The sequence below is a fragment of the Ctenocephalides felis genome, unplaced genomic scaffold (assembly GCF_003426905.1).
Source record: "Ctenocephalides felis isolate EL2017-DRISC unplaced genomic scaffold, ASM342690v1 CF-g0.4_SCAFFOLD_03570, whole genome shotgun sequence".
NCBI lineage: Eukaryota > Metazoa > Arthropoda > Insecta > Siphonaptera > Pulicidae > Ctenocephalides > Ctenocephalides felis.
Window position 1 is genome coordinate 20,122,835 of NW_020539724.1, and position 144,179 is coordinate 20,267,013.

General features: G+C 27.2%; 8 protein-coding genes, 2 non-coding genes and 2 pseudogenes across 13 annotated transcripts in view; 7 read left to right on the forward strand and 5 right to left on the reverse strand.

The window, feature by feature from the left end:
- The window catches only part of LOC113382887 (zinc finger protein 622), a 3,249-nt gene extending 1,704 nt beyond the window's left edge, over nucleotides 1–1,545 (forward strand). The window contains exons 3-5 of the mRNA XM_026621135.1: nucleotides 150–224; nucleotides 295–560; nucleotides 1,322–1,545. Of these exons, the coding sequence (XP_026476920.1) occupies nucleotides 150–224; nucleotides 295–560; nucleotides 1,322–1,492 (512 nt within the window). The 3' untranslated portion in view covers nucleotides 1,493–1,545. The remainder of the gene's footprint in view (nucleotides 1–149; nucleotides 225–294; nucleotides 561–1,321) is intronic.
- Nucleotides 1,546–2,025: 480 nt separating this feature from the next.
- LOC113383305 lies at nucleotides 2,026–2,904 on the reverse strand. Its single transcript, XM_026621570.1, has 2 exons — nucleotides 2,775–2,904; nucleotides 2,026–2,668 (listed from the first exon to the last, which is right to left on the reverse strand). The coding sequence occupies exons 1-2, from the start codon at nucleotides 2,880–2,882 to the stop codon at nucleotides 2,051–2,053; spliced, it is 726 nt and encodes a 241-aa protein (XP_026477355.1). The 5' UTR covers nucleotides 2,883–2,904; the 3' UTR covers nucleotides 2,026–2,050.
- Nucleotides 2,905–5,923: 3,019 nt separating this feature from the next.
- LOC113382956 (REST corepressor-like) lies at nucleotides 5,924–21,597 on the forward strand. Of its 2 annotated transcripts, XM_026621213.1 has the most exons (10): nucleotides 5,924–6,201; nucleotides 6,830–6,886; nucleotides 7,288–7,425; nucleotides 8,090–8,304; nucleotides 9,065–9,265; nucleotides 12,521–12,726; nucleotides 14,449–14,737; nucleotides 16,759–17,016; nucleotides 18,542–18,670; nucleotides 21,353–21,597. In XM_026621213.1, the coding sequence occupies exons 1-10, from the start codon at nucleotides 6,099–6,101 to the stop codon at nucleotides 21,425–21,427; spliced, it is 1,671 nt and encodes a 556-aa protein (XP_026476998.1). In that variant the 5' UTR covers nucleotides 5,924–6,098; the 3' UTR covers nucleotides 21,428–21,597. The 2 variants fall into 2 exon arrangements, with proteins under 2 accessions (XP_026476998.1, XP_026476999.1); XM_026621214.1 differs by lacking the exons at nucleotides 12,521–12,726; nucleotides 14,449–14,737.
- Nucleotides 21,598–24,324: 2,727 nt separating this feature from the next.
- LOC113382957 lies at nucleotides 24,325–26,034 on the reverse strand (annotated as a pseudogene).
- Nucleotides 26,035–27,735: 1,701 nt separating this feature from the next.
- Nucleotides 27,736–53,099, forward strand: LOC113383555 (annotated as a pseudogene).
- Nucleotides 53,100–53,367: 268 nt separating this feature from the next.
- LOC113383557 lies at nucleotides 53,368–71,161 on the reverse strand. Its single transcript, XM_026621814.1, has 6 exons — nucleotides 70,843–71,161; nucleotides 68,268–68,563; nucleotides 66,908–67,063; nucleotides 61,609–61,719; nucleotides 59,887–60,084; nucleotides 53,368–53,388 (listed from the first exon to the last, which is right to left on the reverse strand). The coding sequence occupies exons 1-6, from the start codon at nucleotides 70,985–70,987 to the stop codon at nucleotides 53,368–53,370; spliced, it is 927 nt and encodes a 308-aa protein (XP_026477599.1). The 5' UTR covers nucleotides 70,988–71,161.
- A 10,599-nt stretch (nucleotides 71,162–81,760) lies between these two features.
- LOC113383558 (zinc finger protein 277-like) lies at nucleotides 81,761–83,021 on the forward strand. Its single transcript, XM_026621815.1, has one exon. The coding sequence runs from the start codon at nucleotides 81,783–81,785 to the stop codon at nucleotides 83,019–83,021; it is 1,239 nt and encodes a 412-aa protein (XP_026477600.1). The 5' UTR covers nucleotides 81,761–81,782.
- Nucleotides 83,022–83,733: 712 nt separating this feature from the next.
- Nucleotides 83,734–100,754, forward strand: LOC113382745 (diphthine--ammonia ligase-like). Of its 3 annotated transcripts, none has more exons than XM_026620975.1 (15): nucleotides 83,734–83,900; nucleotides 83,990–84,141; nucleotides 86,505–86,637; nucleotides 87,857–88,041; nucleotides 89,087–89,160; nucleotides 89,278–89,383; nucleotides 89,450–89,619; nucleotides 91,469–92,394; nucleotides 92,679–92,903; nucleotides 96,741–96,835; nucleotides 97,913–98,053; nucleotides 98,331–98,517; nucleotides 99,872–99,973; nucleotides 100,102–100,432; nucleotides 100,649–100,754. In XM_026620975.1, the coding sequence occupies exons 3-15, from the start codon at nucleotides 86,523–86,525 to the stop codon at nucleotides 100,752–100,754; spliced, it is 2,763 nt and encodes a 920-aa protein (XP_026476760.1). In that variant the 5' UTR covers nucleotides 83,734–83,900; nucleotides 83,990–84,141; nucleotides 86,505–86,522. The 3 variants fall into 3 exon arrangements, with proteins under 3 accessions (XP_026476760.1, XP_026476758.1, XP_026476759.1); XM_026620973.1 differs by having other exon boundaries at nucleotides 83,990–84,122; XM_026620974.1 differs by lacking the exon at nucleotides 83,734–83,900 and having other exon boundaries at nucleotides 83,917–84,122.
- Nucleotides 100,755–104,803: 4,049 nt separating this feature from the next.
- LOC113382973 (CAAX prenyl protease 2-like) lies at nucleotides 104,804–105,921 on the reverse strand. The gene has a single exon (XM_026621232.1). It carries the CDS (start codon nucleotides 105,725–105,727, stop codon nucleotides 104,867–104,869), a length of 861 nt encoding a protein of 286 aa, XP_026477017.1. The 5' UTR covers nucleotides 105,728–105,921; the 3' UTR covers nucleotides 104,804–104,866.
- A 3,246-nt stretch (nucleotides 105,922–109,167) lies between these two features.
- Nucleotides 109,168–137,618, reverse strand: LOC113382974 (SUN domain-containing protein 2-like). Its single transcript, XM_026621233.1, has 6 exons — nucleotides 137,538–137,618; nucleotides 131,067–131,183; nucleotides 115,538–115,599; nucleotides 113,561–113,932; nucleotides 109,755–109,914; nucleotides 109,168–109,500 (listed from the first exon to the last, which is right to left on the reverse strand). Exons 1-6 carry the CDS (start codon nucleotides 137,579–137,581, stop codon nucleotides 109,335–109,337), a joined length of 921 nt encoding a protein of 306 aa, XP_026477018.1. The 5' UTR covers nucleotides 137,582–137,618; the 3' UTR covers nucleotides 109,168–109,334.
- On the forward strand, nucleotides 111,390–111,463 carry Trnan-guu. Its single transcript has one exon. It is a non-coding gene; the product is annotated as a tRNA-Asn (tRNA).
- Nucleotides 117,575–117,648, forward strand: Trnan-guu. The gene has a single exon. It is a non-coding gene; the product is annotated as a tRNA-Asn (tRNA).
- Nucleotides 137,619–144,179: the final 6,561 nt, after the last annotated feature.

The window sequence follows — 144,179 nt, forward strand, 5'->3', positions numbered from 1 at the left end:
CTATAAATCAGTTGAAGACTGTTTGTCTATGATTTTAAAATTGTTGTATCAAATATTTCGAATATATTAACTTTCTCCAAAGAATTCTCAAGTTGACTAATAATATTTTAGATCTTGTGAAAAGTAATGTTTTCTTCTGTAATTTTTAGGTCGGACATTCCATTCAGCAGATGCAGCAAAAAGTCACATGTTAGATAAAGGGCACTGTAAAATGTTACATGAAGGTAAATGTTTTTTTCATTAACTTTATTTGTCAAAAATATATTCATATATTTACACTAACAATTTTTACAGGATTAGCTCTTGCTGAATATGCTGATTATTATGATTACTCCTCATCATATCCTGATGCAGAAGGAGATAGTGGAGAAGCAATGGATGAAGATGACCAGAATGAAGAAGATGTGTCTCCTGATGTTTTGGATGGATCTGATTACCAATTAGTTTTACCATCTGGTATAACTGTCGGACATAGATCATTATTGAGATATTATAAGCAAAGTATTGATCCTAATAGACAAAAGGCAGCATTGATGCCAACTCAGAAGAAGTTACATAAGGTAATTTTTATAATGTTCATAAAATACATATTTTATGATAGGTGTATATAAGTTTACACATTTTTTTGAACATGTGCATTATATAGCATTGCATATTTATACTATGTTTATATTACTATATCTTTTTAAAATGTAATATACAATACATGTATTAGGAATTCTTTGGGATAATTGTATAATCATTGTTGCTCAATTCTAAGGAGATAAAGTGCATATTATATATTTTTGCAATAGACTATAGGTAAATTAGCCATCCCTTTGATCCGGAAAGTAATTACCTGTTGATGATATGCTTCTTCAAATAAAATATGAAGTATTTCGAAATATTTATTACCATACCATAATAATACACAGATAAAATCCGTTTTTGAAGGTATGATTTAATGTTATTTACCTATGTTTTTTACATTTTATTTTTACTTCCAAGGAACTTAAACTTATCTGATGCATTTTATATATCAAGTTTTTTATGAATCAATAAATTAACATTAATGTTTTGACTATTCTCGTTTTAAACATTATTTTAAATAATACTTGCATATTACACAGTGTAACTAAAATAACTTATTGAAATGTAATAATTTTTAAAAAGCGTTAAAAAAGGTAAAAGCAGCATTTAAAAGTAATTTTGCACTTTTAACAAAGAGTGTGATTGTAATTCTATTCATTGTTATATGCTCACAAAATTACTATACTTACAGGATCATCTCCTACATGTTTTAAAATTTCTTATGTAATCCTTATTTTAATTTTTATTTTAGGTATTAGCTGAATACCGATCACTTGGATGGACTGCCACACAACAGGAACAAGCTGCAAGAAAAGCTCGTGACCTACATTATATGCGCAGGTTACAGTCTAAATGGAATACAAAACTAGGTATCAATGCAAATAAACTGCAAAAGCATTTTAGAGTGCAATGTAATTTTTAAATGATATTTATTTTCTAAACTATAACATAAATTACAACAAAATTATTGTATGGTGATATATTTCTTTTAACAATATTTTGTTACAATATTTATTCATAGTTGTTATTTTGTTTAAATTAAAACTTTTATTAAAAAATGTTAATGAAAGTTTGTTATTAATCCAGACCATTTCCTTTCTGGAATAAACTTAAGTAACATGCATATGATTTATCAAAATTCACAATTAAGTATCTAGTACATTTATTTAATAAATGTAAACATAGAAAATTTGTTATTCATCATTTAAAATATAAGAGCTGCTAATCTTTGGCAAAGCTTAAGCTAAATTTATTGACTATAAATCGGAAAAGTAACTATACCTACTTATTAAAACATAATGAAATGCATTATGTTGTCATTTCATGACCTCTGGTTTAAAATATATCTAATTCTCGTATACAAGTTATTTCTTTCATCTACATCTAAAATTTTATCTAACAGAGTATAAGTTGCTTATTATATTTAAGTAAATGCATAATTTTTGGTATCGTTCAAGCATTATGTTGATGTTACTAATTCTCAATTACATTGCTTTTGATCATCATTAATTTTATCTTGTTCTAATGAAACCATATAAACTGTTACTAAATTGCCAGTAGTGATAAGTTCATCTAAATCACATGCATAGTAAAGTGGTGTTATTGGTTCCTCTGGAACATTTTCTTTACTTTTCAAAGTTTCCTCTTTTTGTTTGTGTTTAATAGATGCTAGGATGCTATTAACTCTTCCTCTATTTCTTTGCAAACCATGTACATTCATGAAAGCAGTTTTGCATATTCTCACATTCTTTTTGTTCAATTTAATAGTATAAATGAAAGTATTTTGTTTATAAAATGTTCTTGGGTCTCCTCTACGCCTTCTACGCTTTATTGGAATATTCTTCACACAAGAAGTTAAGTACGAATTTTGCATGCTGTAATTTTCTATGTTGCAAAAATCATTAAATATTCTCAAGCGATCTTCCATTTTTATTCTAAGAGAGCATTTTAGCGAACATTTGCATAAGTTATGTGTATTTGAGAAGTGCAAATTGGATTTAGTAATATCATTTGATTTCTTCTGCTGGTTATTTTTAGTTGTAAATAAATCGGACTTTGAATCTTTCGCAATATTTGTTGAATTTTCTTGTTTTTGAACCTGAAATAACATTTAGAAGGTCGCGTTAAAAGATGTCTCACCTGTCCACTCGCCAAATTTAAAAATTAACCGCGCAAAAATCGGTAAGAATATTGTATTTACTCACCTCAAGTGACTTTGATTTTCGTTCAGTTTCGGGTGAACTATTACATTCTAGCAATGATTCTAATAGGAAATCGATATTTGATAAATCGTTGTAAAGATCTTTGGACATTATTAAAAGCGAATATAATTTGTGAAGTTATAAAATGTGAGCAAATACGTGGCAAAGCATGTAAAAGAATTTAAAACTTAATGCACATTAACACTTCCGCCATCTTTCATTTTTGGTGCAGCACTACACGGATTGGGCGTAGCGCGAAATATGAATTTTCAGTAATATTTGTCTTGAAACTGTCAAATGAGAATTCTGAATATTATTAAAATTATCAAAAATTTGAACAGTTTATTGATGCTGATTATTATGTTAGTAATGCTAGATATAATTATTGCTTTGTTCGTCCTAAATTTTAAGTCAAATGATTTATTGTTGGTTTATGTACCAAATGACAATTGATAATTATTTGATATTAATTGATTGTAGAACAATGGCCTTTGTCTATTAAAATAACATAAATCTACTCGTCGATAGATTGACATATTGATAAAACATTTTAAGCGTTGTAATTAGCAACAATTCTGTTTCCAATATCTAGAATGACATTAAGCAACAATTTGTAACAATTTAAAATCCTTTATTTGAAATTAATAATAATTAAATTAGACAGCCAAGCTCTGAAAGTCGTTTATGACCTTAATATGATATAAGTTTATCACGTATTTAATGAAATGGTATAAATTCAACTATTATAAAATGTTTTTATGTCATTGAGAATCCGGAATATTGCTTAAGTTTTAACCATGAAAATAACTACTAATCTAAAATATTATTTTAACAATCATATATGCTTAGATAATACATAATCTAAATGTATTACATATTTAGATTTAACTAAATTTTCTAGAAAAAAAATTTCATAGTTTATTGTTGCCCGAAGGCATATGTTCGAACGCCATCTAAAACGTCAAAATTTTGTGTTATATTTTCTTCATAAGATTCAAAAAATATCCTATAAAGGCGATGAAGATTTTCAAAAAGTGTAGAAAATTCATTCTAGAATCATGTGTAGTATTAGTTTTTTAGTTATTGTCAAAATTTTAATATTATTTCAAATCCAGGTATAAATTTATCGGGCGTCTGTAGATTTAGCTTTTGCTTCATCTGTTAGACATTTTAGGTACTAGGCCCAATGGCTGAACAGTGATCGTCATTTACAGGGTCAAGGTTCGAAAATTATTAATTAATTCAATAAAATTTGAATTGAAAAAAAAAATTGAAAAATTGCAAATTTTTACTTTAGACCCTAAATTGAAAATAGAAAGCTTGGACTTGCAGATTGCTGGTATAATGATTAGTTTTTATTTAAATTATATTTATTATGTACTAATTTCGCAATTAAAGTCTGGTTTTAATCGCAAAATTTGTTATGGATGTGATTTTATGTCTTTCTAAAAAATCATGATTGATTTTTGAACTTACGTTTGAAATATTTAACTTGTAAAAAACTAACATATAAAATATTTCATTTGAGGCTTTATTATTGCAGTTTTTTTTATTATTTATTTGTATAAAATATATTATAGTCTTTATAGTTGTAACTGATAGCACAATAGTGATCTAATATTAGAACATATTATACTGAAGACTTTGTTTTAGCTATCACTCTTGTCATGGTATAAGCAATAAGGTATTTAGTTTAGGTATTAATGTATAAGTAATATAATATCAATTGTGTTTTAACAGATTATATTTAGTGATATTTATACAATTGTTTGCAATAATAGTCCTAAACTTTATATATATATTGAAATTACATTTTAACATAAAACCTCGAATATTAATGCTATAATAATGTTCAAATTCTTGAATGTATGTCATCATTCACCATTTTAACAAAACTAAAAATTCAAGTAAAAGCCAAAAGTCAAAATGTTATATTAACTATAAATAGCCATTTGTAAACGCTAATATTGATATTATTATTTTTATTATTATTATTATTATTATTATATTATCTTATTATATTATTATCTAATTATTTCTAATAAGTTATATTCATTATTATCTGTCACTTATTGCTTTTCTTTTACGTTTTTGTTTTTTTAGTATTATTTATATCATTCAGAAATTTAATTTATTTTATTTATTAATTTTATGATTAATTATTATTTGCTTTTATTTCATATTAAATCAACAAACTACGGATATCATTTTAATAAAAATTCTATCCTTTATTTTGTACTCTTTTTATTTAAATTTATGTTATTGTTTATTATTGTTACTAGATGTTAAATTATTTAGCAGTTGTAATAAATATTGTAATTAAAAAAAACTATAAATGGAGTAATGAACCAAGTAAAGTTAGTATGAGTAAACATATAGTTATAAAACATATAATTATTGCTATAATTGACCAGAAGGCAGGTCCATGAGCTGACTTCAACTTCAGACAGGAAGTTTAGTTCGACAAGTTTCCCTTTGATTTTACAAATCACAGTAATGTTTCCAATTGAAAATAATATTAATATATACTTTTAAAACGAATATCACTGTTGCCTTATATCGAATGGTTAATAAATATATATAGTAAGTCGCATTTTTGATCCTGGGTAATCGTCTTAACGAGGTTTTACTGTGTATGTGTGTGTAAATTATATTTGGTACGTTCTATGTGTGCATGCTATTAATTATAAATATGCTTTTAGTCATAATTAATCATGTACTTTAAATGTTAACACTATATTTGAATCTAAGGACACAATAGTTTTCATTTTAATTGAACTTAGCATATGCTTATAATCATGCCTATAAATATTTAATTTATTCAACAAAACCTTGAATATTATTATGAAATTTTATTTTGTTTTGGTCATTTCTTGTTCATGGTTATTTTATTGTAAGCTATATATTATATATTTATATATAAATAATGACTGTAAATGCATACACATATTCTTGTTTTTATGACAAAATTAGAAGATAAAACTACAAATAAACATATACCTGTCTGTAATTTAAGTTTATATGTAATATAGCAGTTAATAAGTGATAAGATTAATTGTATTTTATCCAAATGCGGCCCTAAATAGTGGAGCTTTTGTCCACCGTTTGCTTTATCATTCGTCACAACCTACAGACGCTCGATGCGAGTGAAATTATTTGAAGTTCGTATCTGCCATAAGCGAGATCGTATTGCTGCAAAAATTTAAATTTTCCCAAATAAATTTACGATAAAAAATAATTAAAGAAATTTATCGCAAATTTATTACATTCATCTTTAACTTTAAGGCAAAAATTTTCTAAATAGATTTGAATTTCTTGTGAATAATAATGGTGCTAGCCGAGCGTGGTGATTTGAGAAACGGCCGTCGGTCGAGGGGTCCGAGCCCCAACGGACATGGAACCCCCGATTCCAGTTCAGAGGACGAAAATGGTAATTTATTTCAATACACTTCGATTGTGATTATACAGGTTGATTTCGATGGAATATTAAAATAGTGTTAATCGGTTAAAATGTCTTGAAGTGCCCTGAAGATTGTCAGGAGTAGCTTGACAATTTTTTGATTATTTTTTTTCATAAAATAATTTTTGTGATTTCTAACTCCTCCTAGAAATTATTTTAAGGCATTTTATAAGCGAACAATGTAGTATTTTTATGATTTTTTGTTGATATTAAGTTAATTCTGTGCAATAGCAAGTTTACCTAGCCTATGTTGACGTCATAACCCGACATATTCGAATTTGTTATTTCGAAATTTTTGTCAAATTAATCATTTTATATTAAACGCTGAAAACTCATATTACCAATATATACTTTATAAAACATGTATTTCTCCAATTTTTCACGAATTTATTCATTTGTCATGAACTGAATACAGGCTAAATTCATTGTCACTAAGTGCATTTTTACACTAGTCATAAACATGAGCCCTTCAGACTTTTATTGAAACATGAAATTATTTTCACTTATATCTGACTTTTTGATCATATATCTTTGTTGGGATGGAATTCTTTTGATTACAAAAACAAAATTTGAAAAACTTGTTTTCAAATGTTTTCAGCATCAAAAAGGAACATTTCATCGAAGTCTGCTGCTAAAGGTGGTGGAACATATGAAGGTATGTTAATCAGTTGTGATTTGAAAAATATTTATTTTTATGTTTGATAATTATTAAATTCACGAATCTTTCAAACTTCATAAAACACCCCTGAGTTGCAATGTTATTAACTGTTAACCTATCTATTTTTTATTGTATAAATATACACTAAATTAAGATACAATAACATTATTTTCTTCTATTTGATAATTATTAAATTCACGTATCTTTCAAACTTCATAAAACACACCTGAGTTGCAATGTTATTAACTGTTAACCTATCTATTTTTTATTGTATAAATATACACTAAATTAAGATACAATAACATTATTTTCCCCTATTTGTATTTATTTTGCTATATTCATATCACATTACCTACTGTGCATGTATTTCTTTAATATATAATCCTTCTGATTATTAGCTGAAAAGATTCGAGTTGGACGAGATTACCAGGCTGTCTGTCCAGAGATGATAAAGCTTGAAGACCGGAAACCTGAATTGATGGCCGATCGTGCCTTATTAGTTTGGTCTCCAACTGATGATATACCAGATCAAAAATGTTAGTATTCTTAGACATCTAAATTCACATGGTTTGGGAAATTAGATATAAAATATATTTAATAACCTTCAAAATTATAAGAATAAGCACTATACATTTTATAATATATTGTATATATTAATGTATATCTGCTATATATTGCAAACGTGACAAGGACATGAAGTAATATTTATTATCATTAATTAGGGCTTGCTTATGAATAAATATTACTGCAATTATATATTAAAACATAAATTAAATAATACCACTTACATTCATATAAAAGATACCTTCTCATATATTTAAGTAATTAGGGCTTTGAAAAATGAATTTTTTTAATTTTTCACTCACATTGTTAGTATTAATAATAACACATAAAACTTAGTATATTTAACATTTGCAATCCATATTTTTTTAAAATAATTTGTGTTATACAAAATACAAAATCTTATACAAAATACAAAATCATGTTCTAAAGTGCAAAAGATGATTGGTCATATAAAAATATCAGATTGTATGTATTAAAGATGTACAGTTGCATTAGATCAATCCCAAAGACCTAAATATTAAGTTGTGATTTAATTTGTGCCATCTAATGCCATAACAATGCCAATTGCCTTATAAGAATTCCATAAACTTTATTTTATATAAGCTTGTATAATATAATAACTGTTCTATGTTTTAGTGGAGGAATACATAAATGTAGCTAAAGACAAATGCGGTTATAACGGCGAGCAAGCTTTGGGCATGTTGTTTTGGCATAAGCATGATCTTGACCGGGCTGTTCAGGACTTAGCCAATTTTACACCTTTTCCTGATGAATGGACTCCAGAAGACCGTGTTTTATTTGAACAAGCATTTCAATTCCATGGGAAAAGCTTCCATCGTATAAGGCAAATGGTAAGCTTGTAAATAAATTATTTATAAATGATTATTTGGATAATAGAATTATTTTTGTAGAAAAAAAATTACTTGTGTATCTCACACATATGTTAGATTGGTATGAAGTCAATAATCAAAATAACCCTATAAAATAGCCTTATATTAATTCCAACTTGCAGACTAATGTAGAACTTCTGTTTTATTATCTTCAAGCTTAAACTTTAATACCATTATCAATGACAAAAATAAAGTAAGTTTATTTTAGATTTATTTAGAACTTGATTCTACATGATATTTATAAAATACAGTCTAACTAACCTAAAATGTGAGTTATAATTCTGGAAGCCAAATGTCTGTTTTGTTTAATATTTTATTAAGTTTTTTCTAAGCAAACGTTTTTATAACTGAGATAGTGCTTATGTTCTACAAATGAGAAAGTCTTCAGATATTAAGGATTATTTTTATCATATTTTCAAAATGATTTTCAAAGAATTTATTGTAATTTATGGTTCGAGTGGAATTTATGTGTAAAATGTTCTATTTTTTATTCATGCAATTTGCTTTACTAGAACTTAACCTATGATTTATTCCAAGGCATTTTGCTTCCTTAATTCAGATTATTTTATATCTATCTGCTACTATCATCGGCAAACTGTATTAAATTACAATCATAAAAGTATATGAATAGTCTTCTTAAAATAATACTTAGGGCAATTTCATTGATTAGCAGTAATGATGTTTTATGAAAGTCTTACAAATTTGATTGGCACCTTTGTAGTTACCTGACAAATCAATAGCATCTCTGGTGAAATATTATTATGGGTGGAAAAAGTCCAGATCAAGAACGAGTCTAATAGATCGGCAGGCTAAACGTTTGCATTCGGAAAACATGCAAAATTCAAACTCCAACAACGACCGTGATGATAACAATGATGATAATAATGGTGGAGAAAATGATGACTCTGATTCTGAAGACAAGGTAGGATTTAAAATATCTGTTTTCATATATTATTATATGCACATATGTTTTTGAATATGTATATATTAATACATAGTTATATTGTATTAATATATAGTATGAACTCAAAATTACTGAATTAATTCTTTCTCACTAGTAGTCATTGACTAATGAAGTAAAGTTTCATATAAGCAAATGTTCATATATATTATATATATATATATATATATATATATATATATATATATATATATATCTGTGTGTAGATGTGTATATAACTGTATGGCTATGTAAATATTCCTGAGTGTATGATATATGATTGTGTATATGTTCATTAACATACCGGCTATTTCTTGTGTATGGAAAATATCGATGTTTATGAATGTGTTAAACATTTTGTATAAACATAAATCAACACAATGGGAGCTCTAATAATAACTAGAACGATACTTTAAATGTAATGTCTCACAATACATAGAAATATTAATAGAAGAAACAGGAAACATGACAGCAATAAACAAGATGTAAAAATATGTATACAAGGATAGTATTATTGTGTAAAAATAATATGTAGTTTCTAATAACAAATATGTTTTTATAAAATTACCAAAACTCCTTTATTAAATTTGGTGTTTGGTAAACAGAAATGGCCAACACATCGGGGCATTCGTCGAACTAGCAACACAGCTAATCATGACGATAACAGCTCAACAAATTTACAGGTCTGTTTATATGTATGGACATGTACAGCCTGGAAAGCAATTTTGTTATATTTCAAATACTACGGAAAATAATATAGATAAAAAAAATAGATATGGTGCTTTTTTCATGCATGTACTATACTCTGCACTTATAAAAAGAATTCTTAACTTTTATGAAGATGGAAAATATCAAGTTTCATGAAAATATCAGCAAACAATGTTTGAAAATTTAAATGAAAACTAGCTCATAGCAAAACTGCATTGATTTAGTAAAAAATACAAAAATATTATTCCCAAATTTTTATACAATATATTAAATTATGTATTTCATCAATATTTATTCTCTTCTTGTTGGTGTTACGTTTAGCATTATATTTAAAAAAATCGCCATTCGTTTTTATTATAAGGCAGAAACTACAAACTGAACTTTTGTCTTATTATAAGAAAAATTTCAGATTTCTTTAAGATGTAGCAAATTTGCTTTCTAGATTTTCATACATCAGAATGATAAATTTACTTGATTGTCAGTATTATCTGAATTAGTCAAAAGCACATTTTTATTTGGCTTTTTAGAGTTTTATTTTAATCACTAATTATTCATTTGCGATATAAAGGAAGGTAACAAATGAGTTTAATAACGGTTTGTACATATAGTCTTGTTTAAATTTTACTCATAATCATTTTATTTATCACATGGATCACAAAATTCATTGGTAATATGTTGAAAAATACATTTTTGCAACGTTAAATATTGAATAATTAGTAGAATATTTTTAATAACATAAGTAACAATAATGAGACAAATTTGTTGATATATTAAATTTGTTTTCTATTTAATATTCAGCACTGCCTTTTTTGCTGTTTTATTTTGATCACTGTCCATAAAGTGATTATTCTAGTGTTAAATAAAAATGAAATGTTTCAAAATATTTTTTTACTCTAGTGGAAGGCTATAATATTAACTTTATTTATTTATATATGTATACATATATACATCATTCAATAAGCCCATAGGAATATTTTACTTTGGATATTGAAATTTGGAATAATTTGTTGAAATGCGGAAATTAGTATTTCTATAATCTGCAATATATAACATATATTATTAATTAAAAATTATGTTATTGAAGTTTACAATACAACTACTAATTATTCAACCCTAAAATTCAATATCCAAATATAAATAATCCTATGAATTTATCTTTATTTAATGATGTGCTATATATCAGTTATATATTAGTAAAACAGAAAGTAATTTTCTAGACAAATTGTAGTACAAATTTGTAGCATGTGTATTTCTTTAAGTTTTAACATATCTTCAATTTTTTTTACTCGCACTGTTTATAACATATAAGTAACTAGCATATATATAAGCATAGGTTATATCAAACCAACATGATTGTTTTGCATGCTCTTAAAAAATGTTATATAGTTTGGAAGATAAATTTATCAAGATTATAAGAATTTGTTTTTTCAAATCTATATTCAATTATCTGTGTGTACCATGTATATGTATATAATACTCAATATTGCTAGCCATTACAATTATTATTGAAAATGAAATAACGCCCGAGCGTTAGTTCAACATTTGAAATTATGTGCGAGTATATGAACAAGATGAATCAATTATTCATTTTTCTTGTTGATGAAATGATTTTTTAAGTAACTTAAAGCTTGGAACAATGTCGCTCATCACTGTGCGTTTTTTTTTTATAAATAATGAAGCAATCATATAGTAATCTATCTGATCTCGGCTTCTGAAGTAGTTTTTGCAAATTAAAGGAATTATAATTGAGAAACTAAGATTACAAAACTTTCGAAATTGTTACAGAAAAAAATTATTAAAGAATCTATGAAAGTTCTTGGGATTTTCAGTTATGATTGTAACTTTTTTGGATTAATAATTTTTCTGTATAATAAATTTATTTAAGAAATCATGAACATTCTTGAAACTTGTTGATAGATTTTAATGAGCTGGCTACAATTTTTTGGTTTGCAACTTAATCTTAAACGAATAATCATTGTTATTATTTATATTTATTTTTTCATACATATGCAGAATATATTTAATAAATTAAAAGTGAAGATAGTAAGACAAAATTATTACCATTTTTTATGATTTTAAGTGATAGCTTCAAATTTGCACTGTTTTTTTATGTTTATATATTTGATTTTAGTATCACTTAAATTTTGTTACTATTCTCAATAACTGTCAGGTTTTTGTATATTTAGTAAATAATCAAATCAGTGATGATTGGCTTTGAATCAAAGTAAAAAATGTTAATCTTAGTCTTTAAATGCAAAGACTACACTTTGCTTGATGATTATGTTGTGCAGCTGATTATTATTTACTGCTGTGCAGAAACATAGTGTTCAAAAATTTATGATTCGATTTACAAGTATGAAAATAATTTAATGTGCTATATATGTTACCAATGTCTCAAAATTTGATGTTCTCACTTACACGAAAGTTTTTAAAGCATGTGAACATTATAATTTGGCTTCTTATATTATCCTCACGCGAAAGCTAGCAATGTTTTACGGAGTATTATATATATATTATGTGTACCCACAGGCAAACAATCATCAAGAGACAACATCGTCAAGCAGTTCATTACAACAAAATGATGATGAAACAAGTGGGTCAGGATCAAATGGTTATAGTGGAAATTACAATTCTTCTAAATGTACTGGATGTGGAGTATCATGTGTCCATTTACATGTTGCTAATGTTGGAACAACAATCGCCAAGTTGTGTGCTAGTTGCCATCATTACTGGAGGTACAAAATGACCTGATCTGATAAAAATTAATATTTTAAAACTAATAAAATAAGAGTTTATGTAGTTAGATACGTTAAAAGAATAATTAGGATTCAGACTTTTTAAAAATCCAGTTGTCAACATTATTATTTATCAAATGGATGTTCCTGCACAGAATGATTTGTTTGAAAACTGGAATATTATATCACTCGTGGTATTTATATTTGTTTTGTTTTTTTATTTTCGTATTTCAAAACCATTCACATGTTTTCAAATATATACAATATGTAAATTATAATCTAAAATTAATTTTTTAACTTAGTATGCATATACAACGCGACTTGTTGGCAAGAAATTAATACAAATCATTTTGTGCGCAATTAGTAAAAAATATTTGAAAACAAAATATCAATTTGTTTGATATAATAATTTTTTATTTATAATCTCTGTATAATTATATGTTATGGAGTATCCTAATAGATTTATGAATATTTAATCAGTATGAAACTTCTAATTAATCATTTTTTAAAGTGACTAAGGGCCATAGAACTTGAGTTAGTTCAGTCTATCATTCTTGGTGTATAGCAACTTGTTTTGTCCTTAAATAAGTGTTTGCATTGCGCAACTAAATATAAATTGAATTTTAACTTAATTTATATTCTAAAACGTATTTAATTTACCGAACTAGAAGTTTGTTTTCATAAAAAAATCGGATTTGCTAATTTTGTTTTCTCGACGTTTCAAGTCATTCTGAATCGAATAAGACTCGAAATAAGATTCTGAATCGAAATTTGGAAAAAGTATGTGTGTGTGAACAGATTTTTTGCCGTAAATCGACGTTTTCTCAAAAACTACTGGACCGATTTCAGAAATTTAAAAGCCATTTGATGTATCTCGATGAGGATTATCGTTTCTCAGTTTTGTGCGACGTTCTGCCGAGCCGTTTTTTCGTAATTTGGAAAAAACGTGTCAAACCGAATCGGTTTTAAAAAATCAAAAACTGTTCGAAAGATATTAGTTGGGAATGATATTTATTAGTTCTAGGTGAAAATCTACCGAGCTGTTTTCTTGTAATTAACTATTGAAAAAATTTTAAGGCAATTTTTATGTAACTTTTTTTGGCGATATATATCATGGTCTTATAGAACTTACTGAAATGTCAAGGCCTTACAACAAGTAGTTTAATTTTAAAAATTCATCAAAGTTTGATAAGATGGATGTTTTTTTTTTTGAGGTTTGTTAAAATTAAAATTTGACGATTTACTTGGTATAAGGATAGAGTGTTCGTTCGTTTTCAATTATGTTTAATAAATCCACTCGGAATACTTACGAAATCACTCATAAATTCATTTATTTATAATTGATTACGTCGATTATTTACACATATCGGGAAGTGCATGTAACTTGCCTCAAGGCAAAATACCAATACCAACTAGTTAGTTTATAATTCACGAAAATGGAGAAGAAACTTCATTGAAAATTTCGCTGAAAGGAAGTTAAGTTTCCAGTTCTGATTTTTTCAGAAAAATTTCTTAAAATGAGCTTTAAACAGTCGCGCAATGGCCAAAAAATTTGAGTCATCACATTTGAAGAACAATATTGTTCCCTATCTTTCGTATTTTGACTTTTTTGTGAATTATAGATATAATATTCAACTGATTATTATGGATACTATCGGATACTTCTGACATAGTAAATCTTAAAAAAAATCATGTATAGTATATAAGTTTATAATAAATTAGGCGCACCGGTAAAATCCGGCCAACTACTGCTTCAACTGGAGGTTCCGTTAAGAAACAGAATAATAAAAAGCACTTGCCGCGCGGCATGCGTTTAGACCACGACGATTTGCTGCGTTTGGCCCGAGAACAATTATTTTGTAGCAACACAAATGGCACAAATGAAAGTAATAAAAATGGAACGAATGAAAATAGTACCAAAAATGGTCTCAAGGAAAATGATGCTGTCAAAAACGCTGAAACGCTGCTGCTTGCTCCATTGGATAGAGAAATTGTTTCATTGAAGATACAAGTATTTGCATTTTAATCATTATTTTTAAATACTATAATATAGAGATTTTTTTTATCGTGGGTACATCATTGTTGTCCAATGCTTGTGTACCTGATTCTTATGATGTGTATTGCAAAACAATACATTCAATTAGAATAAGATCTTACGATTTTAATAACTGCCAGATTACTTTATGAATGCATAAAATTTGATTTATAGCTTTCTGTTCTTTTTTTTTAATTTAGAAATACATCATATTGGAAGGCATTGATGTACATTATTGTAAAAAATCTTCAGATTTTATATATCTTAATATAGTAATATTGAATTTTTAGAAATAGAAAGCTCCCATTGATATGATTCCATACAATTTTTTGTATGTAATTTGAAACTTATTTTCATTTTCAATTTTGGATTATTGGTGGAATTATTTGAATCATTTAGATATTAGTTTTCTTTGAACTAAAATATGGGTAACACTATTAGAATGAATTTCCTGGTTGGTTTATATATATATATATATATATATATATATATATATATATATATATATATATATATATATATGAGTAAGTTCTTCAAGGGCATACATCAAATAAAAGGCAAAGATTTAGAAGTTAATCTTTAATTTTTCCAAACGTTTCGACATAGTATTTTATGTCATCATCATGATGACATAAAATACTATGTCGAAACGTTTGGAAAAATTAAAGATTAACTTCTAAATCTTTGCCTTTTATTTGATGTATGCCCTTGAAGAACTTACTCATATTTCTCAACATCAAATTAACTACTTTAACATATATATATATATATATATATATACATATGTTGATAGTTTTCTTGATATTGGTACATATCGAAATATATTGAATATATTTATATATTGAAATATTTTGCAGCCCAATAATCAAATTAAAAGATTAAAAAGACAAATTCTTTATTAATTAAACATTTCGACACTTAATGTTTGTCATTATTCAGTAATATAAAAAACATTACTTTCTATACGTCGTTGAATGAACATGCTTCAAATTGGGGCATTATGTTGCTCATTTAATTTTTCCTTTTCATTAATGATCTATTAATTGTTTTTCTTTAGCACAATTTTGATGTTTTTAATAAATTTCATGTTTTTGTATTTTTCCTGGTTTGGTATGAATATAATTTTCTTCCCTATTTATAATTTCTATCAAATGTTGTGATTATGTAATGTTTTTTATTATACTGAATGATGACACATGTTAAGTTTAACTAATAAAGAATTTGAATATATATATATATATATATATATATATATATATATATATATATATTGGTATATTTTTTATGTAGCCTCAAATATATAGACTACTTGACTGCCTACAGAAGTGTTTTAGTTTAAATAGTGTATGATGAAATTTGAGTCTTAAATGAATATTTAACATAATATATCAATAAAAACAAAATACTTCTTAAGCAGACAACCATTCAAATAACAGAAATAGAAAAAAAAACTTATTATTTTGCTAAAAAAATATATATTTAACCCATTTCCATACATTTTTAATCCCAATTTGATTCTTGTTCAGTGAATAAATTATAAACTCAAAATAATCAATAAATATATAATAAATAAATAATGCTGAAAAATTACATCAACCAAAAATCATTTTATATATAAAGCTAACTATTGAAATGAAATTAAATAAAATATAGAAAACTTACTGCACAAATTTTTTAAACATTGAAACAGAGTCAAATTGCTAATTGGAAAAACATGATAATCCATCAAAAAGATTTTTTAGGAACTTAATTTAATTTTCATTCTATTTCTATTATCTCATGAATTATTAGCCTGTTTAGGAAGTATTTTATTTTTATCAACATATCCACCAACATCTGAGGAAAATTATTAAATAAATTATATGATTTTTTTATTTTATACTTATAACACTACTTACACTTCTGTACTTATTTACTTACATTACAAACATACTTTTTCAAAATCTCAAACTTTTACCTTGTGTTAGTTTATTAATATATTTTCATATTTTATTTAGGTTCAAGCAAATAAACAAGCTATAGGCACTCTCAAACGTAAGATTAATTCAGATACAAACTCATCAACTACGACAAGCACTTCTTCAACATCTATCAATGCAAGTGGTGGTAATGGAACTTCGGCTAATCAACTTATTGAAGAAATAAGACAATGTGGTGATGCAACACATCCGAGTGTTAAAATTACGACAAAATGGTCGAATGAAGAACTGCTATTGGCTGTTCAAGGTGTGAGAAAATATGGAAAAGATTTTCAGGTAAGATGATAATGTATCATTGATTTATATCTTGAAAGGGCTGAGCTCTGTCGCAATTACCTAAGAAAAGTGAGTATGAAACATTAACTTGTTAAAGGCTTGTGAAATTTGTCTGATGCATTATACTTCTGTCTTCATTTTACTTAACAAACTTGACAGAATTTATAGTTTTATATTGCTGCTTGGTTATAGCTAGAAATTTTGCTGAAGGCAAAAATAACATCTAATTAAAGTGTCTGCAGATTTTAATCAACTTCCATGCTTTTTGAAATCTTGTAATGTTTTGTAATATTCACTATAACAAGAAATGCAATACAAAATATTAATCAAAAAGAAAATATGTTCTTGCTTATTAAAATTTTTGTTCTGGATTAGCTAAATAAATATTTAAATTTTATGATTTAAACTATATTTTTTTAAGTTTTCTCATTATTGAAAAGATTAATGGATCACAGATTTAATATCTATCCATGATTTTTTAAATAAAGTTTTGGCCTTTTTATTTTTTCAAAGATATCTATCCACTGGTTTTTAAACATAGTTTTAGCCAACAGGCCAAGTTGAGTTCTAAATCTAATAAAAGCTTTACTCAAGTTCTGAAAAAAGAGTGCATGTAAGTTTCACACGCGATTGAAGTAAAACTTATTTGCTACTGTTCAAGATGGCATTTAAGTGAAAATAAATACATCATATAACAATTTTGAATAATAATTAGTAATATGGTAACACATTTCTTAGTGTCAACCATTATACACATTTATATAATGATGAATTATAAATTATATATTTATAATACCATTAAAAATATGTATAATATTTAAAAATGATAATGTATTTAAAGTCATACTTCAAATATGACATGATCGGTTTGTCATTGTAATTAACATATAGAAATGAAATTTTATTAGAGAAATGAAGTAATTGCTGATTAATAAATTCTATAATATTCGTTCACACAGTGGATTATGTTAAACAACCCATAAACAAATATTGTTTTTGCAACTTCACTCATCATGTAATTGTGTTTGAAGAACTTCATGTAATTAAAATTAACATACATTCATTGACAGCTGATATTTTCTTTTTCTTTTTAATCAAGATTTGTAATGCGATGTAACTTTAAAATGTTTATTTACGTATGCTGATTTCCTTGTTGATATCGGTACGCATATAACGTTGATGCCGGTACGCATACAACGACAGATCTCTATTGTCATACAAGACGACTAATCACAATCGACCCATATTGAAATGATTTCACCGAGTGCAAATTTGTACGGATTTACACCCTAGTCGCGTCTAAAGGAGTTTTACTTTAATTAAATTCATATTTCTCATATATTATCTGCTGGCTGTATCAAATAATATCTAATCATAAAGTTTTCATTTTCTTATATGTTATTAACAATATTTGTTCCTTGTTGTTTTTTAGGGAAACCTTAATACTTGTCCATAATTTTAATGTTGATGAACTTAACATTTTATTATTAAAAATATTTCTGACTTGTTTATTATACTTTTACAGGCAATTGCTGAAGCAATTGGTTCTAAAACAGAGGCCCATGTCCGCGCATTCTTTATTAACTATAGACGAAGATACAATTTGGACAGTGTTTTACGAGACTATGAGCAAGAAAAAAATCAGACTCAACAGGTATGGATGTTACAGAGTGTGCTAACATGAAAAAATGTATAAATTGTAATTTTAATTGGATGATTGTTTGGGTGTTAAAATATACAGTTTATTTTTTTTATTTATATATTTTGCTAAAAATTAATATCCTTTATATCTTTCTCTAGTTTATTTTACTTTTATAATGTCAAACATTCACATTTTTCTTTCAATTTAATATTGAATTTGTTACTATATTTTTTCAGTCTTACATATTAGAGTTTCCTTCAAGTTAACATCAACTATATTTTTGGTTGACTATTATTTGAATTTTAATTTTGATAGAGATTTTTAAATATGGAAGCATTTTCACTTTATAAGATGGGTTATGGTAGCAATTAGAAGTGATCAAAGATATATATTATTAACACTTTCGTTTTGTTTTGGATAATTACCCAGATTAACATAAGCTCTTTCTAATTATACATATTCATTTGAAATTAATATAAAACCAGGGAATTTGAAGTTATAACAAAAGTTTATTTAGAAAGATATATGCATTATAAAATTAACATTATTATTATATGGTCTTTCTAATTTTTCTTAGTTAAAATGTTGAGAATTATTGATATTACAATATATAAATCAATTTAAAAAAGGGATGAACTGTTCTTCGAGCAACAGACTGTAGTATCTTTTGAAAGATATTTATTATATATAATCTATATAGAGCCAAGAGTGATTTCTTAAAGTACTTCAGTCCAAATTTGGATATATATATATATATATATATATATATATATATATATATATAATTTAGGGTGGTTCTTAATTTGAATTTTCTTGCTCCCAGGGGCTCAAATGCTTCCAAATTGATGAAAAACAATTCTAACTATTATTAACTTCAAGCATGCAACCAAAGTTTCTTGGTTTTTCTTCCTAAGTAAATACTTATTCCTTGAAATATATCAATTTTTTTATTTATGATCAAAAATTTAATTTTATTATAAATTTTTTTAATTATGATCAAAATAAGCAAATACAATGTTATTCTCAAAATTTTGATTTACTTGTTGCTAACTAAGTTATAAAACAAATGGAATTTTACCCATGTTATTTTCATAGAAACTTTGATTGAATTGTGCACTATCTAAAAGACAATATTAAGAGCTAAAACCATATTAAAAACCACCCTAATATATATATATATATATATATATATATATATATATATATATATATATATTTAGGGTGGTCCTTAAAATGGTCATTTTCGAATTTCCTTGCTCCCAGGGGCTCAAATGGTTCCAAATAGATAAAAAACAATTCTCTGAAAGTGTTAGCTCTTAATATTGACGTTTAGATAGAGCGCAATTCAATCAAAGTTTGTATGGGAAGAGCATGGAAAAAATTTTGAAAATTTAAAAAAATGTTTTAGGTATAACTTGGCGACAAATGAATGAGTTTTATTCATTCATTTGTTCGCTAAATTACATCTAAATAACATTTTTAAAATTTTTGAAAATTTTCTCATGCTATTTCGATACAAAACTTTGATTGAATTGCGCTCTATCTAAACAATAATATTAAGAGCTAAATCTTACAGAGAATTGTTTTTTATCTATTTGGAACCATTTGAGCCCCTGGGAGCAAGGAAATTCGAAAATGACCATTTTAAGGACCACCCTAATATATATATATGTATATATATCCAAATATGGACTGAAGTACTTTAAAAAATCACTCTTAACTTCTCTAAATAGTCAACACTTTATCCTAATTGTTATTATCTACAAAAAAACGAAAGTTTAAATGATTAGACTTAGCTTTGTGTAAATATTTTATTTATTTACTTAGATTTTTTTTAGATTTATGGGTAAAGTTCTTTACAATTTCAAATTGAATTTACAACTGAAATTACAACAATTATTCAAAAATAGAAAAGAAAATCAAAGTTCAAATTTAATAAAGAAGATGCCTTGATATTATGTATTCATTTTGAACATCTTCAAGTGATCTCAATTAATTCAGATAGTTTCTTTAGAAATTTAACACTTTTTTGAAAAATGAAGTAGTATCAAATGCATGGAAAATATTGTATAACAAAGATACTACAGGCAAAAATATCTATATTTATAAAACGTGACAAGAAATTAGTAAAAAAAATATTTAAGTTACGGGTGGAATAGTAGTACAGTACTACTTGAAGTCTAAAAGCAATTGATTTTTAGTAATTTAATCGAAACGTTGTAAAATTTATAATTACTTACTTGACATATTTGAAAGCATAATAAATTAAAAATTTTCGATACCAAGTCCATTAAATAAATAAAATTATTGTTTCTTGTCTTCATTATATAAAAAATCATCTGAATACTAAAGCTATTGAGTCGAAACAAATAAATTAACTAAAGAAACTACTTCAAAAAGATAAAATAAAGATGAAAGCTATTGATTTTTAGTAATTCAATTGAAATGCTTGGTATTTTTGAAAGCGTAATAAATTAAAAAAATTATATCACGTCTATCTACAAAATAAAATAATAAATAATAAATTTATAGTTCTTTGTCTTCAATTACTTCAAAAAGTCTGGTTTGATGATGGGCAACAGTTTCTTGCATATGATGTGTTAATATTTAAACTTTCTGGTTTTCAATTCTTTTTTCAGGGTTATTTAAATCTTAATTTGTGAGATAATGTTAAATTTTTGTTCTAATCTTTAGATGGACATAGATAACAATGAAACAGGAACTTTTTCCGAAAGTAATTCCCAAGCGCCGATGGAAGCATCAAAATAATATCATTATAGAAAATTTTAATATAGATATATAATTTTATATGCATGTGTTGTGACACATGCGCCCCCTTAGCTATAAGTTCGAATGTGTGAATAGTAAACTTTATTATGAATAAGATATAAATTAGTTAAACATAGATTATTATAAATAATAAATTGATTTGATAAGCACATCATCTTATTGTGAATATGAGTGTGTATGATTTTACATGCTTAGAATTCAATTGTTTTAAAATCAAATACGAATTGTTAAACTTTCATTTTTGTCTTTTAACATTATATAAATACATCATCACAATCAAGTTTTTAATGAAACTTGTGTCGGTACTAAGAGCATGAATATTCTTTTAAGTAAGTGATATAATTATGATTAATTGTGATTTAGAATTTTGACTTTATTTCAACATCTGCTTACATAAACAACAATTTGTTTATTTGCTCTTAGAAATTGCAGGGTCCATAACAATTGGAAAAGAATATACAAATCAAAAATGTTGATAAACTGAAAAGACAAAAAGAATTTTTAATAATTTATCGAATTTAGGCTTGTTTGTCACTGGGTGCATGTTTGTATAATTTAGTATGAATGAAAGTTTAGAAATACCTTATTTTATCATGTATAGAGAGAAGAGACTAGGTGAGAAAGTATCATATAATAACGCCTTAATGCGTTCAAGAAAATTAAATTATTTTATCATTTAAACATTATCTAATTTTAAGTTTTATATAAAGATTTTAAGTTGTTAGATATTTTCAACAAAAGCTGCCTGAATTCATCACCAATCTAATTTATTTAATAATATAATACAGATCTAATATTTACTTGTTGGTGTGTAATGGAAGGAGAAGGAAACCCTTTCATAAAATTTTTTAGAAATACCTTATTTTATCATGTATAGAGAGAAGAGACTAGGTGAGAAAGTATCAATATAATAACGCCTTAATGCGTTCAAGAAAATTAAATTATTTTTATCATTTAAACATTATCTAATTTTAAGTTTTATATAAAGATTTTAAGTTGTTAGATATTTTTCAACAAAAGCTGCCTGAATTCATCACCAATCTAATTTATTTAATAATATAATACAGATCTAATATTTACTTGTTGGTGTGTAATGGAAGGAGAAGGAAACCCTTTCATAAAATTTATATACCAGTGTGTAATCTAGAAAAAAAGATCTCGTAGAAAAATATATATTAAATCGTTATATTATTTGGTGTAATACGTTTGTTTTTCCTTGCTTACTTATTTGATTTAAACATAACTTACTTTTATTTAGAGTTGGCAGTAGTTAATTTATACAATTAAAATGATACAAAATATATTTGTATTTTTAGATAATATACTTTTTAGGTTTATTGCTATATATCTAATTTTATTTAATGTTTTATTTTATAATTGTAAATACTTTGCTATCTTAGATAAATACAGTGAATAGTATATTTTAAATCAACCTTACAAATTACAAGAACTTTGATTTTATTAATGCTTTACAAGCAAATTATTTTCAATTGTTTGTAAATATTCAAATTGAATAAAAGGCTTTGCCAAATTTTGTAAATTTGTCAAAGCATAATGAAATGATACTAAATTATATTTATTACTATCAATTTAGACTTAATACAAATTTAAACAAATTTTTTAGAATGTGTTATTTATTGCTTCAGAAATGATTGCAGACTATTTCGTTGTTGCAGAATATGATAAGAAACGCATACATATTATGTTCAAAACTGCCTAAATATATTTTATACATACACATATACATATAGTATTTATGTATATTATTATATACACATATATTATATTTAAAATTGTATATAATTATTCATGTATTATATATATATATATATATATATATATATACATAATGTAAATGTTTGCGCTGCATTATAATTGTAGTTCGTATGTATATATAAAATAATGATTAGGTTTTTTTTATTTTAACTATAAAATTCATTTCTATTATTGACATTTTTTGTTAGGTAAATACCATAATTATTAAGTATATCACAATTAAGTATACCGTTTAGCATAAACAAGTAATATATATTTTATATATACTTGCATGTATGTCTACATACTGTTACATACGTGCAATTAATTAAAACATATGTGGCTGCTTTTTATTTCATTATACATCATTGTTGAAATCAGAAAATGTGACTCTATTAGTCCTACAAACTGCTCTGGTTTTATTACATTGTAGATTTTTATGCATCTGTATGTATAAGATTTATATAACTTTCATATGTGATTTTTCATCTTAATATTTCATGTGCATGTTGGTGTCTTATTGATAAAACATGTTTTATGAATTAGTTTTTGTATGTTTATTTTTGTGAGTTGAAAAAAAACTATGATGAAAAATAAATTGAAAATGCTTATATTACATACAGATACATTTATATTAGCAATTAAAGCATCTGTATACATTTTTAACATTGTGTTGTACTTTTCAAGATCATCTTTATTTGTATGTAAATATATTGAACCACTTATTTACATGTTGTTTATGTATTTATTTATGTTTCTTGAGTATAATGTGTGAAGAGTGAAAATGTTAAGTGGAAAACATTTGAAGCTTTATAAAATATGAAATGTAAATAATTATCAAATTAATTTACTCTAATTTTGGTTAGAAAAAATCTATGCAATCTTTGGCATAACATAAGAATTTATTTTAAAATATATTAAATACTGTTTCAAATTATTATTGTTATGGTTGTGATACTTTAAAGTGATAGATCAGTTATGAATATTTATGATTTTGCAATAGGTAATTAAAAACATTTTTACAAAATATTGGTTTATTTGAAGCAATACATGAGGAATGTTAACATAAATAGAAGTGTTTAAAAATATTCAAAAACTTGATACAAGAAATTCATTTAAAATCTCACATTCTACAAAAACACTCGAGTGCCAATTCAATAAATAAAAATCATGCAAGCAACTCAAACAAGCATCTTGTAAACTTGAAATAACAGCCTAACATGACGACTGGACAAGCATTTAGTTCTCATCAACATCAGCCTCTTGCTCTTCATCAAATTCTGCCTCATCATCAGCAGTGGCTTCTTGGTATTGTTGGTATTCAGAAACCAAATCATTCATGTTGCTCTCGGCTTCAGTGAATTCCATTTCATCCATGCCTTCACCAGTGTACCAATGCAAGAAAGCCTTTCTTCGGAACATAGCAGTGAATTGTTCTGAGATACGCTTGAATAATTCTTGAATAGCAGTGGAGTTGCCAATAAATGTTGCAGACATTTTCAGACCTCTGGGTGGAATATCACAAACTGCAGTCTTGACGTTGTTTGGAATCCATTCTACAAAGTAGCTGCTGTTTTTGTTTTGAATGTTCAGCATTTGTTCATCTACTTCTTTCATTGACATGCGTCCTCTGAACACAGCTGCCACAGTCAAGTAACGACCATGTCGGGGATCACATGCAGCCATCATGTTCTTGGCATCAAACATTTGTTGTGTTAGTTCTGGTACTGTGAGGGCTCTGTATTGTTGGCTTCCCCTAGATGTGAGTGGTGCAAATCCAGGCATGAAGAAGTGCAAACGAGGAAAGGTACCATGTTCACAGCCAATTTCCTCAAATCTGCATTCAATTGTCCAGGGAATCTAAGGCAAGTAGTGACTCCAGACATTGTTAAAGAAACTAAATGATTAAGATCTCCATATGTAGGTGTGGTAAGTTTCAAAGTTCTAAAGCAGATATCGTAGAGAGCTTCGTTATCAATACAATAGGTTTCATCTGTGTTTTCAACTAATTGATGAACAGACAAAGTGGCATTGTATGGTTCAACTACAGTGTCTGAAACCTTGGGTGAAGGTACTACTGAATAAGTATTCATAATTCTGTCTGGATATTCCTCTCTGATTTTAGAAATAAGTAGAGTACCCATACCAGATCCAGTACCACCTCCCAAGGAGTGGGTCAATTGGAAACCTTGTAAGCAATCGCAGGACTCTGCTTCTTTGCGAACGACATCTAAAACGGAATCAACAAGTTCAGCCCCCTCAGTGTAATGTCCCTTAGCCCAGTTGTTGCCAGCTCCACTTTGTCCAAAGACAAAGTTATCGGGACGGAAAATTTGTCCATAAGGCCCTGAGCGTACAGAGTCCATGGTTCCTGGCTCCAAATCGACAAGAATGGCGCGGGGAACGTACTTGCCGCCGGAGGCTTCATTGTAGTAAACATTAATACGTTCTAATTGAAGATCAGAGTCTCCATGGTAGGCGCCAGTTGGGTCGATACCGTGCTCATCTGAGATGATCTCCCAGAACTAAGAAAAGATTAAATATTGTTAACATACGTCGAGTTGAAGGGAAATTGTGATGTATGGAGTATATCTTTTGTAATAACATTACCAAGCCCTAGCAAAGAAATCAAACAATTTAGGCGGCCATTTATTACATAAAATACAATTACCTTAGCTCCAATTTGGTTTCCACATTGTCCAGTTTGAATGTGCACAATTTCCCTCATGTTTGCTGTTTATTTCTCGAAACTTGCACGAATTTATTTAATGAATCAGCGAATTAAAAACTGCAGTTGACGCTGACTTCGGCTGCGCTAATTTATACAAGACCGGCTACGCCCGATGCTGCGTTCTCATTGGATGGAGCTCATGTTACCAACTGCAAAAAATATATTATTCTGTTTCAATCGTTAATTTTGAATTATAGTTATTTCTGCAAGCCAAACATTCTACATCTTTCGATTGAACACGACACGCATCTTAAAATCTCAAACGAAAATTATTATCATTAAGAAGGTATTTATTTTAAAATTAGGCTTTTTATTATATGTAATGGGATTACAGATTAGATATTTCTTTAAATTAAAATTATGTGGTGCTGTTCAAGAAATCTAAACTGAAGAAAATATATCGTTTTGATTCTGGAAGATTTATGTATAATAAATCTAATTGAAGTTAATTTATTCACGATAAAAAACAAAAATATAAATATTAAAAATTTTCTAACCAGTCAACTTGTAAATTCATATATGAAGTTTATCATTATGTACATACAGTGCGAAGTGCATATTTTGGGCTTGTTTAAGCCACTGTTTGAGAATCTTTGCAATCAATATTTCACCAAGTGTTGCCATGAATTTATAATAAATTTCTGCTTCTAAAATAGTCAAATTTATCATTTAATTTCTTGAAATAATTGATTCAAAGTAGTATTGTTTATTAGGAATATAAAATAATAATTTCTTAAAAATAATAATAAAATAAACTCTTATAAATAATTTATTTCCATGTTGGTCATGCAAAATATTGTGAAGTTTCATTAACTTCAGAGCGAATCATAACCAAAGCGATTCCTTGAATAAATTGTCAAAATAATAAAACATGGTGGATGTGTTACTTCGTAATTGTTAAAGAAAATATATGTTAAAAGAAAAGTATTATTTTATTCGGAAGTAAACTCATAAATAATTAAATAAATTCATTCATAACATAACATAAATGAGGCACATACGCTAATTTATATTTTGGCTCAATCACGACAGAATTATCGATCGTGAGGTTAGTAAGTTTTGATGCATTTGGTTCTTCGTATTACTCAATAATGTTTGATAATTATTATTGCAATATGTTGCGCATTGATAATATAAATAAAAATTGCATATTTTGAATAGTCACGCTTATAAAATTTTTGCAATTATTCATCAAAAGTCGATTTTGTAGAGAATAATTGTATTTACTGAGTTAGTGAAACCTTATTTTATTTGTATATTTATTATATATTATGTCGATGTATTTATACTCATATGTAATTGCACTTAAGTTTAGTAAATAAGTAGGTAGAATAGTTAGAGAAGTATGCACTAGTTTAATTAAATATTAAGCAATTCGATAGTCCACGATGTCAATTGCAAATAATATAAAAAACTGCTTGCATGACATGATTAAAATATGCAATTTTTAACATCGGCTATATAGCAATATTTAAAAATGTAATGAAATTATTTTGCCATTTACGATATTTTTATTGATAGTTTTTTCTCTTGTTGTAGCCTGCAATATGTATAATGGAATCGGTTTGCAAACCGCAAGAGGCTCCGGCTTCAGTTTCGTAAAGAAGTGCCTTGCAAAGATATTTCTAGTTTTGGGATTGAACTTGAACTTTTTTAATTTACATATTTAGTTTTCTGTGTTAGCCTGTAATAGTTTTTTTTTGTTTATCAAATAAATATTTACATCTTTGCACTTCATAATTAGTACCTTCATGTACATTAAAGAAATTATCCTTATAAATTTTCATTCTTTTATATTTTTATGCTTAGCAGGTACTAGATTTGTCATAAGTTTATTTGAATCAAAACTAATTTTTGCACTACAATTTTTATTACATATATACATAGAAATTTAAATTGTAGTAATTAATTAAATATTTCTTTATTAAATTTGAGAAAATACTATTTCCAATAGAAAATTATAACTAAAATGATTAATATAATCAAAAATTGTTGGCTCACTAATAAAATTTTAAAATACAATTTCTGCAATATTTTGAGCATTAACTAATTACTAAATATTAATTACTATATAAAAAGGTATTATTTTCTGTATTTTTAATTATTTGTATGCGAAACTTATTGATTATTGAAGTATTTTCACTGTCACAATATATAATTGCATATATTATTTTATAGAATATTTCAATACATTTAATTATTCCATTATTGAACTTTATTTTATATTTCATATTCTAGATTACCAAAAGCTGATATTATTGTGAAAGTAATGGAATTCCGCACAAAGATGACCATGTTAGACGATCCTGTTAGTTTACCACAAGATGAATTTGGTCGAGTAATGTAAGTTTTTTTTCAATCAATAGCTATTAATATTTTTATTCAGACTCTGAATAAAATATTTGGCATTATATCTATGTATTATTTATCGATTAAAATGAGCCTTTTATGGAATGAATTCTAATGGTAATAATACTTATTTGAATGGTGTTCTAATTGAATAAAATTAAAATTCATTGTTAATATAGTTCGAAATTATGCTAAAAAGATAATATCTTGCTTCTAAATTAAATTTAAAAGATCTGAAAAAAAAAATACAAATATTATAAGGGAAAATAAAATCAATTACTACTCATAATGAAAATAAAAAGGATGTTTATTAAAAGCCAAAAAATAGATGGAAATAATCATTGCATAATGCTAGTCAGTCAGTCAATTTTTGTTCCGATATGATGAAGTTGATATATCTTGCAATGATATTAGATTTTCTGCTTTATATATGAAATGTCTGAAATAGTAAAGATCAATTTTATTATAATTTTCTTTTCATGAGACTTATTCAAAGAGTGAAATTATTTTAAAAGTTTTTATTATTAAGTAATTCAAAAAAGGGCATTTTAAGAACTGAATATATAATTAAAATGTTATAAAGTGTAAGAATAATTTTGTATCATACAAAAATGATAATGCTCACTTGTGTTTTATTTAATATTTTAAATAAGATGCTTGTTTGAATCATTACTTTGATATTTAAATCACAAAAATGTTTTAGTAACAAAATTAAAAATAAGAAACCTTTTTTGTCTTAACTATTTTGTTTTTTGGTTTTATTAATTCCAATAATTTGTTCTATTGTATTCTTTATTAAAGGTTTTCATAATATATTTATCTCAAAGCTAGTTATGTAGGCACACATACAGTGTCGAAACATATATAATAAATAGTTAAATTATTTATTTAACAAAAAATTTTGCAGTATATTTACATATAGAACTAAATAAATAATATGTAAGAAATTTCATAGAAAAACAAAAACAACAATAATAAAAAACACTTACAATTTTGTATCTAATTATATTTATTATTGTTTTCCTATGAAATTTCTTACATATTATTTATTTAGTTCTAAGTTTTATAGTTATATTGAATGCAACTAAATGAAGGCTGAGATGCTAGTCGAAACGTATGGATTTTAAATAAATTTCTAAAAACTCTCATACTATTTTTATTGATGCAATGTCCGACTTTTAAACTCAAATTAAATATATTACATCAACATTAAATTTAAGACTATTAAATTATATATATATATATATATATATAAATTTAATTTAATTTGAAATGATTTGATATTTCTATTTATTAAAATAAAATTTATTTTCACATCTGTGATGATGGGATGATCATAAAATTTAATATCGTTTAATGAAGTTAATGCAACAAAAATAGTACGGTTTCGTATTTATAGAATTTAAATAAGTAAATTAACATTCATTATATTTTAATGACTTTTTAAATCCAGATAATAGAAAAAGAAAAAACAAATTATATTTCTAAAACAATTTAAGACTACAAAATCCACCATGCATTAGAGTCTCAATTTGGCTCTTTTTCAATGTATAGAACAACAAAAAATTATATAAGAAATAAAATAATAAATATTAAAATGATTTATTAAGTAATCAACAAAAATATTGTAAAGTAAACCACTTGAAAACGTTATGTATAAGAAGTAAAATAATAAATATTAAAATGATTTTTAAAGTAATCAACATAAATATTGTAAAGTGAAACCACCTAAAAACATTACGTATAAGAAATAAAATAATAAATATTAAAATGATTTATAAAGTAATCAACATAAATATTCTAAAGTAAACCACCTGAAAACATTACATATAAGAAATGAAATAATAAATATTGATATGATTTATAAAGTAATCAACAAAAATATTGAAAAGGACACTACCTGCAAACATTATATATATATATATATATATATATTATATTAGGGTGGTTCTTAAATGGTCATTTTCGAATTCCTTGCTCCCAGGAGCTCAAATGGTTCCAATAGATAAAAACAATTCTCTGAAAGTTTTAGCTCTAATATTAACGTTTAGATAGAGCGCAATTCAATCAAAATTTTGTATGGAAATAGCATGGAAAATTTTCAATTTTAAAAATGTTTTTTAAATGTAATTTAGCGAACAAATGAATGAATAAACTCATTCATTGTCGCTAAGTTATACCTAAAACATTTTTTTAATTTTCAAAATTGTTTCATGCTCTTTCCATACAAACTTTGATTGAATTGCGCTCTATCTAAAATTAATATTAGAGCTAAAACTTTCAGAGAATTGTTTTTTATCATTTGGAACCATTTGAGCCCCTGGGAGCAGGAATTCGAAAATGACCATTTTAAGACCACCCTAATATATATATATATATATATATATATATATATATATATATATATATATATATATACATATACATACATACATATACATCATACACGTTCCGCAAGGGTGGGTGCTTGCCAGAAATTGATTTTCTTTGTTCACCCTTGTATTTCGATTTTACCCTATTACGTGACCCTGTTAGTATTAGTCACCCTCGGTTATTTGGATAATGGAATGAGATTGGATTCATTTTAGAATTTTTGGTCTAAATTATAGTAAAATGCAATGAATATAAATAATCTATGTTCTATCAAAGCAAAAATATTAAGATAAATATTTAGCAGTATCCAAGCTATACTTTTATCAAACAACTTCCGCTGGAATGTTTTATTTTTATTGAATATCGATTCTGTTTAAAAATACTACGAAGATATATTTTTAATTTGATACGGTAGTAATGCATGAATGTTATCAATTAATAAGACCCTATTGATATTATTAATGATATAGTATCTTATTGTTTTTTGTTTATTTCTTTTGTTTCCTGCGTTTGTTTGTTTGGTATTTCTATTGTTCTAGTAAATTCGTTTTTATTTCAACACCGAGCAATTTGTTTATATTTTCATTTATGATTCATAACTTAATCAAGTCATTTAGTAATTGTTTTGTTTTTATTTAACAAATGGTTATAAGCTGGCAAGCCGAGTGGTTCTTTCTGACTTTGATATATATTGTATTATGTAATTAATTTTTATTTAACCTAAATATTTCTGTTTGCTTTAGTTTATTTTATTATTGTTTATTATTTTATTATTAACTTCCCGCATAATAATCGCAAATAAATCGAATATCTAAATTTTTATGTATCTTTACGTTTCAAAGGTTTTTGAACATTTGGCATACTTTAGAAAAAATTGATGTATTTGTGAGCGCGTGTGGATACAAATTTTCTTCTACAATTTCGAGAAAACTAATCAACCGATTTGAATGATTCAGCAAACATTCGATTCCTATTAATGAGGAAACGTGCTGATTAGTTAGCACGTTATATTAGGATAAGGCAGGTCTAGCCGTTTCGAAGATATGGAGCAAAAAGTGACAAAAATGGTAATTTAGTTTTTAAGAGAACGGACCGCCCGATTTGAATAATTCAAAAAACATTTTACTTGTATTGACAAAATGAAGAATTTATTAAATTTTTGGAAGGCAGGTCTAGTGGTTTCGGAGATTGAGTCAAAACAATAAAAAAAGCCATTTGGAGGTCAAAAATGATCATTAGACATATGCGCATCAAATTATCAGATATTTTAAAGAGATTTTATAATAAGTATGAACTTTGTTTACATTTCCATGGGTTCCGTACCAATGTTTAACTGTAATACTGCGACGCGACTCAATTAATTTTTTCTACGGAAAGTTCCAGCAATTTGTCTTAAGGCATGATGAAATGCACCACTAGTTATATTATAGTTCATTTTATTTATTGTTATTAAACACTGAAATGACGTCAAAGTTTACTTCATGTGCTACCAATCATTATCGATCCTATAATTCCATAGCGTTATCGACTTTATTCATAATGTTTATAATATTTATATATGAATATTTTGAAAAGGTTTTATTCATATCAATATTACTAAGTCGATGATTCATAACTGTTTTATTATTGCGCGTAGTTCTTATTCGGTCATTATTATTTGTTTATAAACCGTTAATCGTTCTGCTTATGATTAGTTTGCAGACTTTATATGTTTAGGTTATATCAATAACATTTGAAACATAGGAAAGGGAATAACACGTTAGCATTTCATGATAAGAGCTTTGATTTTGCAACTACAAGTTTCCATGTTCTATTCCTGCCTCGAACAACCTGGTATTTTTTTGTATGAATTATAGATCGAACTTATAGATATTTTATATAGATCTTTATTGAAAATATAGGTCGAACCTTTCATCCTATAAGCTGTTGGGCTAAAACTTCTTACTTCGTATTTTTAGATGGTAACCTAATGGTTAATCCATCCATATTTGATGATTTTATTATTAGATAGGGCTAACTTTTATTGGTGCAGCAATGTCGGACAAGGGATATTTTCACTTGGAAACATATTGATGTCTATATTTCCAAGTGAAAATCTTTCTCACTGCTGCCTGACAACAGGCTGCTCGAAGTGGGGATCGAACCTGGGACCTCTAAATCAAGTCCTGACGCTCCTAACCGCTTACCTACAGGCCCAAAATATATATCGAAATATAGATTAAAAAGAAGTTAAAATTCATTTTGTTTTTTTTTTGTTTAATTATATGGTTGACTATTTATGGACAAATTTTTGCGTCCTGTTCAATTCTTTGTAATTCCATAATCTGCTTCTTCTTCGTACTCTTCCTTTTTTATATATATGCACAAATATATGTAAAGTAGTTAATTTTTATGCACAAATTTATATGTAATAGTTAATTTTTATGTCGAAAATATGAATTAGTATTGGCATTGCTGTTACGCATAAAAAGGGAAAATATGTTTTTTTTTATTTATTGTTTTATTGACTTCGTATACGAATACATTAGTCATTTACAAAATTATTAAGTCTAATCACAATTACTTCATCTAAACATTTCTCACCATGACTACATAATATCTACAGTACTTACAATGAAAATATGTTAAAAATAACTTTAGTTTCCCATATATTTCGACAAATAACTTCGTCAAATTTTTGAAAAATGATATTTTTATTAGTATTACGCCAGATTATTAGTCTCTTAATACATATGTTAATATAAATTCAAAATTATTCACATACATAAAGTTTCAGAATGAGTTTAGAAATCTACTTAGTAGTTGAACTTGTAAAACGATTCTAAAACCCAAAAAGCAAACCCATTTTTTTAAATTTTATTAATTCATATAAAAAAATCAAGTAAAAGGGAAATGTTAAGATCAATCAGGTTGATTACTAAAAACTTTTGGAGTGTATATATTACATATTATACATACAGGGTGTCCCAGACCTTGACGTCAAGCCGAAACGAGTTGATAGTATTGATCATAGATAAGGAAATTGGTATTGACCTTAACTGTCCTGAAAAAAATAGAAAAGGAATTCCCACGTTGTTTGGAAATTGTGAGCTTTTAAGTGCGACCTAGAGCTTTAGTGAAAATGTGACATTTTTTGATTATTGTGATTAATTTTTATTAATTTTGTTCATTTAAATTTTGGAACCTTAACTATAGATAACAAATCTAAAACCACAATCAAGAATAATGACACAATTCTCTCAATTTTTCAAGAAGTACGTTTTTTTTTGAACTATGAATTTAAAATTTTCAAAATTGGTCTACTTTGAGAGGTCCTCCTTATAAAAAAAAATACTAAAGTGTGTTGGCAAGTTTCAACAAAAGTTGGCGCATTTAATTAGGATTAAAATTGTAAAATACTTGAATGATAAATTTTTTTTTTTTTTTTTTTGTTACAATTTATTTTTGTTAATCAAGACTTTAATGTCTTATTTACAAAATTGATATGAGCAAAAAAAAAATACAAAAAAACAAAAAATGCAATACATTGAATATAAAATGAAAAAAGTTGAAATAATGATAAAAAAATGGAGTAAAAAAATAAACACCTAAAAAGGCATGATTTTTCCTAGTGCATTATATCATTTTACAATTGATTAAAAGCGCTAATTTTTCCTGCCAACACACTTTTGTATATTTTTTCTTAAGAAGGGTTTCTAAAAGTGGACTAATTTTGAAAATTTTAAATTCATAGTTTATCTAAAAGTCTTAATTCTTGAAAACATGGGGCAACCGTGTCATTAATTTTCACTGTGGTCCTAGAAATGTTGTTTACTATAACTATTTCAAAGTTTAAATAAACAAAGGTAATAAAGATTAATTACAATGACCGAAAAATAGTCACTATTTCACTGAAACTGTAGGTTGCACTTAATAGCTCATAATTTCCAAACAACGTGATTTTTTTATTATTTTTTTAAATTTTTCGGGACAGTTAGGGCCAATTCTATCACCCCGTTTCGGCTTGACATTGAATTCCGGGATACCCTGTATATATATATACTTTAATTTTTATAAGTAAATTCAAAAATTTCCTCGAGGATTTGATTTGAATCTGTTTTTCCATTACACATGCGCGAGGGTGCATTTTGCAAGAGGGGTGAATTTTCAAAGATGGCAGTTCTTACTGTGAAAATGGACTCTCCATACGCGCATTTTCAAGAAAAGCTAAGTTTAATCGTGAATTAAAAAATCGTGAAATAAATTTTTAAATAATTTAATCATAAAACAATATGTAGCAAGTCATTTTTAATTTAAATCATAAATCTGTTAGAACAAATAAATAAAATGGGCTATAACTTGAAAAGTCCAATAAGAAAAATGGAGATGGAAGATGCTGTATTGAAAATTATGCAAAATTTGAATTTCTGTGACCAATGATGAAATATGTGTTTGTGGATCAAATGATGTGCATTATGTTGACTAATTTGAACAGTGAGATACTTTTTTCAGTGAATTGCGTTTTAAGTAGAGACATCAAACATTTAGAGTGATTAAAAATGTGACTATTTAAACATTCTGCAAAATCATTAAAAGTCTTCCAGATAAATGATAAAATAAAAGTTATTGTATTTTATAAGGCAACAAAATTGCTTTCGATTGTAAATCATATACATATTTTTAATAACTGATTAAAATAATATAAATGATTTATTTAGGTAATCAAATTATAAAGATTTTTTGCCAAGTTGATTAAATGATCTAAAAAAATCACAACGGTCTTCCCCATTAATAAAGCAAATCATATATGTGATAAAAGTCTTCCAAACAATATTTGTTAGTATTAAATAAAATATTGCATAAAATTTAATCCAATATATAATTTAGTGAAAAAGTACTTCCAATATAGATTTATGATAAAGGGATATTCGTTTCGATAATGAGGTATATAAACATAAATCTTCTAACCAGAATAGTATATGAATCGTATTAAACAAGGCTAATAAAAATCTTATTTAATAAAACGCAATCCTCAGATTTATAAATTCTGAAACAAAATGTTCAACAAAGGACGAGACAATGATGAAGCCAATCGCAAACGCAAAAATGGTGCTGTTTTTGAACGCCTTTGGCGAGATACTTTAAACTCCATAAATGTAGATGATTCAAAATTGAAAAATAATGGAACATGGAATAAAATTCGAAATTCCAAATCCAACATCAACAGAAACAATTCAATTATTAACCAAGTCAAAGAAAGACAGAAGAATGGATCTCCTGGATTCCACAATATAAAGAAATTTGCCAATCCGAAACAAAAACTTGATTTGTGTTTCAAGAGACACGAAGAGAGTCATTTTCCAGTTGAGACGAGCAGATGTGCTTGTACGATGGCTAATGGAAATTTTTCACAAACCCTTTTGAGGAACAAGTCATTGATTGAAATAGGCAAAAGCTCATGCAAAGGACATCTTGATGAATCAGATCATTTATGGGAAAGTTGTGATGGCAATTTTACTTACCAAATGCATAGCAGAAATAAAAATGTGCAATCAAATCACGAATTGCCTCTTAAGAGCTTTTGCAAATATGCTCTAAGATCTGATGACGCATTGGATGAGCACTGCTGCGATTTTGACCAGGCTCAATTTTCCGAAGAAGAAAATTTTTCACATCATCAGTATCGTATTCTTCCAGCCACGGGAAATAAATTATGTTACAAATATTCTTCTGGTGTAATTTCTAAAAATGTTAATAAAAATCAAGATCCTTTGAAAAAATCATCTGAAAAATGTGTCAGATCTAAATCTAAATTGTTTGCTAAAGATAATCCTAGTACTACAATTGTAGACGCCAGACAGCTGATTGTGGCTTCGCGAAGCGCTAAAGTTTCTTACAGAAGTGCTTCAAACTGTAAATGCACTTGCCAATGCGATGTGTTGCGATATAGGTAAAATATGTTTTAATATTAGAAATATTAAATTATTACTGTCCTATATTTTTCATTTTATGAAAACAATCAGAACTGTATCACAACAGTTCAGTAGTGTTCTATGAACTGTTGTGATGCAGTTTCTTATAACTGCTCTTCTATAATAGTCCAGTCATTTAAGCTTAAATTAGGTAAGATTCTCGGAATTCGAGATATCCAACTGTAAATCTGTAAATACTTGTATATTGACACCCTAAAGTTGTCTCAAAACCTACATATGATAGGGTGTCAATACCATATGTAGGTTTTGAGACAACTTTAGGGTGTCAATATACAAGTATTTACAGACTTACAGCTGGGTATCTCGAATTCTGAGGTGAACTTACTATGACTGGACTATAAGGCAACCCAGCAGTTGCCTATTCTCTTCGATATGAAATTCCTATTGATGATATGATACATGTAACAATGCCTCATAAGGCTATTTTGACTTCTAGATCTAATTACGATTAGATCTATGTTTTTAAGCAAAACTGATATCTCTACGGCTTGATATCAGTTTGTCTTAGGCGAAAATAGAACCTGGAACTTTGTGATTGCAAGGCTAAAACTTCATCTATTTTTTGCAAATAGAGTATTATCTTCAGAACGAAATTATCTAAATAATATCTTCAAAATAAAGTTATCTAAATATCATTTTTATCTTATATATTACTATTTACGAATATATATTCAAATGCAAAACTTTCCCAACTGCACGAGAAATTCGTGCTTCTCGTTACCAAAAAGGTGGAATGACCATTTATAAAGGACCATTTATAAGATAATAATTTTCATCGCAAATAGGCAATGAAGTAAGAATATGAAAAAAGACGTCACTTAATACATACATACTGGACCACTTAAAAAAAAATACTTTTTTTTAATATTTTGTCCAGTATCCGTTTGATTTTTTAACTGTTGCTGGTCGTTTTGGTATACTTTCATAAGATTTTCGCAAAAGTCTGTAGGATTTTTATATCCCTGTTTTTGCAAGTGTCCCCATTTGAACTTTGAGGGATGATGGTTTGTGAATCATTGTTTAGAAGACTTTTTAGGTAAAACCATGGATTTTCTATTGGGTTAGGATTTGTACTGTGCAGGAAACCGTAAGACTTGGAATTTCTGTCTGCCTTAACATTCTTTGACGATTTTTTATCGTGTTGGTAAGTTTTTCAATTTTACTCACCGGACTATTTTATCGCTTTGATTAAATTTGTATTTAGAATATCAAAATGTGTTTTTCTTTCTTTGTAATGCAGTCGTACATCATCTTACAGTAACCTGCACAGAATCCAATTTATGGTTTTAGATTAAAAAATATCTTCTTGAACATCAAGATTGATTTATTATCACTATCATCAAATGTTGCTACTGACTATTGCAAAAAGAATATGCCAAAAACACTAGCAGCAGTTAATAATCAAATAAATCCTGGACGAAAACATGTGGATGTTTATTTTTCTCAAATAGTGCAAAAATGTTGTGTTGGAATGATTATCTCGTACAATTGGAACGGTTTTGCACTTAAATTGCACTTAATTAAGTCCATAAAGAAAAAAAACTATTCAGTTAAAGAAAAAAAGAGTGCACGTAAGGTTCACATGCGATTGAAGTAAAACTTATTTGCTACTGTATAAGATGGCATTTAAGTAAAAATAAATACATCATATAACAATTTTGTATAATGTTTATTATTAATGTGGTAACACTCGTGATGCACACATTTATTAGTGTCAACCATTATACACATTTATATAATGATAAATTATAAAGTATACACTTATAACAGCATTAAAAATATGTATAATATTTAAAAACAATAATGTAATTCATACTTCAAATATGACATGATCGTTTTGTCATTGTAATTACCATTTAGAAATGTACCTTCATTAGAGAAATGAAGTAATTGCTGAAAATTCTATAATATTCGTTCACAATGTGGATTATATTAAACAACGCCTAAACAAATATTGTTTTTGCAATTTCACTCATTATGTAATTGTGTTTGAAGAACTTTATGTAATTAAAATTAACATACATTCATTTACTGCTTGTATTTTTTTTTAGTTTTTCGCTGGCGATATAATCTCATTCTTTGGACACCTGTAATATCTGTCTTGCCTATAAAATATTTTCGATTTTATTAACTTCGAAGATTTATAGAAACCACGAATAATATAGAAATAATTTCTAATCAATAAACTTACGTTTAGTACACAAATGTTTAATTTGTTTTATTATTTTCAAGGAACAGGGTAAAATATTCTTCTGATACAGGCATTTTTCAATAAATCAATATTTGTACTACGATGTGACTTTAAAATGATTATTTATCTATGCCGAAATCCTTGTTGATATCGGTACGCATTCAACGATGATGCCGGTACGCATACAACGATAGATATCTATTCACATACACGACGACTAATCACAATCGACTCGTATTGAAATGATTTCATCGAGAGCGAATGATGTACAGTTCGGGCGTAACGCAACTTCCGTTGCATTTGTACGGATTTACGCTAGTCGCGCCTAAAGAAGTTTTACTTCAAAAAATATATATATCGTTAAATATCAATTTTTGTAAGAGCGTTTTGATACTCCTTCTGCTAAATCCTAATTTAAGATAGTAACCTAGACAAACTAGACAACATTTGAAATATAATATATTCCTGGATAGTTCCTTACTTTTGACAATTATATCATGATCATAGTTAAACAAGTATATGTATAAATCTGAAACAACTAATAAAATGATCATGATTTAGTGGGCTATGGTAGTTATTAATGACAATATTTTGTTTGTATCGAATTATTATCTTTTCAACGCGCTTTATATATAGAGTTCAACCATCTAATTTTATTAAAATATGCAACAAAATGCTAAGCAATGTTTTTTAAATGTAGCTTTGAGATGTTAACACACTATAGGCGGGCCCCGTAAAAATACTCGTCAGACCAATCTGATATGTGTAGCGGGCAAATCGCTTGCTCGACACGAGTGCTCTTTCCGTCGCCTCGCATGAACACAACTGGCTGTCACATTGAACATATTTTTTTATAACTCTTTTTTTAAAAAAAAAAAAACGTCTGGTTGTTTTGAACTATAAAAAATTATTTAATTAATGCATAATTAAACATAAAACTAACAAAAACTAGTGGCGTATGGCATCGTGCCTTAAGGCAAATTGCTGAAACTTCCTGTACCATAACGAAATGTTCGAGGAATATTGAGTATTGAATGAAATATTTTTTTCCTAAAGCAATTGTTATGTCAACACAATCAGAATGTTTTTTGAATCAATCAATTCGGATGCTTGTTTCTCTCAAAAACTGCCATTTTGTGTACATTTAGCTCCGTATCTTTGAAATGGCTGAACCTGCCTTTGCCAAAAACTAATCACCACTTCTCCCAATCATTACTAATTTAATGTTTTTTAGATCATTCAAATCGGACGCTCCGTTCTCTCAAAAACTCGATTTCTATTTTCTGCACTTTTTGCTTGTATCTCCGTAACGGCTGGACCTGCGATTGCCAAAAACTAATGAGCACATCTCCCTATCAATAGGAATCGAATGTTTTTTGAACCATTCGTGTAAATCGGTTGATCCGTGCGCCCGAAAACGTGAACGAAAAAATGCGGCCACCAAAAACACAGACATCTATTTTTTCTGAGGTATGCCAAATTGTTCAGAAACCTAAAAACCTTAGAAAAATGGAAAAATTTTCATTCTTGATTTTCCGCCCATTACTATATACAGGTTAGTTAAAACTAACCTACGGAAAGTTAAAAATTTAACGTACAGTAGATATATAAACCACTTTTTACATACATGAAATTTATGGAAAAAATCACCCCTTATGAAGAGGTTCTGGGACCCGAATAGCAAAAATAGCTGAACCACTTCAATTAAACTATTTGGTTTCAAAACAACGCAACATTGACCTAAAATGATTCAATAATTGGAGGATTGTCAAATTCTGACCACTCCACTTCTTCATTGTCATTATTTCCAGAATCTCTGGAAATAATCGGTAAAACTCTACGTCTTCTAGGATGAAAAAAATCTTCATCCACATACACTACCAAAATCAGTAATATAAAAATCACTTCCAATTGTGATAAATTATTGGCGCAAACTTTACTATCGCTATCCGATGCCATTATTTCATTATTGCAAATAACAATGTAAAAAAGAGTTGAACTATACAAATCTGACTAATAACTAAAATATTTGATAAAATATATATTGAACACCTTTTATTGTTGTAAATTCTGCATATTTATCTACAAAACCAATTGCGAGTAGCTTGAATGAAAAGAAACTTGAAGATAAAACATATTGTTTCTTATCTTTATTCTTATTCTAAAATCTTTCAATACGTAAATCAATTGAATCTAGAGAAAGTATCAGCTATTCTTTCAATATCATATGCAAACCGATCAGATAAAAGTATTTTGACTCGCTTTTAAAGTTAGTCTATTCAAAGCGTAATAATACCTTGCCCGCCGATAAGCAACAGTCCTCGCAGAGCGTAATTTTACGGGGCCCGCCTATAGTGTGTTATTACCATTCCATAAATCGAACGAACAATTTCAAATACATCATTACCAAAACTAGAGCTCATAATGTAACTAAAATTCCTCTCATTTGTTTCCTTATCATGTTCAATCATTTTAATTTCACAATTACCTTTAGGACCCGCGGCACTCATGAAACAGCAGCAGCCCAACAGGAAAAGAATGCTCGTCTTCGCGAAGCCTTTGGCATTTCTGAATATTTCGTCGAAGGATCCAGTTTCGATCCTGATCGAAAAGCCAAGGAGGATCTTAAGAGATCTGAAGACATCCAAGAGCGGGAGAGGCAAAAACGCAGAGATAAGGAAGATGGTGAGTTGGATGACGGAGGAGATGATGGATGCACACCTCCAAGGGATGTTGTAGGAGAACTTGGGAGCGAATTGGTCGTGACGAACCCGGTCGGAGGGGAAAAGGGAAAAGATGGCAAAGATGGGTGAGTATTGATAAAAGATTCTCTTATTCAAATTAAGTGATTTCAAGTTTTTTTCAATATTAAGTTTTATAAAAAAATGTACTTATCAATAGATTAGGCTATAGACATAAATAGTCTTTTTAACTTGTTTTCACCAGAAAATCCGATTTGTTCATTTAATTTTTTCTCAGACTTTCAAGTTATTTTGAATCGATTGGAACCAAATCTGAAAAAGTATGTGTATGTGAGCCGATTTTTAGCCTTTAGGGATCGTTCAAGTATTACGTAAGCAGATTTATTACAATTATTTCCCCCCCCCTCCATCCCCTTGTCAGCAAAAGTAAGCAAAGCTCTTACACCCTACCCCCATGCTTACGTAATCATTTTGCAATTAATGTAAAAAAATAAAAATACTACCTATGGCGTAATCATCATCTAGAGTCCCCTGCCCCCCATGTCAACCCAAAATAAGCAAATCAACAAGCCCCCCGCCCCCTTTAGTGCTTACGTAATACTTGAACGGCCCCTTACTCGACGTTTACTCAAAACGGCTAAACCGATTTTAGAAATTTAAAAGCCATTTGATGTAACTCATGGTACAATTTTGCCTCATAACATAGCGTTGTTATGGCTATCTTATGCTTGTTTATTAGTAGTGAAAGCTGTGACAATGTCTATCTATTTGCTGTATTTTAGGCGTATTTTACACATAAACAAGCAAGGAAGTATGTTATGATAACAGAATCTTTGATGATGCAGTTACCATATGATTCTTAATCGATTTTAAAAATTCAAAAACTGTTTGAAAGATATTGATAGGGAATCGTGTTTATTAGCTCTTGGTAAAGATCTAACAATTTCAATAATTTGTTGAAAAAAAAATTGTGATTGTTTTGATGAATCTTTGTATGACGATATATATCTTCTGAAACCACATACTAAAATTTTATAAACCTATGATAAAGGGTTGAAATATAAAAATTCATCAAGGTTTAGTATTTTGACGCCGAAGCATTGTACGTTCTTGTTGTGTATGTAGCTACTGATTACAGCTGACGTCCACACTCAAATAAAATGCATTTTTAGAATACGAAATAGATGAAATGAAATAATAATAATATTTAGTTTAATTTATACACCTACAAATCTTGTAAGTATGTTTGAAAGACCTTAATTGGAAGTCGTATTGATTATTTTGTAGTGAAAGCGAAAATTTTATTTTTGGAATAAACAGTAGAACATTTTATCTAAATTAGCTGAATTCCAGTTCATGCAACTTGCCTTCAGGTAAAGTTCTACTTACAACTAGTTACTTTTAAGGTCAAGGTTAAGGGTAAGTTGAGCCTAATAATAAAATTAATTACTAACACTGTATAGGCAAGTTTGTTTTAACATCTTCTCACACAAAAATTTATAAAAATCATCACCTACTTGAATGTGTTAATTACTAAAAACAGATACAGTGAAAACAAATGTTATTTTCTAAATGTTATTATTTCTTTGTTTCAGTGCTAAGAAAGACAAGAAGAAGAAATCTAAAAAGCGCAAACACGAGAGGTAAATACATATTTAAAATTTGATATTTTTTCATTAACAAAATTAATTTTAGTTTACATTTCCATTATCATTTAATGATGAATCTGTATGGACGCATGCTTATAATCATACACAAATATTAAATTATATAATTCAGACATATGTACTACATCTTCATATGCACAAACATTATATATATATATATATATATAATATATATATATATAAATATATATATTTAATACAAGACATATGAAGATTTTATTATTTATCTTCCTTCTGCTAACATGTTTTTAAATAATAATCAAAGGAGAAATGCCAAATTAGAAAAATGAAATCCTACGGTGAGTTGTAACTTATGAAAAGAATATTGTCTAACGATTTGTTTTTTACATTAATACACTTCCTACATGTAATTTTTGAATTCATTTCGAAATTTTGTAGATTTCAAAGTGTTTTCTATAATATATTAATCAGTTTCAATGGATAAAGTACAAGTTGATGACTTTTTTGAAATCTTGTAAAGGAAATTAAATAAATTGAAGCACTTTATAGAATAATATTTAAGATAATTCTTCGTCATGGTATTAATTTACTATTATAAATTAATGTACTGTGGACTGGTTTATTGGATAAATTTGTTAAAGTTTTATAATTAATTTCAAAGAAGTCATCAAAACTATTTTTGCGTCATATTATGTCACAGGTTTTATTTTTATTTGTAAATATTGCTTTGCAAAAGATTCTCTGAAAAATGATTTAACTTCACATGTATTTTTTGTTTCTTTTTACTGATGACCCCACTATCAGGTGTCTACATTAAAGGTAATAATCTAACTAAGTAAAAATACATGGTTTATAAATTCATATAATTATGTAAGTTTTAGTAATTATTAATAACACTTTAAAACTGTCTGTTGCTTATTTTGAACATTTGTTTAAAGAGTTCTCAAATTCCTATTTTATTTTTTTCAATTATCAGTATTTATTCATTCCAATATTTTAAGAATAAGTATAATTTGTCCAAAGTTCAATTTTTTCTTTTCGTGGCTATTTAAAATTTTCATAGACCTCTGTTGCTCTAAAATTCTTGAAAACTTTCTCTTGTTTCTTTTAACTTGCTAAGCTATGCTTATAAGTTGTCCAAGAGTGCAAGTTAAATTAAAAAATAGACAATTATGTTTTTATGTTTTAAAGTTTCTTTGGCAGTTTTGAAGTGTTAAGTATACATGAACATATAAGTATTTGATTTTCATTTCTCTACATCATGCATTTTTTAAAGTATTGTAATTTTGATATTATTGTTTCCATATGCACTGATATAATTTTGGACTAAATCTAATTAAGCTATTTTTTCTTTTCATTAATTTCTTCCAATACCCAATTCTACACTCCTGATAAATATTTTTGATTCATTTCTTGTTCAACGTCCAACTTTATTATTGCAATCCTATCTTGTCTTCAATTTATATTAATAATAATTTGTTTTATTCTTTTTGCAATAAAAAAATCAGGTCAACCTCCAAAAAATCAAAGAAATCTAAGAAGAACAAATCCAAAAAGAAGGATGATTCTGATAGTTCTGAGGAGGATTATGATGACAGGGAACACAAGAAAGAAGACACCATGAATTCTTCTAAAGAATCTGAAAATGAATCGGAGGAAGAGTTGGATAAAAAGAAAAAGAAGAAATCTAAGAAAAGCAAGGTAAGTAAAGTCAGTTCTTGACATATATATTTATTGTCCTTAATGCAGTATACAAAAAAGAAACAAAACCATGTAGCTATTTTATTATGGGCTTTTTTGCTTATACGTTTTGAGTGTGTGTGCAGAGTAAATGATATTTCTAAGGTACCAAATTTTTTCAGATATTTATGGGTGTTACCAAAAATTATAAAGTTTTCTGAATAATTTATTAGCGGAATAGCAATATTATCACAATTTGTAGTAACTTGTGTTTTATTCCAGTTTTGGTTGTTTCATGCATAATTTTCTTTATATTGCGAACTTTTTATCCTCTGGTGAGTTAAGGATCAAATTAATATTAAAAATAAAATGAATCAAATCAAATTAATTAATAAGGATATGCTTCCACTTTGTGTGCAGTATAGTTTATATAACTAAGCCTAGTATTTGTTTTTGAAGTACGGGTGCCTCAAAATAGTTTGTTGCAATTTATTTTTTCTATACAATGGACATAGAAAATGAATATGGCATCATACTTTCTGCTAGATTTTTTAATTTCATTTATATATTTAATTAAATTTTTAACAAATTTGTAAAATACTACGATTGAGATATCAGTAATATATAGTAAATGCGAAAATGTAATTAATTCTCATTTAGTTTTACTTGCATTTTATTTTAATGATTTCTTAAATTCTTATTAAAATATCCTAAGCAAATGCTAAAACAATTTGCATCATTGACTTGTATTCCTAAACTATCCTTGGAGGCTTTTGATAGGATAGGATTCTTACAATTGATTTTAAATATATGAATAATTTTTAATATATGAAAAATAAATGTTATTTAAAGTGCACTAATTTTAACTCAATATGATAAAATATTAATGTGAATGTTCCGCTAGAAACATTTTATTATTGAATTGAGTCATTTCTATAATGAGTGTGTATGTTTGATTTAATTAGTATTGTGTGGTGACAAGAAAATATGTATATGTTTTTACCGTAATATTAACCACTTTTTTATTATATTTTCTACAAATATGCAATTATTTTTATGAATATCTATTTATAAGCATATATTATATAAGACGCGTTAAACTTATAATATTTATAAATCCTCGCTACATTCACATAGGATAGTCAGCCGAATTATTATAAAGAGATTTGAGAGTAAGTATGATATTGTAAGAAAAAGCATTAAACATATAAATTCACTTAAGTTTTGCTATCCTCTCCTGAATCAAAATTTGATTTTGTACTAGTTTGTGTGCAATTAATTTGTCTGAGTTTAGTATTTTTGAGAAACACGATTTTTATAGAATTTCACGATGTTTTGCTTGGATGCGTAAGATTATAAGATTTATTTTATTATTATTTTTTGATTACATTTAAGTTTACATAGAAATAAAAATATATTGTAAGTACATTTAGTAGAATTTTAAAATTACGTGTGTTTTATACTATTTTTTAATTTATTCAAATGTTACTTATTATTTTTTATACAGAAAAAACGAACGTCAAAGAAGAAGCATATTTCAGAATCTGAAGATACAAGCGATAGGTAAGTGTAATTGTAAATATCATATATAATTTTTAATTTGTAAAATAACTTAGTTATGAATTCAGTAATGAATTTTAACATAAGCTGATTTTATCAGTATTTTCAAAATATGACACAGAATACTTTGATAATAACTATTTATTTTTCATTTAGTTCGAGCGAAGACGAAAAACCCTCTAAGTCATCTAAGAATAATAAGAAGTCTGAAGTAGTTAATGGCAAGAATTTCGACGATTTCAATTCAAAACAGACCACTTCTCGCAAACGTTTACCTTCATCTTCACCTGTTCCAAGGGACAGACATCGCAGAAAGTCACGATCCGAAAGCCGAGACAGAAATCGTGTTGCTCCTAACAGAAAACAGAGATCTGCATCTTCTGATTTTGAAGAACGATCTAAAAGACGTGAAAAAGACACAATAGCATCAGCCGGAAGAAGAGACTCTGTATCTCCAGCTGCTTCCAGGAAAAAGGGTGACAGACATGCAACAGATAGAGAAGACAGGCAAGCCTTTGAGGCTAAAAAAGCTAAAGCTAAAGATAGATCTCCTCCTAGAGAAGAACGGCAGAAAATATCTAGAAAGAAAAAATCAAGTTCCAGTGAAGATTCAGATTCTTCTTCATCAGAAGAGGAACGGAAGAAACCAGAAACCAAACCTTCTAAAAAACGACAACATGAAATTAGGGATATATCTGAATCAGAATCTAAGAAAATGCGAAAAATATCCAAATCTCCAGTGACCAAACATCGTTATGTGTCTCCAACTCCAGAAAAATTGCATAAGAGATCTCGAGATGAAAGCTCTAAGGAAAGATCATTTAATAATAAAGGGAATAAGAAAAATACTACCAAAGAACGAACCATTTCTTCATCGAAAAGGGATTCTTCTAGGTCAAGATCGCCAGTTGGTAGAAGAGATCAATCTAACTCTCGTGATGTTCGCAGAAGAAGATCAGTGGAACTCAAGAAAAATCGTTCTAGATCAAAGTCTATAGAAAAAGAAAAGAAACGTGATCGCTCCAAGTCTATAGATAATAAACGACATAGATCTAAATCACCAAGAAGCAGAAGGAATAGATCACGATCTGTAAATGCTAAAAAGAATCGTTCGATATCTCCCGATATTAGAAGGAATAAATCTAAAACACCTGAAATTAAAAGGAGACGATCTAAATCTATTGATGCTAAGAGAAACCGTTCTGTATCCCGCGATGCAAGAAGAAATAAATCTAGATCTGTGGAACCGAAACGTAATAGATCTAGGTCTATCGAACCAAAACGTAATAGATCTAGGTCAATTGAACCGAAACGTAATAGATCTAGATCTGTCGAACCGAAGCGTAATAAATCTAGATCTATCGAACCGAAACGCAATAAATCCAGATCTATCGAACCGAAACGCAATAAATCCAGATCTATCGAACCGAAGCGCAATAAATCCAGATCTATCGAACCGAAGCGCAATAAATCCAGATCTATCGAACCGAAGCGCAATAAATCCAGATCTATCGAACTGAAGCGCAATAAATCTAGATCTGTCGAAGCCAGAGGACGCAGATCGCGATCCTTAGACAGATCTAGATATAATTCTAGGTCTCTAGATACAAGAAGACGAAGATCTCGATCTCTTCGCCGTAGGTCTAGATCGCGTTCGCGGCGTCGAAGATCAAGATCTAGATTGCGTAGATCACGTTCGAGATATCGTAGATCAAGATCTCCTCGTCCGTATGGTGGCAGATACTCTCGTGGCTTCCGAGCACGATCTCGATCAATAAAGTCACGATCAAGAGATCGTTATACTCGTAGATCTAGTAGGTCCAGCAGATCTAGGGATCATTATAGGTCAAGGCGCTCATTATCTAGAGACCGTAGACAGCGACGGACAACTACATCTCGTGATAGAATTTTAGAGAACGAAGAACATAGAAGAAAATATTTGGATCTTGTAAGAGATAGTAGTACCGAAAATAAAGATCCTCTAAACGAGGTAGATCGAAGTCTCGTAGTCGAAGTGTAGAGAAAGTAAGATCTAAGTCTAGGGATGGTAAACGATCGCGATCTAGCTCAACCAAAAAGTCTGTGCAGCAACAGCCTGTAGTAAGATTAAGATCTTCTGATGAGGATACTAGCTCTGATGAAGGTGATCATAATCAAGTGGATGAGGATAAAGAAAAGGAACTTAGATATTTACGTTTACTTAAAACTGATCTTGCAGCTAAGGCTAAGGTAACTAGACTAAAATTATAACATTTCTATCACCTTGAATAAAGCTGTAATCATATTTAATTAATTTTTAGGTAAAAATAGAGAAGGATCGCAAAGAAAACTCGACGAGGAATGACGATTTAGTGGCGGAGTTTGCAAAAATAATTGCAGAAAAGGATAGCAGAAGCGGTAAGAACAACCATCTGGAGGAAAGTAACGATAGATCTTACTCTCCTCCTATCCTCAACCACGCAGAGATATTAAAATTGAAAATGACTCTAAAACAAATGATATCCAAAGCAATGAGTCAAAATATACCAGAAGCCCTGAAAGTGTGAAAAATTGTAAAAGAGAAGATACGCCGGATCGTAAAAGTGATACTAGGAGTGTGAAGAGCATTGATAACAGAATTTGCAGGCTGGATGATGTTCCTCTTCCTGAAAAGGATAGTGATACAAGCGATAAGAGTGACGAAGAAGACGATAGAATGCAACATGTAGCTAGCAGGAAGTCTAGAAGTAGTTCCAGAAGTTCCACTGAAAGGTAGTCATTTATAAGCAATTATAGATTTTTTTATCAATGAATTATTATCAAATTTAATAAACACGCTTGCGTTTAGGTCTAGAAGCAAAGTGCGTAGGGAGGAATCAGCGTCATCTCGTGACAGTTCCAGATCCCGATCTCCCGATCAGCGAAGGAGTAGATCTCGATCTCAGAGATCTCACAAGTCACATACGTCACAGTTATCTCGCAGATCGCAAGTTTCGCATAGATCTGAAAGATCTCGAAAGTCGCGATCAAGATCTCAGGGATCCAGAAGATCTCGTTCGAGTCGCTCTTCTTCTTCCTCTGGCGCTTCAACCACATCTTCTGTTTCTTCAGCTTCATCTACCACTTCTAGTTCTTCTGGAGGAGGTAGGTCTAGATCAGGGAGATCTAATAGATCCAATAGGTCAAAAACTCCTGCCAGGTCTAGATCGCCAAGCATACCGAGGAGACATGGGTCACCTAGCTTTCTTGATAGACGCAGAATCACAAGGTAATGGTCTAATATAGAATTGTTACATATATATATATATATATATATATATATATATATATACGCACACATACACACACACATATATATATATATATATATATATATATATATATCATTGCAATAGTTTTTGAAAATATAAAATAGTAATATTTTTATGAAAAATACTTAATCCGAGGTAATTTTATAATGCGTTTTTAAATTACATTGAATTATTTCAGTATTCAGCTTTTATCTTATTGTTTTTTTGTTTCTATTATCACAGATTTATTGCTAATTTTGAATTGAAATATGCGTTTTATTAATAATTACATAATTGCTATGATATTTCATAAATGATTCATTCTTATTAAAATTATTTAGAGAAAAAATAATGATAAAATTTAAGCATATTCGATATTCTTGTTACAAAGATTGAAACATTTTTGTTTTTTCGCAAACATAATTTGGCAGTTATATGACAAATTTTTAAAAATTGCAGAACATATCTTTGCTTTTCCAATATATAAATATTTTTAATTATGCTTTTTAAAGTATGTTATGCAAATTCAAATATTTTGTACAAGAGTATGCTTTTTTATGTGTACATTTTTAAAATCCAAATATTTTTAACAGTATCTATTTCTTTTTTACACTATATTTTTTTCAGTATGCGTTTTCAATGTATAATATTAGTCGTTGTTAGTTTTCTTCTTCAATATTTTGTTTATATCAAATATCATTTGCATTCTTAAGAAGATGTGCATTAAATTTTACATTTAGATCAGCAAAAATGAATTATATTAACGTTATTTTTTTTGGTGGAAAGCATTATTTTTCTGAATAAAGTAGCATTTCATTAGTACGCAGAGAAAGAAAAATCAAAATTTAATGAATATCTTCAAAGACTTTATATGTTCTTATTATAGCATGATAGACCACGGATCTATTCATAAAAATAAATATTTTCAATTTTTTCTTGCCCTTAATTTACAACTACTTTTTTATAATATTTATTTAATATTTTTTTAAATTTTACTTAGAAAAGTCTGTTTAGAAACTTACTCTTTGATAAAAGATTTATTTTTACTGATAGATCCATTAGTATATTTTTATATTTTATTTATTGTTTTTATTTTTTTTTATTTCAGCAAAGAAAGAAAGCATTGAAAGTAGATTGAAAGTTTAGCACGTTGAGTGTGATTTAATTGATACGATTTATGAAATGAAATATTTTGACTGTTTCTATAAATTAGGAATAAGTTATTGATTTATATAATATCCATTTAACTGAATTTAATAGTTTATATGACACGAAATGAAATTTCCTAGACGATTCATAATGAATTTATAATCAACTTGTATCGTAAGTAATTTTTCTTAACGATTTATCAAATCCAAGGCGTCCGATTTTAGACATATGTAATTAAAAATTAACTTGTTACTTTAATTAATGACTGCTGATTATATTATGATAGTTGCGACTTTAAAATTCAATTCAATGAGAGCGTATTAATTTAATCTATAAGATAACTATTTAAGACTTTTAAGACGGATTTCAGGAAATCGTGATACATCATACAATTTTTTTCTCAATTTTCAAGAAACCCGAGTTTTTATATTTTTTAATTGGCGCCTAATTTAATACTATAATTATTCATAGTATTTAGTGTTTTCTTAGCAATTTAAAAAATATATTATACAAGAGTTATTTTATATATTTTGTATACATATTCATATATGTATATTAAAATGTGTGTAAAAATGTATATTGTATTGATAATTAATTGTTGTAGGTCAATTCATATATGAATTGACCTCTGTATGAAATAAAACATAGTTTTTGTATCTATTTTACGTTTTTGTTTAATTTTTATTTAAAATTTCGCAAATGCAATCTGTTTTGCGCCGGTATAATAAGTATTTAAAATGAGAGCTTGCAATTTAACTTGAACTCTATTTTATATCATAGATAAATAATTATAATTAAACTTAAACTAGATAAATTTACTTCATCACAAACTAGGATTTATTGGCCTAACTAGGTAAGACGCCAAATAGGTTGCATTTACTTTATTTGATATTCTTGCTTTATTTTGTATGCAGTTTTATTATCTGTATTTTTTATTTTTTCAGATAGCAACATACTTGTCATCGAGTAGTATTCTATTATTTTTAGATAAAAATTGCTGCTTTTATGCAGCTTTTATGTGTTCTCTTCAGTTGCTAAAGTGAATTTATGAAATTTCATGGAATCTTTATTTAAATTCAGTAAAATTACTTACTGATTCAAGCTCAAAAAAAATCTAAGCTTTTTGTATACATTTTGTAAGAACAACAATTGATGCTGCTCATGTTGAAATTTGGCATGAAAGGATAGTTTTCATACCATCAACTTTGATTTCATTAAATTTCAAGTTGTGACCATCTATGAAAACTATTGTATCTGTAGTAGTTTCTGAATAGTCATTATTTTTTTTTATTATATAATGTTTATATGTTTTTGTATTTTCAACATTTTTATTTAGTGTGTTACAAGATCAAGAATCGAATGTTATTTGTTGTAGCCAGCAGCTTGCACATATTATTTTCATATAATTTATGCAGCTTTTATGTGTTCTTCAGTTGTTTTCCAGTTTGTAGACACCATGATTTAGTTTGTCATCATTTGGTAAGTTGTTTTTAATTTTTTATTTTTATATAATATTGTATTCTCAATGTATCGAATATACAATCTTTTTTTTTACAGTTTATTAAATAGATTTGTTTTGAATTTTTGTTATATTAAATTTATAATTTAGTTGCTAAAAGTGCATGCTGATTTTGTGCTTGAAGTAATAATAATAAAGTTTTTAGTATATATATCTTAAAATTTTCCAAAAATATATATATGGTAAAATTTGAAATTATCAGTTATCTGAACAAAAAAAAACAGCAATGAATTACAAAACATAAGGAGTTTTCGAAAAATATTTGGATGATATTATCACAAGTTATCGTATTGGCCTTATTCTAGAAAACCAATATTGATGGGTAGGAATATAAATTGATTCTTTCTCACCATGATTTGACATTTTTTAATGAAATACCATTATTAATTTTTTCCAGACCTTTTACTTTAAATTAAATAGTTTTTTCTAGTCTGCACTTTTTGGCTCAATTCATCTATGTTAAATGATTTGGATGACCCTAGTAGCTTCTCATAATAATTTTTGGTTTTTTCCTTTATAAAATCATAAATGTTTTTCAAAATTGTGAAACATTTACCTTTTGTATAAATTGTTTTAATAATTCCATTTTTATCTTTAGTGCAAGGAAAAGGCCAATACCCTACCATCGAGCGACACCATCTTCGCCGTCTTCGATGAGCTCCTGGAGTTCAGAAAGAAGTTGCTCACCAGCGATTTCCGTCAAAAGTGGATACACTTGGTCCAAAGATCAATCCAGAAGTCCCAGTCCGGTAAATGGTACCAGTTTTGAATAACAATGAACCGGTGAACAAAATTTTCACAACAAATATGCAACCGTTGGGTGCTTTTAGGTGAGAATACAACTTAGTACCTAGAAATAATAGCTTTCAAACCAGTTGTTATATCGTGGTTAATGGATAAAAATTACATACTGCAAATGTAATACTGCTGATTAAAAAAATGATACTCTTGCATTCATTTTTTCATGGTAAATTTATTATCAAGTCTAAAGTACTGTAAAATTTATGTATAATGACCAACAAATTCAAAATTATTTTATCTTTACATCATAGCTGGTAAAGGCTGCAAATAATTCATTTATTAAATACTTTTAGTATTTATCTATTCATTTATTAAAATTAAGTTAAAATATTTGATTAAACCTCAAAATTTATGATGTAACAACTGGTTTAGGCTGGTCATAATACTAGTCGAATAACTTTTATAAGTTTTTTTTTATATAATTTCCTAACACTCGATTTGAAGCAGCTACTTATTGATATTATGAAAAGATATTAACTATAAATGTTTGTGATATATTTATTTAAATTATTTATTTTAAACATTAAAAAAAATTATATGAACTATGAACAAGAACAATCGAAATTTACACATTCCACAAAATTTAAGCATTTGTAAAATACTTTTTCTTAAAAATATCTATTAATTGCCATTTGGCTTTATTGAAAGCAAGCCTTTTTCAAATATGAATTGAAAACGAAATAAGCATTGTTTAAAACACTACTTCGAATATTTTTTTAATTAATTATTTGATACTCTGGCAGTCGTTTGTTGATCATTTCATTTTTTCAGTTGTCTTTTTTTATATATATATTTTTTAAATGAACAGAAAGAATGGAAATAATTATGATCTCCTTAATAGCAGTAACCAATTAATATTAATTAAACAATATTGGTCTGATATATATATTTATTTTATATGTGATATTTTTAATTATTTATTTATTTATTTATTGATTCGTTCGAACTTTAAGAATAACAAAGTTAGATGAGACTTTACTATAGGTGAAAATAATAGTTACATGTTATTATAGTAATAATGATTTAATATTTACTTCTAATTTATTTTTATTCAATTGTGATTATTTTAGTTCTCATATATCTAGTCAATACTATAAATTAATTATTTATCAAATAGTTTTAGTATTTATTTATTTATTGAAAATAGAAATATAAATATTTATTTAATAATTTACATTATGAGCATATTTTTATACAATCGATAAGCGTTTTCCAAATTTAGTCAAAGAGATGATTATATATATATATATATATATATATATATATATATATATTATATCATAACACAGTAAAAAGCAGATGCATTATAAATAATTTAAATTTAATTTGAATCATTCATAATGAATAAACCACATGCTATTCCAGTTAGTAGAATGAATTTGTTCTCTCCTGCATTAAGTTTTCAAAATTTACAATTTTTATATTTAATGTAATTAAATTAAATACTCATACCCATCTGCTAACTTATTGACTCTCATGAATATAATTATGCATTCATTTAGAGATTTAAGTAGATATTTTTTATGATTTCAAAGCTATATATGAGCCGTTTGTGAGCAATAATTTTCTATTATAAGATGGATACTTCTCTAGGCTATAGTTTTACAAGAATATGTGATTGTGTTTAGTATAAGTTTGTAATTGTAATTTAATTTTTCAATACTCATTAATTACAAAATTATATTTGTTGCATTCTTTTTGATCTCAATTTAATAATGCTTTCAATTTATATTCCATTTATTATTGATATTGGCTTTGTTCTGATATAATCTAGTCTGAAAATGTCTAGTCAGTCGTTTATAAGTTAATATTTTAGTAAAGTAAAGTAATGATAGATTTATTATTATCAAATATATACACAATGCTTTATAATACTGATTACTTAATAGTTGATAAAAAGAAAGGTTGACTAGGAAATTAGGTTGACTTTGTGAAATTATAAATGAATTGTATGTATATAATTTAGTATATAGGTGCAATCAAAATATGAAATCTTTTTTTTTTGAACAAACTAGGCCTAGATATTATGTAGAAAATAATATCTAGTTCTTCAACTGTAAATGTTTTAATACTGTAAATGAAATTTAACGTAAGTTAAATACTTTAAAGACATAAATGTAAGTTTATATATATATATATATATATATATATATATATATATGCTTATATTTATGCTTATTTATCTATGTATATATATATATATATATATATATATATATATATATATTCATAGATATACATAAATAAATAAGCATAAATATATAAATATAAATACTTATATATAAAATAAGACAATTGTTTCATAATCTCTCATACCAGATACCCCTGTCTGACTGAGATATGAAAATAATATATAATTAAATAAAAAAAAACTATATAAAAAATATAAAATAAAAAATTCTGAAGAAAATCTATGGAATACAGTCTTTGAATTTATACAAGATATTATCGATTCATAAATTTCAAAAACATTTTTGGAGGAGGCAGGTCTAGCGATTTCAGAGATCTAGTGAAAAAAATGGTATTTGGCGGTCAAAAATGATCATTGGACATCAAATTATCAGTAATTCATAAAGATTTTAATAAAAAGTATATATTTTGTTAACATTTTTATGGGTTTCGTACCAATGTTTACATTTTTTCCATAAGAAATTCTCATAATATTAGAGGTAAATGAAGTGTTTAAAGCATGTTAATTTTTTATTAATTTATTTAGTAATAATTATGTTCTGGCAATTAGAATTGTATTTGAGCCTTCGATAACTGTATAAATTATTATTATCATATTATAAAAGCTTATAGTATATAATTTATATTTTCAGCTCGTTTTAAGTATTAAAATGAAATCAAATATTTATTAATGAGCTAAAATAATTTCATAAACATTTTTAACTAAGAAAAATTATATTTTCAAGAAAATTTATTCACTTTGAACGCTATACTTTATATAACAATACTTCATAATTTTTGTAGATTAAATTTTCTGTTTGAAATTCGCGCTTTAAATTGTACAAGATTGGGGCAGCGGTCATTTGGCTAACTTCAATTGCTTGAAATGTCAAGAGATTTTTGGAATGAACTTAATCTCGCGTTAATTAAGAGTTTTTAATTAAATCCTTGATTAGTTTTAATTAAATTGTGCATAAAATCGTTTAATTAAATCTGTAGATCAATCTGACATAAAAAATATATCGTGCAACATTTGTAAAAAGTTAAAAAAAGGGATATGTGTGGAAATGCATAGGTGTACCTTGAATAGTAATAATTATCTCTTTCAGGACCCCCATTTCGAATCAATATTATAATTAAACCTTCTACTTTCAGTGCTGATGTATCCTTTATCTATATATATGCAATTAGCAATTGTATAATTTATATATAAATGTGTATACTTTCGTAGGTTATGGTAGCGCATTTCCACATTATCCAATTTTAAGTTCACAAAAGTCTCTAATGTAAGTCGTGTCTTGTGTGTTTCGTAGAGAATTTAGTCGGACAATTGTAAAATGTCAAATAGACTTGTAAAAGACAAAGTTATGTAGTGGTTCTAAAGTAGTGATATTGTGTCGAGTACTTGAGATTTCTTTGAGTTTTTGGAGCTGCTGCAGAGGATATCTAACAATGTAAGTGCAAAGCATGTTTTATACATAGCGAGTCAAAGAATATTTTTCAAGAATTATATACAGGTATTTATCGTACTATATCTGTTGCACCTATAGTGTTTTCAATATTCAATATTTAACTTAATATGTATTAAGTATATATATATATATATATATATATATATATATATATATATATATATATGAGTGAGTTCTTGAGGGCGATACATCAAACAAAGAAAAGGCAAAGATTTATAAAATAATCTTTAATTCCAAACGTTTCGACATTCAATTTAATGTCATCATCAGTGGATCTAAAAACAGTATGAAAATTAGTATATCTAGGTAATTATAATATATGTGGATTGGTATAGTAACTATACAATAAGAGAAAAATTAACAAACAGCAACACTTAACAACAAACAAAATATAAAAGATAGGAAAGGTAATAGAGACTAGAATTAAATAAATAATTAAAAAATATAGGCAAAAATATATAAGTACACTCAAAGTACACTGTGAGTGTACTTATATATTTTTGCCTATATTTTTTAATTATTTATTTAATTCTAGTCTCTATTACCTTTCCTATCTTTTATATTTTGTTTGTTGTTAAGTGTTGCTGTTTGTTAATTTTTCTCTTATTGTATAGTTACTATACCAATCCACCTATATTATAATTACCTAGATATACTAATTTTCATACTGTTTTTAGATCCACTGATGATGACATTAAATTGAATGTCGAAACGTTTGGAATTAAAGATTATTTTATAAATCTTTGTCTTTTCTTTGTTTGATGTATCGCCCTCAAGAACTCACTCATATATTTCAACATCAAAATTAACTACTAAATAATATATATATATATATATATATATATATATATATATATATATATATATATATATATATATATATATATATATATATATATATATATATATATATATATATTAAGTTTTTCTTAATTTTGAATTTAAAGCAGTCAAATGATTTTGAAAATCTTTACTTCAACACAATATTGTTTGTCATCTTTAGTGATGATTTATAATCTCAATAGAAATTCATAAAAAGATATTACTTTTAATTTATGTTCTGAAAGGAGTTTACAATTATTGACCTAGTTTGTATTACATGCTACTTTTTATGTTTGTAACAATAATATTTCTTATTAATTATGAATTTAATGCTTGTTTTTCATATTAAATGAAATTAATAAATGAAAATTAGTTTAAAGGTGCCTTGAGAACTTGTCACTTTGTTATTCAATATCATTTATAAAGCAGTCTGTATATATTTTAGTGGAATATTTTCTGGCTCGTGCATTATTAATATAATTATATACATATATCTGCTGAAAATATAGTTTATATCATAATATTCGAGTCAATATCATTTTTTACATAGTATACCTTATACAATCTATTTTTTGTTTATTCAACAACTATTGTGCGAATAAAAGATTTTAAATTAATTTGGCAGACATATGTGTAAAAGACTTAAGTTCTTATTTAATTTGTTATGGGGAAAACATGTTGATTCAGTTTTTTTATTTATTTATTCAAGTGCATTTTATACTTGTTTTAAATATATATAAAAGAGAAAAGTTTCTATTTCTCTTATGTATCGAGATGCTGAATAATCATAATAATATTTCACCAGAGATTCTTTTGCTCTATAAATACTATAAACTGATTTTGTGTGGAATTCAGAACTTTTATATGAATATTAAATTTTTACTACCAAATTATTAGTTAACTAATACAGCTTTTTGTAAGCATCGATTACTTATTTGCTGAAGGGGTCCTAGCATCCTTCCTTAGGTAACTCCTAAATTGATGGTATTTTGTTACAAATTACAAATTTACTTTGTTACAAAAATCTCTTTTTTATCAAACTTGTTCATTATTATACAGAAAAAATATTTGTATTTGTATTTGATATTTCCAGTATCAAGAATCATGTGTTTTCCCTGTCACGACATTGTCTGCATGTACATTCTTATTTATGGATAACACGATTGTTGGTTTTGATCAAAATATTTCAAATAATCAATACAACTTACCAAATTGTTAATAAATGCAGCTTTTAAAAGTCTTTTACTGTAGTTTAATTTTAAATTTATTCAATTATATTGCTGCGTAGCTAAATGATAGATTTTTATTCTTTTATTGATAAAAACAATTTTGATCAAGACATGCAATCAAAGTTTCAGAGAGTTGACTTGAATGATTAGACAAAACATAATTTTGTTAACAAGTTTATCATTTGATTCAAGTTGTAAAAATTATTTAACTCAATTTCTAAAGGATAACAATCAGATTTAAACAGTTTTGAAGTAGTTAATATTCACATTTGAATATTTTTGATTATTTTATTTTACAAGTTTTATTGAATTTCTTTTATAGCTTTTTCCAATAATTTGTATATTATTCAAGTCAATTACATTTGTTTTTGTCTCGATTAATTGTAAAGGTTTCACATGTTTTATCAAGTCATATAAACAATTTTGATTTGATTAATATCACTTCATTTCATCGATAAATTAAATAATTCTTTCGAATATTTTTTTTTTTTTATGTCCTTTCAGAATTTTTTTTTTCTAAGTCTAAATTTTCTGATTATAATTTTTTCGAGTAATTTTTTTTTCTAAGTCCTTTCAAATCATTTTTTTTTCTAAGTCCAAATTTTCTGAAACCTTTTCGATTAAGACAGACGAGTTATTTATGCATGCTATATTATCCCAAAGCCAACATTCGAATGAATGAGACCCATATTGAAAATTTCATAACGAGAAAAATTTATTGGGGCAAAGTTAAAAATTTTAACTAAGTCCCAGTAATTTTTTCTTGTTGTGAAAATTTCAATGTTGACCTCATTTCATTCGAGTGTTGGCTTTGGGAATTGGTGTGAGGGAACACTAAAAAACATAAAAAAGTTCCAACGCTGAACCGGAGAGTGAAATCGCTAAATAGGACTTAGGGGGGTTTTTTTTGGACCCTCCACCTCCCCTCCTCCTCCTCCTTCCCCTTTTTTTCCCATTTTTTTCCTTTTTTTTCATTTTTTTTTAATTTTTTTTTGCATGTTGTGGTTTTTGGGTAGATGTTTGGATTCGGCATGCATCTTCCGCAATGTGTCTCCCTTGCGTGTAACCTCGCGCATCATGGACCTCAGGTTGACCATCACTTCGTGTGTTCGTTTCAGGACCCTTCTTGCGCCTGCCAGCCACCAGCACTGCTCCATTTTTTCTGCTACAGAGTTGGTCGTCGTCGCCTGCAGCTGGACTCGATCCGTCTCACCTTGTGCCTCCAGAGTGATTTCACCGAGTATGCGGTCACTTAAACCGCTCGGCTATTTGAATTATTGATGATAAAAGTTATTTTCATTCTCATATTGTATTAATATTGAAATTTAATAAAGAATATGTATCATACACATCTCTCTTATTCATCATCTGCCTCTACCCCCTCTCTTTCCCCAGTTCTTCCTCTACCATCGTCATCTCTGTCTTTATGTATCTCTCTTACAGTCAAGTGCGAAACTTGAGTTTTTTGTTTTTCAGAAATATACTAAGTGTCAAGGTCGAAATGCGACACCTGAATTTAATATTTTGAACTAATATTTGATATTTATGAAAAACTATACATTCGAATTTTCAAGCATCTTGGGGATTTGAACCGAGAAACAATGAGCAACCGTAGTGGCAACTTAACGATCTCGGCCAATTGGTTATAAAGAACCCTCCTCTATTTGCAAAAATATAAAGTCTTATTTTGATAATGAAAGATATAAGCTTCCTGAAAAAGTTGTGTGCCAATTGTGCGAATGGCCGAGGTCGTAAAGATACGGTCGGTGTAGGACAGAATAACAATTCGAGAAAAAATTAAATTCAATAATTTTTCTAGCTGTGTAAATAAATAAGATATATAAATAAATAATTAAACTTATTGAGTGCTGCCAGTATTACAAAAATTGACATAATATACATGTGCATATATATAAATATAAATGTGTATATATATATATATATATATATATATATATATATATATATATATAAAAGATAAAAAATAGTAGGAAATAGTAATAATTTTTAATAAATTCATATTCACGCCTGGTTAGCAGTAAACCAAACCTACTTTAGTGTAATTTAAAAATCTTATTTTTTTTCGATAAAAAACCGGTCTATCAGGGGCAGCCAAAATTGGCCAAAATCATGACTTTCAAATGCAATTTTAAGGCCCTTAATGATTGAAATTGATAATTTTAATGAATGCATTGTGTAGACTAAAGTACAATATTTATACCAAACCAAAAAAATTACAAATTTATCGTCGTCTTCATAGTTAAAATCAGCTTCAAAGTTGGCCATTTTTCAAACATAAAATTGGTCACAGATGCAGAAGATTTTATTTTTCCAAAAACTGATTTCATATTCGGTATCAGCGCCTCGAAAACTATCAGAATCGGTCAAAACATTTTGAAAATCGCGAAAAAAAATTTTTCATTTCATTAGTAAAATTTTGATTTTGCAACCAAAGATTTCGATTTTTCGGGGGATGTATGTGGGTTTATCCAAAAACGGATAATATTTTCGAATTCAGCGATTCAAAATCAATCAAAACCAATCAAAACATTTTGAAAATCGCAAAACAAAGTCATTTTTTTTAAAAAAAATCGATTTTCCAACCAAAGATTTCGATTTTTCGCGGGGTGTATGTAGATTTATCCAAAAACGGATAGCATTTTTGAAATCAGCGTCCTAAAATCTTTTGGAATCAGTCAAAACATTTCGAAAATTGCGAAAACAAATCTATTTTTTTTGCTAAAATTACGATGTTGCACACAAAGTTTTCGTTGTTTGGTTGATGATACACGCTCTGAAAGCTCATCAAACAGGATAATTTTGTCTTTTCTATCAAAAAGATTTTGTCCAATTAGTGGTTGTAAGGTTCCTTTTAAGGCATTCTTATAAGTCATAGGCACCTGTAATAAGAATCAAAATTTATTCTAAGGATATGCATCTAAAATAGGATCAATTCCAAAGTTTAGAAAATGCATAGATAGTCCATGGATTCAACTTCAAATGAATTTGTAGAATACATCATTTATTATGATCGAATAATTTGGTATCATTTTCAAATTGAGTAGAATGTGTTTAAAAAAAGCATGAATAGCAGTCTATGTTTGTAATATGGTTTAGTAAATCTAAGTAATTATAAATCTAAATTTTATCTATTTTTTACCAATATGGATAAATTGAAATGCCTAGAACAAAATTTTCAAGTTGTTTGATAAAATGTACACAGACACAAATTCGCGTTTCAATTAAAAATTATACGAAATTTTAGTATCCAAATATATATACTAGTTTGCACTAAATTTTAGTAACTTTTTAGTAAGTAATTTTAGTAATTTTAGTAATCTTTACACCAAACCAAAAAAAATACAAAGCTTCAAAGTTGGCAATTTTTCAAACTTCAAGTTGGTCGTAGAGATAGAAGAAATTTTTGTTTTCAAAAACTGATTTCATATTCGGAATCATCGACTCGAAAATTATCAGAATAGGTCAAAGCATTTGGAAAAACGCGAAAAAAAATGTTCATTTCATTAGTAAAATTTTGATTTTGCAAACAAAGATTTCGATTTTTCGCAGAGGTATGTAGATTTATCTAAAAATGGATTACAGTTTCGAATTCAGCGTCTCAAAATCTATTAAAAACAATCAAAACATTTTGAAAATTGCGAAAAAAACTCGATTCATGTAAAAAAAATCGATTTTGCAACCAAAGATTTCGATTTTTCGCGGAGTGTATGTGGATTTATCCAAAAACGAATAGGATTTTTAAAATCACCGTCCTAAAATCTTTTGAAATGAACCAAAGAGTTTGATATTCTACTCATGTATCGGAGTTTATCTATAAAACGGACAGCATTTTCGAAATCAACGCCCTAAAATTTATCGGAACGAGTTAGAACTTTGTAAAAATTGCGAAACAAACTCGATTTTAGTTGCAAAAAATTCGACGTTGCAACCAAAGATTATGATTTTTCGCAGAGGTATGTGCATTCATCTAAAAACGGATAGCATTTTTCGAAATCAGCGTCCCAAAATCTATTAAAATCAGTCAAAACGTTTTAAAAATCGCGAAAACAAATCCATTTTTTGACAAAATTTCGATGTTGCAACTAAAGACTTCGTTGTTTTGCAGTGATACAACAACCCTGATCCAGAATAATGTCGCATTCGTATGAACTATGAAAATATTAAAAAGAATTCTTTAATGATTACTCTATTTAGGGTATACCGAAATAAAGGATATCAGTGAAAACCTCGTTATGTTGTTACGGATCTAAAAAGATTGATCAAATAGAATTTTTCAATGAACTTTCTAAAGTTTAAACGAATTAAATGGTAAAACCACAATTATATGCACGTTGCCGTAATAAACCATAATATTATTATAAAATAAAAATAATTTAATTTTGAAAGCATACACTATCAATTCGTAATAATATGTTGTCATTTCCAATAAGTTTAACCATAGATAAGTAAACATAACGTTTAACTATAGTTGTAAATTCAAATTAGTGAATTAATTAATATCTCTAAAACTTACTAAAGATAATCACGAAATTGTCAACTTCTCGAAAAATGTGTTTTATCAGAACTAAATTATTTAGCTGTACAGCTTAATGCTTAGGGTTATCTATAAAACAAATTTGAATAATCCTGCCTTTAAACACCGGCAATGTGGCCAAGTGGTTAAGCGCTGGACTTGCAAACTCATATGCACTCGAATCGAATCCCCTAAGCGTCTGTGCATTAGCTTACAAATTTGGTGATAAAAATAGAAGTAAAACTCACATGAAATCCAAAATTCTCAGAAAAGTAGGAGCAACCAGCATTAACACATTAAGCTAGCCCGTAACAGAATCACACTGTTCATTTCTACACTGGTACAAAACGGTAATTCACTGTCCGTTTTTGAAATTTGCAACAAAACTAAGATTACCACGTATACTGTACCGTTACTCTACCTCATACTGCCGACATCTGTGGGGTAAATAGAAGTTAAATTTTCTAAAATAAAACTATAGTGATATGAATTCATATGCAAAAATTGCTTTCCAAACACTAAAATTTTTTAAATTTCTCAAAAAAAAATGATACAATGACAAGATACACATGCCAAAACATTCCTATAGGAAAACTAATTACTTTCACAATAGGACCACAGAGAGTGAAAATGGTCATGAGAATAATCATTCAATATCAAGTTTAAAAAGAGAACCTTCATCAAATATAATGGCCCAGAGAGGCCCATTTTTTAAAAAGTTTTTTAACTTACTGTTCTTACCAAAATAAATTCAGTTTAGCTACCTTACTTTATCACCATACAAGTTTTCCTTAAATTCGAGAACATTTTTTTTTAACAATCAATAACGAAGTAAAAACTAATCAACACGATTCCCAAATGATATCATAATGGCAAGATATAGTCCAATTGCGCTTTTCTGCTAATTCTAAAGAAACGGCTCCACCTGGTACCATCGATCTTCGAGAAAAACTAACCAACGTGAGTCCCCATCAAGTGGCTTTTAACTTTAGAAGTCAGTGAAGCCATTTTTGAGAAACCGTTTATAAAAGATAAAAAATCTGGTCACATAGACACATACATACTTTTTCCAAATTTGGTCTCAAACGATTTAGCATGACTTGAAAAGTTAAGAAAATATAAACTTCTTCTACGGTATAAAACAAACTGAAATATTTCTTACTGTATAGTAAGCCCATGGAAATTTAAACAAAAAAGAGTGCGCGTAAGATTCACACGCCATTGAAGTAAAACTTATTTGCTACCGTCAACGTTTTATCAGAAAAATTGTTGGATGTTGCTCGATAAGGACTCTTGTTGATTAGTTTTGCTGGACGATCGGTGAAGCTGTTTTTTTATAATTAGGATTACAATTCTTATAATGTACAATTCGCTGACGTTTTACCCATGTTTTAGCCAAAAATTCGACATGAATTTTGAATAGAAAATGGAAAAATTTTGAATGGACACATTCAAAGACTGTTCGAAAGACTCGTTAGTTGGGTTTCTTGACGATTAGTTTTTGGTAAAGATTGGCTGGACCATTCCTGATGAGATTATTTCTTACGTGTCGATTGTGATTAGTCGTCGTGTATGTAAATAGAGATCTGTCGTTATATGCGTACCGGCATCAACGTTGTATGCGTACCGATATCACTAAGGAAATCGGCATAGATAAATAAACATTTTAAAGTTACATCGTAGCACAAATCTTGATTTATTGAAAAATGTCTGAGTTAGAAAAATATTAAAACAAATTATAAGCATTTGTGCCATGTACTAAACGTAAATTTATTGATTAGAAATAAATTCTATATTATTCGTAAATTGTATTTGTAAAGTTTCTATAAATCTTTGTGAGTTATTAAAATGGAAAATATTTTTTAGGCTAGACAGATATTACAGCTGTTCAAAGAATATGAGATTATATCGCCAGCGAAAAAAAAAAAAATACAATTACTTCATTTCTCTAATGATGGTTCATTTCGAAATGCTAATTACAATGACAAGCCGATTATGTCATATTTAAAGTATGACTTTAATTACATTATTGTTTTTAAATATTATACATATTTTTAATGCTATTATAAATATAAAATTTATAATTTGTCATTATATAAATGTGTATAATGGTTGGCACTAATAAATGTGTGCATCACGAGTGTTATCATATTACTAATAAACATTATTCAAAATTGGTATATGATTTTTACTTAAATGCCATCTTGTACAGTAGCCAATAGGTTTTACTTACGCGCACTCTTTTTTTTGTTGTTTAGTTATTTGTAGTGAAAAAATATAACCGACTCAAGCGGTTTATGAAAGACTATTACATTGGTAGGTATATTTATGGTAAATTCTTTAGGAAAATACTACTCCAAAGAAGATCATAATACAGTTCAGGATTCTAATAGTTAAAGAAGAAATAACATATTTATTGAAACCATTATTGATGTCAATTGATGTGCTCACCTGAAAGATATCTTGAATAAACATCACTCTCAATTTCAAATATAAAATTTTAATTTCTAAATTTTGCAATTGTATATATCATGACTGAATCTAAATCAAGACAGAGATCTAAAAAAATAGTTGAACATAAAGTTCCTGTTCCTGAACTAGGGTCGCTAATCGTACATAAACTATGTAAATCAAAATTTCATGTTTATTATTTTATTTGATTTCTGCACTTATTTAAATTTTCAGGAGAAGCTATCTAGATGTTGAATGTATATATGAGTATATCCAATAAAATTTGTTTTTGTTTCTTTGAGTATTCATGGAAGGCCTAAGGTACCCGAGGAAAAAGTACTTATACTTGTAAAATTAGTAATGGTGGACGATAAGATTTTGTAATGATGATTGAGATTTGAAATATCTTAAATATATCAATTTTAGGAATCACATTTAACTTCTGTCAGCAAGTTTTTAAAGCTGCTGCTCTTTCTGAATTAACTAGCTGAAGCTGGCTTTTTTGGATCATCGAATCCTACTCTTAATGAGTATGACAAAATGTCCAAGATACAAATGTATCAAACTTGAAGTAAGTTTTAATAGAACACGTTTTTAATTCATTACAGTAGAACAGAGTAATTTTTGCATGATTAATGCTATACTTTAGTATAACATTAGTCTGGTTAATCGAGTTTCTACTGTATTTAGTTCTATGGGAAAAAAAAATTATGAACATATAAATTATTGGGGTATTATATAAATTAAAATATATATTTATATAAATCTCTTGCCATCTGTTCAAAAGTTTTCAAAAATTTATGAGAAATAACGAGATGACAAGTATATATTTGTACATGTGTGTATATGCTTGTTTCACTGTTTATATATATATATATATATATATATATATATATATATATATATATGTAATAATAATTGCTTACATCTTTGCAAAAATCAACCAATTTCCTTATTTTTGATAACGCAAATAAATAATATATTTTTGATAACGCAAATAAATAATATAGATTTACTTACAAATAACTCATTAAAGACATCACAAATTGAATGAAACTATAATCATTCTAAATCTTTGTATTTAGATATTGTTTAATTTGTACAAGTATATAATCCAATTCTTCAGAATCAGTGTGATCTAATGTTTCATTTAATACATCGACTTCTTTTTCTATTTGTTCCAACTTTTTTTCCGATTTATCAAGTAACTTCTGTAATAGATGCTCATTCCTCTCTAATTCAGATTGCTCAACGTTTTCCTGAAATTAAAATATAATATAATATAATATAAAATTATATATATTAGCTACAATATAATAAAACATAAAAATATATATATATATATATATATATATATATATATATATGATATTCAGTTTTCAGGGCAATACATCAATTAAAAATTTGTATGACTATGCAAGAGTCTTGCATCGGAATACAGTATAGCGGGATGTATTTTACAAATTCATAAAATAACTCATTCAAAAATTTATTATTGTTACATTTAAAGTGACAAGAATTGGTTTCATTGTGCATTGTGAACAATTATAATTAGGAAATAATTAGGATTATTACAATTACATAGTCCACTGAAGATGACACAAAACTATGTGTCAAAACGTATGGAAAAAATAAAAATGTTTTAAAGTCATACAAATTTTTTAATTGATGTATTGCCCTGAAAACTGAATATCACATATTTCAACATCAAAATTATATTTCATTCACTTTATTTCATTTTTTACGCAAAATTTAATACAAATTCTTTGACTTTTCAATTCTTCCATTGTAAAAATCGCCGAGCTCAGAAAAACACGTCGAACCTTAGCGACTACCACAGACAAAGTAAACAGTGAATATAGCTGAAAATTTCATCATACTTTAGGGGCATGTATACCAACACAATAAAAAAAAATTTTGACAATCAGACACTCCAGACCCGCGAAATTTAATTATTAGTAATTCCGGGTACTTTTTGAACACACCTCGTATATATATATAATAAAAATATATAATATAATAATGAATACAATATAAAGTTATAATTTTATATAATTCATATTATATATTAATTATATATATATATATATATATATATATATATAAATATATATATATATATATATAATATTTTATGTTTTATTATATATATAATTATTTTAATATAATATATATATATATATATAATTTTTAATTCTGGCATAATATGAATTAAAAAACCCGCAAATTAAAAAATTTATTTATAAGAATCATATATCAAAAATGTCATTTAGTTGAAGAAAACACTTGTATGAATAACAAAGTAATAATTTAGTGTTACTTATATAAGCAGATTACTTTTTTCTCACCAAATGAGTAAAACGAAATATGCAGATTCAATAAACTTTAGCTTTTGAATTCGTGGTATACAAGAATTAACACATCTACAAATATATATGCAATTGTTAACGAAGATGTACTTACATCCTTTATTTGTTCTTCCAACATTTCAATTTCTTTATCTAATTTTTCATGTTCTGCATCCGTAATTTGTTTCTCCTGATCTTCATCTCCAGGCAATAAAATATTGGATGGTATGACAAAATATTTTTGTGCATAACTCTTGATATTTTCTCTGAATGTATCTAATGAAGGTTGACAAGCCTCTTTATAATTTTGCATAAATTTAGCAAATTCACTACTGCTACCATTTTGTGAAATGTATTGATTTTCAAATTCTTGAAGTATAGTTGATGCATGGCGTTCGGCATTCTGGCATACTGCAAAGAAAGAAAAGTTAGAGAAACGATTGTGAATATTGATAAAGAAGCCTTCAAACATAATATATATATAATTTTGTGATATGAGTGGAACGAATATTAAATGTTAAATATGAACAATACAACACTCAGATTTTCAACACACACTTTAAGTGTAAGTATCACATGTTTTTTTAGTACAGAGTCAAGCATTGCAAGGAATTTTTTGTATATCAAAAATTAAATGTAATTTAAATGAAATATTAAAAAATGTGTAGTATATAAGTAACTGTTTTTGAAATTACACTGAAGATGAGGCATACCATGGTCTCGAAACGTCTGTAATTATTAAATAAAGTGTGTGTTAAAAATCTGAGTGTTGTATTATTCATATTTAACATTTAATATATATTATATATGTATATATAATATATATATATATATATATATATATATATATATATATATATATATATATATATATATATATATATATATTGTATTGGAAAAGAAAATAAATAAAAAGAGTAAATAGTACTTACAATTAGTTAATCTTACAATTAGTGTTAAATTAGAAGATTTTAATAATCCATGATATCAGGATATGGTTTTGCACTACACTATGTAATATAATTGTAGAATCTTGGTAAAAATATTTTTTAAAAGTCTTTTACGAAAACACATGTATCATACACAATCTATTTGTGATTTTTTTAAATTAGTATTTTGTGAAATATTGTTTAATTACAGATTTAATGTTTATATTACATAGTGCAGTACATTACCATATCCTGATACCATGGATTATTAAAATCTTCTAATTTAACACTAAGATTAACTAAATGTAAGTACTCTTTTTATTTTTTTAATTTTCACTCCAATTCAATTGATTTAGCTTTTAATTTTATTTTTAGTTTCCACTAAATGAAGACTAGGATTTTAGCCAAAATGTATGAATCTAAAATACATTTTTGAAAGAAATTCATGTTTTCATTGATGTTATGCCCGATTACTAGATTTTAATACATATGTCAGCATTAAATTCAGAATCATGAATATATATATATATATATATATATATATATATATATGTATATTATTAATTAATAATAATAATTATCATTAATATATCACTCGGTCAATACTTTAGAAATAGATTAAATGGCATATTCATTCTAGAAATCTAAATGAACAAATTCTGTGACCTTATACAAATAAAAATATTGTCTACTACTTAATAAATATACCAGAACATAATTGTTCTCTTCAATTTCAAAACTTAAATTCGATAAATTCTTATTCAATGTTGGATAGTTGTGTAAACTTCCCTTTAGCATCAATATTCGCATTAAAATTGAATTGAATTCAAATACCATTTGTTTAAATTCGTCTTACTAAAAATCAAACTCAAACATTCACTAGAAATTAAATTTGAAAATACATAAAGCTATAGATGTTTACCGTAGTGAGTATGTAGGAATGTAGAGTATTTCTACATACCATTTTAAACTTGATAACTCAACTATTCAAATATATTTTTTAACAAGAATATAATATGATTCTTAGTAAGACAAATTAAATTGTTTTCTAAATTAAACAAAGTCCTTGACAAAGAAGGTATCACATATCCTCGAAACAAAGAATGAAATAGATAGAGCTACATTTTCTGAGACTGAAATAACTTTGTTATAACATTTGCAAGAAACTTTGTAAGAAAACTAAGTTATATACATTATATATATATATATATATATATATATATATATATATATGATTTAGTAGTTATTTTTGATGTTGAGGTATACGAGTAAGTTCTTATAGGGTGATACATCGAAGAAAAAAAAAACAAATGTTATAAAATAATCTTTAATTCCAAACATTTCGACATTCAATTTAATGTCATCATCAGTGGATATTAACTTTGGTAGCTTACATCATTAAATGATTCTCAGACACCATGTGATACAGAAGTCCTTGCAGAAATTACTCAACTTTTTACATTTTTGCAAAATAAAATTAACATTATTCTTTTTACATTTTATATAAAAAAAGAATAGAAACTCATGGTGTTGACAAGTTAGTTGTATAAATGTTAGTGCTAATTTTTTGTGTTGTGTACACATCTTTAGATGTAAGCTACCAAAGTTAATATCCACTGATGATGACATTAAATTGAATATCGATTGAAATTAAAGATTAATTTATAATTTATTGTTTTTTTATATTAACTATATATATATATATATATATATATATATATACTATACACTATGTTTATTTTATTATTTCATTTACCATACCACATTCAACAAAGCCTTTAGCGGTGAATCCAAAATGTTGCATTTCATACTCTTCTTGTGTTCTTTCCGGGGGCACAATAAATACTAATTCAGAATCAATCATTTCCTCAGGCTCCATTATTTCCATGGGTAAACTTTGTGCCATTTTTATTTATATTTTATATCAATTATATCTATTTATGAGGGTTAGAACTGCAAGTACACTTAATTTATATGTTATATATTACATATTACATAGCGTACTCTTTTCTGTTAAACATACAGCACTTTAGAGTATGTTAATTCTTTAAAATAAATAAAATCACATTTATTTTTTGAGGATTTGTTGATATAATTTAGCAATGCAAGCCCAACTTTTCGAATACGTCAAACTGACTTTTTAAAATACTGATGGACGCTCTGAAAGCACCATCTGTCGGACAAACGATGAGTTGAATTCCCATTCTGAAATTAAAGGTTTGAATCAAGACTAAGATAAATAAACAGAATTTAGCCGTTAAAATTTAAATTAGAGGTGTATAGCATCGTGCTTTAAGGCAAATTGCTGGAACTTCCCGCACCAATAATTTAATTATTTAAAAAAGATTTTTTTTTAATTTGGAAAAAAATAGGTTTTTGAGAAATTTTAAATTTTGAAAACGATTGAATTTTTGAAAAAAAAAAACTTTTGGAAAAAAATGATTTTTTTCATTTTGAAATATTTTGGAAATATTGAACCTTTTTTTCAAAGCAATCGCACTGCTTTCGCATCATAGAAACTAAATGCCGGAGCGCCGTTTTCCGTCTACCGGACAAATGATGTGCCGGAACCCCTAGAAATGTAAACAAAATTGATACACATTATTAAAATCTCCATAAAATATCTGATAATTTGATGTGGATATGTCTAATGATCATTTTTGACCGCCAAATGGCATTTTTTTCCTTTTTTTACTGGATCTCCGAAATCGCTAGACCTGCCTTCCCAAAAATTTAATCAGTTCTTCATCTTGCCAATACTAATAAAATGTTTTTTGAATTATTAGAATCGGACGCTCCTTCTCTTAATAACTGAGTTACCGTTGTTGGCACTTATTACCCCGTATCTTTGGAACGGCTAGATCTACTTTTGCCAAAAACTAAGCAGTACGTCTCCTCATCAATACGAATCGAATGTTTTATGAATTATTCAAATCGGTTGATCGGTGTTCCCGAAATCGTCGACGAAAATTTATATCCGCAAACACACACACACACATACATTCATTTTTTCTAAGGTATGCCAAAATGTTCAGAAACCTTTGAAAAGTAAAGATACTTATATAAAAATTTTCATTTTCGATTTTTTTGCGATTACTATAACTTACCCTACGGGAAGTTAATTACCCTACGGAAAGTAAAAAAAAATATTATCGTTTAAAACAAATAGTTTAATGTTACGTAACTTAAAAAAATTTTTAAGTTATATAATTAATTTTCATTTAATGTTTCCTAGTGAGATTAATAGTGAATTAATTTTTAAAACCAATCATTCCAATTATGCTGTTGATGTTGATTTTTTTTTATCAGCTGGGTAAATAAATAGTGCCTAGATTATCAGTGATTCTCAATAAGTCTTCAAAACATTCCCAAATATATTCAAATTCATGCTCAAAGTGCTCTTTATCGATCTCAGGGTTCAATTACAACTAGAACAAAGCCTGCACAAGAAAAAAATGATGATATAATTATGATTAAAACATCAGATTAATCTTTTCCATTAAAAACATTTACTTGTTGCGTTCTTTATATTATTGTTATTTTAAATTCAATTAATAAATATAATCTTCAGTTTGAATTTTTCAAAAGATTATATGGTCAGAAGAAATAGAAAAGCGTAGGTTTTAGTCGGTATTATTATGTTAAGCCTGGCATACATACAAGCATTTTTTTGTTATATTAAATAAAAAACACCTACCTACATACATACTTTTGTCTTTTTTCGATGTCAAATTTTTCAGAACGACTTAAAACGACAATAAAACTTAAAATTAGCAAATCAGATTCTCTAGGAAAAATTACTTTGTTTTTCGGGAACTTAATAATTCCAAGCTCCACTGAGTGATAACTAATATCTCTTATTTATTTAAAATACTATGTTGTTTACAATTTAATTATTCGGCATAATAAGTCGATTTCTATTCGGTTGGTCATTGTTGGACCACGTGTGCTGGCCAAAGTTGTAAATTCTTTGAGTTTCTATAAGATCCTTTATGGATACACTTTGTCTGCCTGAATTCTGTCGTCCGGATTTTTGGCTGTTTTGTTCATTAGATCCGATTGTTCGTATGCCAGTTTGAATATATGTATTACCAGTGCGATGCCACAAAATCTGTTTTTGAATCTGATTAATTGATCCATTTGTTATGGAAACTGTCTTTGGAATATTCTGTTGCATATTAGGCTCAACGTTTATTCGCTGCCCAATCGGCTGAGAAACTATTCTATTCATATCAGAAATTTCAAAAGCATATGGTCTACTATCTTCTGGTGAGTTTTCTTGCGGTCGTCTATCATTGATAGAGTTGAAACTGGATGCAGCATCAGTTGAATTTGGTTGAAAATTGCAATCTGATTTCATTTGACCTCCTGATGCCATGGGACACATGGTGCTGGTGTTGTTTTGAACGGTTTGTGTATGATGATTGGGTCTTATCAAAGGTGGCGGTTTTCTTCGATTCTGCCATCTAGTCGAATTATAATTTATAGTCGAATCAAACGCTCCCGTTGTATTAAAATTATTATCGGGTGATCTATCTGGTCCCGCAAAAGATTGTAAGGCTGACACATCAGCGACATTATACATTTTTATATTATTTTGGATTGCTTGGTTGAGAGTGTTCGATGGTTTTCCTTCTCCCCAAACCACTTGCTCAATCCAGGCAATATTTGATTTCACATCGGCAAATATACTGGCATCATCACATGGCTCACCAGGAGATGAAGTGATACCTATAACGTCATACATACAATAAATTCCAGGTCGATGAGCTACTAGTGGATCACCTTTTGTTCTCTGAAACAATTAATTACCTGTCAACAATTGATCTTATGCCAATCAAAATACCAGAAATATTAAAAATATTAATTTTAAATTTGAAATCAAAATAACAGAAATCAGATATTTATTATTACCTGGCAATAATCAGCTTTCATTGCAGGTTTTCCACATACTTTTGGTTCGTTACTACGAGAATTTCTTCCTTGCATTAAATATTGACATTCTGATTGAGATTTTATTTGAAGTAGTGCCTAAGATCATATATTCTATCAATTTAAGTTTTTTTTATAAATTGTAAAATATAGACAAAATATATTTACTTTACTCATATCCCCTTGATATTTTGTCAAATGCCATCCAGTGGCAAAAGCCTTGTTCACATTTTCGTTACTCGTAGGTAAACAAGCAGGAATAACATACCTAGTTAACTGAAATCTATGAATAACACAATATTCAGCACACAAAATAAAAATTGTATAAAATGAATTTATAATAATTATTCATTTATTACTTGTGTTTAAGTTTAACAACAGCCAAGTCCGAACTGGATTGTGTGTTGGTGAAAATGTAAGCTACTTCACTTAACTCAGGCACTGCATCATCCAAATCATCATACAGATTGTAGTCTCCTGCTACTGCCCATTTAATAAATCCTCGCCTAAAAAAATATATAGATCAAAATCATGTTTTGATTTGGAAAAACTCCTTTACGTTCACAAAAATCCCGTTGCTTTGACTTTATAAAATTAGACCAATGGCCATCTAATAGCTGTTCAAAAAAAATAGATACAAATACAACAAGATCCGATTAGTATAGAATGGAAAAAGCATTTGGCAAACTAAAGAATTTTTTCGAACACACTGCGATTTTATTTATTTTTATGAAAAAATAAGTGACAATAAAAGAGAATATCTCTTATAAGCTTTCATTTCATTTTTTGAAATAAAACTTGAATAATAAATAACATCAGATGAAGAAAAATGGTTAGCTCGGGTAGCTATTATTAGGAAGTAGACGTACCAGAAGTAATTTCGCCTAAATTTTGGTGCAAATCCTGAATTTATTTCTAAAAATTAAAAGTAGACAACATAAATCGACATCCATACAGATCAACAATATTTTTTGCCTATGTGGATAAAATATGCTATATCAAATCTATTAAGAATCAATTCTTGGTGACTTTTTCCTTCAGTAACTATACATTTTGCTCATGCATATAGTTCTTTAAAATTATAGCAAATTTGCAAAATATACGTTGGTTTATGGAAAATAGAGAAATGAGAAAGGAATTTGCAACAATGTTGCAATGGCAATAATCTGTTATATTATTATATATGGCTTGGAAATAAATTTATAAATCATCATAAGTTACCACCAAAAAAATATCATAGAAGTATCATTGAAGAAGTGGTTAACGATTTGGAAGGAGAAAAAAAGCTGAGAAATTAAGAAACTGTAGGAAAAAATATTTTTGATTCAAGGATCTATTTTGAAACAGGATGTTATTTTTATAAATATTATGCAGTAATTAACTTACACTGGATCCTTGGCACATGAAATAGTTGTCAGCACATACTGATCACTAATCAAAGCTCCGGAGCAGACATAATCTATGTTTTCCAACAGACCTACAGCAAAGGCAATCTATGACACAAATTAATAATATAACTAAACATCATTTAAACATGATCATGCAAAATACAGTTTGTTTATCAAAATAAGTAAATGTTGAATATATTTTATATAAATATTTTTTATATAATTAATCTAAAATTACCAAAATTTAATTTCAAAGTTCCTGATGAAGGAAAAATTCCTTATCCCCGAAACAAAGAATATTTTACCCTGTTTCTTGAAAATAATAAAATAAATTAAACATTTGGGCTGTGTACTAAGTTAAGTTTATTGTTTAGAAATTATTTCTATATTATTTGTAGTTTCTATAAATCTTTGAAGTTATTAAAATGGATAATAATTTTTTAGAAAAGACAGATATTACAGCTGTTCAAAGAATGTGATATTATATCGCCAGCGAAAAAGTACAAAAAAATACAAGCAGTCAACATACAATTGTATGTTAATAAATAAAATTGAGGAAGAAAAGGTAGCGCATAGTTAAAAAAATTACAATCATAATTATGCGGATGGAAAAGTATAAAATTTCAATGTTTAAATTTCTTACCATGTAAGGATATTCCCTGGGCACTGGATTTGGATAAGGAAGATCTGAATTATTCTGCGGCGTTTGCCTACACATGTCTATTAGCGTGCCATTAAAATTGTACAATAATGATGGTACCCACAAGTGCGTTAACAAACTATACTTGTTACAATCTAAAACCAAAACTTTTATAAAACATTTATATAAATATTTCTTAAACATAAATCAATTATTTATTACGTTCGAGGGCAAGATCTCCAACTTTTTCGGTACAACTTTATCAGTCGGTGGTCCTAAATTTTCAGAAGTACAGCACACTACCGGAGTGTTTCCTTTGAATCCGCACAGGATAGGTCTCGTATCGTAATTGTAAATCGTCGAATGCACCCCTGCACACAAATCAAACGGGGTGCACCTGCCCACTGCATTTTTCGAATCGGTACAGAAATCACCTAAAATTATTATTAGATTAATAATTTTGATTATTTGCCAAAAATCATCTATGTTTAAATGCTGTTTTCTAAATCAATTTCATATCGATGAAATATAGCGCACATGTGGTTGGCCACACATTTGCTGATGCCAAAGCTGAGTTTGATTTTTGAAATTTATTTGTGATGTTTGCTTATTTTTGTTTTATTATTATTTTGCCATGAATTAAAACTAAACGGTCCTATAAGTTGTTGCGCTCAGTGGACTCAACTAATTTTGCCCGTTTTATAGATAGCATTAGCAACCCAAAGGGTTGTCCTATCTATATGTAATGAATTTCATTAGTATTACGATTACTTTAATACATTTATTTACTTTAATAGCGATAAATTCTTTATGGATGCAGCAGTGTAGGGTAAGGGCTATATATTCCTATCTATATTTTCAAGTGAAAACCATTGTCACTATACTGATTGACTTTTGGCTGATTTGGCTAAACTTTAAGGCATTAGGTTAAAATCTCATAACATTAACTACTGATCTACAATAGAGCCTCTATTACTTATTTTATCTGATCATTTGTAAAAGAGCATTTGTAGTTTTTTGACACAAAATATAACTTTTATCATTAACCTGTTTGCAGATCTAGACACAACCAACTTGCCTTTTTTGGTCCAGTCATTTAAGCTTATATTAAGTAAGAATCTCGGAATTCCAGACCCAGCAGTAAGCCTGTGAATACTTGTGTATTGACATCGTAAAGATGTCTAATATGATAGGGTGTTAATACCATATGTAGGCTTTGAGACAACTTTAGGGTATCAATATACAAGTATTCACAGACTTACGGCTGTGTATCTAAAATTCCGTAGTAGTTTAGTATTCTGTATATTGTTTTACTGGCGTTCTAAATCTGAAGATTATATTTCATTGTATACTATAATATTCAATTTCATTAAAATAGTTTAAGGCCCCAAAAGGTACTAAGAGTAGCGAATAAATTCTGTACTGAGTGTGATGCCGATTCTGCCGCACAACAGACCAACGTTATGGCAAGGCTATGTTATGAAAAACTTGTCATACTAAATATTGGCAAAAGCCATGTGGTTGCTGTGCAGTCAAGTGTTTTTCTCGGGTTGTCAGATAAAAAATCTATCCCAGAACGCGCACAAATATCAAAAAACGATTTTAGATAATAGGGTCTTTCTGACTCAGGTTCATAGCATAGAAGTGACGTTGCAGTTTATGTGTAAAACGCCTGAATGCACAGCAAATACATGATATTATGATAGTATGTATTCAATATGATTCAGTAGCATGATGTATGGAAGTTAATGTATGGAATAAAAATATTAATTAAAAATACATTTCCAGAACTTATTGATCGAATTTTAAGTATGTACGATATATGTTTTGATGTAGAATCATCGATTTAGATTCTGCATCACAAAATTTTATAATTTCATTTATTTATTTCACTTTAGGGATGGTAAAACGTGATAGAATAGCGTCCATTAATTACTTGGGGAAGGGAGGGGTATTGTAAGATATCACATGTATATATTTTTTACCTGATTTTTTTTTAAAAAAATCAATAATTTAAAAACAAAACCTCAAAATTTTTATTATTTTTTCTCGGTTGGAGGGGGGGGGTGATTTTGAATATCACCACGTATCAAAAAGAGAGGAGGGGTTCAAAAATCATTAATAGGTCAATCACGTGTAAGTAAATAGATAATAAAATATTAATGATCAAAACCTATTTTATTCAAGTCTATTCTAAGAGCATGGTTTAATCACTAATTCCAGGTTCGATACCTTCGACCGGCTTGATATCAAGCAATAGTGATATCAGATTTTTGAAAGTGTTGATGCAACATATATCTCCCCAGTATTAGACAAAAAAAAAACCTATAAAAATCTCATCAATCACTGGGTTGCATTACAATAACAGTAGGTTAAGGATTCATGAATCTTGAGGTGGACTTTACAACAGCTCATAAAACATATATAGTTCTGATTGCTATTTTTTACCAGAAACCAGAACTGTGTGTTTTGTAGAAATGCCTGCGAATGGCGATTCTCACTTGAGATCTATGAACTTAAGTTGATATTTGATATCATTCTGCCTGATATCGAGCTTAGCCGAAGTAGGGATCGAACCAAGGGCTAGTTTATGCCAGCCGATGTCCTTACCGGTTATACCAGGGCTGGACCTATGATTGCTGTTTAAACAAAAAATATTCAGAAAAATTGAGGCAATGAAGATTTGAATGAAAAAGTTATCTAAAGTTTTGCGATCTGTAAGTTGATTAAAGATTCATTTGTATCTGCAACTTGATAACTTATTTTATGAAAAATCTCATTAATTTTATTTTCAATTTAATGAATAAATTTGTTGTTTACATTGTACTTGCTAGGAATCTTCACAAATCGTAATTCAGAGAAAAACCCAACTATTTAAAGCTGTGAACTTGACTGGTGACGCCAAGATAATAAGCAAATTATTAATGTATATATATATATATATATATATATGTGTGAATTATAATACAGTAGAACCCCGTTAATACGATTATGCTCCGAAGGTTCTACCGCGTAATTCGCCACAATATACCGGTTCCTGCACTTTCAAATATCCTTATCCGGATGATACGATTTCTCGCTTAAAACACGTTTTTATCAGTTTCCTGAAAATTGCCTCAAACAGGTTTTACTATATAAATAATATTCTCTTTATTATTGCTATACAATCTACAAGGCTATTGACAAAGAAACATTTTCTTATAATTTGGATAAAGCATGGATAGAGCTATAATATTTAATATTTGTTAAATATATATATATATATATATATATATATATATAATGTTTCAGGTTATATTTATTGTTTTTTGGCAAGAGTTGAACTCACTGACCTTCATATTTGTTCAATTCAGTTGCTGTAACAACTAATACAGTCCACACCAGTATGAACAAAACATAATTAATTATAAACATTTCACTTCAATTAACTATAATTTATTTATTATTGAACAAAATCCAGTATTCACAATTTTAACCATTTATGAATGTTCACAATCGGAAAATAATAATCCAGAAATATTTATTTATTTATATGGAGCTACAATTTGACCTTATATGACTCGCGTGTGGAAGTTGTAATGTGAAAAAAATCTTTAAATCGTCTCCGTTTGTCACAGGGATATGAAACATTGTAATTTTTGAATAAAAAATTGTATAATTTAGTTTTTAATATGAATTTTTGAAATTTTGGTTTATTAGCTGAGGTTATTAATAAAATGTTATTTGGTATTAATTTATTAAATATTAAATGATATTAATAGATACTATTATTACTTGTAAATTTAAATCATTGCTACTTAAATATTTGAACTAATTAAAAATACAACATTTTTGTATATAAATTGTTACACAACTTTACGTTAAAACTTGTTAAACCTTTTTTACTTGAAAATTAATTTAGTTTCAATTAATAACTTTATTTTATTTTAGTATTTATTATACATACATATATATATATATATATATATATATATATATAAATAGTTTTATATAAACCCTTGTAAAAGCTTGTATGTGGGTGATAAAAAGAACCAACTGGACCCTTACCCTGGAAAAGTTGTAAACAATAAAAAACGGTATATAAAAAAGAAAATTAAGTTAAATAAAATTAATTTAACAAGAGATGAATTAAAAAATAGTTATTCCAACTCTGCTGATAAATATTTTTGATAAAATACCAGATCAAGGTTATTTACAGTGTTACCTCTGTAAAAAATGTACTCATGAATTATATATTTTGTATTGGTTGAATAAGGTAGTTATGTTTTTGTAAAACCCCTTAAAAATTAACATTGAGACATTGACCCTGTATGCTGTCTAATTTTACCACGCCTATGGGGTAAAAAGGACCAGGTGGCTTTTTTGGAAAACAACAGAAAAACATATATACATATATAATTTCTACAATGATGATTTAACTGATCATAGTCAGATAGTTGTTTGTTTGATATGTGTTATTTGTTGTGATATAATAATTATATCATATATAGTTTTTACTTTTCAATAATTAGATAATTTGACTTTGAGCAAATATATTGTGGAGACCAAACCTATCAATTAATTGATGAATCAATAAATTGATCAATTTTTAACATTTTTAACATTAACATTAACATTAACATCAATAATAAATTTGTTATACTTTCATATATTAGTTGTTGTATTTGTTATATTTTTATTTTCTATAATTTGCACATAATTTGAATTAATCAAATGAAGACTTGAAACGTATGCAAGATATATTTTCCAATATTCAGACTTTCTTTCTTTTTTATTTCTGTGGAATAGTAATATGGTTTATATGATATAGAATAAATAATAATTTATTAAATTATCAAGAGTAATTACCATCGTATCTGCCCTACCAATAAAATGGAGCCTCCAGACAATGGGGGCCCCTAACTTTTGCAAACAAAAATTAAGACAGTCTTTCAAATTTTTCATATAGGTTCAAATTTTTCAAAAGTCGTTTATACTTCTTTATCTTTGGTTATCGTCAGCTTTAAATAATTTTATAAATCAGTTTGCAAAAAAGGCTATAATATATAGTGTATATTTATAATTTTAATCGTTTGTAAAATGTCATAGATAGCTAATTATGATAGACTCACCTTTTGTAAAATAATATTGTTATCATTGAAATACTTACAGTAAATGTATTAATCTAATAGATAAACCATCAATGTACAAAAGTCTCAACATTTTGTTTTTTCACATTACAAACTTTTCGACTTGAATTTAAAACTTTGCTACTTGCGTTGTAGCTTACGAATATTGGAATATATTTTCGCGTTTATATTTTAATCCCTCTATTTATAAAAAAAACAAACTATCGTTGCAAAACATACAATATTTAAAATTATTATTTTATTTAAAGATAACTGTCAACTGTCAAATATCGTCATGTGCATAACTGCCAACTGCTTAGTCTCATTTAATAAGAGATTTTCGTTTGTGGCAACCCTATAATAATAATAATATGGTGGCAACATTGTCTGGCACAAATGTCAGTTTTCAAATAATAAAAGTGAATGTTCTGAAAAGAAAGAATCAAAATAAATTTGTGTAAAAGAAGAAAAAGGAAAACAAAGTAGATTTTTCTTGAATAATATTCAATAAGCATGACTATGTTTGATGTACACATTCATTATTTCAAATATAAATTTATGTCAAAATTGCTATAGTATATGAAAATAATTAATACATTATATATGTTTTAAGCAGGTTCAATTGTTTTAAACATGAATACAAATGAACTTTCGGATATAGAATCAACCAAACCATTTGGACCTTTAAATATATCAGAATATTTAAAGTCAATCACACTAGACAATGATGACAAATGCTCATGCATCTTATGTGATATGATATTTACCCTTCCCTTGGAGCAAACTGCTATGTTAACTCATTTCTATGTTAGTCATCGTCTAGTTATTTCTGATGTACACTTGATACCTGATTTAAAAGCATATATTGAATTTTGGAGGAAGGAATTTAAAGGTTATGAACTGTCTGAATATTGCACAACCATGCTTCTGGACCAAAAACCAGACGGCTCTTATTCAAAGAATGAGAAATATTATCTCTTAAGCGAAGTTCTTCCCAAAGATTATGAATTAAGAGTCAAACTACAAAAAATAAAGTACCAGGAAGTACTAGATTTATATCAAATGGAGCGAACAGCTTTAGATTTCAGTAAAGAATGCCTTTTTTGCAGAGAAGTTATTACTGGCACTCGAATATCATTTATAATGCATCTATTTGATAAGCATAATTTATTTCTGGGAAAATATAGCAATTTAGTTTACATAGAAGATATGATTAATTTATTGCAAAAGAAAATAGAACAATTTATTTGTATATACTGTGATAAAGTTTTCAAAGATCGTGTTACTTTAAAAGAACACATGAGAAAAAAATTTCATAAACAAGTCAATCCAAAAAATAAAGAATATGATAAGTTTTATCTAGTTAATTATAATTATTTCCAAAAGCAGAAGGATTCTAAAAGTGAACCAAAGGAAGTTCCAAATGATGATAATGTAGACAAATCAGACACTGAACAAATTGATAGCGATCCTGAATGGTGTGATTGGGACGGGTCTTTGCCAAATATTTTATGTTTATTTTGCAAATTTACTTCACCGGATTTTTGCAAATTATCTGAACATATGATTGAAACCCATAATTTTCATTTTGAGAATGTGGTTTCTGAACTAGATTTTTATAAAAAAGTAAAAGTTGTTAATTATATAAGAAGAAAGATATACTCCAATGAATGTATTTTATGTGAGAAGAAATGCGAAGATGAAGGACAATTACAAAACCATATTATTCAAGAAAATCACATTGGAATTCCAGATAAAAAACTCTGGGATCAACCTGAATATTTTTTTCCAACATTTGATGATGATAACTTCTTGTGTTATTTAGATGATATTAATGATGATACGGAAGAAAAATCTGTTAAAGAGAATTAAATAAGTTGAATAAAATTGTTATCCATAAATATCAATAGTCGTTTTGAATTAACTGAAATTATAAAATTCCTGTGATATAATGATAAAAACAAATATCATTGATTTAAAAGAAATTCAGAGTTACCTAAATAAATATATCATTTTATCAAAGCAATTATTCTGATAAAAGTATATACATTATTTATTAGATAAGATAAAATGTTGATACAATATTGTATTTATTTACAAGTATGTACTTGTAAATAAATAATCATTGTATGAATATACTTTGTTATATCAGATTTAATATTTTATTTAATATGTTATACTTTGAATTACATAAAAGCTGTTTAAAACAGTTTTAGTATTTTAATCATATAAAGTTTTTTGTTTAATCAATTTTTCAATACTTTTACTTTTTGAAATTTATAGTTAATTTTATTTATTCAATAAGTTAAATTTAATAAATTATTAATGCAACAGGTTTAGTAATTAATACTTTGGAATATCTTAATGTATAATGATTGAAATTAAAATTGCCAATACATTATTATCAAAAAATGATTTTTTCTTTTGAGGGTCGTTGAACCTAAAATAATATAATAAAAAAAGTAATAAATTTATTTATTGTGTATAATTTTATTATTTTTTTCATTTATGGGAATGCATAGTGTAATGCCAAAGGCGGTCCATTAGTATATTCCATGAATCGGTCATGTGTCAAAAATGCAGTTTCTGGATCGACGTAAACAAAAAATTTGTTTGTTTTTTGATAAAATGATTAAACTGAAATTATTGACCAATTTCGTTTGTTTTCCCACATTTTGTTATCATGTGATATGAGCTAGTTTATTTTCTGATTGGTGGACTCAGAGAGGAAAATATCTTTTTATAAATTTTGTAGGTCAAATGTCACTATACGTAAAAATTTGTGTGCATGCAGTTCTATGAAATTATAAATCATATTTAACTCAATTCATTTATTTCAGTACGATGATTTTTTCGCGTAGAAAATGTTAGTGTATTCGCTGAATAAACGAAAAAACTGTAGTAGTGAATTGTTTAAGAAGATACTAACGTAACCTAACCTAATTGTTTTCTGGAACTCATTCGGACAAACAGGTACTTGCACAACATACAGGTAGATAACAGATTTACAAACAAATATTTATATTTACATCACTCTATTTCTATAGTTGATTAGTTTGAAGTTCTAATTATTGCAAATAATTGCATTTTGCATTTATAACAGAGATAATAAGGATTTATTATATTTTCAAAATTATACTATTACAGTTTGTACCCAATAGGCAAAAATGCATAGTGTTTGACAGTTAATTTATTTACCTAATATACTCCTTATATCAGAATTCAAATAAAAACTCAAATAAAAAAAATAAATGAACTGTTATTCATTTTGATCTCATTGTGATCTGCTGATTTATTCCTTTTATTTGAATTTTGACACATATAGCACGAAGAATAAAAAAATTAAGGTAGGAAACCTTTTAATTTTGTATATATTAATGTAAGTTTAGGACGCAAACATAAATAAATCGAATACCTTTGTTCTAAGTATTGCAAACTTAGAATAACACTTGTCGATTAAATTTTTTTGTTATGAGTGGAAGGAAATTTTATTTAATAAGGAGATCACAATGTGTAACAAAAAACTGCTGATTGCCGAGTTACAAAGATTGTATTTTAAAAGGAGTTTTAAATTACACAATTAGCATAAGCATATTGGTATCTAAAAGACCATCAAGGTAAGAGATAATAAAACATTTATTATATTTTCAAAATTTCACTATTACAGTTTGTACCCAATAGCCAAAAATGCATAGTGTTTGACAGTTAATTTATTTACTTAATATACTCCTTGTATCAGAATTCACATAAAAACTCATTTTAAAATATATGTTAAAATAATTACAAAATACAACCCAGCAGTCTGTTATTCATTTTGATCTCATTGTGATCTGTTGATTTATTCCTTTTATTTGAATTTTGACACATATAGCACGAAGAAAAAAAAATTAAGGTAAGAAACCTTTCAATTTTGTATAAATTAATGTAAGTTCAGTAAGCAAACATAAATAAATCGATTACCTTTGTTCTAAGTATTGCATACTTAGAATAACACTTGTCGATTACATTTTTTTGTTATGAGTGGAAGGGAATTTAATTTAAAATAATATCACAAATAAGGAGATCACAGTAACAAAAAACTGCTGATTACCAAGTTACAAAAATTGTATTTTGAAAGGAGTTTTAAATTACATAATTAGCATAAGCATATTGGCATTTAATAGACCATCAAGATAAGAGGTGATAAAGGAGATAATAAAGGATTTATTATATTTTCAAAATTACACTATTACAGTTTGTACCTAATAGGCAAAAATGCATAGTGTTTGATGGTTCATTTATCTACTTCATGTACTCCTTGTATCAGATTTCAAATAAAAACTCATGTCAAAATATACACTAATATAATTACAAAATACAACCCAGCAGCCAGTTATTCATTTTAATCTCATAATGATCTGTTGATTTTATTCATCATTTTAAAATAAATTCTATTCCATCTATTACAATTTTGACACAAGCAGCACGAAAAGTAAATAAATTAAGGTAAGAGACTTTTCAAATTTGTATAAATAATGTAAATTCAGTACGGAAACATAAATAAATTGAATACCTTTGTTCTTGTGTGTTATTGCATACTTAGAATATCACTTGTCGATTAAATTTTTTTGTTATGAATGGAGAGTATTTAATTCAAAGTAATATCACTCACAATGAGTAACAAAAAACTGCTGATTACCGAGTTACAGAGATTGTATTTTAAAAGGAGTTTTAAATTCCACAATTAGCATAAGTAATCTAATCAGACCATCGAGGTAAGAGATCTTTCAAATTTGTACTAATTCATATAGTTTATTAATCAAAACATAAATAGATCAAATACCTTTTTTATAAGTATATATTTAATGCATTCTTAGAATAACTCATACTGATTAAATTTGTTGTAATGAGTCAAAGAGAATTTAATTCAAAGTAATATCACATCTAAATTGACAAATAATGAGAACACAATGAATAACAGAAATCTACTGAGTTTGGTACTGACAAAGATTGTATTTTAAAAGGTGTTTTAATTTAAATTTTGACACAAATAGCATATAAAGTAATTGAATAAGCTATCAAGGTAAGATGTTTTTCAAATTTATACAAATTAATATACATAGTTTAATATACATTACAATAACATAATAAATAGGTTGAATAACGTTTCATGATTAAATTTGTTGTAATGAGTCAATGAGAATTTAATTCAAAGAATATCACTGTTAAAATCGAGATAACAATGAATAACTGAAAGATATTGATGTTAGCAGTATTAACAACAGTTAATTATAACCGTTATGTAAAATAATATTTTACAATTTTACACTGACGGCCATATCAGATTATATTAAGAGAAAGTTTCTTTAATTTCAGCTTGAAAACAGTATCAAAATGAAAGTGGTAGCGTTGATTAGTGGTGGCAAGGACAGTTGCTATAATATGATGCAGTGCATTGCATCAGGACACGAGATAGTTGCTTTAGCTAATTTGGAACCGAAAGAAAAAGGTAAAGATTATTTTTGAAATCAAGTCAACTAAATTATCTATTTTAAATTTCATTAATTTTTTGCATAATTTGTGAATTGATTGAATCTTTAATTTCAATCCTAATCTTTCATAGCTTTTATTAGTTTTATGCTTTTTGTTAAAAATAACTTATTTTTTTAAAAGCAAGTACTTAGTCTAGATGACTAACAATAAGTGGTCAAGATAATTTAACAATTGTATAATAGGTAATTATCTAAAAATAATAATAAATGGTTCTATGCTCGAAGGCAGGCTAATGATGTAAGACAGTTGCTAGAAAATGATGTAGTAATAATAATTATAATAATAATAACAATAATAATATATAATGAATAACAATATTTGATTAATAATAGTGTATAATGAAATAATAATAATATGAATCTATTCATAATTTTTTATAATTAATTGATCACAATCATTTATAATTAATTGTAGATAGAAAAAAATGTATTACAAAAATTATAAATTAATTAAAATTAAGAGGTATTTTGTATTGATATCTAAGGAATATTAAGTAAAAGTTTACTAGATTGTATTTATCAAATTTATACATTTTGTATTTTAATTATTTCTGGGATTAATATAATATAAAATGCTTTTATTGGTATACATCATAGTTAAGGATAAATTTTATTAATAACATTATCAACGTTTAAAATATTTTATTGTAATTACATAGTATTGATAGGTGATCCATATTATGTGAATTTTATTGATCAAATCGTTACTTTTTCATCTTACTCTTGCATACTAATGTTTTACATATTTTTGTTTTAATTTTCTGGAAATAATATAATATCAAGTCGCGTTTTAAATGATATATCATTTATTTTTAAACAGGAGCACAAATACATTTATTTTAAACAAAATCATTTATACATACTAGTATGTACTACATTTAGCTAAATGCTTTTTTCGTCATAATTTCTTATATCAAAATTAAATAGAAAATATTTATTTTTATTCAATATATCTAATTTATATCAGTCCAAGAATTTATACGTAAAACATTTCGAAAATGCATTTGAATCAATTGAGTCCATGTGAGAAGGTAACATATGTTGTTAGACTATGATATCATGCCATCAAGTTTTGAACAAATTTTATATAGCACTTTGGAGAGTTTGTAATATTTTAGTATCAGTTGCCTTAAAATTTCAGTATTAAATTTCTACATATACTTTTTTCTCTCACAGATGAGCTGGATAGCTTCATGTACCAAACTGTGGGGCATACTGGTGTACCTTACATTGCCCAGGCTATGGAATTGCCCCTGTTCCGGAAGCTAACTGATGGATTATCAAAGCAACGTGGAAAATTTTACGAACCTACTGATAATGATGAAGTTGAAGACTTGTATCAACTCCTAAGCAGTGTTAAGGTATGTTAATAGTAGACTATCATACTAGTCTGTTGCGTCGAAAAGAGAATAATAATCTAAGAGAGAAGTTATGTTTTTGCTAGAAAATCCATTTAGTTCATTTTATGATATCTCGGTGTTACAAGTCAGTCTGATCTGAATCGTTTGATACCAAAATTGGAAAATGTCTATGTGTGTATGTGAACTAAAATTTGACTTTTTTTTGACGTTTTTCCAGGAACAGCAGCACCAATGTCAAATATTTAAAAGCTATTTTATGAAACTCGAAATTAATTAATATATTATTTATCATCTTAACGAATTAATCAGTAAGATATAGATATATCGATTTATTTATTTTTTTAAACACCCATAAAATAGCTCTAAGAGGACTTAAAAATACAATAAATTGTTTTATATAATAATTATTAAACATAAAATATAGATAAAATACAACATAGCAAAATACATAATGGACTTAAGAACACAACATAGCATAATACAGAATGTAACAATTTAACTCAATAACATAGAATAGAATAAGATAAAATAATAAAACATATTTGAAAAGAAATATAAAGGTTAACTGGAGAGATTATTTGAGGTAGTGTGGTGTTATGAATATCAACAACATTATTAATTAAGTTAAAGTTAGAGGTCATAAGTAGTATAGGCAAATAAGGGAGAATTAGATTTAGGAATATGACATTAAATTTAGGATTAGGATATAAATAACCAAGTTGCTGTGCGGCTTATAATGTCGGAGACTGTGGAAGATAAAACTTTTGTGATAATTCACGAATTTGCCAATTATTTAAGACAAATAGTTTAAGTATACTTAAACTTATTTTAAATAAGCATTCGTCTATTGCATATTCAGTGTATTTTTCAAAGGCGCCAAACAGGAAGCTCATGCAACATTACATGTAATACTACACCAAGTTTTAAATGTAATTTATGTAAAATATAAGTTTTTTTATTTTTGAAACCAATAACCTTTATTAAAATATTCTCATTATTATTTATAAAAATATGTTTTTAATCACCTACTTCATTTTGTTTTCAGGAACAAATAGAATTTGAAGCTGTAGCTGTTGGTGCAATATTATCAGACTATCAAAGGGTGCGTGTTGAAAATGTGTAAGTTCAAATATATATTATTTTGATTTATGATTAATCAAATATTAAATTATTTTTACCTTACGCAATAAGAATATTAACATGCAAATATTTGTATATACTCAAATTTTCTTATAGTTGTAGTCGTTTGAATCTAGTCTCATTGTGTTACCTGTGGAGAAGAGATCAGCATGAATTGCTTCAAGAGATGATTGATTGCGATGTCAAAGCTGTTATTATTAAAGTTAGTAATAATTGATTAAATACAATTTTGAGGAATTTGAGTTATATTTGTAATCTACTTTTATAGGTAGCTGCTTTGGGTCTTGATCCAGCTCGACATCTTGGCCGATCTTTGATCGAGATGCAACAGCATCTTAGTTTAGCGTCTGAAAGATATGGATTGAATGTTTGTGGAGAAGGTGGAGAATTTGAAACTTTTACACTTGATTGCCCGTTGTTCAAACGGCGGATAAACATGTAAGATATTACTTATATTTAATAGTCTCCATGCAAATTTGGTAGATTAATGTTTGAAAAACAATATTATTAAAAATATTAATATAATTTTAATTTGCTATTAAGAAAGGGTAGCAATATAGGCAACAGTGTAATTGCTCAGCTGAATAGTAGTTGAAATAAGATGGAATAGGAATTTATTTTTGTGCATTAGCTTAATAAATTGATGGCACTTACTTCTTGTTGAATAACATTTCTGTATTATATATATAGATTTTTTTTTTAATTCTTATTACATAGGTATTACATATATAGAAGTAAACAGCATTTTATGTAATTTACAACTTGTCCTAAAACATATTGAATGTTTGACATTTTCAATAGTAATCAGTTTTTTTTATTCTTTAAATTATTGTAATGGCTTTGTACTTGTACAAGTATTTTGAACATTCTATTATGAAAATTTTATTGAGCCATGTAATTTATGCTTTTTAATGTTAAAATTTATTATTGAAAAACATTGAATTAATGTAATTTAATTATTATTACACAAAAGATTACTTTTAAATTCTTCATGCAGATGTTTCTAGTCATTTTTCTTTTTATATATTATTATGAAAAACTTATGGAGCCATATAATTTATGTCTTTAAAATTTATTATTTAAAAACATTGAATTAATGTAATTTAATTATTATTACACAAAAGATTACTTTTAAATTCTTCATGCAGATGTTTTTAGTCATTTTTCTTTTTATATATTATTATGAAAAACTTATGGAGTCATATAATTTATGCCTTTAAAATTTATTATTTAAAAACATTGAATTAATGTAATTTAATCAATTTTACATTCAACATTACTTTTCAACAATCTTTTGAGACCTAAATTGGAAAAAGTATGTGTGTGAGTATGTATGTATGTATATAAGTCGATTTTTACCTTTCGACGAAATTTTCTCAAAAATGGTCAATCAAATTTAAAAGCCATTCGACATAACTCGGCAATGACTCGCGTTTATCAGGTTTGCGCGACAATCGGTCAAGCCGTTTTTTGCCAAAAAGTGCAAAATCTTTTGTCCACTTTTTAGTCAAAAATCTTGAATCGATTTTGAAAATTTAAAATTATTCGAAAGATATCATTTGAAAAACGTGCTGATTACTTTTTGACAAAGATCGGTCAGATCGGAAGAGCTTGAACTGCTAGTAATAATGTATAGATAGTTGTCCCGTCATTTGTTGTTTGTTGTTTGGGCTATGAGAGCTAATTTGTTTTGACATAAAGTAATCATATTTAATTTTTTTTTTAAATCAAAAATACTGTTTTGTGGAATTGATTCTGATATATATTGATGCAAGTAGAATCATGCAGGTAACATAGCAATACCATCATATTTATTTCATCCGAGAATTGGCCTCAATCTGGCATTTTCCAACTTTTACTAAAGTAAATCTCTTAGTTTTTAATAATCTGTATTATTAGTTGATTCTTACCTTCTTAGTTGATTGTTAATTAACTTGTTAGTTTTTTTCCCATGATTTTAATAAATCAAAGATATGATGATAGTGTGCCTAATCTTAATGAACGTACCAAAATATTCGTTAAATCATAAAAATTAATTATTTAATTAGATGCATATTTGTTATTAATAATGTGTAATAAAAATATTTGTACAAAATTGAATAATTTATAACATTATGTGTACCATACAGCAACACACTATACTTATAAATCACTCATAAATTAATATATTGATTTCTTATTGATTAAATCGATTATTTACACATGTCGCGAAGTTTATGCATCTTACTTTAAGGCAAAATGCCACCTACAACTAGTTATTTAATTGTTTCATTTTTATTTTTTGTAGTGATGAATCAGAAACAGTGATACACTCCAATGATCCAATAGCTCCAGTTGGCTACATGAACCTAACAAAACTGAGTCTAGTCGATAAAACAATCAATAAAACATGTAATGTGAAAAATTCTTTAGATTTTATAAACGATTTGAATTTATCGTCGTATAGTGATTTAAGTGATCCTGATTTGAGCGAATCTGAATTGGAATTAATTGAGAAACAGCAATGCGCTATTGATAGAGATAAGTCCAATAAAAACAAACAGATTTGTGATTCTGAAGATTGTTACCCAGTGCGAAATATAGAAATGCGTGATGTTTCTACAGACTGTTCAGGTATTCTTCCAAGTACAAGCCAAGTTCAAAATGTTAGTACAAATACAGAAGAGTTGAAAGACTATACCAGTGAATCATCACATATACAACAATCTTGTAGCAGGCATTCTAATAATAAAATTGATATTGAAACCCAAACATACAACCAAGAAGTCGAAACAAGGACAGCTGGGGCTCAAACAGTTGATATAATGGACTCAAAAGATGTTCAGTCAAGAACCAGTGATACTCAAACAGACAACACTGCCTTAAACAATAAACCGAATTTAAGGTTGCCTTCTATCCCGAGTCTTATAGAGACACCTATAATAGATATGACACTGCACAATACTACTTCTCCCCATCTACCAGGGAAAGAGGATAAGTTTTTTCCAAGCAAAGATTCGAAACTTCTTCGTACTCCATCTGAGAAGAAACGAGCTAATGAGCTGTTACTGCAAGATTTAGATAAATGGAAAGTAATGCATGAAAAGAAAGATATAATCTTGGAACCCAAGTTAATGTTTGACGAAGAATCAGGTTGGGGGTTTTTGAGTGCTCTTTATGGTTATGCTGATAACGCAGAAGATGCCATGGAGATAGTCGTCCAAAAAGCTTTAGGTAATTTTTTGTTTATGTAAAAGTAAAGTTCTTTTAAACCATTTGCAATGAAAATATTTTTATGTCAGTAACTTTATTCACTTGAGAATCAATTATTTGAAACAAACTTATGATAAAGGTTTTATTTTGATGCTATCATGTGCAAATAATTCATAGTTTGCTTTTAAATATTTATCAAAATCAATTTGATCTCCCAGTTGGGTAGTTCCGATATTTGGTTATTGAATAGCTGAAATGACTTCTTTTACAATTTTTCAACAACTTTCTGCAATTTTTTTTTTCAGAATTAATGCAGTCATCAAAGCTAGCTCCATCAGATCTGAGTTCAGTCAATCTTTATGTACGAGATCTGTCTGAATTTTCAACAATTAATCGCGTATACAGCAAGTTATTGCCCGAATTAAATCCTCCAAGCAGGGCTTGTGTCGAGATGCCTTTACCAGAGAGATGTCATATTGTAATGGAAATGGTATTCTACAAATGCCCAAATAATGGAGCGCATAATGGTGGTGAGTTAGAAAAATTCATACTTAATATAGATATGCTGGAATAATATATATATAATAATAATTTAATCTTTCATGTATATATATATATATATATATATATATATATATATAATAATAGAATCTTTCAAGTTTTATATATATATATATATATATATATATATATATATTAGGGTAGCCCTTATATGAATATTTTCGATTTTTTTTGCTCCCAGGGCTTCAAATGCTTTGAAAACGATAAAAAATTCTCTGAATGATTTATTTCTTAATATTACCTTTAAGATAGTCCGCATTCCAACCAAGTTTATTAAAAAACATTTTAGATTATCGGTTTTCTAATAGAATTATTTTCAGAATACCGAGAATTTTTATTAAAAAAAAATTTACCTGAATATGCAGTCTGAACAAAAAAAAATTGGTGACTAAAATTATTTACTGTTCAATTTTATTGATAGATTTATGCACTTTAGTAGGACAAAAGAAATAATGTTGGACCATGATTAAATATTTTTAAAAACAATTATTTACTGTTTAATCATATTTTTTACATATAAGGATGTGAATATTTAGTTTGAGAATAGTTCGAAAATTGAAATTAAAAATATCGAATGAAATAAAATTTGAAATTGATATATATTGGTTAAAATATCCAACAAATATTAATGAATAATGAAAATAACACTATGCATATTTCTAAAGAATTTTATAATTTATTTAATATATTGAAAACTTAATTAAGTGAATATAAACTAAAATACTTTTGATGATATATAATTATAATGATAAAATAGACCTAAATGAAAAAAACATCAAACTAAAACATAAAACTAAAATCTAATTTGTTATTTTGCTGTTAGCTGCATTTCTTGTAAACCTATCTTGTGCATGACGAAGCCATCCTCTAATATATTCCTCCACTTGAGCCTCCGACACAAAAAGATAGTTTTCGAAGACTGATTCAGAGACAATCTCTGAAATCATTGTTGGTTTTAGTATTAAAAATTTTTGATTAGTTCAATTAGTAATTATCCAATATATTCATTATTACCTTGGATTAATTTCACAAACTGCAGCGTCGAAAATTTCTTTTTTCCTTTGGTCCCAGCCCAGCTGTATTCCTTGGCAAACTCATCAGAAAATATTCTTTTTAGCAATGACACCGTTGCAATCCTCGGACAATGCCCGCCAATTCGTCCAAGCCTCGTTTTCTAATACAATAAGAGCATATCATATAGATAAATTCATAATATATTATGTTGTAATATGCACCAATATAATATTTACCATATTCTTCCTTTCGTGTGGAACTCTAAGAAATATCTCAAAATCAGCCATCGTTTCTTCAGTTTTCACAGGCAATAATCTGAAAATCTCCTCCAAATCGTCATCTTTGTCGGTATTCGACATAGAGCATGAACATTGCGGTCTGTTCACCAGGGTCTGAAGCAAATCGTTCATCCGCTTCATTTGCATATCTAACTTTGTAGTTTGTCTTTCAAAATCTGCAATTTATTAAACTTTTTTATTATCTTCATAACATATATTTGCATTAAATAAATAGCAAGATAACTTACCAGTCATACGCTGCATCTGCATATCTAACCTTCTTGTTGTTTGTTCTTCGAAATCTGCGATTTTTAAAACTCTTTAATTATCTTCATAAAAAACATTTACATTATATTAGTAGGAAGGTAACTTACCAGTTATATGCTGCATTAGCAAATCCAACTTTCTTGTTGTTTGTTTTTCGAAATCTGCATTTTTAAACTCTTTCGAAAGAGATAATTATCATTATCATATATTTATAACATAAATCTACATTACGTTAATAGCAAGATAACTTACCCCTCCGTTTGCTTTCACGGACATACTACATTATTATTATTATTAACTACTAAATTTATAATTACCTTGGTCCACATGTTCATAATAACGAGGTGCTTCAAAAACCTCCCGAGTACTGGCACTTGTTGGTATTTCATTATAATCGACAGCACGAGCACTTAAACTAGGAAAAGTTATCTCTTCCTCTTCAACAGAATTGTGAAAAGATTTTTCTGAGTTTATCCTTTCTAATTCCCAATTCAACCTCCTTCTAAAATGTCGATTTGACACAAAGCCAATGGATTTCCGAAATTTTCTATCCATACCTATTTATTTATGGAGTTTTTGTTTGAGAAAAATTAATAAGCGGAAAGTTTAGAGCAATAACTGTGACGCCTTGAGATCACGAATTTAGAATGGCGTCGACCATAAAAGGCACCAACATCGTGCCAGGTATAAAACCCTATGCGCATGCGCATCACCTACCGCGCATGCGCTTGGCAAGTCCTGTCGGGAAATTGAGCTACTAGGTTTACCTTGGTTCAACCTGCTGGGTCAAATATTTGTACAAACTTCCAGACGAGAAATGGTACACCTTGGGTCCAAATCAGTGTGTTATGCTTATATTTTTTTACCGGAACGTTAAAATTAAAAAAATAGGTTTAAAAACCGAGTTTTATATTTGTTCCTGTTCGGTTCGAAAAGGAAAGGAACAAAAATTATTGCAAAACCCATTTTACGCATATATATATATATATATATATATATATATATATATATATATATATATATATGTGTATTTTTATATTACAATAATAGGAAGGTGTAATAAAAATTATTTAAATTGTAAAATACAAATGATATAACAAACAACAATACATACATATTTTTAACAGTTTTAAACACTAATGGTTTTCATAAAATATTCCAAATAGGATTATGTTCAGGATCTTGTAGTTGAATTTTTCTTGTTCTGTTGTCATCCGCTGAACGATGAGACATTAAACAAGTTTTTACATAATTATCTGGATTAAATTATTATTGTGGTGGGCCATTCATATTTATAAATAAAAGATTTGTTAGATTTTTAATTAATATTCTATTTCTTTGTTCATTTAAATTAATATTCATATTACTGAATCCTCCACTCTGTCTAACTGCAAGGTACAATATATTTATGTATCGAATTAAGATTTCTATATTTTTGGAACTACGTTGCCTCTAGTATCAATATAATCTCTGAACGCATTGGTAGATCGCATCGGTGAGGTTAAATTAAATCTGGTGCATATGACCGGATTTCATTTTCTTCATAGCCAATTTCAATATCTGCTGGCCACTCCGTTGGTTCTAATACTCGAAATTCACTTATCAAATCATTTTCTATTTGTAGCAATTTTTTAAATTTATTTTTGCCGGAACGGGTTTCGGCCTAAAAATGATTTGTCAGAACGACGTTCCAGCGCGACAGCACCACTGGTCCAAATGCATAGTTCGACCTGCACAGTATTAAAATATATTTATTTTTTTATTTATTTATTTATTATACGCCAATCGGCTATATACAGTTAATTATATAGTAATATAACATAATAATGTTAAACTATGTTATTTATGCCGCATAGAACGACCATAATTAATTTTAGTTTCAAAGACTATTGTAAGCAAAGGGCTGAGTATTCCTGGCAATATTAATTAAAATTTAAATATCCTATCTAACATTTTGTTTTATTGAAATATGATTTTAGAAAACAGGAAGGACGTCATCGTTTTGCAACGGTATCATCAATATGGTACATTTGTCATTTTCATTTTTTTTTTAAGTATTTTATTCATGCATTGAAAACGTACAATTCTAACTAAATAACGGGTTTTCAAATTTTATAATTCACTCAAAAAAGACTAAACCGAAAAAAAACCGACAATTACCTCTGGTGTTAAACTTTTAAATATAATGTTCAAAAACTAAAATACAGTCAATGTACAATTTTTAATTTCCTGTTCAATTTTTTGTAGGAGATTATGAAATTCCTGAGAAGCATACTATCCATGTGCAAAGTATTTCACATTGGGCTCCTGCTAACATTGGACCTTATAGTCAAGCCAGCCGAGTGAGTAATTTAATAAACTAGCTGTAAGTGGAATTCTGTCTTAAGGCAATTAAGGCATCGTGCCTTAAGGCAAATTGCTGGAACTTGCCGTACCAAAAATTATTATTTTTTTAAAAACGATTGACATTTTTAAAAAAAAATTACTTCGAAAAAATAAGATTTTTGAGAAACTATAAATTAAACAAAAAATTACTTTTTTTTGAAAAAAATTTTTTTTCAAAAAAAAATCTATTTTTTTTTTTTTTTAATTTTTTTTGGAAAAAATAATGTTTTCTTTATTTTCGCATATTTTGGAAGATCTTTTTTCAAAGCAATCGTACTGCTTTAACTGCATAGAGACAAAATTTCAAAGCGCGTAAGCGCCGCGTCGCCGTCTAACGAATAAATATTGGTACGGAACCCATAGGAATGCAAACAAAATTTATACTTATTGTTAAAATCTCTATAAAATATCTGATAATTTGATGTGCATATGTCTAATGACCATTTTTGACCGCCAAATGGCATTTTTTTTTACTTTTTTCGTTAGATCTCCGAAACCGCTAGACCTGCCCTCATGAAAATTTGATCAATTCTTCATCTTGTCAATACAAGTCAAATGTTTTTTGAATTATTAAAATCGGACGCTCCGTTCTCTTAAAAAACTGAGTTTACCGTTTTCGGCACTTTTTGCCCGTATCTTTGGAACGGCTGGACCTGCCTTCGCCAAAAACTAATCAGCACGTCTCCTTATCAATACGAATCGAATGTTTTTTGAATTATTCAAATCGGTTGATCCGTGTTCCCGAAATCGTCGACGAAAATTTGTATCCGCACATACATACACACACGCACATACATACATACATACATACATACACACACACACATACATACATACATACATACACACACACACACACACACATATACATCCATTTTTTCTAAGGTATGCCAAAATGTTAAAAAACCTCTGAAACGTAAAGATATATAAAAATTTTCATTTTCGATTTTTTTGCGATTACTATAACTTACCTTACGGGAAGTTAATAAATTAATAACCAGCAATATTGTGTTTTAATTTTTTATTTTAATCAGGGCTCTGATGTTGTTCAACTGGCTGGACAAATAGGCCTTGTCCCTGGTTCTATGAAACTTGTTGATACAATAAGACATCAGTGCAAACTAGCTCTGAGACATGTTGCAAGAGTGGCTTTAGCTGCTGGATGTTCAGAACAAGTAAATAAAATAACTGATTGTATTCACGAAATTAAGCAGTAGTAATATTAATAATATTAATTTTAATTATATAACAACAATAATTTTATCTTTTTTTAAATTGCTTATTAGAAACTTAAATTAATTAGAATATAATATATATATTATCTATATATAGATGCATGTAATATATTCTATATATAATTGGAATTAATTAGAATATAATATAAAGTTGTAATTAAAATATTTTTTATATTATTCAATATCATTTTGTACATATGCTACTTTATTTCTACAGGTTCGTGATGTGGTTCAAGCAATATGTTTTGTGGCTCATCCAGCTCTGATTCGAGAATCCCGCAGACAATTGGAACGATTATCTAACTCAGCTCTGGTTTTGTATTGTGCAGGTTCAGGACCATTGCCACGTGGTGCTTCCGTTGAGTGGTCTGTATGGGCCCATAGGCACAACAAACAATTTCAATGTAAGTTCAAATTAAATAAATAATAAACACAGGGTTATCATATTTGCATGATGTATAACAACATAAAACTGATATTTCTGCTATTACTAATACGCTTTACTGAATAATTCTTATCTATTATTATTTATTATGAAGATTATAATCATTTGAAGCATTCCCAAAAACAAAAAAAAAGAGTGCGCGTAAGGTTCACACGTGATTGAAGTAAAACTTATTTGCTACTGTACAAGATGGCATTTAAGTAAAAATAAATACATCATATAACAATTTTGAATAATGTTTATTAGTAAAATGGTAACACTCATGATGAACATATTTATTAGTGGCAACCATTATACACATTTATATGATAAATTAAGAATTATATACTTAAAATAGCATTAAAAATATGTAAAATATTTAAAAACAATTATGTAATTAAAGTCATACTTCAAATATGACATGATCGGTTTGTCATTGTAATTAGCATTTAAACATGAATCTTCATTAGAGAAATGAAGTAATAAATTCTATAATATTTGTTCACACAGTGGATTATGTTAAACAACGCCTAAACAAATATTGTTTTTGCAACTTACAACACTTATCATGTAATTGTGTTTGAAGAACATCATGTAATTAAAATAACATACATTTATTGACTGACAATAAAAGTATGCAAAAAAAAAAAAAAAAATTTATTGACTGCTTGTATTTATTTTACTTTTTTGGCTGGCGATATAATCTCATTCTTTGAACAGCTGTAAAATCTGTCTTGCCTAAAATATATTTTTCATTTCCAATAACTTCAAAGATTTATAGAAACTACGAATAATATAGAAATAATTTCTAATCAATAAACTTACGTTTAGTACACGGCACAAATGTTTAATTTGCTTTATTATTTTCAAGGAATAGGGTAAAATATTCCTCTGATTCAGACATTTTTCATTAAATCAAGATTTGTACTACGATGTAACTTTAAAATGTTTATTTTTAAATGTTTATTTAAATGCCGATTTCCTTGTTGATATCGATACGTATACAACGACAGATCTCTATTCACATACACGACGACTAATCACAATCGACCCGTAATGATTTCATCGAGAACGAATGACGTACAGTTCGGGCGTAACGCTATTTCCGTTGCATTTGTACGGACTAGTACACCCTAGTTGCGCCTAAAGAAGTTTTACTTCAAAAAATTAGTTGATAAATAATAATAATCAGTTGATTCCATTTGGTGCTGTAATAAAAGAAATAATCTTTGTTTTATTACTATTTTTATATCTATATTCACATATGAGATGAGGATGATGTAACATTTTTGAAAATTTTGGGTATTTTATCTTAATACTTTAATATTTTTTAGATGAAGAAACCGGTTGCTCAATAGGAGAATTCAGTGTTGCTATAACAAGTCGATGGAATTATGAAGGCACAGTATGTGCTTGTATATGTCATCTTTCTACAGGTATTGTATTTAAAACACTCATTTTAATGAATAAACAGTTTTCTGTTCAATTAATTGCTATCATTTAAAGTTAAATTTTTATTCTTGAGACAACCTCTTATACAAAATAACAATTAATCTTTTATTAGCTTGCAGTCTGGGAGCTGATTCAGCTACAACAGCCTCTGCTGTGTCACCTTCTAGTGGAGACTATTCTCAGCTCATTCCTGGTCCACAGATCACAATTGAACAATTGTTGGAAACATTGCGTTATACAGCTAACAAACTATCTCGTTGCTCTGATGGCAAAACAGACAAATTTAGTAACGAATGTGTTGATGAAAGGGATAATGAAAATACAGGTCGTAGCAATTCTAATTCTATAGTTGGAGCAGCAAAGAAAAGGACTTTATCTTTTAAAGTTTTCTATCGGACAGATAGCGGTTTGAATGTTGAAGATTTAGTCACAGCTTGTCAAAGGTATATGATCTATTATATACAAATTATATATTATATATATATATTATATATATGTATGTAATGTGTGTGTGTGTGTAATTTACTTAATTAAAAATCCATTTCACAAGTTATATTGAAATCTTGACAATTGTTGTTTGTGAAACTTCTATCTTTAAGAAATTTGTGTTTAAAAAATATAATTTCTCAATAATAATAAATTTATGAATATCTTTGTAGATTGGAAGAGGAAATAGAACAAAATGTATTGTACACCATATTGCCCGCAAGTTATTTGCAGAATGCTTCTACATTCATCTCTATTTGCGGACTAAGATTTGATTAAAAAGTATAATAATTAGAATACAGATATATTTTTTCTGATATTTCTTTCCATGTGAGTGTAATAATAATTTTATATTTTATATTGGTTCTTTCTATTATTCTATATTCATATAATACAATTTACTTTTAATATTTTATTTGAAAATCTACTATTCGCACACTTCTCAAATATAAGTTATTGAAATTTAATATATAGAAATGGTTAGACTTTAAAAATATGATTCACATGGAAAGAAAGTTTATGGAAAAAATACATTCTGACTTGAATTTATGTACACATATGTGTATGTGAATATATGTGGAATATTGTTGTAAAGAGTTTAATGAGTGGCTACAACGACTCACTGTTGATTGAGCTCTCTTTGTTTGTTACTATAGTTTATATATATACAATACAGTTATATACATATTTATATAAATATTTATTTTTCGACAATATATCTTTTGTGTAAATAAAAATATTTGTTTTATTTAATAGACACAGAATAGTAAAGTAGTTACTGTCAATTATTATTAAAGTGATGCTAATAGTACTACTTCTTTACAAACTTTACAAAAAAGAAGAAGTTCATGTTGTTTCCTCAACGTTTTAAGTCATTCTTGATCTTCTGAAATCAAACCTGATGAGAAAAATATGTTTGTGAGCCAAAATTTTATCTTTTTTGGAGTTTTTTCAAAAATAGCTGTATTGATTTGATGCTTATAAATATATTTTCAATTAATATAATGTATTGTATTGAGCTATTTGATGAAACTCAAACCATTGAAAAATATCATTTAGAAATCGTGCTGATTAGTTTTTATAAAGATTGTTTGGACTATTTCCTCATAATGTATTTCGTAATTGTTGAATACTTTTGGCAATGAATGTTTGCATGACCAAGGTTCATGGTTTTAACGAAAGTCCTGAAATATTAGTGGCCTATAGAAAGTAATATTTTCAATTATAAAAATTGATCAAAGTTTGAAATTTCAAAATTCTATTGTAACCATTTCAATTTCTTACAGAAGTTACTTATAATTATTATTTATTATTGTTATTATTATTATTATTATTATAATTATTATAGTTATTATTATTTTAATTATCATTTATTAATTTATTTAATACTTTTTGTTTTTCTTCATTTTTCTTTGTTTTGATTTTCAATACCCATTTTCAACCTATAGATTTTTATGTAATCTTCAAGAGTTCTTCATTTTCTTTAATTTGAAAAGTTCTGTTAGATAAATATTAAATATAGTAACAAATTATAAATATGATTCCAAATGATCATATATATTATTCCAAAATTAATTTGTTACTGTAGTTCACAATTGTGAAGTATTTTGGAAGGGTTTTCTTCAATTCGTATTTTAAACCCATATGCCAAACTTTGTCGAAGGCTTGGCTGATATCAAGAAAAACTGCTGCACAAAATACTTTTTTATTTAGGGCATCAGTAAGGATTTAGTTTATTGTTATTTATTGATAACAATCAGAACGTCAATTTCATTATATGAGTTATATTTTAATTTACATGAATTAAATTTAATTATAGATAGTTACCCCAGTGGGTATAATTACTACGAGATACAATTTATTTGATCAAGTTAATAGGCCAAAATATTTTAATACTTGATTCTGGTGTGATGAGCAGCAGAACAAGGAATGAATTGGGGAGATTGTTGAAACCAGAAGTCAATAAAAATAATAAAATGAACATTTCAACATTTTTGCTATATCTGATCCACTGATCCTCATTCATGAGCGATCAATATTTTATATATTCGACAAATTGAAGTAACTTGCCTTAAGACAAAATGCCACGTAGACCTAGTTGTTATTACTACTTTTTTAATCATTACTTGATATATTTTTTGTAATTAATTTGGTAAAATAAAAACAATTTATAATTATAATAAATTATATAATTATTATAAAATGCCACGTACATCTAATTTGTTATTACTACTTTTTTTTAATTATTGCTTGATATAAGATCTTTTTTGTATTCAAGTTGGATGAAATAAAAACAACGTATTATTATAATAAATTATTTAAAATAATAAATTAGTCTAGGATTGCAACGACTAAGACGTATTTCGCTTCTTTCTTCGTAATAAATACTTAGGCCCTGAACATTGGCATCATTGATAGCCCTGAACTTGGTAGTAAGATAAAAATAATTATAAGTTAATTTTGCGCACTCTGGCAACACATATCACAGTACAGATTGTCGGTTGAAGTGAGTTGGGTATGAATTTTAGTTCTCAATAGTTGTTTAGTGCTCAAAATGGTGATTGTGTAAGTGATTATTTGAATTTGTAGACAGAAACAGTGATTGTCATCTAATAACTTACATGTAAGTCTATCACTTGTGTCACATTGTATGATATATTTATTTATATAACCTTTAAATCTATTAAATTATTATCAAAATATTAAAGTTTAATTGAATTTCTAACAAGAGCATTAATGATGTAATAATTATCAGCTTGCTAGTTCAGAATTTCAAAGATAGATAATTACAGCGATATATAATTCTTTAATCAGCTTAAACTCTTAAATAATCATGAATCCAGTATTCTTTAGAAACTAATCAGTTGAATAAAATATTTTGGGAAATAAATTTTCAATTATAATACAAAATGTATATCTGTCAGACAGGAGTGTCTTATGGTATGAGAAATCTTACAAAAAATATATGCATAGTATATATTTACTCACATGCCACTATTATATGTATAACATGGACCATTTTAACATTTTCAAATTACTCAAGCATACATATATATTTTTTCATTTATATATTGGTCTAATCTATTTACCTCAGGTTTCTCGATAATATTCTTTTATCTCTTTTAAAATTTTACTCTTCTTCAGAGACCTTGTTCTTCCCGAGAAGCCCCTTAAATGTTTTATAGCACTCTATAATGTGTTCAGTCTGGTTTAACTTGTTCTTCTGTTGTGCTCATGTATATTCTTATTTATTGATATAAATATTGTTTCACTTCCAGGTACTATACATTAACTTTGAAAATATGAACATACTACACTCTTCTTTGAATCATTCATTAGATGATATTGAAGTTTCAATCTCATATCAGGTTGCGACTTCCACAAGCTTTATTGTTCAATACCACTAACACATGACAGCAGTAGCAAAGTTTATCTACAGATAATCGTGTTCGATTGAGTAAGGGATTGAGGATTAGGATTAGGTAAGCAATCAGTAAACTAAGTTTGTCTTTTTCATCAAAAACAAATAAAAACAAACCTTGCTTCAGCAGTCAGTGATATGCAATTAAAACTTATGGAATTTTTTATCATATTTAAATTATATATTACATTGATGATGAGACACACCAGTCTTGAAACATCTATCTATTTCGAAAGTCCTAATTTGTGTTTTTGATGTTGAAACTTATATGTATATATAATAAGCAGTCAATGTAGTTTTTTTCATTTTATTTTAAAAATTCGTTTGTGATGGTGTTCATGACAAAATAATTTATTCTTCAAACAAAAATTAATTTGTAGTTGCTAAGTCCACTTGATTTTCTAATCTTCCCATAGATACGGAAGATCTAATTCTGAAATTGAAATTATTCACATATTAAGATGAAAAATTTATATAAACATTTTTATATAAATTTATAAATAAAAATTGATTATTTATTATAATAATAATTGATAAATTATTGAATACTCTTTGATTAAAAAGGTTAAATGTTTTATAAATAATATTATTGCACAAATTTACTTAAACTTGATTGATTGATATATAAACATATTTAATTTTACATATATATATATATATATATATATATATATATATATATATATATATATATATATATTTTATGCAAATAAAACTACATATATAATCTAGTCAATATATTAAAGTTTCATCTCTTTTTATAAATGATTTCATAAGTATTTTTTTCTTTTCTAATGGATTGTTACATTGTTCTTTCGTTTGATCAAACAAAATAGATATTGACTTATATAATCAACAAGTAACACTTTATTCTATTTTATTTTATATGTTAATATTTTAATCAGTCTCTTCCCTATATTTAAAATGGCATTATATAAACAAATTATTTTATCTGTTCATTAGAGATATTTTATGTAATTGTTGAAACACTATTGTCTTCATAATTTAAATTGTACAAATGGTTTGAAAATAAGTGTGGTTTTGTAACTGGTTCAAGAAGAAATCCCCATATTACCAATCCAATAAGAAATAGTGAACAAACTCTTTCCTTCTTTGGCGATTTATAAGACAAAGCTTCTTCAAAATTAGGAAATCCCATGTGGTTACAAAATGCATGCACCACAAAAGGAGCTGCAAAATGTCCTGTCCTCACAAATAAATAAGCTGAGTAAACTCCAAATAATGTTGTATACAAAAATTGGAATGAAGATATGATGATTGTAGTCTTCAAACACATCCCGGATTTTAATCTCTCTTGCATATGGTGAAAATGTGCAACTCCAAAAAATAATGGACATATTAAAATTGACGCAAGTCTTCCAAAGCACTGCTGAAGTAATGGCAACATACAAGCTCGAAAAGTGAATTCTTCAGACAATGGAGCCACTATATGATTCCGCAGCCATATCAAATTTGTGAAATTATCCATGTATTCGCTGGCATTAAAACCGCTATATTGAGTCATTGATAAGGGTCCAAGGAATAAGACCATTGTTAACATAAGTGGTATTATTGAAGCATTTACAATACCATCTATCCTGAATCCAAGTAGCTCCCAAATTGTAGCTTTCTTAAAAAGTTCTTCAGAACCCATTACATACAAAAACATGGGTGATATAAACATCATGATGAATACACTAAAAAATCTTCTTTTAATTGTTAAGGGATGATCTCTTGGGTAGTTGGAGCTCCAAATGTAAAGACTAGCAACATAGGTGATTGACAGCAACAAACACGCACCCACTGAATAGAAATAAACTGCTACAGACATTATTTTGAATTTTGATAATACTAGAATTTAGAATATAAAATACTAAAATTTTATTCAGTCATGAATCATTCAAACCACTCCCGAGATCGAAAATTGTTTCACATAACCTAAAATGTCAGATATGTAATTTCATTAACGATATTTTTCGATTTTCAACATGATTTTATGTTAGAATGTGGAATAAATTATGAATTTTGTGTTAATTTCGTATACTTTGTTATAATTTTGAAAGGCACATTTTTATAATTTTTTGTGAAATGCCATCTTTGAAAATGTTTAATGACAGATCGGTTTTGACAGATGACATAAGTCAGCTGTCAGCTGGTTCGATAATTAACTGAAATTCAATTTTAAACTTCCCGAAGGAGTTTAAGTCTTAGCCAGAAAATCAGATTTGCTAATTTATTTTTCTTCAACATTTTAAGTCATTCTGAATCGTTTCACACCAAAATTCAGCAAAGTATTTGTGTTTTATGTGCATGTAAGCCATTTAAGAGGCGTCCATTAATCACGTGAGGTTTTTCGTGGGGAGGGAGGGTTACAGTAATATATCACGTGTATTCATTTTTTAACTATTTTTTTAAAAAAAGTTCAAACATTTTCAAAAAAAAATTCAAAAATTGTGCAGTTTTTCCACCTAACTAAAATCCATTAATCGCGAGAGGCTTGAAGCGGGATGATTAAAAATCATGAATAATTACGTAGAGGGAGGGGGGATCTAGTAAAGATATCACGTGAATTTCTTTTACCTTAACTTAAACAAAAGATTCAAAATATTCAAAAAAAATTACAATTTTTTCTAGGGACTAAAAATACACGTGATGTTTAGTGGGGCAGGTGAAGCAATTTTAAATATCACCAAGCATTACCCAAGAGGGAGGGAGAGGACCAAAAATCCTGATTGGCAAAGCTCTAAAATTTAAAAAAAAAGCAAAATAATTTGTCCATTATTTCGAAAAAAATCCAGAACCGATTTTATAAATTTAAAGACTGTTCTAAATAACTAAATAAAATATCAGTTTCAGAACCGTGCTAATGAGTTATCTGTAAAGATCGGCCAGGCCAGGTTTTTTGTGATTGACTGTTGATTTTTTTTTGTCGATTTTGATGAATCATTTTATATAGAGTTCATGGTCTTAACTATATCTTAGAGAACAACTCAAAATAGTAAGGATCTAAAATTATAAAAGTTTATCCTGGATGATAATTGTGAAACTGTGTCAATTTATAAAAAGTCTCGTGACTATTTTAAAAGTTCCTAAATCTCAATTCTTACTGATTAAAATAAATTTTGAACTTACATTTTACCTAAGGCAAACATGCGGTGATTTGTAGTATTGCACTATTTCTTTTTTTATATAAGAAACCATACGTTTTAATAAAGTTTATTAAGTATTTAATTTCATAATTAATAAATATATTTATATAATATTTTCATATAAATAGCTTCCTAACAATAACAAATTCTTAAAATTTTTCTGAATTATTCTAACTTGCAATCGAAAAGTTACAGATTAGATCTTGAATTTTCTTTGTGTAAAGCGTAGCAAATGTAATACATTTTAACAAAATTTAGTAAAATTTTAACATAAATTCAAATATTATTCTACCTGTTAACAATACTCCAATGAATACTTTACTATTTTAAATTCTAAAACTGAAAAATCCGTTAAGAAATAACGTGATTCTTACTTATAAAACTGTTGATTCACAATTTATGTCTCGAATTTCTTGCATTTAAAATTACATGTTGCATGATTTAGAAAATACATATAATTTTAATCATAATTATTGTTATTAACATATTGTTAATTAAATATTAGCAATAATAATGATTAAAGGTATATATCACAAAACAATAATATGTTACTTATAAAACAGTAAGTCCTGATTTGTTTATTAAATTGAACAGGTTTGAGTATATTTGATAAAGGATTATTCTTATAAGAATACAAGGCTTTATAAAAAAATATTAATAACTTAAATTAAATTGAAGGATATATTCTCACTTTTCAAGATTTAATTTATATTAGAAAAATAATTTTGTATCACAATATTGTGTTGATCACCTAGTTTGTTATTTTAATAAAAATTAAATATTATTGGTCCTTAACCTGGATGAAAAGATGGGTTAAATAAGAAAACCATTATCATAGTTTGTAGAAATTTCTATTCCCAGTTTGACTCATCTGAGAAAGAAATAATATAAACTTTTATAAAAAAAAAAGATTAATAATTAGCACAAATATTCACAAATAAGAAGTTAATGCCTAATATTAACTTAATTAAAAATGATGTAAAAATATTAAATTTTATAAAAAAAATCGACATGAAGAATTCTAAATAATTTATGTGGTAAGTCATTTCGTCCTTATGCTATCTATTATTTATGTTATTAGCTTTACATATAAAATGTTTTTTGCTTGTGTTCAATTTTTCAAACTAGTTTTACTTTACTTTATTCTGTTTTTGTTATTTTTTATGATAAAACTTTTAATAATTTTTATATTATATCTTATATTATTTTTATTTTGTAGGAGTCAAATTGGGACTTGAAACGAATAGAAATGGATTAAAAATATTTTTAGACACATAATTTAGTTTTCTGTCTATTCTTATTATCTGTATGGATGCCTGTTTAAGAAGTATTTTGTTTTAATAAACAATTATTTGATATATCCAATTATGTCTGAATTATTTATATGCAATGTGTTTATCTTATAACTTTTATGGCAATTGTTTTCATCAGTGACTATGATCCAATGGTCCAGATATAAATTTAATAAATAATATAATATAATAGCCTATGACCTATCATATCACATATCTAAATCTAAATTTTAATCAATATGTCACTAAATTTCTTGGGAAACAAGAAACAGATTCAAACTGTGTTCATTTTTATTTTATAATAAAAATGAATGAAAGTTATTTGTCTAGCTCTAGATATGCGATATGTATTTTCTTTTAGTTTACCATCAAAAGGATAGTGCAAAATTGTGATAAACATAATATGCAAACATGATCAGAATTCATCATATTTATGTTCAAGTTTGCCAGTTCAAGGCTTATAATAATTTATCTTAACCTTCTAGTACTTTCTAAAAGCAAATTTACAAAAATCAATAATTTTTATAACGGAACCAGTTTCCTTAGGACTTTAATGCTTTAGTATGTTTATTAAGACCAAGTACTCTATCGTTATACCAAGTAAATCGTCTATATTTAGTTTAAAAAAACGTCAAAAAAATTACTCATTTTCTCAAACTTTCATGAATTTTTAAAATTAAACTACTTGTTGTAAGGCCGTAATATTTCAGTAAGATCTATAAGACCATGATATATATCGCCAAAAAAGTTCCAGCAACAAGAAAACGGCCCACTTTTATAAAACTAATTGGTTGCTAATACAATAGCTTTTTGCTCTGTGATATGGATGCTATCAAATATTTTGTCAACAACCCCCTTCATTGTACCATAGATACATATTTGCACTATCCTTAAGGTTTTTGGTGGACGCCAATCAACAATCTAATCATATTAGATTTTCACTGATAGTCATAATGGATCAGATAATTAATCTGTTCCCATATTTATAAACTTATATCTAAAAACCCCTTCTGGCACCTCTGAATTGTCTTTGTCCATCATTAGCGTCATGGACGCATGGCACCCTGACCAGGTTGAAGTATATGTTTCCCATCAGCTGCGCAGCCGGAGTCTTGGTGTTTCGTAGGCATTCGAATAACAAATCATCGCAGAGGCAATGTGATCTGTAAAAAATATGAAAGAAATATAATTTGTTTAAAGGTGATTTCGATATTTCAGCTAATTTGTATTGATTTAATCATACTTAAGTTTTATTTAACTTCACATCTTGGCCTGAATTTGAAATAAAAAAACTTGGTTACCTAAATATTTTAAAAAGTATTCTGAATGAGAATCTTGAATTTTGCGGATATAAACTTTCAGTGTGAATTTATCCAAATTTTAAATCTTTTTTTTATCTGTTTCTTAATTTACTTACTTGGTGTACAGTGAATTGTTCGTCAAATTGTATCTCTGTTTGAAAGCTCTAATTTTTACTGGGCACAAATCGTGAGTTCTGCAGCATTTATCACTGTCCTTGTCGCTTCCCAAGTCGTGATATGTGGTCGCAATGTCGCCAGTGCCACACCATTTTGTTCCTGAAAAATAGAAATTTTTTAATAAACACTTACTTGGTATAATAAGATGGGTAATATAATATGATTGAACGTGCGATTGGGTGTTCGAATTGAATATATGAATCAGCAACATTAAAGTTTTATAGGGTAACATTTAGGGTTAGATCTATTGTGTTTTTATCAAAATAACTACAATACTATCTAGTGCAGTAAACGGAGAGAAAAAAAGAAAATAATGTAACCTCTGAATTTTTTTACTGTGCTCCGAATTGAATGAAATTTTGGAATTAGGTTCATCTTACCCTCAAGTTCAAAAGTTTTTTTTTTTTTTTTTGTTACAATTTATTTTTGTTAATCAAGACTTTAAGTTCAAAAGTGAAAACAATTCGGGTTGCGCCATCACCCCCCGGGGGAATTACACCCCTTTTCAATTGTGTAATTACATTTTTTCAAAATAACGTCGGAAATCGATAGAAGAACTAATTATAAGAAAAAAATGTTTTTTATAGTTTTTCAAAAAAAAACTAATACTTTTCAAGTTACTGTCCACTAAAGATTCATATATTTTTGGTGTTTTTCTTCGTCTTTTTGCAAATATCTCCTAAAATATACATTTTAACGAGAATCATGTAATGAACAAATAATGTTAATAAAAATCTAATCATGGTATTTTTAGATTATATATGTCATAAATATGTAAAATATAACCTAAGCCTGAGACCACATACTCAAGAAATTAAATTTATAAAATATGTAATACACCTAAAATTATATTATAAACTATAGATGACCCGACAGACGTTGTCCGGTACTTATATTTACAATTCAAAAGTTCAATTTTTTTTAATAACCTATACTGATATTTACCAATTAGTTAAAAATTATTATGTTTTTTTACACTACAGTGTATACCGAAATGTATATGCATCCACCCATATGGATCTCAAATGTACAACTGCTTTAAATAAAATGATGAGTATTTGCTCTTTTGAGAATCATTATAAAACATTTTTTTCTTATAATTAGTTCTTTTATCGATATCCGACGTTATTTTGAAAAAAATGAAATTACACCACTGAGAGGGGTGTTATCCCCCCCGGGAATAGCAAAGGAGTCTAAATTATTTTCACTTTTGAACTTGAGAGTAAGATGAACCTAATTTCAAAATTTCATACGAATTGGAGCACAGTAAAAAAATTCAGACCCAAAACGCTCCATTGACTTGAGTAAATATTCCGTATCCGATGGCAAAAGTATGAAAATACTAACGTTTGTATGTGAAAAATGGGCTGTTTTAAGGGTTTTTCCGGCAATTATTCGATTTTTACTCGCCGTAGGAACCATTCTTGAACTTCAACGAACATTTTAAAAAAAAGAATTGGTCAAATTGGTTCAGGCGTTATTGAGTTATGCGCTTACCAATATCTTTTGTGACTCATTTTCATATTATGGATACAAGTTTCGTGCCACGAAAATTTACGTCGCTCCTATCAACAGCCTCCGTGGCGCAATTGGCTAGCGCGTTCGGCTGTTAACCGAAAGGTTGGTGGTTCGAGCCCACCCGGGGGCGATATATTTTACCATTTTTGGGATGGTAATAACTTATCAAATTAACTTTTTTATATTTTTGAACTTATTAAATTAACTAAAATATCCAAAAATAGTTCCAATGGAAAATAAGTTTTGTTTACTAAATTATCATGATTTTTCACAAAAGTTGGTGTAAGTTTCGCCGAAAGTGTTACCAAATCTTAATTAATCTCAATGGAAGGGTGTTTAGGTTAGAAGCTATAACGATAAATTAAGAAATATATTTAAATGTACATTTGATTTTTATTCATCAAAGTGACTGTCTGTCTATATAAATATATACGCGTCCTTGGATTCTAATCGAATGCATTTTATAAGCTTGGGATTTATAGTTTTTTAGCATTCACACGTAATGACTATAAAAAATTAGCGAATTGTGAATGTAGTCTGAAAAATAATTAACATTTTATCGTCTGTTCCATTTTAATGTCAACATAAAATTTATTAATATGCATTAAATCTTGAGAAGATTCACTAAATATTTAAGTCAATTTTTAACCAATTTTCTATATTTGGCGCATGAAAACTAGGCGCATTTTTTATGGTCTTTCCAGCAGAACTAAAGGTACTATGCTTGTGAGCTTTTGGACTAATACTTCTTCTTAACTAACTCATTCTCTTTTTGAGAAGCCTACCCGATGATTGACGTATTTTTATGTTAAAAGACGACTCAATGATTGCCCTTTTTAGTGTACATATATTCTAATTTTTGCAATAAAATGCCCGAAAGAGCAATTTTCACTTGGAAGAAACATATTTCAATCTATTACATTTTTAAAATTGAGAATCGATTTAAAAATTTCAAGTTAAAATTCTGGACTGTTTCGCTACGAGCGTCGTCTATAGACGACATCCACAGGACTTCTACGTTTATATGGGTGTCGCCGTCTATAGATAATATCCATGTTACATTCAGAGTGTCAACCTTTACTTCAAGAACTATCACTGAAGATAAACTGTCGAGACTTCTAAATTTTTATTGTAATTTTTCATTTTAAAATGCATTTTTAATTTTTCTTTATTGATATATAGTAATCCTAGCTATCTGGAGAATTATTAATGATAGTTGAATATCTCGTTTTGCAGGATGAATTTAAGAGAGGCTGCCCGCAGGATACGTTTTTGTATCTACTTCAACTTCAATTTGAGATGAATACTACTTGGCAGTATAAGGAATTCAAATTATTTCAATATCATGAAAGTGGTTTTAGGTAACAAAGAAAAGAAAATTAATAATTTCTGCAGAATATATATGTTTAATTTGAGTTAAAAAGTCGCGTTAAATCAATAAAAATAGTATGAGAGATTTTAGAAATTTATCTGAAATCCATACGTTTCGGCTAGCATCTTAGCCTTCATTCAGTGGCAATCAATTTAACTATAAAAATTAAAGATAAATAATATGTAAGAAATTTCATAGAAAAACAATAGTAATAATAATAATAATTAAAAAACTTACAATTTTGTATCTTAATATAACATATGAAAACATTGATAATCTATGGTATGAGTATGTGCACATTGGTAAAGTATATATTTTTTAACATCACAGATGGTAAAACACACAAATAAACATGATAACTTAACAAGTTGTCGAAACTATGTATTTACTGTTCGGAGTTTAAGATAGAAATGTCTTTTTTCTTTAAGCAGTTTTTAGCATGTTTCAAATTTTACAAGAAATTTAAAAAGCGATGGGATCTAGTCATTTTTTAAGATATTTTGACACGCTATTTAGTATTTAGGAACCACGTATTTGTTTTGTTCAGGGCCGTATTGTCGAATCGTTTGTTTATGACCCTCTCGTTATGCGATTGCAAAAACAACACCCTTCAGCAAATCTTCTTTTAATTAGGTTCTCTTCAAAATGTAAACATTTGGAGTTGGAAAAATCTATAGTATGATTTAAAGTAATTATATGCTCGGTTAACATCGTTTTAAATGTGTTGGGTTTTTTTTTAACTCAAATTAAACATATTATATCTACATCAAAAAAAATATATATATATATATATATATATATATATGCATTTGTGTATAATAAGCAATCTCAATAATTTGTGTATTATCATCGTACCTGGTACTATGCCGCTGAACAAACTCAAAGGACCGGTAGTTATGAACCCTCTGGATTCTTGTTGATCCTGTTGCTCCTGCTGCTCCTGTTGCTCCTGTTGCTGTTGCTTTTGCTGCGGTTTTTGCTGCTGGTGTTCCTGTTGACTCTGCCTGACCCGAATCGGACCTTTGCCGCTGGTTGAGCTTTTGGGTTCCTCGAATTCAGAGTCGTCATAAGTCCTGTCACCAAACGTCTTGGTACCATACGCCTTGTCACCATACACATCGTACTCGTTTTCATACGTCGATATCGGTGATGACAATTGGAGGTTTTCAACATTGTCGACTGTCTGGCACTGGGTCATCAGTTGGAGCATCTCCGTGAAACCGATTCCTAGATAATGTAAGTAAAGTATTGTACAAACATTTGCATAGCAAGATGAATCGTTTTGGTAATAACTAACTTCCCGTAGGGCAAGTTATAGTAATCGCAAACAAATCGAAAATGAGAATTTTTATATATCTTTACGTTTTAAAGGTTTCTGAACATTTTGGCATACCTTAGAAAAAATGGATGTATGTGCGTGTGTGTATGTGTGTCCATGTGTGTGCGGATACAAATTTTTGTCGACGATTTCAAGAACACCAATCAACCGATTTGAATACTTCAAAAAACATTCGATTCATGTTGATAATAAGACGTGCTGATTAGTTTTTGGCAAAGGCAGGTCTAGCCATTCCGAAGATACGGGGCAAAAGGTGCCACAAACGGTAACTCAGTTTTTAAGAGAAGAGAGCGTTCGATTTTAATAATTCAAAAAACATTTTACTTCTATTGACAAGATGAAAAACTGATTAAATTTTTGGGAAGGCAGATCTAGAGACCATGGACTCTCAATAAAAATAAGTAAAAAAAATGTCATTTGGCGGTCAAAAATGTTTATTGGACTTATGCACATCAAATTATTAGATATTTTATAGAGATTTTCATAATGTGTACACATTTTGTGTAAATTTTTTTGGGTTCCGTACCAAGATTTTTTAATTACGGTACGGGAAGTTCCAGCAATTTGCCTTAAGGCACGATGCCATGCACCCCACTAGTTTAATAGTTTCTTTAATTAATGTTAATTTTTTTATTTTGCGAACAAAGTGGATAGTGGGTCATCATTTGCAATAGATCTCAATAGCATCCAAGTCTAGTGAAAGTTATATGTTAAATATACTAAATGAAGTGGAAAGTTAGAATAATAAAAAGATGCATGTATATGATGCAATAAAATAAAATTAAGTGTTATTCCATTTAGTTATTTCTATTTATAGTTTTGAGCTATAATAAATATAAAAGAATAATTAAATTCAGTCAGTATCAATTATCAGATTCTTTGTTTCTTTGACTCATAGTTAAATAAATGTAGTTTTATATCTCTTGATAAATTGGCTTTAGATTTAATGATCAATAGAAAATTTGAAGTAGCGTTAAATGGTTTAGACAACTATGAATAAAATATATAGTGGATTTTTTTATATCAGAGAGAGAGGTTTTAAAAGCTATTAAAAATTTTATTTGTCGTATTTGATTCAGGTTGACAATTTGCGAATCTCTGAATAGCCTATAATTTGGCAAAACTTTCTTATTGAATAAATGAATGACCAAAAAATTGTTTAAACTTTTAGAAACCGATAATTGTTTATTAGATAATAATATTTACCTGCTTCAGAAATTTTTGCATTATTTATATAACTAAAATTAGGTCAAAGAAAAAAAAGAAATAAATTTTCATATCGAGAATTAAGCAATGTCTATCACTTTTAACATGATTCAACCTATTTTTTTAATATTATTAAAGTTTTGATAAATGATTTGTTGTAAGAAATAACAAATAACAAACATTGATTCCTTAAGACTTTGAGTAGCCTATCAATTATTCAATTATTAAAAATATAATATGTAAAAAATAAATCATCTTAAGTTTTACAATAATTTTAAAATACTTACCTAGTGGTCTATTAACAGTAGAGGCTAGTTTTGCCAGAAGTTCGGAACCATCTGCATCATTACTGAAATTGAAAAATTAAATATTTAGATAATTAATTAGAAACTTGTATTGAGGAGTGACTACATTGCATAGACAATTAGTAAATTATTAAATCCATTATCGATTTTTTTAATTGAAGTACTCTTCTTTCGTAAATTTTCTTCAAACGATATAAAAATGTAGTTCGTGGGAACAATGAAATATGTTTCAGTAGAATTATCTGACACATTGAATATTTTATTTAGGTCTTTTAACTTAATATTACAGTAATCACAATACTGGAAAAATTTGATTTTTGAAAAATTAATTTTGAACCATACTTTGAAAAAAGAATTAGAACATTTTGATTGTAAACTTAACTAAATATTCGGATTTTAGTCTGAACTTATATAATAATTGAGAAATTAAAAATACGTGAATTTTAAAAATATAACTTTATAATTTAAGAAAAAAAATTTTAATTAACCAAATTTTGGAATTTTGAAAAATTGAAACTTGTCAAAATATTCAGGTTTAAATTTGAATATTAACTTATAGAGTATATGGAAAATTTAAAAAATCACTATTTCTTAAGAATGATTTCAATTTAAATCTAAACCTATAAAATAATTTAAAAAAATCTTAATTTTTGATAAAAATAATTTTGATTCTCATGTCTGAACCAAATTTCGAAAGACTGTTTGAAATATATTTACTAAAATAAAATAATCTTAAGTAAATTTTGTACTATATTATAAACTTCCCGAGGAAATTTCTGTTCTCGCCAGAAAATTTGATTTGCTAATTTTATGTTTTTTGACGATTCAAGTCATTTAGAATTGTTCGACACCAAAATTGTAGAATGTATGCGTGTGTATGTGAGTCAAAAATTGACCTTTAGTCGAAGTTTTCTCAAGGCTTTGCAACATGTCTTAAGGCATAATGCCACTTTCACCTAGTTTGTTTGCGCAGTCGATAGATAATATATAAAAATAAATTGAAAATGCAAATAAAATATCTCAATTAAAGAATACTATCCAACTTCGGAAAAAAATAGAGATAATTGTTTTATATTTTTTACAAACACTAAAAATCCGAAACATCTCTAACATCTATGCAAACGAGAAACATGTGAAAAGTTTTGATTTGTAATGTAATGTGTACTGGTGTTAATATTGAATTATTAGATGTATTAATATGTTACAAATGCGGTTTCCAACCTGTGGAGTGCGCCCCCTCAGGGAGGCGCGTACATCTGCTTCCAGAATACTATTATCAAAACAACCCACCATTTTTGGAACAAGATTAAAAAATAATTAGTTTTTATGCATATTTTTAAATAATATTGCATATTAATTTGTAGTCTGATAATATCAGTTTAGTATTTACAAAATTAAATTAAATTGAAAAAATTAAGGAGAGCGCAATAATTTTTTTTATTAGAGCAGCGGGGCTCGGTGCAAAAAAGGTTGGAAACCACTGTGTTGCAACGATTTTTATAAAGATTAGGTTATTTTAAAAATATTAAATTTTAGTATATATAATTATACTGATTTGTACATTTTAAAAAGTACTTTTTGAACGAATAACAGTAATTTAGATCCAAATTACTTAAACTTTGTTTGTATGTTTTAAAGTCTCTTTCTCTTTCATTTATTTTAAGAACAAGGCATTGTAGATCAATATATTGAAATTATTTTAATAATTGCCTAAATAGAATAAAAATTTTAATAAATAATATGGTCAAAGCAAACTTTCCACAATTGAGTACATATATGAAATTAAAATTGCACATATTGCACCAAAATTTTTTGTTGATATGCTGCTAATGTAAATTGCACTTAAATATATTTCTTTTTAATAGAATATACGTTCATATTTTATAACAACACGATATCTTTAGATAATATTAATATTAGTCTTTGTTGGTAAAATATTCGTATTGGCTCAGATAACCATCAAACCACTAAACGATAATTTTCAATGTGTGTTTCGTGGGACTCTTACTCCTTCCAACAGCCTCCGTGGCGCAATTGGCTAGCGCGTTCGGCTGTTAACCGAAAGGTTGGTGGTTCGAGCCCACCCGGGGGCGATATATTTTTTTTAATAAAATGCATTATATATAAATTGTTTTTTTTTTGTTTTAAAAGTAAATATATTCAAAATTACATGTAGTGACTACAAACGTGTTTTTTTATCGTTCTGAACTTTTTAAATAATATCAACCTTTTCGACTCGAATGCCGCCGCTCCGGCGGCAAAAATGCATATAAATTTCGGAATTCGTGAGTGGAAAGGATTAATCGATTTTCATTCTTAATTTATTCCTTTTGACAGACAATGAATCAAACTAGTTGTAAGTAACATTTTACCTTAAGACAAATTGCATGAATTTTCCGACACGTAAAAATAATCGGCTTATCCGATAAGAATTGAGATTCAAGTGTTTAGGTAAAATATTCAACTGTTTATTATTTCGATAATATAACATTTTCTCTTTCACTAAAAATTTAACAATACGTTTTTCAATTGATGTCATTCATACATACTTATAATATCTATAATAGTATAAATTTGAACGAATAATTTGTTTATCACATTACATTTGATCTATTTCGTGTTCTAAAAATGTATTTTATTTGAGTGTGGACGTAAACTGTAATCAGTAGCTACCTACGATAGACCACCAAACGTACAGAGATTACGGAATAGATTCTGATTAGAATCGCTTAAACGCAAGGCGAAATTTTGATGTTTTTTATAATTCAACAATTATCATATGTCTACAATATTTTAGTGTTTTATTCGAGCCTATCGTCATACAAAGTTTTATCAATTTTGTCAAAATCAATCAAACGTTGAAAAAAAATTCAACGTTTAATTACGAAGAAATGGCTTGGTCAATCTTTACCGAAAGCTTATCAACGCGATTCCCAACCAATATCTATCAAGCAGTTTTTGAATTTTTATTATTGATTGTGGGCTAAATTACAAAGAAGCGGCTCAACCAACTAACGCAAAACTAATCGATGTTGGTCGTTGTAGAGATACATCCAATAACTTTTACATTTTTGATATCGGTCCAGCCGTTTTCAAAACTTTGCTCACATACACACACATACTTTTCCCAAATTTGGTTTTATTTGATTCAGAATGGCTTGAAACGTAGATAAAATTAGCAGATAGGATTTTTTCACGAAAACATAAGCTTCTCCTTCAAGATCTTTTTCATCTCTTGATATTTTTAACACATTCTACATAATATTAAAATAAATTTGGGAAAAATTATGCAAATATATGCATAAAATGTAAGAGTCGCGCGTTCTGGTAAGTGTTCAACTGATTTATTTTGTGTAATTTGAATTTTAAGTATTCAAAATATATTAGTAACTATGAGACAATCTACTTAAGATTTCTATGAGCTGCTGTGATGATGTTTCTTAATTACCTGACATTTTTTTAAAAGACAACCCAGAAGTTATAGTGTCAAAAATCAGATATTTTGGGCCAACTCGCAAAGGAAATATGAAAAGCTATGGCAAATATTGAAATATGAAAAGCTATTAGTATGTGACTTATAAAACCTTTCCTAAATACATAATCATAAAACAACTAAGCTAAGCATACTGCCAAATAGGGCATAACGCTTTTATAAGTAAAGTCACTTTGTTATTTGTAATAAATCTTGTAATGTGCTCATTTCATTTGTTCCTTGATTAATATAAATTTAACAGTTTGATTAATAGTATTGAACTGTTGATTGTCCATCAGATTGAAATTTCAATCAGGTGGCTCATAGAGAAAGCCGCAGCAAAACGGGGCCAGGAAAATGTTTTTATTATGAAAACATACGTTTCGTGTCTTGATTTGACCCATCTTCAGTGCCACAATTAAATATTTTAGGGTTATAATTTAAAACAATATAAAAAATACATAATTACAGAAAAATATAAATAAAAACTTGTAAAAAAGCGTAAATCTAATCAATTTAATAAATTTGTTTTATAACTAATATATATATATTGTGAAAGTATATAAAAGTGAAAATACAAACATAGACATAGACAAATGTAAGGAACTCACCAAACAAATAAATTGAAAAAAAAAAACACAAAAACACAAGATGAAGATAGGTCAAATCAAGACCCGAAACGTATGTTTTTCTAATAAAAACATTTTCCTTCAATAAAACTGTTTTTAATTACTGGATGGATGCCCAAGAACAATTTTATCATATATATATTACTTTTCTGAAATGAAAAGCGTCCGTTTTGCCCAAAAAATATTTTAGTTTTTATTTTTATCGACATTTAGGATATAAATGATATCTTTTTCAGAAACTGTAAACTTAAATTTTATCAAAAATTACATATTATATAAATTTCTAGGACAGGTCTAAATTATCATTATTTCAATGTGTCAATTCATTCATTCATTCATATTTATTATTTTATTGGTTATTTATATATGTACCATTGTATAGCGTGATGAATATTTTTATGAGACAACTTTCACAAATTCTAAAAATATATTTTTTGTCAGGAAAAAATTGCAAATCGATCAAGAATAAAACGTGTAGATGGTAGTTTTTAATATTAATTTGGCAAGTAGTTACTACAAATTTATTTGGAAATTTTATTTTTAACATTTATATAACTGGAATAAATAAACTTGAAAAATAATAAATATTTGAATATGTATTTTTCACTGAATTTCATAATATAAAGTTATGCTACTAAAGCATATTCATGTGAATATGCAATTTGCATTAATTCCGTATAAATGTAAATGGTTAGTAATTATTTATTTGAGTTAGTTTTATTTGAGATCTTTTAAGGACAAGCTATTTATATCGTATTAAAAACTGGCATAAAGGTGTAAAAAACAAAGCAATTTCTGATAAAGGCATTGCCATCCATGGTCTACCAGTTAGTTTGTGTTTGAATCAATTTATATATACGTACATGTATAAATCTATTTTATTTACATAAGGAAATGATACTTTCCTGTTACTTGATAATTAATTTGAACTCACATGTTCACAATGTTTATTGCAAACGCAAACATTTATAATATATATGTATATATAATATATACATACATAATATATATATATAAATACACACACACATATATATATATATATATATATATATATATATATAAATGAACAAGTATTTGAATCCATATATTGACCCACTGCCTCGAATTCAATGAATGATTGAATCACATACAACCGGTTCTTCTCAACAATAAACCCGATATCGCATGGGAAATTACCTTATATTATATATATATATATATATATATACTAGATGACCCGACAGACTTTGTCGTGTACCCACGTCTACAATTCAAAAGTTCCATTTTTTTTAATATCCTATCCTACACTTTTGAATATCCTATTTGATGTCCTGCCTTTGTGATTCATTTATGGTCTTATTATAAGTAGTATCAGAAATTCAGAATAACAATATAGTATCTACGGTAAATGAACAGAATCAGACATGATTTTACCACACAACATAATTGCATCAATAATTTAGTCTATAATTTTCATAATCCCGTACGATGTATTAGTTGCTTTTTGGCAATTATAATTTCTAAAGTACATTTTTCTTACTGATAATTTAATAAACATTATTGTTTATGTTCAAACCTTAGGTGAATTGATTTGTAAAATCTAGTTTATATGATCACTCCTTCAATCTAATTGTAAGATCAACTTGCTAAATATTCCATATCCAATTCCAAACAAATGAAATTTTGACACAAGATACAAAATTCTAAATCATTTTTTTAATAAGTAGAAATATTTTTCTATATTGTTAAATAATTTAGTAAGGTAAACCAAAATGCGACATGCATCAGTTTAAAAAAATAATGTATATGCAATTTTAGACTTATTGCGTTATTTATTAAACTGAATTATATAATTTCATCTGCCAAACATATACTGTTGGTTGTATCTTATATTATTTTAATTTTTGGTACATCTCACGTGCTTTTCGGCAATAATAATGTAGACATTACATTTTTCTTGTATATTATATTCTCATACTATCTATGCTCATAATTTCAGCTAAATTCAAATTTCAAGTGAAGATGACAGTTCAAATGTTTTCAACGTCAAACAATGATACGTGGTTTTTTGTAATTTTTGCCATTTATTTCTATGATATTACTATAGTTTTATTGTTTATTAAATCTTAAAAATTTCCTTTGACAAACTCTAAAAAGAATTATCAAATTTCGAATAACCGTTTAGGAGAGGTATCAAATCATACAGATTATAATCTATATTAGTGCAGTAAACGGAGAGGAAAAAAGGGTATAACCTCTGAATTTTTTTACTGTGCTCCGAATTTCATGAAATTTTGGAATTAGGTTCATCTTACCCTCAAATTCAAAAGTGAAAACAATTCGGGTTGCGCCATCACCCCCCGGGGGATGACCCCCCTTCTCAATTGTGTAATTACATTTTTTTAAAATAACGTCGGAAATCGATAGAAAAGCTAATTATAATAAAAAAATGTCTTCTATAGTTTTCAAAAAAACTAATACTTTTCAAGTTACTGGCCACTAAAGATTCATATATTTTTGGCGTTTTTCTTCGTCTTTTTGCAAATATCTCCTAAATTATACATTTTAACGAAATTCATGTAATGAACAGAATAATGTCAATAAAAATCTTAATAAATCGGTATTACATAAAGTGTTCTAGGAAAAATATTAAGCAAGATTTGAAAGAGCAAAGTCGTTTTTTATTTCGTTCAAGATTTAATTGTTGTATTTAAAGCCATCTAGTGTCAAGGTTTTACATTTTATGCATTTCGGTGAAATTGGGTTTTATAGTGCTCAACATAAGCTTTAAAATGAGTGCTGTTACAAGTTTTTTGCGTGTAAAATGAGTGAGCTATCACGCAAATAAGAAGGCATATACGAAGTTTTTTTCTTTTAAATCATATGGTTTAATGAGCGCCATTTCCACCAGAATTAAAGTAATTCACATTCCATCTAGAATTCACTTCATTATAGACATCTTGATGGATTCTAGTAGATTCACTACTTTAGTACAAACTATTTTCAGAAAACTCACGATTTTATAAAAACTTTTTTTTTCAATTTTTTTAAAAATCGAAATTATTTTCATTATATCTCAAAAAGATTAAAAGATACGTATAAAAGCTTATAGATAAAAATCAAAGGAATCTTTCTGGCTTATTATTGTTTTTTATTATTTTTCTTTCACACAAAAATTGACAGAGTTGTGAATGTTTAAAGACTGCGCGACCGCGCAAATTGGAAAAAAAAGTTTTTATAAAATCGTGAGTTTTCTGAAAATAGTTTGTACTAAAGTAGTGAATCTACTAGAATCCATCAAGATGTCTATAATGAAGTGAATTCTAGATGGAATGTGAATTACTTCAATTCTGGTGGAAATGGCGCTCATTAAACCATATGATTTAAAAGAAAAAAACTTCGTATATGCCTTCTTATTTGCGTGATAGCTCACTCATTTTACACGCAAAAAACTTGTAACAGCACTCATTTTAAAGCTTATGTTGAGCACTATAAAACCCAATTTCACCGAAATGCATAAAATGTAAAACCTCGACACTAGATGGCTTTAAATACAACAATTAAATCTTGAACGAAATAAAAAACGACTTTGCTTTTTCAAATCTTGCTTAATATTTTTCCTAGAACACTTTATGTGATACCGATTTATTAAGATTTTCATTGACATTATTTTGTTCATTACATGAATTTCGTTAAAATGTATAATTTAGGAGATATTTGCAAAAAGACGAAGAAAAACGCCAAAAATATATGAATCTTTAGTGGCCAGTAACTTGAAAAGTATTAGTTTTTTTGAAAAACTATAAAAGACATTTTTTTATTATAATTAGCTCTTCTATCGATTTCCGACAATATTTAAAAAAAATGTAATTACACAATTGAGAAGGGGGGTCATCCCCCCGGGGGGTGATGGCGCAACCCGAATTGTTTTCACTTTTGAATTTGAGGGTAAGATGAACCTAATTTCAAAATTTCATGAAATTCGGAGCACAGTAAAAAAATTCAGACCTAAAACGCTCCGTTTACTGCACTATATGATACAGATATAATCTATAAGGTATATGAATAAGTCTTGAGAAAAGTGCTCAGCACGATCCTGAAGTAAAATGGAATTTAAATGGAATGGAATTTAAATTCCTGAAGGAATGGAAGTAAAATAGGACTAAGAGATGTAAGAAGAAGAAGAATGCAGATGGTTGATGACTTACGCAAGAAGTGAAAATGCAGGAAACTGGAAGTCGAAGCACAGTATTAGGAAACAAAACTCTGCTCTCATACTATGGACCTGCCTTTGGACAGACTACTATTTATTATTATATATTATTATTATACCACGCTTTGCTACGGCTTTTATAATAGTAAGCAAAAAGTTCTTATTCAGATAGAAGAATATATAAAATTCTATATATAGTGACACATGGGACTTTTTTTTTTATAAGATAATATCTGCAAACACGAAATACTGATCTTGAAACTATATATCATTAGGTTTTTATATTTCAATAATTTACACATTAATAAGAGCGAGCAATTCCAAAATAACTTCAAGGCTATTCTTTGGGTTTTTTGAACAATCACATACGTTTATAAAATTATTTATATATCATCTATACCTATATACGAGTATAATACGACTAGTATATGTTTTTCTATATATGAAATACCAAATTATAGTTAAAAATTAATAATGCTACTAATCGGAAACTATAGATGTTTACTGCTGTGAGTACTTAGAAACATGGGTGATATATTCACAACATGTATTTTTTTTTGACAATTTGATTTTTATAAAGAAGAGAGCTGCCTATATCCCTGAAAGTAATAAAATAAAAATTTTATACCTTTCATAAATAAAAATTTTGATTTTTTTTAAAAAAAGGAGGCTTATAGTTCAGAAAAATATTACAAATGTTTGTGTGTGTATGTATATATATAATATATACATTAACAAAGTTTTCAACAGAATGCATACAGAAACCGTAAATGGTATGTGAAACAACCGTTTAAATAATTCAAAAATATTGATCCCGCTTTAATATTTAATATTTGGTATGTCGTTTGGAAAACCAACATCACGTTTATATATTATATGCTTTGAAGGAAATTTCTTCACAAGGTCGATGTTTTAATGAGAAGGGCGTTTAATAACACAGTAACATTTTTATGTAATGATGAATGAATCATTAGTCAAGGTATATTGGTAAACACTTTCAATTCGAAATTCTTTTATATTGATTTTGATGCTATAGTCATTTAAAAATATTCAATGCATGATTTAGATTCACTACTCATATATTCTATTGTATTGATTTTCGTGTTACAATTATTAACAATTTTGTTGGAATTTATTGGAATACGAATAACAGAAAACTGGTGGGTTAAATTTTATTTGCGGCCATCTATCTTATTAAATAATTTTTTTCCAAAGTACAAAGTTCTAAATATAATTGATGCAGTTCTTTAGATACAGTAAAATAGATGTTTACTTTATGGCAGACTTTAAAGAGGTTATCGGGATTTTTTTTAATTAAACTGTTATAAATTATTCTAACAACTTTCTTGCTATTAGAATGTTCAGACAGCCTGTTTTTATACTTCCTCATTTCTGATGAAACCTAGCAGTATATGGCATTGGAAAATTATGACAAATTATTAAATTTTGTCCTTATTTGTTACACTTTACACATACATTAATTTGTCACTTTCATAAAATTATAACAGGGTCTCAAAAGGCAGATCAAAAAAAAAACTTTTTTACTAAAATTTATCATAACAATGAATTAATTCAATTAACCTTTTAGATGTTAACTTTCTAAAAAGGACATATACAATTACACGAAAAAAAAATTATATCTATTATGGAAATCAATTTTTTTTCTTACTCAATCACATATTTTATTTAAAGTAGAAGTGATTCTACTAACTTGTATCATTACTCATTGTCATTTGTTAAAGGTTTTTTTTATTTTTATTAGAGGTGCACTAAAATATGTAATTTATGTTTATAATGAAATATGTAATTTATATGGGATAGTGAGAAAAGAATTTTGTGCTTAAAGTTATCCTAACAATTTTGTAACTTTTATGTTTTATTCATCGTCATACAAACATGTTAATATTAGTAAAATAGCATTTAAATTTCCTTCGGGACACATTGTGTGAATCAGAATAATATACTACGGGTAAATACACTATTTTGCAAATAGAATACAATTTAATGAGAACTCGGTCGTAGACATAAATTATTGTATTAAAATACAAATTACTGTATTAAAATACAAATAGTATACTAAATTTTACAAATTTCATAAAAAAAATCAAAATTTGATTTTCATATTTGTGAATGAATTCTCTAATCGATAGCTCACTTGATTCATAGCGAAAAATGTACGGAAACAACTTTCCGATGAAACTGACATGGTATCAGGAAGCATCGATATCCAATATTGTCTGCAAAACGCTCACTGAAGACCAATATGATTTATTATCATATAACTGTCTACTTGCATGTATCTATGCATATGTCTATTTGCATGTAAATATATTTGTAGATTGTTTATATAATTTTAGTTTATTTATACACATTTATATACTCCACAGTTGTTTTGTGGAAGTTTCTAAATAAAAAATATTACTAAATCTCAAAATATTGCTAAATTCGCGTAATAACATAATTTATTTTGCAAAAGACCTTCATTTAAAACTTGCATTTTTTGCTTTCTATTTTCAATAATTACATAAAACTAGAGTCAATTAGTATTTATTTTCGAAAATATAGAAGTATTAGAGCAGAAGCAATAATTGATGTCTTTGAATATTGTGGTGTGAAATACACATTTTTATTTGGGCGTTGTCAGAAAGTATCTTTGGTTTACCTAAAACGAAAATTGTAACTTAAACTTTTGTAGATGTTAAAAAATATTTTACCAAAGTTAAGCCATTATCAAGAGTTTTCAACTTTACAATTTACAAAATATTTATGCTAAAATACATATAAATAAACTTTCAAGACCCATTTTGTTAACTTAAGAAACTTGAATATAAGACATTGTCTAAATCTCGCTATCGTTTTTATCTCTATTTTTATGTTTACGACCGAGTTCTCATTAAATTGCATTTTATTTGTTTTTATTTAAGTGAATTTTGAGAAATTAAATGAATAAAATCTGAAATTGAAAATAAATTGCCTTTTCTGTTTAATTTGTCACCAATAACTTTCATTGGATTCAAATAACCTAAAACTAAAGGGTTCAAGTCAAGTCGAGCCTTTTTTTAAATTATCCTTCTCTTAATTAAGAAATCGCCCTCCTGTATGGCAAGAACACAATTCATGTCATTATTCTGCAAAACTGCTTATTGCTCTTTTTATTTGAAATAGCATTAATCTTCATCTCTTTTTATTCATAATATTAATTATTTAACTGTAAAATCAATTGGACTTTATCACATGCAAGACTTGCAATAGTTAGAAGAATCTAGCTAATTTTCTTACATAAGAATATTATATTTCATATAAATTGTATTCAGATTTTATTGGATTCAATTCGAAATAAACAATGGACGGCGGCTCATACGTCAAATGTCAAATGGTTTTGACAGATGATTTTCAATTACATTTAATAGGATGTTTTAGATGAATATTATTTAATTGTAGTAAGTAGTTTTGTTTGTAGTTTTATTTATACTTAAAGGCGTTATTAAACGAACCGCATTATTAGAAACCTAGAATATCAACTTTTTTAAATGTTTGACAAATGACAATCTTTGGATTTTCTAGATATTGTTTACAAACACCATATAATGCAAAATAACGTTTGCTGGGTCAACTAGTGTATGATAAAAGTCTGATCAATATTTAAATTATTTTAGTAAATATTTCATTACATTTAGTGTATATTATGAAATTAATAATTTATAATGTATTTTACTGGAACATGGAATAACTAACTAATTAGTATGCATTATATATGCTCAAACGGGTATTGATCTATGGTTTAACTTTCTCTTTATCACTCTACTCGTACGCTCATACACTTGTATATAATACCTACATATTATATATATATATATATATATATATATATACATATATATAAATTTATGTATGTATGTATGTATATATGTATATGTACTTTATACAGATATGTCTACTTATATATGTATGATATAAATTACAATGTGGTCGATGGTATAATTACAATCTTCATAATTATGATGTAACACAATTTATATCTCAATGTATTCTTCAATTGAATTATATTTTTTGTTTAAAGCACGTGCTACCAAATTATTCATTTTTTATATATATTAAACAGTGGTTAGAACTAGCAGGTGTTCTGAAGGCTTCTGTGATTATTTATAATTTATTATCACAGATTAATTAATTTACGAATGCTGTTTTGAGGGCTATTGGTTTTCCCTTTCTAATTGTGATTTTTTAAATGGAAACGGATATCACTACTGTTTGATATCAGGTTGTCTGAGGGAATTAACCTGATAATTTGTGAACACCAAAGTTTTTTACAGCTGAGCCACAGCAATTCAACATTGTGATTATAATTAGCTTTTTAATAAAATTTGTGCTGTTTATGCTGCTAAACAGCTGTATGTGCTGTTTAATTTTCTGTTTATACTTAAAGAAGTAAGATTTTTTCTAAAGTGGTAATATCAAAGCATACTGCATAATGTTATTTAACATGAAGTAGGGCGGGGCAAAAAGATGCAATTAGACTTTGAGCAATTATATAGCGGAAATAAAATCAATTATATCACAACAAATAACAAATATCAAACAAACAACTATCTGACTATATTCAGTAAAGCTCCTAGCTTAATCATCATTGTAAAAATGTGTTTTTTTTTTGCTGTTTTTCAAAAAAAAGGTCGGATGGCCACATGGCAAATAAGTCTAATGTGTTATTTTTAATTTTAAATGGATTTTACCAAATTATAGCTACTTTATTCAACCAATGCAAAATATAAATTTCATAGGTACATTTTTCACAGAGATAACATTTGTATATAACCTTGATCTAGTATTTGGTCAGAAATATTCATCAGTGGAATAACTTGGAATTAATAGTTATTCCAAATTCAATTTATATCTTATAAAATTGCTTTTTTAAACTTAATTTAATATTTTTATTGTTTAAACCTTTTCCAGACTAAAGTTTCAGTTGCTTCTTTTTTCCCAGTTTTATATAAAAAAACTGTTAATTTTTTAATAGCTAACTTTCAATGAATTATACATCTTGTAGAACAATTAATTAACGTATACTTTAAAATTATAATAAGATCTCGTGAACTAAATAATAGTGCTCATAACCAAAAAAGCTAACAACGAAAAACAATACATCTATTATGGATTTTCAAACATTGCCGTTTATCCCCCGATAGCGATGTCGTACGGATCAAGATGGTTTTACATTTTTTTCCCTCTACTTTCAAATATCAAAATCGTAGCTTTGAATGTTTTTGAGATATCATTTATGCTCCACTCTAAATGTATGTTTTTCTTCAACGCATAACATTTTCATAACTTTATTTATATAAATAGAAAATTAGCAAACGATAACTAATGCACCAAAAAAGCACGTTATCACGTTAATGATAAAAATTGCATATCATATAAATTGCATTTGAGATTTTTTCTTAACAAACAACACTTTTTATCCAAAAGTTTAGACAATAAAGTAAATAAATAGTACTAGCAAATCGCTTAGTGGAAAAAAATCTTATGTGGCATATTAATTTTTGATATGGCATATGAATTTGATAAGGCGTTGATAATTTTTATACTCTTGTAAATTCAATGTTTTCTAAATAATTTATATCGAATTCGGGTCTGTTAGCACATATTTCCTTTCACATGCACGCTTATATATTACAGGAAGCACACATGTGCAATATTTTAATCTAAGATGTGTCAAGAGTATAATTACTCAAGAAGAAATTAGCACAAAACATTCAAGATCGTATATATGCATGACATGCTGTTTCTCGAGATATTATACATACAGATAATTAACATGTAACATTAAATACGGTATTAATCTTTGTATTAAATCTGAATAAAATTAATATTTTTTCTGAATATGGAATAACGATCAGAACTAGCTAGGTGCTCTATGTTGGGAATGAATCATATTTTGCTAAACCTTAAATTGCGTTGAATACTTGCTTTTTTTTTAATAATTGGCAAGCTGGGTGTCGAACTTTTTAACTTCCCGTAGCGTAAGTTATAGTAATCACAAAAAAATCGAAAATGAAATTTTTTTATATATCTTTACGTTTCAGAGGTTTCTGAACATTTTAGCATACCTTAGAAATGTTGTTGTGTGTGTGTGTGCGGATACAAATTTTCGTCGACGATTTCGGGAACACCGATCAACCGATTTGAATAATTCAAAAACATTCGATTCGTATTGATAAGATGTGCTGATTAGTTTTCGGCGAAGACAGGTCTAGCCGTTCCGAAGATACGGGGCAAAAAGTGCCAAAAACTGTAACTCTGTTTTCAATTCAAAAAACATTTTAATTGTATTGACGAGATGAACTGATTAAATTTTTGGGGAGGCAGGTCTAGCGGTCATGGACCCTCAATAAAAAGAAGTTAAAAAAATGTCATTTGGCGGTCAAAAATTACGGGAAGTTCCTGCAATCTGCCTTGAGGCACTATTCAATGCACCCCACTAGTTTCGTGTTCAAATGCATTATACCAACTGATAGATTTATCATAATCGAATTCTGGCTTTAATACATCATTTTGCTTATAACTTAATTTACTCAGATGAAGAAATTAAAAAAATATATAAATATATAATAATATATTACACACTATTATATTTTAGAATTATTGTGCGCTCAAAGTTTGGGAATAAGTCTTTAATATCTGTTTTCACAATACTGCTTCTCAGCAATAGTACACAACCTATTTTAGTGTAGAAGTGTAATGAACTTGCATTTTTATTTTTATAAAGAACTCGAAGATTTCTTAATCAAATTTAATCAAATATTCTTATGTGTCATAATACTTGAATTCACGATAGATAGCGCAGGAATTTACTTAATGACGTATGTTAATAACAAATATAAGAAACTTTCAATTGGCGTGCGCTCTATCTAAATGTTTATATTAAGAACTAATAATATTAGAGATTAATTTTTGATTCATTTGAAAGCATTGGCGCCCTTGGGAGCTAAGAAATTCGAAAATGTCCTTGTTAAGGACCACCCTATTTAACAGTTAATTAAATAAAATTTTAAATCAAAAGGCTGGTATTCTTCATTAAGGTTAACTACAGGTCTTCACATATGAGTTTTATACAATTATTTCAATAATATAAAATCAAATAAGAGAAAGAATAATGAATGTCATTTTTTTTCATTTTCTAGATTATGTTAGATATAAAAAATTGCTTGTACTTACTATATTTCAATAAGTTCACAGCTCAGCAATAGTTTCTTCGCGCCAAGTTCAACTACAGCTATAGTCTGGTCGTGAAAATATACCATTCGTAGAGAGTCGTTCCTCACGCGATAACCACTGAAAATAAAGTTGAAAGTTTAAATAATATTATGTGAAATATTTTTTGCAAGTAGCTAATCATTTTCTTTAACAAACAAGCTTGATAGTCTTTCCATAACTCTAATACTGATGACTTTTTTTTTATTGATACAACACAGTCGGGGAGGGCTAATTTTTAATCACCACTAATCAATGCAAAACATTTATTCAAAATGTTTACTTACATATGATAAATATTATATAATTATGTATAAGGATTAATTTTTTTTTTTTAAGTTTTAACAAACTTTTGATATTTATACCTATGTAATTCTGTAATTGGTTTTCATATGTATGTTTATATGGGTTTGGATACATTTTAAAAAATCATCAAATTGTTAAAACGTCTTATCTATATTCAAACAATCGTGACGAAATTCAATTTTTGCATGCTTGAAATGGGTTGCATAAACACATAAAAACAAAACAAAATTTACACATAATCTAGAACTTCAAATACTATAATATTTGATAATATTATCTACCCACATAAAACATTAAATCAATCGATTATAAAGTTCAAAAAAATAAATCTAAGAACTACGTCCGGTAATACTATTTTTTATAGTGATGATAGTACTGAAAAGATGGAATGGATTTTTACTTATTAGAAGTACTTGATAAATAAGTTTAGTTTTATTATTTTAATTATTTGGTTAATTTGATCGAACTACTTCCTTGCTATGATGTTCATAAACTTAAGTTTGAGTACCACATTTCTGATGGAACTTAGAATCACGAAATTTTTGAATTGTAGATCATATCAAAGGTCTATGATGTGGAAATATTTTTTTTTACTAATTTGTATAAAAAAGTTGACGTTTTTTTATCATTCCTATATATACTATATTTTTGTGAACTAAATTAAATCAAATGTTTACTACTTAGTTCAAAAGTTGAGATGAAATATCAAACTTTTTTTTTGCTATATTATTTATGAAATCAATAGAGAATTAAGAGAGCGAATTAGATTCCGTAAAATTAGTATATTTTCTATTGGTATAAAAAACTAAACTTTCAATGTTAGGCCTACAATACCTGTGTAATTTTTTTTAAAATTATTGTCATTATAGTCGTAGCAGATGACCATCAACACTAGTTGCTTTTATTTTAATTATGTATGTATATACATTTATGGATATGTATATATATACATATATGTACATAATATGTATTACATATATATATATATATATATATATATATACATATTTATACATATATATATATATGTATATACATATTATATATACATATGTGTGTGTATATGTCATATCATATCATATCAATTATGACCTTAAAACAAAACTGCTTTTTATAGCAGTGCTTTATAGTAGCAGTTTTTATATTTGAAAAATTTTTTTGAAATGCTTTACCACAATCTAAAATATGTTCTATTTTTTATCAGTCTTACAAAAAAAATCCTCAGAAATGTAAATTATTTTAATTACCATAATAATCAGCCACGTGTTGCTGTAGCACGGTAGTTATTATCTGCAGGTTATTATGTTAAGGTATGATTAATTAAATTATTATTCAAAGAAAAATATGAAAGGGAGAGTTGTATAAAGTATTTTCGATGTTTATATTATCAAACTTGTATTTCATGAAGTTCATTTTCTTCATACTTAAATGGTTGTTTGCAATTGCGCCAATAATTTATTCGTAATACCATTTATAAAAAAAATATTGTAGTCCAGTCATTAGAGTAAGTTCACCTCGGAATTCGAGATACCAACTGTAAGTCTATAAATACTTGTTATTGACACCCTAAAGTTGTCTCAAAACCTACATTTAGGGTGTCAATATACAAGTATTTACAGACATACAGCTGGGTCTCTCGAATTCCCAGATTCTAACCTAATTTAAGCTTAAATGACTGGACTATTGATATTTATAAATTCAAAAATATTGAATAAGATTTCTTCATCCAAATTATCAACTCATAGCAAGATCGTAATTTGTGTTGTATTTTTTTAACTTAATATCATAATATCACTAGACAGCAACTCATTGATTTCATTTTCTTTATACTGACAATGAGACTAATACTAGTTATTTCTATTTGTGACTGTTTTTACTTGGAATTATAATTAGATACGTATTTTCAAGTAAAAACTGACATCACTGATGCCCGAGACGGTAACACAACCATTTGTTTGAGATCAAAATGCCCGAGACGGTAACACAACCATAAACTTGTTGGGTTAAGATATGCATTGAGTGCACCCTCATATCAAGCAGTATTGTTATCCACTTTGCTAGAAAATATATATCTGAAATATGTTTTCAAGTAAAAATAGCCTTTACTTGTAGCCATTGCTACATTACAAAAATTTATTACAAAGCTTACGTTTATTACGACAAGCTTCATGAAGTAGTCTTAAACCAATTTGGACTTATGGTATATCGCTTTAGGGTTTTGCAAGGAAAATTAACATAAATAGCTCGAGCAAGTGTTAGAGACGTCTAGATATATTCGAAATTGACTAATTTACCAAGTAGTAACATAAATCAGCGGGTTTGCAAGAAATTACTGAGAAATACCAAAATTACCGAAATTATAAAAACGAACTTTTTGACTACCTGCGACAAGTAGTAATTTTTTGCCAGTTAATTATGAAGTAAATTTTATACAAGACTCTAAAGTGAAAAAAAATATATACAAAGGATTCAAAATTGTAAGATATTATAGAACAAATATTTCAATTAAAGTAGGGTGATATGGTTTTTCGAGACGGGGTGGATGGTGGTCTTTAAAATAACAAATGCAATATAAGAATACAATAAAAAATCAGTTTTTTTATATAAATCAATTTTTTAACTGAAATGCGAAATTTTAGTAAGAACTTCATTGTTTGATTATATGTAATATTTTTTTATCTATGATATTATTTATACTTTATATTTTTCGATCTTATACTTTTGGCTTGCATAAAATTCTATTTCATTTTCTTCACAATTAATTTTTAAAAAATAGTACTGTTCATTTGTTTTCATAATTTTTGGTAATTTACCTATTAATTTTCAAAAATACCGGGACAAAAGATCTAAATCTTGGACAAATATTACATTTAGGAAAACCCGGGCTACAAGGTGAAAATCCGGAACTGTTCCGGCTAAAACGGGACGTATGGTCACCTTAATTCATGGTATTAAATAGTCAGTAATGCTTAAAAAAAGATTCATTTAAAAAAAACTTATTATTTTAATGAAGTATTTGATATTTTAACATCATATTTAAGCTATTAATTAGTGACCCCCCCCCCTTGTTCTCGGGTTAGCAAAGCTAAAAATTGTCGTCCTGGTTTTGATTTAATGGTCTCCTTACTTAATGCTTTTATATCTGTATGTATTACTTCTGTCAAGAATGTCGGTTGAAGAAATTTGCAGAGATAACAATAACGGTAAACTCTTATAAACAATTCCCTTGCAATAATAATAAACTCTTGGAAATAATTTGGCGTGCAATGAAGCCGCTAAATCGTAAATGTAGCGCGTTGTCTTTTTCAGTCGTCGCCGCCTGTGGGTTTCATTTTAATGGCGATGTCAATTCTGCGCGGTTTTCCAGCCGCGTTCACATGTCGTCGACCGTGAAAATCGTACGATCATTAAGAAACTAAATTATAATGATTACACTATCATAAGAAACGTGTGCGATGATTTTTTTAGAAATTTGCAACTAACGGGTTCGGTTTCGGAAAAGCTTTTATGATCTGCAAACAGGACAAAAATACAATTAATCGAAGAACAGAAGTAACTAAATCTTTTACTTATTTTTCTGGGAAAATTTGTCGGGGCATTTTCATAAGTTGACCATATGTTTTTGCTTAGCCGGGACTGGCCAGAACAGTCCCGGATTTCTACCTTGTGTCCCGGATTGTCCCGTGCTTTTGAAAAGTTTTTGATAATAAAGTTAGAATATGGATCGATTATTTAGTATCCTCATCAGATCAACTCCAATGCGATAGAGAAAGTTCAGCGTAAATTTCTAAAATATCTTTATTATAAAACATACAAAATTTACCCTGAACGTGGCTTTGACCACAACCCTTTATTAAAAGAATTTGGTATACCTTCTCTTGCCACACGTTGATTTATCTGTACTATTATGTTCTTATTTAAACTTTGCAATAGAGTATAGACTGACTTCTTATTCTTAACCAACTATCCTTTAATGTTCCTAGGCTATCTTCGCGTTCACAATTCTTTTTCAATTATCTTACTCCTAAATCTAATTCTCTCTTAAATTCGCCTATTCTACTTATGTCCTCTAACTTTAACTTGATAATGAAATAGATATTCATAACACTTCACCTAATCAAATAATCTCCATCTGCTTAAGTTAACCTTTATATTTCTTTTCAAATATCTTTCATTATTTTATCTTATTCTGCAAATAAATAATATTGTTACATTCTGTATTATGTAATTTTGTGTTAAGTGCATTATTAATTTTACTAAATATTGTAAATTTTTACTAGATGTCGACTAAAGACAGTTTTAAATTATGTGGTAAAATAAAAAAAAGATTGTAATTTTGTATATATATATTAATTGTTATCCATAATGTAAAATAATTGTATTTTTAAGTCCTCTTGGAAGAAATCGGTGGGCTAAAAATTGAAAAGAATAAAATAATAAAATTACAACTACCCATCAAATATCTGAAACTGATGAAGACAACGAGCATCCTTATATAAATCAACACATTATGAATGAGAAAATTGCCGAATACAAAATTTCCAAGACGGGTTAAAATAGGCTCATAGGCTTTACAACTTTTATTTACAATTTCACAAAAATTGATAAAAATTCTGTAAACAAATTAACAGGTGCTATTTTTTCTCAAATTGAGTATGAAGACAATTTTTATCGAAAAATATGAGATGTAAATAACATCATAGGTGAAAAAAGTATTACATATAATCGAATAATGAAGTTCTTCCTAAAATTCATTAGAATAACTAAAAATTGCCGTTCCGGTTTTGACTTCAAAAATATGGTTATCTTAATTTTAACCACGCGTTGTGTGCGTCTTGGTATCATGCAGCAGTGATATTCATTATTAATTGGAAATATAGAACTGTTTTGCAAGTGAAAATACTATGCGTTAAAAATTAAGAAAAAAACACTAATTTCAAGAATGTAAAAATATAATCACAACTAAAAGAAAGACTTATATTTTTATAGTCCGTACCAATTTTTAAGGTTTTGTGTCCAACAGCTTCGAAAGCAATGTTTTTATTAACTACACACAGAACAGAAATGAAATTAATTCAAGAACAGGGTGAAATTTATTTTATTTATTTTTTTTATGTATGTTATGATTTTTAAGATTTCCTGGTTTTGCTGTAATACTTTTAAAAAGTAAAATCCAAGAATATGAAAAAATTTTATTTTACTTAGTTTTATCTTAGGTGTAATCATTTTTAGGATTCTGTAACTAACGAGCTTTGAAAAATGCTTTTTTGATCAAAAATAAAATTATTTGCAGTAGGATTTTATGAGTTTAAAAAATGTCTTTATGAAAAATATAATATCAGTCGAAAACAATATAAAACTTTTATAATGTTTGTTATGTTTTTTAGGATTTTGTGATTACCGAAATTGGCTGAAATGCCTATATGAAGTCTATATGAATAAATACAAAGGATCAAGGTAAAATCAGTTCAAGAACAGAGTAAAATCGCTACCTAGGCATTTGAGGATTTATGAATGTAAATAAAATATGCATTTTTGGAGGATTAGTAGAAGGAAAAGAGGTAAATAACTGCTTTTATAATCCAAGCCTATAGCAATATAATTACTTGTGTCATATTTCTGGATATATCGAAGAGATACTGAAATATAATCATTTCGGTGTCCTTGCTTAACCATCAAACATTTTAACTACGTTTGGGAACTTTTATCAGAGCTATAAATTCAGTAAAATAAATAATTGAATAAGAAAATTTTAGAATTACTTACATGAAAAAAATGGTTATTTGTTAAAATGGAAGTGAATAACAGAAACTTAGTTACTAAAATTAGTGAATAAGTTCTTAGTTAATAAACGAACATGCTATTCATAGGTTTGATATGATAATTTTGGTACTGCAGTTTCTGCAGGGTTATCTTATTTTGAAGCTAAACATTTGTCTAATATCCGTCCTAATTATAGTTGTAGCCATTTTAAAATCGAGCAAGAACTGATTTAATATGTATTAGTTACATATATTTTTTTCTGATTTAATATGTATTAATTACATATATCAATGCATTATGTTATATTAATTACATATATAAATTTTACCAGTCAAATTAAAAAATGCTATTCTTATTATCTCTCACCTGAAACTCTTTTGAACTTCGTTCATCTCATTTCCAGTATCCATATAATTGGCTGGCGTTGACAATAGTGTAGATAAAAATGTTGTTAATGGTGACGTCACGTATCTTGTAGATGACGTCATAAGTGTAGGGGATGCCAGTGCCATAGCCAGCACGACCCCAAGTGTCATGTAACTCAGAGATAGTAAATACATCTGGAAAAGAAATAAATACGATGTACGAGAGTATATAAATGTTTTAGTAAAGTTATCCGCACACACACATACACACACACTCATACATTCATTTTTTCTAAGGTATGCCATAATGTTCAGAAACCTCTGAAACGTAAAGATATATAAAAAAAAAATATTTTCGATTTTTTTGCGATTACTATAACCCGCACACCATGCGGGAAGTTATTATTTATTTTTATGATATGCAACAATTTAATCAATAATTTCTTATATGCTTAATTTTTGGTAAAATGTTTCAATACCAAACACGCAGTCTGCTTTCAGACATTCCAGGTCAACCCTATTGATCTAAAAGACCTTGGTATTTATTTGATAAAAATTTTCCTAGTTGTTTTGGGTCAGAAAAATGTTCCATTCAAATAAAATATACAAATGAGACTATATTTTCGTACATTTTTTTCCTATACAAATGTTGACTTTGTCTTTGGATACCAATGCTGGATACCAATTAGGTACATCTGTCCAACTTACTGCCAAAAGCAAATAGTTGGGGGTCTATTTTAGAAATTTGTGCACCCTCCGACCTAAAGATATTTCTATACTTATTCAATATATAAAGAACTACATAATACTTGTTATAGGTTTCAACCTCTAGTTTTAATAATACAAATGTTGTCTTCAACTAAGAGAACAACAAATGTTGAAGACAACAAATGTTGCTCTATCAATTTAGGTTAATAATTAGACTATCTTCATTAATACATCATATAACAATTTTGAATAATGTTTATTAGTGATATGGTAACACTCGTGATGCACACATTTATTAGTGTCAACCATTATTATATAATGATAAATTATAAATTATATATTTATAATAGCATTGGAAATATGTATAATATTTAAAAACAATAATGTAATTAAAGTCATACTCCACATATGACATGATCGGTTTGTCATTGTAATTAGCATTTAGAAATGAACGTTTATTAGAGAAATGAAGCAATTTCTGATTAATAAATTGTATAATATTCGTTCATACGGTGGATTCATGTAATTGTGTTTGAAGAACTTCATGTAATTAAAATTAACATACATTCATTGACTGCTTGTATTTTTTTTTACTTTTTCGCTGGCGATATAATCTCATTCTGTGAACAGCTGTAATATCTGTCTTGTCTAAAAAATATTTTTCATTTTAATAACTTCAAAGATTTATAGAAACTACGAATAATATAAAAATAATTTCTAATCATTAAACTTACTAATCATTGATCTTATTAATCAGTATTTTCAAGGAACACGGTAAAATATTCTTCTGATTCAGGCATATTTCATTAAATCGAGATTTGTACTACGATGTAACTTTAAAATGTTTATTTATCTATGCCGATTTCCTTATTGATATCGGTACGCATACAACGACAGATCTCTATTCACATACGCGACGACTAATCACAATCGACCCGTATAGAAATGATATCATCGAGAGCGAATGAAAAATCGAAAAAAAAAGTTTTACTTCAAAAATGTAAAACACATAAACGATTAATGACACTTGCGCAATTCATTATAGTTTTTTGAATAATATTTAATTCGTAATAATAAATTTAGTTCTTTATTAATTTATTCCAACAATCACTAAGCTTATCCTTCACATTATATGCGAGAAATTCATATATCAATGTAAATGAAATATGTATCAGTCTAATACGATCACAAGCAGCACGTGATTGAAATAATGTGAAAAACCATGGACATGTGAATATTATTTTGTTGTTCTTATAAAAAATTATTAGTATTTCTTCAGGCAGAAAAAAGCTAATATTTTATGCTTCAAATTAATAAGGCACGCATGGAGGGTTTTTACGTTATTTTGCATGACGTTCCAAAGAATGACCATCAGCTTAAATTTTTCACTAATAAGATTATTTTATTTATTATGTAATTAAAAATACCTGAATTTAGCACCATCTTAAAATTTTAATTGAATTTCAAATTTGAATTTGAATTGAATTTCAGAAACTTCATTGAAACAAAAATTCTTTTAAATTATTTTTTTTTAAATTTCAATATCTGCTACAACTGCTTAATAGCATAACATCTAGTAACAATGGGTCTATAAATAAAATATAGTTGGATTAAATTAGATTATATTAATATGAATACCTAGAGGTAATATGATAGAGACTCTTATACCACTTCATTGACAAAAAAATAAAATTTGAACTAAATTTGGAAGTTTTGTTGTAAATGTAAATGTTTGCAGTTTACAAATAAAATTTAAATTTTCAGAACACTCAAAAAAGTAAAATAAAGATATTTTTATGATTGGGCAATAATTTGAAAAGTACACGGTAGAAAATAAATTGCATCATTATAATCAAACCAACAAAAATATATTATGGATAGAATCGCAGCTTAAATTAAAAAACTAATACTGAAACAATTAGATAAATGTTAATTTATGTATAAAATTTTTCACTTCTAAAACATATTTTTATTTAATTTTAAATCAATAAAAAATTAAAAATAATTATAAACTTATTATTATAGGAGCTTATCTGAAATGGTTGATGTAGGTTTTCTATCATCCAAACTCTTATCAAAGTAAGTTTGTTTGTTTGAATAAATAAATTTTAATAGTGCATGTTATTTATATGAGATTTTTTTAAAGTGATATAAATATCTATTAAATGTTTTTCACAATTTATTTACTGATGGACATGATAGCTATGCTTTTTGAATTTTATGGGTTCAAAATTATATAGGAAATGAAAACCAGGAATTTTAAAAACATTAACATTCCTACAAATAAATAAGTGCATATTTTAAAAGATAAGTGTGTATTTTGTGCATATATTTTCATAAATTATGCCATATTTTTTTAATAATACAATTATTATGCCAAACTATTATGTACATAGATAATTATAAGTTCATGATTATAAATGGGTCCAACGGTCGCGTTCTTATTTGTAATTCTTTGAGTATTTATTATAACAAGAAATAGTAAAAATGATGATTTTATTTTTAATACACGGGATAAGTGCTGCTATAAATTGAAAAATGTATTTTTAAATATATATAATGGGTAGTACTGCCCTAAGGCTACTCCCACTCGATTCAAAGAAGAATAGTGGGAGAGATTTTCCATTGCCATTTCACACCGCAGTGCTCGAAATTGGCTATTTTTAATTGGAAATATATCATAGATCTATATTTTAAAGTGAAAATTGATATCACTACTGCATGATACAGGTTATCCTATCTTCTCAATATCTTATCTTCAAAAATTAGTTTTATCTTTGAATTTTAATTATAAGAATATTAAAATATTTGAAGCAAAGCTAATTATAATTATCTATAGAAAACGTCGGCAAGAAGTCAAAATTTTCGTTCTTATACACCCCAAAAATAACGTGATATCATGCAGCAGAGATATCAATTTTTACTTGAAAATATAGATCTCTGATATGTATCCAAATGGAAATAGCCCATTTCGAGCACTGCGGTTTGAATGGCAATTTGAAATCTCACTATTCTTGTTGTTTGAATTTCAATGGTTTTTGAATATCTAAATTCAGGATTTTTCGTGAAAACTGGGGCGAAATTTTTTGTAGTTTTCTGCAAAAACATAAACTTTACCTTTTGGAAGATAAAAATTAGACTTGAATTAATAAATGAAGATAAGCTTTATTTAATTTGTAAATTAAATTTATCATTTTGGAATAAATCTTCAGCTAGTTTTCCCCAACAATTTGTTCCTAACATGATTCACATAATGTAAGTTTTCTATTTAATATAACAAGAGTAATTATAAATAATTACAACGTGAATGTGAATTAAATATAATGTTTGTTTTCGAAATTTATGGATATGCTCTTAAGAGTCACGAAATGGCATAATTTTAAAATTGTAATTTGTACGGATATCCAGCCATGCAAATCTTTAATTTACATTTTATCTAATCAGATAGAAATAAATTGTATCAAAAAATCTGATTGACTGAAAGCTCTGACAGGGATTATTTATTAAAATAAAAATTTGTAAAATTAATCCAATGAAAGCGTTAATAGATTATAACGGATTCATTTTTGGAAGTATTTTTTTTTTGGAATTAAATAATAAATACACTGTTGTTTAGTTGACGAGATATTAATATAATTTTTAAGTATACGTTATTTAATTGTTTTATACTATATGTTGTTAATTTTAAGTTAGACTCAATATAACCTTTATATAAGCTTACCATGGATCAGGTAAAAAGGACCAAAAAATTGACAGTATAAAATTCTAACCGGATTTTAGTAAAAAAAATTCATATTGAGCATTTTATTTGTTGGTGGGATTTATGTGAAGATCAATCAAATCACTTTTTAATAATAAATAGTGAAATGAGTAATTGATAACTTTTTTATAGAAGAAAAGGATGTAAACAATAAAAATTAAGTTTAAAAAAGCAATTTTATAAGATATAAATTGAATTAATAGTTATTTCAAATAATGCACGCCATTTAGCGGCGGCATCCGAGTGGAAAGTGTTAATTGTTGGGTATATACCTAAATGAAAACATTTTTGTTATAATATCATTTACCATTTGAAATACTATTGCAAATATACAAATATATACTATAAAACGAATTAACTCAAAACTAGGTATAAGTGACATTGATACTTATAATTTTTTTACTCAATATAGTTTCTGCAAGAAAAAAACAAGTTTTTTTTGTGAACAACCTGTTATTTACAATTAAAAATATTTTTATACATGACACACAATATAATTATAAAAACTTATTTGTGACCGCAGATCTTTGACAAGATTCTAGTTAACTATGATAATGACGCAAATATTTTTGACGTTTGAGCTTTAACGATTTTATTATAATTAAATCAAAAAGAAAAAAAAATACTTGAAATTAATAAATATCTATTAATATGTTATCTATGCAGAAGTATAGTGAACAAAAACTCACCGAAAAAGCTTATATGTGTATTTGTATATATAAAATTAGACTGATTCATATTGGATACTACTTTGTTTTCCAATATTAATCATATATGAAATCAAAAATTTTTTTTTAAGATTCGTATTGGAAAAATTCGAATAAAGTCTTGAGTTTCTTTACTAAATGACCTTTCATTTATCAAATTTTTTGTACGATAAATCGTATTTAGAGATCTATTTAGTATAAATAGTTTAGTTTTATAATTTTTGTTTTAATTTTCTTAGAATTATTCCGATTTAATTTGGCGCAATGAGGAAATGCTTGAAATATTGATTTTTCCGATATTTTGTTGAGTCTCTCATATCATATTGCCACAGTTTAAATTGTTGTTTTTACTATTCTATTATAATAACTATTAAATTAACTATAACTTCTAAAATAAACATTATTTGCAATGATATCTCTGCGGTTTCCAACCTGTGGGGCGCGTTTCCTCAGTGGGAAGCGTACATCTGTTTCCAGAATACTATTTTCGAAAATAACCTAATATTTTTAAAATGATATTAAAAAATGAACAAAAAATATTTAATTTTTATTAATATTTTTACATAATATTGCAAATTAATTTGTAGTCTGATAATATAAGTTGAGTATTCATAAAATTAAATTATTGAAAAAATTAAGGAGGGCGCAACAATTTTTTTATTAGAGCAGGGGGGTGCGATGCAAAAAAAGGTTGGAAATCACTGGTTTAACTGTTTCACTATCAAAATGTAAGGCCAAAAAGTGCATTCATTTTTTTCATAGACTATTCTATAACACAAGATATATTACATCTCATCATTCAAATAAATTCATGAATTGTGATAATAAATACTCAAGAATTTAATTAATTTCTTACTCATAACAAGATATTATAATTATTCAAACAATCTGTAAAATTGTAAATCAATCAAATATGCTTTTTAAATTAATGCCAATTGTAAAACATTGGATATTAGGGTGTAAAATCGTTTTAGTGTAAATATTAATTATTGAAATATTAACTAAGTAATAATATTGTGTAAAATTTTTACTTAACAAAATAATTATCTTTGTTCTTTAATATGGATATATTATATTAAAAATGCAAAGAATTCTCGAAAAATTATTTTTAAAAGGTTTTGCAATAAAATTTTAAAGCATCACAGTCATATTATTGTTTTGACTAAATATCAAAAGTAATTTAACCTTTTCTTCTATATAAATAATAGTTGATGCAAAATGCATATATAAAACTTATCAAGGTGAATTTAAATAAATAATAATTTATATATTTAATAATGTCTAAGGGGTAAATTCTTCAACGAAAAAGTTAACAAATCACTCTTTTCACTATTTATTATTAAAAAGTGATTTGGTTGATCTTCACAAAAATCCCATCATGATGATATCTAAATAAAATTATCAATATGAATTTTTTTTTACTAAAATCCGGTAAGAATTTTATACCAAAGTCAATTTTTAGGAGATA

Coding starts and splice junctions, on each gene's coding strand:
- LOC113383305 (XM_026621570.1), bottom strand. CDS start 2,882: ATGTCCAAAGATCTTTACAACGATTTATCAAATATCGATTTCCTATTA. Junction 2,669..2,774: donor GAAAATCAAAGTCACTTGAG/GTGAGTAAATAC, acceptor ATGTTATTTCAG/GTTCAAAAACAAGAAAATTC.
- LOC113382956 (XM_026621213.1), top strand. CDS start 6,099: ATGGTGCTAGCCGAGCGTGGTGATTTGAGAAACGGCCGTCGGTCGAGG. Junction 6,202..6,829: donor CAGTTCAGAGGACGAAAATG/GTAATTTATTTC, acceptor AAATGTTTTCAG/CATCAAAAAGGAACATTTCA. Junction 6,887..7,287: donor AGGTGGTGGAACATATGAAG/GTATGTTAATCA, acceptor TCTGATTATTAG/CTGAAAAGATTCGAGTTGGA.
- LOC113383557 (XM_026621814.1), bottom strand. CDS start 70,987: ATGGCACAAAGTTTACCCATGGAAATAATGGAGCCTGAGGAAATGATT. Junction 67,064..68,267: donor TGGAAGAACAAATAAAGGAT/GTAAGTACATCT, acceptor TTTTAATTTCAG/GAAAACGTTGAGCAATCTGA. Junction 61,720..66,907: donor AAGAATTGGATTATATACTT/GTACAAATTAAA, acceptor TTCTTATTACAG/GTGCCTATGACTTATAAGAA.
- LOC113383558 (XM_026621815.1), top strand. CDS start 81,783: ATGAATACAAATGAACTTTCGGATATAGAATCAACCAAACCATTTGGA.
- LOC113382745 (XM_026620975.1), top strand. CDS start 86,523: ATGAAAGTGGTAGCGTTGATTAGTGGTGGCAAGGACAGTTGCTATAAT. Junction 86,638..87,856: donor TTTGGAACCGAAAGAAAAAG/GTAAAGATTATT, acceptor TTTCTCTCACAG/ATGAGCTGGATAGCTTCATG. Junction 89,384..89,449: donor TCAAAGCTGTTATTATTAAA/GTTAGTAATAAT, acceptor CTACTTTTATAG/GTAGCTGCTTTGGGTCTTGA.
- LOC113382973 (XM_026621232.1), bottom strand. CDS start 105,727: ATGTCTGTAGCAGTTTATTTCTATTCAGTGGGTGCGTGTTTGTTGCTG.
- LOC113382974 (XM_026621233.1), bottom strand. CDS start 137,581: ATGGATACTGGAAATGAGATGAACGAAGTTCAAAAGAGTTTCAG. Junction 109,915..113,560: donor GTTCAGCGGCATAGTACCAG/GTACGATGATAA, acceptor TCTATTTTTCAG/GAACAAAATGGTGTGGCACT. Junction 109,501..109,754: donor AACAATTCACTGTACACCAA/GTAAGTAAATTA, acceptor TATTTTTTACAG/ATCACATTGCCTCTGCGATG.